At 42.6% G+C, this 132,539-nt stretch overlaps 5 protein-coding genes and 2 long non-coding RNA genes across 8 annotated transcripts; 5 read left to right on the top strand and 2 right to left on the bottom strand.

The window, feature by feature from the left end:
* Positions 1-53,086: 53,086 nt before the first annotated feature.
* On the top strand, positions 53,087-62,162 carry xpc (xeroderma pigmentosum, complementation group C). Its single transcript, XM_086214271.1, has 14 exons — positions 53,087-53,349; positions 54,071-54,343; positions 54,441-54,537; positions 54,965-55,049; positions 55,128-55,285; positions 55,768-55,888; positions 55,971-56,060; positions 56,179-57,015; positions 57,155-57,315; positions 58,344-58,425; positions 59,252-59,383; positions 59,630-59,799; positions 60,396-60,489; positions 60,617-62,162. Exons 1-14 carry the CDS (start codon positions 53,250-53,252, stop codon positions 60,953-60,955), a joined length of 2,739 nt encoding a protein of 912 aa, XP_086070397.1. The 5' UTR covers positions 53,087-53,249; the 3' UTR covers positions 60,956-62,162.
* Positions 62,163-62,848: 686 nt separating this feature from the next.
* arih2 (ariadne homolog 2 (Drosophila)) lies at positions 62,849-79,748 on the top strand. Of its 2 annotated transcripts, none has more exons than XM_086214269.1 (15): positions 62,849-62,996; positions 66,641-67,196; positions 68,904-68,971; positions 70,361-70,433; positions 70,547-70,688; positions 71,442-71,563; positions 71,934-72,154; positions 74,063-74,180; positions 74,345-74,395; positions 74,906-74,927; positions 75,284-75,435; positions 75,581-75,724; positions 76,266-76,331; positions 76,503-76,628; positions 77,309-79,748. In XM_086214269.1, exons 2-15 carry the CDS (start codon positions 66,930-66,932, stop codon positions 77,378-77,380), a joined length of 1,644 nt encoding a protein of 547 aa, XP_086070395.1. In that variant the 5' UTR covers positions 62,849-62,996; positions 66,641-66,929; the 3' UTR covers positions 77,381-79,748. The 2 variants fall into 2 exon arrangements, with proteins under 2 accessions (XP_086070395.1, XP_086070396.1); XM_086214270.1 differs by having other exon boundaries at positions 72,045-72,154; positions 77,309-79,744.
* A 1,821-nt stretch (positions 79,749-81,569) lies between these two features.
* On the top strand, positions 81,570-96,478 carry impdh2 (IMP (inosine 5'-monophosphate) dehydrogenase 2). Its single transcript, XM_086214267.1, has 14 exons — positions 81,570-82,146; positions 83,962-84,010; positions 87,536-87,637; positions 87,719-87,793; positions 88,049-88,255; positions 89,173-89,260; positions 89,365-89,564; positions 89,651-89,741; positions 89,915-90,010; positions 93,813-93,956; positions 94,211-94,355; positions 95,232-95,375; positions 95,775-95,858; positions 96,153-96,478. Exons 1-14 carry the CDS (start codon positions 82,049-82,051, stop codon positions 96,172-96,174), a joined length of 1,545 nt encoding a protein of 514 aa, XP_086070393.1. The 5' UTR covers positions 81,570-82,048; the 3' UTR covers positions 96,175-96,478.
* Positions 95,878-98,914, bottom strand: LOC147256338 (uncharacterized). Its single transcript, XR_015117914.1, has 3 exons — positions 98,856-98,914; positions 96,785-96,948; positions 95,878-96,440 (listed from the first exon to the last, which is right to left on the bottom strand). It is a non-coding gene; the product is annotated as an uncharacterized LOC147256338 (long non-coding RNA).
* Positions 98,915-102,160: 3,246 nt separating this feature from the next.
* LOC147256337 (uncharacterized) lies at positions 102,161-107,685 on the bottom strand. Its single transcript, XM_086214268.1, has 2 exons — positions 106,990-107,685; positions 102,161-104,854 (listed from the first exon to the last, which is right to left on the bottom strand). Exons 1-2 carry the CDS (start codon positions 107,513-107,515, stop codon positions 104,565-104,567), a joined length of 816 nt encoding a protein of 271 aa, XP_086070394.1. The 5' UTR covers positions 107,516-107,685; the 3' UTR covers positions 102,161-104,564.
* Positions 107,686-109,132: 1,447 nt separating this feature from the next.
* On the top strand, positions 109,133-118,731 carry dalrd3 (DALR anticodon binding domain containing 3). The gene is made up of 13 exons (XM_086212750.1): positions 109,133-109,595; positions 112,022-112,329; positions 112,416-112,726; positions 112,921-112,979; positions 113,119-113,220; positions 113,304-113,368; positions 114,595-114,653; positions 114,782-114,864; positions 115,021-115,147; positions 115,402-115,460; positions 115,706-115,822; positions 115,895-115,963; positions 116,191-118,731. The coding sequence occupies exons 1-13, from the start codon at positions 109,362-109,364 to the stop codon at positions 116,308-116,310; spliced, it is 1,713 nt and encodes a 570-aa protein (XP_086068876.1). The 5' UTR covers positions 109,133-109,361; the 3' UTR covers positions 116,311-118,731.
* Positions 118,732-119,783: 1,052 nt separating this feature from the next.
* LOC147256335 (uncharacterized) lies at positions 119,784-121,162 on the top strand. Its single transcript, XR_015117750.1, has 4 exons — positions 119,784-120,017; positions 120,237-120,450; positions 120,593-120,626; positions 120,793-121,162. It is a non-coding gene; the product is annotated as an uncharacterized LOC147256335 (long non-coding RNA).
* The last annotated feature ends 11,377 nt before the right edge of the window (positions 121,163-132,539 follow it).

Below are 132,539 nucleotides of genomic sequence, written 5' to 3'. Positions count from 1 at the left end.
AAAAGCTGCCTTTTCTTATATTCGTAATTTTGTCATCTTCATGGCCTACTCCAAATGTAGTTTTGTGTTAGACGAGTAAAACTAAATATAGAAGAAGGAAAATATGCGGCCCAATCAGTCCGCCGCCTGCCTGTATTCTATTTCTCCCTACATCATCTTTTCCTTTATTGTCTTTTTTCATTTTGCCTCCCATATTACCACCCCGCTCCTTTTATTTGTCTCCATAACGCTCACATTCCATCTCTTTCCTCTAAGTCACTGTCATTTTTTCCATTAGAGCTGTCAGCCAACACAATAGCTAATAACCTGGTCGCAGAATCACACCTGTGCTCTTGTGCCTTTTGCTATAAATTTCTCCTTTTTCACACTGCTGTGCTTTCGCCGAGATTTTTGTTGCCGTCACAGACTCCCTCTGCACTGAATGCAAACCGTTATTGTGACTGACTGTTTTTGGTTTTAAGGATAACATTTACATCTCAAATATTGCATATGTAATCTTTCTCTATTTGAGAATCCTTTGTATTTTCCCCTGAGTGTGTCGACTGCATATCATTTTGTGAAGTGCAGAGCATTCCTGGCAGTATCTGCATAATGCTTGTGGGTAACTTGCCTCTTATTTTATTCCCACTGAGGCCTCCTGCTGTAAAATTACATGCATCACAGCCGTGCCTTAAGTTCAGGATAAAAGCATCTTGTACAAGTGGCTTTTCATTACATGAATACTTCATTCCCTTAAGTCTGAGTGTGTATTCTGCGTGTGTGCTTGCATGTGTTTGTCTGCCCTCCAGTCTGTGGACACTTTGTTCCCTCTGTGTTCACAAGAACTTCTACATGTGTCCACATCTATTGCGTTTCTTTATCGCTTACCTTTGTGCATCTGCTTTGTTTGCACGTGTAACCAGGGAAGACCCTCAGACAGCCACGCGCTCTTCATGTTTCTAAAAGTCTTTATGTGCATGTCTATTGAACTGCCCTTGAACAGCATGTTGCGACGTTGTACATGCGTTGTACTGGTGTGAAGAGGTCCTTCACCCTTTTCAAGGTGGAGCACATGGAGTGCACGGAGTAAATGGATTATACGAAGGTCACTAACAATACCTTCAGGTTAAACACACAAGCACACCAGTCGCATTATGTGCATTCAAAAACTTCAGGTCATCCGCCTTGCGCTGGGGCCACGTTTCCTTGGAAACTGATCGGCAATAGGATGATGATGGGATCTCAAAAAAAGCTGGCGTTTCCTGATAGAAATAGGACACAGTGGAGCAGATAAGGAGACAGGAGGTAGATAAGGTGGCAGGGGAAATCTTGGTGACAGGATTTGTTTGAGGTTTTTCGACTCAATAATTTACTTGATGTATCTTGATGGATGACGTGTACCATTTGATATCAAAGGCTCACAGACTAGCACTGTTATTTTTTTCCTTCAAGAATTGGTTCCAAGTTATAGCATAGTTAGCTCTTATGAATATAAGCTCATCACATAGATAATCAGCTTAAGGCAAATTTGGACAAACATCACAATTTAGATCTTGATTTTTAATCATGCTAAACCAACCTTAATATGTTTTTGTGGTCTGATTTTTTCACTTTTGATGCTCCTCAGGTGATACAGTGGCCACTTACATCCCCTAAACGTGATCAGTTCATCTAGAGAACTCCCGTTGTAGAGATTTCAGGTGATCCAGCCCCTGTTGATCCTCTGTGCCTTTTCTGCAGCTTCAATGATGTCCTTTGTGGCTCTTCTCTCCTGTAACCCTCTAATCCTATGGAGTGTGTCCTGAGACTGTTCTGCAAAGCCCCTATAGCAACCCCCCCCCCCCCCCCCCCAGCCTTAAGCACTTTCAGTTTGAGATACAATCCTGGGTCTCCTTCATCTTGTCTTCAATCATCACAACCTGCTTCAAAAAGTCACATTTGCATCCTTGCAATTTGTTTCTCAAAACTTCTGCTGCTTCCCCACAGGTCCAGATTATCAACCCAGCACCACCTGACCCACAACCATTGGCTGTGCTAAGCTAACTAGCAGTCAGCTGGACTCTGGGGATATCAGTCCCCTATATGCACACACAGAGGAGTGAAAGTTATTTGTCGTGTCTTATTCTGGGTATGATAGCAAATAAGTGTATTTTCCAAAAAGTGTTATTCTTTTTTAAACTCTTTGCTCAACATTCATGAGATTATTCTGCAATTTCTGCTGTCACCGACATGAGTAGACGGTGCTATTGCGCGCCTTCCATCCGTCCATTTTCTATACTGCTTATCTGTTAGGGTCACAGGGGGCTGGAGCCTATCCCAGCTGACATTGTGTGAGAGGCGGGGTCCACCCTGGACGTGTCGCCAGTCTGTTGCTGGGCCATCAGGAGTAATTAGGGGTTCAGTATCTTGCTCAAGGACACTTCAACATGGTCACCGGGGGAAGTGAGGATCAAACCAATGGCTCTTTGCTTGCTAGATGGCCACTCCACCTCTGAGCCATGTCGCTATTGTGTGCTTTGTGTAGAATATTCAACATATAGATCCAAAAACAAGAGAGGAAGAAACCCCAAAAACCATGATGCTGAAAACAGTTTGATATTGTGGTTGTCCAGGGGGTCTGCGGTGCTGCACCGGGCTGATTGAGGAGGACTTAGTGGGGCAGAGGCAGCAGATGGAAGCGCTGGTTGCCTAAGGACGCGCAGCTCCACAAGGTGTTTTTTACTATTGTTTATTTTGCATCATATTCAGTAGAGGTAAACATATGGGAGTGTGAAAATATCAAAACAAAAATGAGTAAACACATATATCAAATTAATTTTATCATGGTGTGAGTGATACAAAAGGACTGATGACCCCCAACTGGAGGTGTAAAGGTCTCTTCCTTTTTTGCCCCCCCCCATCCACAGCGGTGCAGCACACCATCAGACATATCATTGCATATTTATAAAACATGGAAGGATTGTAGGAACCACCATCTCACCCTGTGCAGCCGTGTTTCAGTGTCTGACCGCTCTCGTCCCCTCTGTCTCTTTTTAATTTGACAACAAGCGGCTGGTGACATTTCCATGCACTGACACTCAGGGGGGACTGAAGGCAGAACAAAGGATGTGAAACTGTCTTTATGAATCTCGAATGAAATTTATGAACCCTTAAATCACTAAAAGTCAAAAAATCCCCTATGAAATTCTTGTGTGCCCCCTATAAGTGGAATCCCAGTGGGTGTTTCAGCCCCAAAATGGCATTTCCAGAAATAGAACGGTACCAAACTAGATAAACCCTCGCTTCAGTTAATAAAAGTGACGGTCTAGTCTGTTTAGCCAAGGTTTTTCTCTCTCTATCACTCCAGCTCCAATAGACCTGCTTTATTGACATGAATTGCTCGTGAAGGGCTCTCAAGCATGCCACCCATCCGTAAGTGACCTTGGCGGAGGTTCTCTGAATGTTATTGCATCACGTTACAACATGAAACCAAGTAAAGAGGAGACGATGGAGGCAAAAAGAGATGACCAAAGCTGGAGTGGCACCTTTCAAGCACCTGTTAGGAGGAGACGAGACAGATTGGACTCCCTCAACGTGATTGATTAGTCGGACATTGACCACTGCGTCAAGCTAAATCCCAGACATACAGTACTGTACTATCAGACAACTAGGTTTTCAACCTAGCCGGAGAGAAAATGCCCGGTGCAAACTGTATATTATATAAATTTGAAGAAAACATTCAATAGGCCAAAGCCTGTCTCTCCTCCGTTAGGGTTGAAAAACAAGGATGTATTTCTATTTATTATTGTTCTGTCAAGCCTAAAGAACATGACACTTTGACGGTGCAGCTGTTTGAATAAATCTATAAAGCTGAAGCCCAAATAATTATGCTTGGGAGCATTTGTTCCTTTAAGTTTTAGACCTCTGAATGTTACGTTGTACAAGTAGCACTTGAGTAAAAACGACCAAACTACATTCTAGTACTGTGCAAAACAACTACAACTTACAAGTACGACTTCAAAAAACAAAACAAAAAGACTCAAGCACATCTAATTTAGCAACAATCCATCCACCCATCCATTTTCTATACCACTTATCCTTTATGGGCCAAGGGTGGGGCTGGAGCCTATCCCAGCTGACATTGTGTGAGAGGTGGGGTTCACCCTGGAGCAATTAGGGGGTCAGTATCTTGCTCAACGATACTTCAACATGGTCAGTGGGGGAAGTGATGATCGAACCAGCGACCCTTTGGTTGCTGTGCAGCCTCTCTACCTCTGAGCCGTGCCGCCCCTTTAGCAACAACTTGAACTAATTCTTTTAGTGTCATCCTGGTTGACTTGACAAACAGGACAAAATAAAGCCAAAGAGAAAAGTTATATTGACCAAAAATATCAAAAATGTACAAGATTCCTTCAGATCCATGTTGACCTTTGGCTTCCCAGATATAAAGACGTCATCAATTCCTCATTCAATCCAGTTTGACACGTATGTGAAAACTTGTCAGCCGAGGATTTCTTGACTCATGTGTCAAGTGTCACATTGACCTTGACCTTTGACCAACACCAAGTTCATCCTGGACACATGTAGCAAAATTAAAGGAATCCCCTCGTATTGCTCCTGTTATATCAGTGGGACGCCAGACGGATGGCTGTTGCCAGCACAGAGGCCTAAAAATAGAACAATTTGAGAGCACAATAAAGAAGCATGGAAGGGTGTCAGACAGGCAAATAAACAAAAGCACAGGATGGGAGCTGCCGCTAAAGGGCAAGGCAGAGAGAAATACCGCTGAGAGAAGGAGAGCCATGCTCATATTGCAGCCGAGTAACCATGTTTACCTTCACTTTCAAATTTATTCAGTACCTTTTTTCAGATAAATGTGTTGCAATATTACGTAAAAATGTCAGTTAGTCTGGAAATTCTGTGGCTGGGAGCTGCGGGAGCGCTGGTGAACGGAGAGCTGCATCTCTTATGGTCTTTAACTGAACCGCTGAGGTAAACACTGATTGATCTGCAACTTTTTTCTTCTTTTTTTTTTTAAAAAGGCGTTACTGATCCAAAGTGAAACTTTTTCGCCTGCAGTCCAGCACATGCAAACGAGCATACATTAGTAAGTGAAGACAGAGACCGTGAAGAGTGAACTAATGATCTCAGCTCTGACATGAAATGTAGGTGCAATCACATAGGAAGGTCAGGGCTGCATGAGAGCGCCCTCCGATGGCAGCGAGAGGAAAAGGGGGGAAGAGAATGAAAGAGCAGGGAGGGGGAACACACATACACAGACACAAACACGTGCACACACACACACACACACACACACAGAGTGGAGTGAGGGGTATTACAGTTTGGCTGACGTTGCGGCTCTGAACTAAAAGATTTGCAGTGTGAAAGCACCTCTATTGTACTTTTCAGTGTGACAGTATCTGGTAGGAATGTGACGCTAACTGAATAAAAAGAAGTGTATGTGTGTGTATGTGTGTGTGTGTGTGTGGGGGGGGTGGCAGCGTTGTGGCTGAAATTGGTAGGTTTTAAGTGAAGAGAGTTAATTTATGGATTTCCTATGAATTTAACTTGAATTCAATTAAATTCATAAAGTTTTAACTTGGGTTCGTGCAAAATCCCATGAATACATGTTTAAAGACATTCCCCCTCAGAATCTTGCAGATACACAAGGTGCTGCAACACTACATCTCCCTTTTGTCACATGTCATTTGAGATAAACGTCTAAGTGTGTATTGTGCGCGTCCATTGTGAATGAGTGGTGGGGTTCTTCAGAGGAGTTAGAGAGTAAAAGCTCTTGACACTGTTTGAACTGGTCCGTTAATCCCCAGCACTCTTCAGGTGGCTCGTCCCCATGGAAGCACAGTTTGTGTGTGTGTGTGTGTGTGTGTGTGTGTGTGTGTGTCTGTGTGTTCTTCTACTGGTGTGTGCATGTGTGTTTAGTGGAAATAGGTCAATAACAGTGTTGGAATGAAGGCTGTGTGTGTGTGTGTGTGTGTGTGTGTGTGTGTGTGTGTGTCCCTGTCACGGAGGTATGGCTGCTGTGGAGCTGAATTACAATGGAGGGGGATGTGGACACGACATGAAACCGGAACACGGCTCCTCAAAAAAGAAAAAAAAGGAGAGAAGAAAAAAAGAAAACGTGAACAAGATAGCAATGGAGGAAGAAAAGATGTAGGATTAAAGAAAAAGAAGAGAAAGAAAAGAAGTTGAAATGAAAGGCAGAAAGCAAGGATGACGACGGGAGGTGACTGAGGGGGGGAACACATCGACAGGTTTGGAGGAGGGGAAGCAAGATGGAGGGAGCACATAAAGGAAGAGTCTGTGAAACCGTCTTTGATCTCTCTTGTTTAGGGGGAAAAGGAAAGGTGTGTGTGTGTGTGTGTGTGTGTGTGTGTGTGTGTGTGTGTGTGTGCGTGCATGTGTGTGTGTGTGCACCTATGTATTAGGCCTCCATCCTGGTTTACCAAACCCGCGTTTGAACTGAGACTGAACCGAGCTGTGAGGTATACATCTGCTGCCCCAGTGCGGAGGCTGGCCAATCAAATGAGCCCCACGCTTTTTAAAAAAATGTTTTATTACTGGACGTAGTCGTCGTAGTCGTAGTAACAGCTGCTGTATGCTAGTATTGTAACGCTTTGCATGCTCGTTTAAAAATGTAGCACCACCACAGAAACACTGCTCGTGTCAATCAGGTAGGATACTTTTTTTCTAATGGCGCACTGCACAATTGAATCCAAACTAACTGCAATTTTCAAATCACAGGAAAAGCGCAGTATTTGTTGAAGGCTCATTGTACTGTATACCACTTTCACTTCAATGCTGCGGCGCTACAGAAATGTCCTGCCACACATCGCCTTCTACAGATGTAAGAAAGCGTATCGGTTTGATCGAGTTTCACATGCAATGGCATCTCAGTGACTTAAATGGGTTGTTCAGTGTAAATGAGAACAATGAGAAATTAATGTTCCCTCTGGTATCAGAAATCATCGCAATTGGATTTTTTTTTTCTTCGAAATTGCGCGGCTCCGGTGCACAGATTAGTTGGTTCAACGTCACGTGGCGGTGGTGGTTACGGCCGTTAGAGTACAAGGTTGTAGAAGTAAATGGGGGAAAAAAAGAGGACAAAAAAAACCAAAATACACTTTGTGGTGTGAGACGTGTGTGTTTATATCACAGTACCTCACAATGTAAAGGCCAGACTACCAAAACCAAACCGGAAACCAAACATAAAGACTCATAAAACATTACTCGTCATCAGTGTTTGTCACTTCAGAAAGCAGCTATCAGTAACCAACCCAAAAATAAAGTTTTTGAAACTACTGAACAGCATTAACTGCTACCCAGGGTACTTCAATGTTGAGCATTATTTCATATTTTTCCCCAAAATCCAAAGTATTCCAAATGTTGTCTTCAGTAGGCTCAGGGTGTCAATCAGTCTGTTGTCGCTGCTGACAACTTTAACATTTGCATACAGATTAATTGACATGTTTCTGCCTTTTATTCTCCTATTGTGGTTTTTTTTTTTTTCGCTTTTCTTAGAGGACGTCGCCCATCTGGTTGGGATGGTGATATGGGATTTTTGGGTCATCAATGCTCAAATGATATGCAAATGTACACTCACCGAAAAGATAACGATCCGTCGTTGCACTGCTGAGACGAACGTGAAATGAGCTGAAGGTAAAGTTTAAACAAAAGTTTTGCCTTTACTGTGCAATTGTGTAACAATCTCAGCTAATCCTGCAACCCTGAGTCATGAATACAAGTCAGATAGTACTCGTTGCTCTGGCAACCAACTACCTTGATAGTGGCTGTGATACTTTTTAATGTTTAAACAGTTAAACAGTTTAAAATGTTCTCAGTAAAATCAAATCTGTGTCCGGGGCTGTGAAGCGGTCTGTTAAACTTTATTGTGTGTTTTAAACAATAAGTATCCTCACTTTGATCGATGTTAAAATTCGTCTACTTTGTGCTGCATGAAAGGGGCCGACTGAGGGGTGAATATGAGGACTTGAATGTTTGAGTGTGTGTGTGTGGGGGTGTGTGTGTGCATGTGTGTCGGTGCCTGTGGGTGTGGATGTGTGTGTACTTACATGTACTTTATATGTGTGTTGAGGCCTTGGCGGATGTTTTCTGAGCTCAGCAGCCGTGTCGGGGTAAGGCCAGAGAGAGAGAGAGAGAGAGAGAGAGAGAGAGAGAGAGAGAGAGAGAGAGTAGGTGTAAAAGTGAGAGAGAGAAAAAAGGGAGGGTGGGAAAAAAGTGTGTCTCTGGAATTTACAAATGAAAAGAGAAGGTTTTTCTCTTAATGCGATTAAATGTTTCCATTTCACCGCTTCCCCGGCCGACAGTTTCAGCTCTTCAGGAGCACAGAGCGGCAACAGAACACTGTCTTCAAGACAGGATGGGGGGGGGGGGGGGGGGGGGCAGACAGCAGCAGAGAAAGAAAGACTGGCAGAATTTTTTTACATTTGTAAACCACTTTGACTGTGTTTCTTCTAGTTAAAATCTTGCCAGAAAGATTTGACTGAGAGTGACAGACAGAAGCAGGGAGAGAAACCAGAAAAGGATCAAATATATCGTTGGATTAAATGCGGATTCCGGTTTTGGTTACAACAAACACAGAGCATTATTATCTAATTAGGAGCTAAAACTTAACCATGCTAACACAAAGCCAACATTTAACAAGTTTTCCTTTTCCATTTAGCATGTTAGCATGAGGTAACTTGCTCATTATCATTCAAATATTGATCTGCGGATGAAGAACAGAAGATCCCTGAGGTTCTCCCGGTTACACTTGACCGTGAAATTCATGAATCCATGACATTTAGTGTCAGCACATTCCGGAGTTTTCAATACTCTTGATATTTGCTGTATCCTTTGATAAGATTTGATAATAGGATACTCCTGTGGGGGGGAAAGCCAGTGAATCCCAAATTCAGCAGGCTTCATCCTCTGGGGACAATGAGTATATATAGATTGTTGTGTTGGGGTAGTTTGTCTCCTGCACGCTGGTGAAAGGCGGTAGATTGGACAGCAGGGACGTAGATGGGAGAAAGTCCCATGTTAACAATAGCTTAAGAGTCCCAGAGAAGAAGAAAAGTACTTTCAGAGCAGTGAGGAGTCCGACACTGTCAGTAATCCTCTCCTGAACACCAATACAGCATCATGACGACATCATTTGTTGATTGCACCCCAGAGCACCACTGATGACCGGTAACGTTTCACGTAACTTGGCTAACATTAGTGATGGTTGATCGAATAACTAAACGACAAAGTTGTGCAATTACATGACTAGTTTATTTGTTCTGTGGAGCGTTCAGGTGAGAGGATGAAGATGCCCACGGGACAGGGAGAGCAGGTGACACAGAAGTGAGTGCGCCGCCACCCCCCCCCCCCCCCTCCACCCCCCACTCATGTTGACCCCATTGATTCCGTAAAACTTCTCGGAGAACTTTTAAAATGAAGGTTCAAACATTTGCCCACGTGGTGTGAAACGCTCGAAGGAGTGTGACATCACTGCTCCACTGCTGTGTAGTCGCACCTCACACAAAAAGATCTTTTAAAGAGAGAAATATTCTGAGCAGGAAAAAACCCAGACTCCTGCTGGTCCGTGAGATTTTCTACAGGCGGCTGCTCTTTTCAGCAACAAGCACTTGAGGAGGGAGGTGTACGAGGCCCCATCTGTATTACTCCATGAAGAGTCTCCGCAGCAGATTGAAACCAGAGAGGCCGCAACTCGCTGACAGATGCCGCTTACTAGCAACACTCACATGTCATTTATTCAAGTGTTTTTATGTTGATGTATACAGAATGGGAATTGTTTTTTTTTTGTTTTGCATCTGTTTTTTTTTAATTATTTTTCTTTGAAAGTTGCCACTGTCTCAGGTTGTGCATTTTGCAGTTTTTTTTTGCCACGGTACAAACATCTGCTGTCAGACACAAACCACTGCGAACACCTAAAACATCATTTAAAGCGATTTTTCAACCCCAAATATGTAAAAGCTCTTGGTATGGTTAGCTTTAGGCTAACAGTGCCTGATTTGAGCTAGAAACAAGCTAGCTATAACCTTTGCAGAGTTTATCTACAGATTATTTTTTTGGAGAGTTTTGCTGTTGCTTTTCTTCGGCGGCTATAACACGCCATTAATCTCAGTCTAAATAGATGTGGCTGACTCTTTCTGCATTCTGGTGTCTCAGTGAAGCAGCGGTGAGAAAAAAAAAGTAGTTATGAGCTCAAGACATCTATTTGTGTTTTCCACGAATACAAAATACACGTATGTGATTGAAGTACTGATTTAATTTGGTTAAGGGCATCCAAAAGGTCGCTTGGCAAAGAAGAAGCTCAGCATTCACTGAAAACGAAACACTCATAAGTGAAGAAAAATGAATCTGTTTTAATTTTTTGGTGTAAGTTTCCACATCAAAAGCAGAGACTTAAACTATTACTGAACAGAAGGCAAGGCAAGGCAAGGCAAATTTCTCTGTATAGCACCATTCATACACAGGGCAATTCGTAGTGCTTCACAGAGGTAAAGAGAGAATTGAAAGTTAGAATCAGTTTAAAATCGAAAACATGAATTAAAACATTCAAAAATCATTTAAAATCAATAAAACAGTTTAAGATCAATTCGACAGCAGACAAATCAACATTAAATCAATCCATCAATACCAAATCACCCAGATCAATCCCAAATCAATCCTATAAGAAGGCTGCAGTAAACAGCAGTGTTTTCAGCCCTGATTTAAATGAGCTGACAGTTTGTGCCCCCCTCAGAGTTTCAGGGAGTTTGTTCCACAGGTGTGGACCACAGAAGCTGAAAGCAGCTTCACCCTGCTTGGTTCTGACCCTGGGGACGCTGAGTGGACCTGTCCCTGATGACCTGAGGGGTCTGGATGCTTCATGCCCAGCCAGCAGCTCTGACATGTATTTAGGCCCAAGCCCATTCAGTGACTTATAGACCAGTAACAGGATTTTGAACTCAGTCCTTTGACACACAGGGAGCCAGTGCAGAAGGTGGCGGCTACATCCATTGATTTGAGCTGTAATGGAAAGATTCCTCATTCCATTCAAAGCAGTATTAGAGTATTAAGTTGTTTATTGTGTTTCCATCTGTTCTCCTGTCCTGGCTTTATTTTACAGCAAGAGGAAAGGAAGCATGACTGCAGGACTTAAAAAGCTCTTTGATTTTGACAGTTTGGACACATAAGAAGATGAAATGTGTCTTTGTTTGAAGCCGTTTGTTGGCGAGTAAACAGAAAATCTTCTGACACGAGGAAGGGTAACTTCCATCCTGGTGTAGGAGCAGCAAATGTTGTCTGGGACTTTGGCAGCGTTCAGATGCTTTGTTGCTTTTCATTGCTCGGCCCAGAGCGCCTGGTCCCAACTCCGAGCCACAATCCTCTAATTACAAACAGTTCACTTTGGTGCCAGAATGCGCGCTGGCACTCATCTTGCCAGTCAGTGTAAGCGCCCCCCACTTTGGCCTTTGTAGTGTATAACACAGCAGCCATCTTCACTCCAAAGTCCTGCTCTTTGGATGCTGCTGAGTGCCAGTTGGCATACTGGTGCACCACACATATCACCATGGAGATATTATGGAGAAGAACTCGTTTCTGCAGCCAAAACGTGTCCTCCGTAGAAGAGGAGTCCACCAGTGCATGGATGTGTGAGATAGTACACAAGTGAGAGATACACTAGACTGGTTGTTGTATCCTGTTTCGAAACCAAGCAACTGCACCAAGGAATGTAAGGTTAACTGCGAGGAGTTATGTATCATGGCTGAATTTGTGATGCTTTTAGCGGGTCTCCAAGCTAAGGTACACGTCAGCTTCCTGTTTGACTCAGAAAAATCACGATATAACAGTTTGATAGTCGAAATACTGTTTCAGTTCAACTTGAAAGTGTTATGTGTTTACACCCTGTCAGAATGCTGAGCAATCTGAGCATGTTAGAGTGTGTAAAGACTGACACTTTTAGCGGATGTAATTTGAAAGTGCCCGGTTGCCCCAGTGCACGTTGTTACAGTATTTTCTGGGACTGCAGTGTCTCTGCCCTTGCTCCATAGTGCAGCTTTTTCAGAAATTATTTCCATAACTCAGATGAAAAATAGAGTCCAGGTAAAAGTCCCCCCTTTTAGATTTCTATCACGGTTTTATTCATTTATTTCGTCTTTTTTTTTTTTTTCTTAAAAAAAGCATCAATTTGGTTTTTCATCCTGATCGGTGAATGATGCGAAATTGTTAAAAAAAAAAAAAAAAGCTGTTGCTTGGCCAATTTAAATCTTCTCACCGACTATCACGAGTATATTTGAAACTACTTTGAAATGTTAGATTTCTGTTTCTCTGGCTCTGTGCTGGTGCAGGTTGTCCTTGCTGTTTAATGTGTTCTTTCTTCCACTGAAGTTTTAATGTAGGCCATAACGCGGTTGTAGTGATTTCAAATTCTCATTACCTCCTGAACCCCAGCCTCACTCTCTGCTGTTATTGTCTGCAGCAGTGTATTTCAGATAGAACCACAACAAAAGTCACAATTTCATAAAATGACACATTTAGTCTTTGTTTCATTTGTTATTTTATAGCCCTCCCAGGCTTTTCCATGCTCACTTTTTTACATCCATCAGAGTGTAACAGCTAGCCATCGAGCCAGTGAAGCAGGAAGACAGCTCTTCTGCTCACCAGCTCTCTCCTCTCACACCAACAGACAGTGTGGAAGCTAATGGTTTATGCTCTCAGGGCTGAAAATGGACTGGAATGTTGTTTACCTCCAACACAGCAGGCCGCCGCTCAGAAAAACAGATCAAAATATTCCTACGTTCCATTCTGAGATGCAGGTAATTTTCTTGAAGGGTGAGACACGCTGAGATAGAATAATCTCATTGGATCGTTCAGTTGAAAATTCATTTATTGGATTTTGTACCAATTTTTCACAGACAAAACAAACTCTAACCAAGTGTGACAGCTTAAAAATAGATTCAGATCTAATTCTGGCCACTGCTGATATTGTCATCCGCGCCAAACAGTGGCACGAGGATGAAAAGATCAATCCTATGCCACAGCCAGCAGTGGGGAAGCTTCAGCCAACAAAAGAGACCATTTAAATATCTGCATTTGTGTATATTGACACTCTTTGTGCTAAACCCTTGGCCTCATCCCCACCAAATGACACCTTAAACGAGATGATTTTCCTGTCAGTCGTAACACCGATGTGTCTTTTTGTGAGGAAGAGCTGAGGTGGAGTCATCTTGGCGCCACAAGTGACATTTGACTAAAATTCCCATTTTGCCTTTGATTTCAAAGAATGCGGACATTTATCTTGACAGGTTTAACACTTGACAATGTGTCACCGAAAGACAGACCCTACAAACTCAAAAACACTGGCAGAGGGGCCATCCAGGCGCCAAGACGGGCATCAGAATTGAGGTCCTTGTCTAAAATTTAATTGAGGGAGCCTCAAATGTCATTATACACCAACTGGGGTATTTTCAGGAGGACTGTTGATGTCTGTGTTGATGTATTTAGTGCCTTTCAGTGTCTATCACACAGTGTGGCCCAACGTATTCACAGATGGGGCCCAACATACTATTGAGAGCTGCGTCAAGACTGACAATAAAGATGAAGGTTCTTTCAAAGGCCTTTTCACAACACAATCGAGGGTTGGCTGATGAATGATGTCGTAGAGATCAGAGGTCATTTGTAGGGCCACAGAGTCGCGTGTTTGAGCGGAGGTCAAGATCACGAGTTCAAGTGTAGGTGAATTTCAAGCACCTTTTAGCGTTGTTGTTGTTACACTAGGGACTGAACATCTAAACATCTACTAATTCTGTCGTCGCAGTTGACTATCGTGGCTTTTAAAGAGGTAATCTGTGGTTATGAGGAGTTCAATATTGAATGCATTCTTCTAATCAAGGATTTGGGTTACAGAAATGACTTTTTTTTTTTTTTAACTGTACTAAAGCAGATCATGTTGAATTCCGCCCCATCCTTGACCCTTATTCTGGTCAATGGGTGAAAGTGAGTGAACAGTGCGACACTAACAACTCTAGAAATGTCTTTTGATTGTTCGGTGCAACTGTAAAGGGCAGCAGCTACAGTGTTAGAACTTCTCTCCCCGGTTTAGCCAGGCAAGCTGTGCATTGCCAGTGACCTTCAAAACACCTCAGAACTTTCATGAGTCTATCCAGCAGCTGGGTAACCTGCTCCACTCCCCCTGTTGATGTCCCCGGATTTATGACCTTTCACAAAGCCTTTTCAATAGGTCTGTTTTGCCTGCGGGTCATGAAACATGCTAGTGTAGATGAGCTGATTTTTCATGGTACAGAAGGAACACAAGCGAGATCACTTATTAGAGGCGCATTCTCCGCTTTCTGTCTGTCGACTCAGGGAGAGGTCAGTCATCAGTGCCCTCACTGAGGACTCCTCAGCTGGGTTGTTACCTCTGTCCCGGGTCCTTGGATAACCAGGCTCACTTTATTCTGCTGCATGTCATTGCTTTATTGAAGATGCCTGTGTGGAACTCAGAGCTACAAAAACAGCTCCTTCTTTTTTTGCCCCGAGGCGGTGCTTTTCAACGGCAGCACCACGCTGCGTTCTATAAGTTATGGTAGTAAACAATCTATGACGGTTAGGATTCCTGTCCTTTCCCTCCAGTTGGTTCAACCACAGGTTTGTGATCACGCTTGACAGACTTCACATCCCACGCTAACCTTCTCTGTAATGCAGGAAGTCACAATAGAAAAGAGCAGATGTGATTCACAAGTAACGTTTTGATGATTTTTACCTCTGACTTCGGAGGCCCTGGTTCAAGTCTGCTACCAGCAGATTCAAGGAAAGTTCCGTTATTTTCCAACCCAAGCCATATTTGCGTATTGTTTCTGGGATTAAAAAAAAGAATTAAAAAAAAAAAGATGGAGGACCAAAATTATTTGAATCCTTTCCATACTGAGCGAGAATGCTTTGACTGTTACAGGGAAACCACCTGGGGCCATCGCGTGGCTGACAATATCATTAAAACATCCAAGAGACAAACTTCTCTCCAACACATACAAACGAAGTCACTCTAAAATCTCCCACGATGCCTCTTGGCTGTCTCATCTACTTGTTGTTTTTTGGGACACATGAAAGACCATCTCAAACACGGTGGTGTTAATCCTTTGATGCACTGCTCTGTAGCGTTGAGTTCGGCAACTGGAAATATTCATCCATGACTTAAGAAATGAATTATTCTTATACATGACGCATTGACTAAATGCTCCTCTCTGACTGTGTGTAACGTCTCCTGTACAAGTCCCCACAACACACGCCCGCGGAATGGAAAATAAAACTTAAAGTATCTTTTCGATGATGCAAGACACCATTTATAACTGGAGCCTCACAGAAGCTTCGCGAGCAGCCTCTGATGTGGACAGTTGCCCTTTTAATATCATAAAATCAATTTTATTCATACAGTACTGTGTAAAAGTATGAGGCAGTTTTAGCCCTGATCTCAACACCATCGAGTCTGCTTGGGATTACAAGAAGAGACAGAAGGATTTCAGTCAGCCTGCACCCACAAATCTGTGGTCAGTTTTCCAGGGTGTCAAGACCATCCCAGCTGCCCAGTTCCTTTAAAAAACTGTTCTCAAGTGTATCTAGAAGAGCTGGTGCTGTTTTGAAGGCAAAGAGTAGTCACAACAAATATTGATTTTGTTGAGATTTCTCACTTGTTCGCTCACTTTGAATTCTGTAAATTGATAAAAAAAATTACATTTTATATTTTTGTTAAGTATTATTATATTTTGTTAAGTATTATTAAGTATTCTTAATGTACCACATTTCCCTACACCCACCTAAATCTTTCGCGCAGTACTAAACGTCCCAAGATCACACATTTGCATCCGACTGCCTCATAGTTCATTCAGCACATGAAACCTGAGACCCTCGATTTGTTTAAATACTCTCCAAAAAAAATGTAAATGTGGTTCAGAGGGCGACAGGTAAAGTCCCATCGGGCTGAACGAATCCAGGTAAAGGGAACATTATGCAACAATCTAAATCTTACCAATGAGAAATTGTCCTGACCTCTTAAGGCCATGATCTACATCTTTTAAGGATTTAGTTCCAGACTGAGCTTATCTGATTCTGCTTGCTTCATATATAATGTGTTGGGAAGCTGTGCTAAATAGATACGAAAACATAACTGTCAGTGAGTAATTGCTGCTCACTTGAATGTAAATTGTGCAGAAAGCCAACTTTAGCATGAGCACATTTATTGATGATTGTTACTCCAGTGTGAAAATTGTTCAATTTTTGAGAGACTGAAGGTTTCGTCTAGGTCTCGGCCGTATCTTGACTGAGTGTCGTTTTGCTCTTGATGTACGTAGAACCAGTAGTGCTCTGAATCAAAAGGGGAGTTATATCAATAAGACACAAACACTGATGTGCATCAAAACACATTGGAGCCCAATAGGGCACAGGGATGTGGCGTGTTTGCGGCATGCTTACGTGTCATGGTAACCATGTGAATTGCAGTTGAACCCTAAATGTAGTGGAAAGACGCTCGGAAAATAGTGAGTACATTTCTTGCTTGAACTTCTGATTTTGTGCTCGGGTGAGCGTGTCTGGAGGCGGAGACGCGTGCGTGTGTGCATGTATTAAAGCACCACTTGCAAGAACATTTGGTTGTTTTTTTGATACAGAAATGGCAGCACAGCAGTGTATATTGGTTAACTTGTGCCCCATGCTGTGGAAAACACATACACACACACTGATGAGACACAGTCAGGTGCCGGCATGTGGCAGCTTCGGTTGAGTCACAGTTGTCTTGTCACCCCTCCTTGCTATGAACCTATTTGACCCAGGCCACACACACCTACACAAACAAAACAACTCAAAGCCACATACACCAGATGCAAACATGTATTTGTAGCCCGAAAAGGAAGTAAAGAAGATTAAATAACACACACACTCCCCTCCTGAGGTGTAGACATTCACACCCCTCAGTGATTCTGACAACATGGCTCATCTGTCATCACGCGCACACACACACACACACACACACACACAACAGAGGGAACAAAAATAATGACCTGTGTGTGTGTGTGTGTGTGTGCGTGCGTGTGTGTGTGTGTGTGTGTGTGTGTGTAAGTGTGGGCATGTGTGCATGTGTGCAAACAGCATGCACATTCCTGGAGCCGCTGACCCGGGCTCTGTGGGTAACCATGACGACCACTGCTTCACCATGGAGACAACCGTTACTCCCTTTACTCGCCCTCCTCCTCCTTTCTTGCTCCCCACCCCGTCTCTCTCCGTACACCAATAATATCAGCCGGTCTGCAGAAGAAGATGATTTTAGAGTTTTTAGAGTGTTGTGCCGCAGCAACACATCGTCATGGAACATTCATGTAATATCTCATTAAAGTTTTTCACAATTATTCGTGCACAATCCGATAAATGTCCGAAAGTGGGTTTCCATCTGTGAGCTTGTGCCAGACGGCAACGCCACCTCACTTCCAAACGTATTAAGAGATGTGCTGACCTTCTGTTCAATTTCTCTGATGGCATGTTTAGTGGATGGTATGTTTGGTTTTAGTAGGCGTATGTGACCTTGTCTGGTTCTGTTCGTGGGGCCAGTGCTGACTTTGACTTGCAGATGCTGGAAATGTGACTGGATAAAACAGACATAACAGGGTTCAAGCATCACTTGAAAAGACGCCTCTGAACATTGTCTCAGATGTTTGGGGCTGCCAGAAAAGCCTCAACTCAAAGTTAAGGTCTTGGTTTGGAGGAGTGTTGCGTGGGTCTCTAGTCATGCAGAAGTGTTGGGAAGGGTTAAAACAACACCAGCTGAAATTTAAATTTGTCTCTCTGTTGCAACATGTGGATGTTTCAGTTTCAGGAAGGTCCAAGGTACACTGTTGCGTTTATAAGGTTTCGAGAACGCAGGCCTTTTGTCAGGCTGCATCGGTAACTTGTATGTCTTTGATGATCATTCCAAGTGTGAAAAAGTTTAGGCTCTTGTAAAGTTTATCAGTTGATTCTTGGTTTCTGGGCCTTCCCTTCCAATCTGGTAGATGCTGAGATGAGAGAGGTTTATCTGATAATCTGTTGGCTGAAGTTGAGGCTGCTCAAAGAGAAATGCTGCGTCATCTAAGATATGATCTGCATGTGAGATCATTTTTTTCATTCTACAACTGTGTTTGAAGCATTACAAATTTAGATTTTTGTGTAACTATAATTACAGGGTGTCCTATGAATGAATAAAATGAGTGGTTACCATCTTGTTCCTTGTAGCTGAAAATGATATGTGGCTATTCGTAGCGAGTGAGAGCTCATATCTGTTTTTTTGTACTTTGTGAGATGATGAATCATGGAGATTCAGGACAATGTTCAAAAATAATGTCTCCTGGGGAACTTAAACCTTATTCTCTTTCATATGTGTATTATATTTTTATTATATTTTATACAATAATAGAAACACATTTAATGTCAACACACGCCTTTTTCTTTTAGGTGACTAACAAACCTCTCAATAACTTGAGTTTAATCAGAATGCGTTTCTAACTTTTCATGTGCTTCGTCACTTTTAGAGAGTCAACAACTTTTTCTATGCGTTATCTAAACGAGTGAATGCCCAGCTTTTTAATCAGAGGGAGTAGGTAGGCCACCGCTCTGAATTGAAGCCCCAGGTTTTGATTTATGTGATGAAATTTGTCTTGAGAAATTGGATTCTACAGCTTATTTCCTCTGACAGGTAATCATGAACAGTAATATGGGATTTTTTTTTTTTATGTAGAAGACATAAAGGGTCTGATTTGTTGGTTTGAGTTGTTCACCTTCACCACAGTCTTCATATGCACCAGACTAGTAACAGCGCTAACATATCAGAGAATAGCAAAGAGTAAAAAATAATTAATTTCTTTCTTTACCCACATAAATAAAGAAGTGCTTTAGATGTCTTGATAATGGAAAAGCATCCAACTGTATATAAATAATAATTATACCTCGATTAGCTGTTTAATTAGAAAGCTGTTGCTATACCAGGATACAAGAATCAAGGAAGAATTGATTTAATTGATGGTTGGACGTCTGCCTCCACAACAGTAGGTGGTGCTGTGCCACACTAAGCAGGTTCGAATCTTAATTTCTTCTGGTTCCCCTTTTGTATCACATACCAAGCAAGTTAGGAAGCAGTGTCAGTTCAATGGTGCTGCTTTCCTCGACTGTCTGCTGTTTGACATCCGGGTTCAATACCGGAGCGCGACCTGTTGCTCATGCGTGGACTGCCAAAACCAATTTGGAGTCACCTGGCATATGTACAGGCCTGAACTGATTCCCAACCCATCGTTTGCTCGTCTGACTTTGAAAATATAGATTTCACTCTGATTGGCATGTTAATCTTTATTTTTAAAATCTCCAGTTTTAGTCAGTTTAGAATGTTAAATCAAATGTTTCTGACATCATGTGCTGAAAGGCAAAGTTCCCTGCAAATGTGCAGAAGTCGTCCATCCACATTTACATGCGTATTTGCTGGATCCCTACATCCTGATCTCGACACGTTCATGCCACTGATCCATGTTTGGTGCTTTCAGTCGGAGGTTTTAACCAGGAAGTGGTGAGGGGACGACGGATGATGGCCGACTCATAATCATATCGTCATCAACAACCTTTGCAAATTTTAAATAATCGTGGAGAAGGAGAAGTTTTTCATCAGCTGTCCCCTAAATTGAATTGTTAAGAAGAGTGATGAGCTATTCCTTTGTGTGTATGCAGAGGTGAACACCTTCTCTCCTCACCTGCTGTTCGCTGTGCTTTCAAAAAGTCAATTTTTTTGAAATTTAGAAAGGCAGGCTCATTTTAAGATTGATGACCATGGATCTTTGAAATCTCATTACGGGTACTGAATGGATTCTGTGGCCCTTAGGGACAGAAAACTTGCTGCAGCTATAAAACACCACATAAAAACATTTCAGATCGAAAAAAAAAAAAAAAAGCGAAAATCTGAAATGTGAAGTTTTCTTTCCACAAAAGTAGAAACCCCTTTTCACCTACTGAAGAAAGACAGCATAAATAGTTCTTTGTTAAACCCTTTGTTGTTTCTGGAATTAATACTGCTGCTGCTTTTAGGAGATACAGCGCCGAGTTCAGAGTCAGCGAGGATTTACTGTGTCCAATTAAAAACACAGATCTGTTGTAAATCCATTTCGACTGTGCACCGTTGAGCTCTCAGTGACACACGCTGGGTTGATCTCTGGTGACATTGACACATCCTTCACACCTCTGTGGTGGTGTGAAGATGAAATGAAAAGGAACGTGTCAAAAAGTGAACAAGCGTCGGATGATGCCGGGTGGGTCAGTGGTTCAAGGCCAGTACCACCAGGCCGGTGTGGTTCTCTCCCACTCCTATTGTCTCACGTCCTTCTCTTAATCTAACAAAGAGGCAAACGCTTCAAAATCTCTCACTTTCCGTCCATCCATCCATTTTCTTCAGCTTATTCCTGTTAAAGGTTGTGTGTGTGTGGGGGGGGGGGGGGGGGCTGGAGCCTATCCCAGCGGCTTTCGGGCAAGAGGCAGGGTTCACCCTGGACGGGTCACCAGTCCAACACATAGAGACAGACAACCATTCACGCCTACGGTCAATTTAGAGTATCGATCAGCCTCGTCCCCTCTTGATGTCTTTGGACTGTGGGAGGAAGCTGGAGTACCAGAGAGAACCCACGCAGGAACAGGGAGAACATGGAGACTCCACACAGAAAGATCCTGTGCACGAGCTGGTATTCGAACCCGGAACCTTCTTGCTGTGAAGCGACAGTGCTGACCACTGCACCACCGTGCCGCCATCTCTCATTTTATTATTCCAATTATTTTAGTGAAGTTTACTTCGTCACTGCTAGATCACAACCGTTACATGCGTCTTCCCTCCATGTAGCCTGACTTAACCGCCCAGGGGTCAGGAAAGCGGGTGAGGGATCATATCTTTGGACTCACACTTACTGATTGTCCCTCCTCACCACTCTACCCAGATCTGCAGTGGGACTTGACCTGGCCTGAGTACGATGACATCATTACTGATCTGTGTTGTCAAGTCCTGATGGGACAACATGCGGCCTCCAATTCTCCTCGTGACAATTTTCCTCCACATCAGACCAAAGTGAACTGTTTGCCGTCATTGTTTCGGAACAGTCGCTCGCATACATACCGTGTCCAAACCCACGTCCTCGGAAACACATACAGTGAATATCTTTAATGTAGAATACGTAGGGAATAAACAGATAATGTAAAATGAATAACTGATCATAAACGCAGGCCTAGAAAAAGGATATTGCCTTAATAAGACAGAGTGTAGCATGTGATGAAGGCTAGATTTGAGTTAAAGTCATAAAATGAAAATTTCCATATTTTTCCATCATGTTTTTTAATTGAAGTTGACTGGAAGTCTTGTAATTCCATCATCCTGTGATATCTTTAATTTTTTGCTGCCAGTTTTGCTCTGTATTTTGTGATGAATCAGTTGACATACCGCCATCTGTCCCAACAGGTACAATGGAAAAAAAATTGAAAATAAATGTCGTAAATAGTAAAAAAGAAATTTTTCTATGTTCCCATGATCACACCACAGCACAGGTGCTCCAGTCCTCCGCTGCTGTTGTTTTTCTTCTTCCTTCTGTCTTTCTTTCATCTCATCACCTCCACTCTTCGTCTGCATTCATCCTTCCTGTCTGTTCATCTGCGCCGTTTCGCTCCTCATCACCTCCTTTTTTCATCTCCTGTCAAATGATCTCTGAGACTGGTTTGATCCCCAGACCAACTCCCTTCTCCTTCCCCTCCCGTCGATCTGTCAGTCTCGCTCTATTCCTGATTGTCTGCCTATTTCTTGTTCTCTTTTCTCTCTCTCTCTCTCATTCTTATGCTCATCTGGCTGCTCTTTTATCGCTCCTGTCTTTTGCTTTTGTTCCTTTTTCTTATCACCTTACATGTCTTCTTCCTATGACCTTTCTCTTTTTTGTCCATTCTCATTCCCATTTTTATTTCAGCTTTCCCTGATATCTCTCCTTCTACATCCCTTTTGCATTATTTTACCACCTTTACTCTTCATCCTGTTATTCCATCCATCCTTTCAGCTACATTACGGCACCAGAAATTTGACTTCTTATCTTTTTTGGCGAAGAACTACAAAAGCCATTTGTCAGAACTTTACAAAAACTCAGGATTTTGTCACATTTAACCACTTTAGCAGTGAGTTTTTGAGGAAATCCTATTATCGCCACTTATAAACATTGGCAGTGGAAGGCCACATTCAGGAGACAATTCCATTGTTGTGCACAAGTCTCCTTCATCTGACTTTTATTAAGTGAATTTCCCACTTGTCTCAAAGCTTCTCCCTTCTCTTAAATGCTAGCACCTTTTCTTTGCCTCTTATCAACAATTACCTTTTGTCTCCCTCTTATTGTCTTCCACCATTAGCTTACCAGTCCGTCTCTCCACCCCTCCATCGGCTTTCTTTCAGACTCTTTGACCCTCCTCTCTCTCAGTATTCTCTTCAATTTATCCGTTTCCATTCTGTTCCTTCTCCCTTCGTTTCCTCTCACATTGACATTTCTCTCTTTCCCTCGCTCTCTCTCTCTCTCTCTCTCTTTCTCTCTCTCTCTCATGCTGTCCCTTTCATTCATTGGCTGGGTCTCTCTACCACCACTCAGTCTCCTTGCCCTCCATCCCTCACACACACACACACACACACACACACACACACACACACACACACACACACACACACACACACACACACACACTCTACCTCATTCATATTCCACCTGTGTCAGTCTCCTTGGAGTTGTCTGAGGGAATCTAATCCTCCTTCAAATTCATCTTTTATTCTTCTTATTCCCTCTCCGACTCAAGGTTCTTATTCGTCTCTCTATTCTTCTCATCCTTGTGTTTGGGTGGGAGGTGTAATGGTTTGTGTAGATTTTCTTCAGATTTTGTTGTGTACACAGACAGACAGACATACATACATATATTTATTTATATATATGGAAAAACGCTCATATATCAATCAGTAGACATGCATCGCATGTCAACTCGCTAATAAAATAACATCAAATTGCATTAGGTGTCTGAAGACATTTCCCAAAGGCATCTCATTAAAAGCAGACGACACAACAGCCAAGGCCAAGGTGAGGTGTGAGAGAAAGGAGTGAAAAAAGTAGGATGAAAAAGAAGAAAATCCTGTCTTGTGTCTGTAGAGGACAGCCAAGGATGCTTTCAGCTTTAAAGAGAAACACTGGTGTGATTTAGGTTTTTTTCCCCTTTAAACAGCAATGTTAGGTAGCTAGGCCAAACATAACATCAGACAACATTTTTACCTTCAACAGTGTTGTTTTACAATGGGATACAGTTGTAAAATGGGTAAAGAAACAATGTGTGGAGGTCGAAATCTAACCTCCACTGTTTTGCCGTTCGCCGGTGACATCTCAGTAGCGGATTTTCTGATAAAGTGATAAAGCAACATTTCTCTGTGCAGTGTAACAGTCTTCAAAGTGTGGTTCCAGGGTATTTTAAGGAAGTTTCTGGCACAAGAAGTGATGAGCAACTTAGTATGTTTCCAGTTTAAACACTGAACAAATTAAAATGTTCGGCGCGGTGATCTCCACCACCACAGAAATCAGCACCTCAAATTTCATCACGGTAAAATCCTGCACAAGAACCATCAAAGTATCATTTAATTACAAAGTTCAACATGGCGACACACCACAGAGTTTAAACCGTGATGACAAATTCTCTCCAGCGATATAAAAACTACAATATTCCCATATGAACCTGATTAAGATAATACTCACTGCTGTGTATATTCTGATTACCTTCACCTGAATACGATCATAACTGTGGTAAGAAGGACTAATTAAGACATTCCTTAGCTGCATTTGAAGTGTGTTATGGACGTGTAAACACTTTATTCGTACCATGAAATCCCACCAGAGTTTTTGCAGCATTTTGCAACATGTAGCATTGACACTCTTGCTCGTAATCACAGAGTTTTGCACAACACGCAGCATGACGGTAGGCGTTTCAGGTCAAATTCCAAGGCTGCTTCGTAGCATGGCAATATAATCATATTGTTGGTGTTAATGTAAAGACTGACAGAGTGATCTACACCCGCAAGCCCTCAGATGAATTTCATCACAATATACTCAAATTTCTTAGCGATATCAACTATATATTGAAAATAGGTCCTCTGGATTACAGAACTGGAATAAAATCAAGATTATTTCTAACAGCTGAAATGTTCTTTTTTTTCCATTTATTTCACATGGACTCCAGGAGTTTGATGGAAATTTGTCTGTCATTTCTAAAAGTGTTAAAGCTAATAGCTATATCCTGCCGATGGCCTCGAACATGCTTCAGGATACAGGATTGGCAGTTTGATCCAGATCACTTCCAAAGGTCAATCTCTTGTTCCTTTTAATATTACCTTGTTTTTAGCTAACATCTATCTACCAAATTCAGTCAAAATCCATGCATGACTGAGATATCCTGCTAAAAATCTATCTCTATTTGTCTTTCTCGGTAGAAAAATGTCTGAAAAAAGAAAAGCTTCTCCTTGTCTCCTACATATCTTCCTTTCATTCCTCCTGCTGTGGCTATCACGCCATGTTGGGCTAATGTGCCCCCCCCCCCCCCGTCAAATCCACACTAGGATGACAAACCCAAAAACTGAGTCTTTTGAGAGTCTAAAAACAACTGTCATGATTTAATGTGGACTAAATGGAGCCTGCCCAGACATTACTTTCTCACACACTGGTGGCAGCGAGTGAACACGCAGGTCGGCGCCGGCCCCACCATTTGGAGTAATCTGCTCACAACTCAAGTGGGCAGGAGGATCTGGGGATTGAACGAACAAGTACCCGCTGCCTCCTCAATCGCCACGAAAACGTTGTAAAACTGCACATCATTTTCTCAGGTAATTGGTGTTTTGAAACATAGCCGGCTGAGTGCGGACTGCCATCCATCTTCCCCCCTCCTCCTCCTCTCTAACAGGCCAGTGGGTCTCCTGGTGAGAGCTGACCTTTCTCCTGAAGGAGAGAGAGGGAGACAGGCAGCAAACCAGTGTGTAAATGGGTCAATGAAAACTTCCCGGGATAGAAAGATGATTATTGTGCTCACATATGAAGTGTGTTGGAATAAGGAATGATCAGCGTGTGTGTGTGTGTGTGTTTGCTTCTCATTTTGACACCACGTGTGAAAATTATTGTGTTTATGTGTGATATGGGTCACACTTTACCATGTGTGATAGAAGGTGTTGGTGTTTGTGTGTGTGCATGCGCCTGTGTACATGCACTGAACATACCATATGTCTGTGTTTGTGTGTGCTGAGCTGATGGTAAATAGAGATATTTACAGAATCGTGTCTCCATGTGGTAACCATGACGACGTCACAGTGGGAGAGGCTGCCTGTCTCAATGCATTATGACATCAATGTTTAACATGCACGCACACACACACAAACACACACACACTTTTTAATGGCAAATATACTCACACTGTTGGTGAATGCGGCTGGTAAACACACATAGTTGCTGTTGGTTACACACACAATCTGGGCATTTACATATAAATACACACACATAATGCCAACCTGCAGGTGTGTGGCACTCCAGCCTCAAGTGGAGAAATACACACACATTCACACACATACACACACACACACACACACACACACACACACACACACATACACATACACATACACAAACAAATTGTGCATACATACTGGAGTGGAGCAGGAAGAAAATCTGTTAACACTCAGAGGGAAGCGTGCTGGTTTCTGAAGCACCCGCTGCACTCTGCTGCGGGTGTGTGTTCGTGTTAGCAGTGGGAATTTAGTTGGGATGGTTAAAACAGGATAAATCCTGACTTATCGCATCTGAGGTCTAATGTTTTTTCACAAAGGCAGCGTCTTCACAAAATTTAAGTCTCTTTATTTGATATTTGATGGTAAAACTAAAAGTGAAACTGGTCAGTCAGACGGTATGAAGAAAAATAGTTCCATTGGCTCTTGCTGGTAACATATCTGACTGTCTTGAGGCGGGTGATTTTGGGCTGTCTCACACGTGAAAGATGACCAGACAATATCTGGGGTCATGGCTCTAAAACGTCATCTGTTAGAGCTGGTCAAAGATGGCTGATGTCCAGCGCTGGGTAACATTACTTTTATAAGTAACTTCTTACATAAAAGAATTACATACAGAGAAAATGATCATGTTAATTTAGTTATTTGAGCACGAAGGGTTCATCAAAAGTGGAAAAAAAACTTTGCGTTCCTTGTGCATGTTGATTAGCATTATAAGGGAGGCAGTATTCCCTTTACAGCGCTTCATAAATAATCATGTTTGGTGAATTAAACAATCAAGAGGATTCAACTCAGCTTAATGAGAGATGAAGTTGCATGTATGTAGCTCATGTCCTCCAACATGCTACAAGCTTGTTAACTTCGCTAAAAGTGAAAACGTGTAATATTTAGCTGGTGCTGTTTTGGCATTATAGCACCGAGGCAGTGACACCCAGTGTTGTGGAGCTGCAGGCGATGTCCTCTGCAGCAGACGGATCATCAACCTGACACAGTTTACATTTCACTATGATGTTCCCCCCCACAAGTTAAAGAACTTCTGCCACGTGAATGCTGACTTCTCTGACATGTCACCGGACATGCTCACTGCCACCTGGACGTTAGTGCAGGTACGCAAAGTAGGAGAGAAACAGGAACAGAGCCACTACATGAGTAATTTTTTACATCGACTAATTACATATTTGGGAAAGTAGCTGGGCTGCACGGTGGTGCAGTGGTTAGCACTGTTACCTCACAGCAAAAAGGTTCCGGGTTCAAGTCCCGGCTCGGGTGCAGGATCTTTCTGTGTGGAGTCTGCATGTTCTCCCTGTTCCTGTGTGGGTTCTCTCTGGTACTCAGCTTCCTCCCACAATCCAAAGACACCAAGAGGGGACGAGGCTGATTGATACTCTAAATTGACTGTGAGTGTGAATGGTTGTTTGTCTCTGTATGTTGACCCTGCTATGGACTGGCGACCTGTCCAGGGTGAACCCTGCCTCTCGCCCGTTGATGCTGGGATAGGCTCCAGCCCCCCTGCAACCCTTAATGTAGGAATAAGCGGAAGACAATGGATAGATGGAGAAAGTAGCTTGAAAAACTGACAGTATTTTACTAGTTACAATGAAAACGTAATAAAAGCAGTGTTAACACTGCAGACGACAAATATTTGCCAATTTCGGATGATCATCCGAAGTGAGACTGCTGCTACAACCTCCATCAGTTAACCAACCAATAGAAATGCAGCAAGAACTGTTGAGTGCAACACACAGGAATGTTAACTATAACTGACCTCAAGCTCTCTTTGCACAATTACCACCGCGAGTTAGCTTCTTTCCTCCATAGCCATGCCGTTGTTCACATTTTTTCTATTCCTCCTCATTGGGAGGGGAGCCACTATTGCAAAGGGTCATTTTATTGTTTCTCATTGCTGTGGCAACTAGACGCAATGATGATGATGCTATGGACTTGATTCAGAGCCGACTATTCCGTTCTTGCACAGTGCACAATGTACATACATCAAACAGGTAATAAACTTGTAAGATGGAAAAAAAAAAACCTCACAGTCTGCATGAGCTGACTAAGATCAGACCCAAAGGCTGGTTCACATGGTCTAACCCAGAACGGTGAAGGGTCCGAGTCACTAGATCAGGCAGATAATCAAAAAATTAGGTAAGAGTTCATCTCTAAATGTCTCAGGAGTCAGATTCTAGGAGTCAGATTGATTATTACACATCGGAGTGATGACCAAAATTGTGATAATAACACAAGTGTTTCATTACCCATCAGCATAGACACTGAGCAATCAGATGCTGGGATAGAATCATCAGCAGAGAGGTGGACACACACTTTCTGCACCAATAGCTGCGTTAATAAACTGGAGAGCAAAACAGCAGCGAGACATCAGTGTGTTTGAATGAGTGGAGATGCCTGCTGTTGCTTTTTCCATCTGTTGGTAAAACAGTTTGGATGGTGTATCAGTGCATTCTGGCAAATGTAGAAAATCACTACCTGAGTTAGAAGTAGACAAAGCAGCACCGACATCTCAGACTGATCATACGGCACGGTTTAAAAGAATATGTAGGAGGCTCTGAGGATGATATTGAGCTGAAGTTGTGTTTCCAAATACTATACATCACTTGTGTGTGTGTGCGTGCGTGCGTGTGTGTGTGTGTGTGTGTGTGTGTGATGTGTGTGTTTGTATTGCAGGTATGTGGGCAGTAAAGACAGGAATTGAATGGAGAGAGACAATGAGAATGTGAACAAGAGAGAGACAGAGACAGAGAGAGAGAGAAAGACAGAGAAGGAGAGAGTGAATCATTCCCTGAACAGACCACCTCAACAGCGTGATATCAGATGCATTATTTGATGATTGGATCGCTGGTTACAAAAGCTGATAGATCTCTGCCTGAAATTGATTTCTGTCTGGATGTCACACACACACACACACACACACACACACACACACACACACACACACACACGCACACGCACACATACACACACACACACACACACACACACACACACACACACACACACACTGGCAAGAAAGCCAGGAGAAACTAATTACCAGTTCACGGAGCGTCTGAGAAACCTGAACTTGAATGAAAACACCTGAAGGACTGGCAGGCTGGCAACTAGAGACAAAATAAATTGGGAAATTAATGTTCTATTATTGGACCAGGAGTGTATGCATGTGTGTGTGTGTGTGTGTGTGTGTGTGTGTGTGTGTGTGTGTGTGTGTGTGGGTGTGGGTGTGTGTGTGGGTGTGCGGGTGGGTGGGCGGTCTGGTATTTTCACAGGGTCTGATGATTTGATTGCCTGTAAGGTCACTTCGGTCCTGTTCAAGGACAATGAAACAAGCCAATGAAATATTAAGTTTGAGAGGCTACGATCTGTTTAAGTCTAAAATATTGTCAAGCAAATTAGAACCGGCAACAATCAAATCTTTTATTTCTGATACTTAACTTGACCTCAACAACTTTTTTCCCCCAGTTCAGTGTTTGCAGTGGTATCAGAATAGATATTCATGATACACATACACAGGCTTGTACCTTTGCCCTTTTTTCTGTTCTCTTTTATTTTTTGTGCCAAATGACATATTTCATGGTCATCATTCATCTGCTTGTGGGTTGTCTTGGTTCCTGGTGTGAATTTATTTTTGATAAAGAATATGCTGAATTGTGAATAGAGGAATTGAACAGGAAATTTACTTCTGGAAGGTGAGCGGTCACTGTTGAGGTCGACTACAACAACTCCTCCTCGTTCTGATCAAATGTATTTATTTTTATTTATTCATATAGACACTGTATCCTTGTGGAAAGAATCAGTATAATATTGTATCATAGGCGGCACGGTGGTGCAGTGGTCAGCACTGTCGCTTCACAGCAAGAAGGTTCCAGGTTCGAGTCCTGGCTCAGGCACAGGATCTTTCTGTGTGGAGTCTGCATCTTCTCCCACAGTCCAAAGACATCAAGAGGGGATGAGGCTGATTGATACTCTAAATTGACCGTAGGTGTGACTGTGAGTGTGAATGGTTGTTCGTCTCTATGTGTTGGCCCTGTGATGGACTGGTGACCTGTCCAGGGTGAACCCCGCCTCTCACCCGTAGCCACTGGGATAGGTTCCAGCCCCCCTGCAACCCTTAACAGGAATAAGTGGAAGAAAATGGATGGATGGATGGATGGATAAAACCATGAGCTCAGGTCACCTATTTGTGAGTACTCGAAAGCACACTTTTTGAGTGAAGTATTACTTTAAAATAGTTTTAAATATGAAGTATTCAGCAGTCAATATCAAGATAAATTCTTTGCAATGAAATAACAATCAATGTTTTTGATCCAGATCTCTGATCGTACATTAAAATCTGCTTTAAGAGCAGTTGTCTGCATCGCTTTTGTAGGGGAGGTTGTGTTTTCTCATGAGTCCTTTGGTTTATTTGTTCACTTGTCAGCTGGATGAAGCTAAATTCACCAACAAGGAACACTACTGACCTCTCCAGAGTACACTTCTATTGTATAGTGCAATAAAAGTACAGACTGTTCTGGTCTTTACAAGCATACGTTTGGCTGCTACTGAGTAAAACTCACAACAGTCACATATTCTTGTTCTTTCAGAAACTGGTCAAATAATTGTTCCGATTTTCATTCCAGGCTTTAGGATGATTTTAGGAATCAACGAGTTCTGCAGCTGTCGGCCACTGCTATGTCTCTGCATCTGTCGTGTAAAGGAGTAACATTAGTGGTCATGGTGATGTTGCTGCTGGTGCGTGTGTGTGTGTGAGGATGGGGATGGGGGGTGTGGGGGGAGTGTTCCTCTCTGTCAGAACTCTTCTGTCACACTCCGTAATGATCAAAGCCCTCCCTGGGACCCCCTACCGTACACACTCACACAACCAGCCAACTGGACAGGAATTGCTCAGCCATGCAGGCGGCGCTCCACACGGTTCATACAGGATCTTACCCTCACTCGCTCGCTTGCTCACTTACTCACTCACTCGCTCGCTCACTCACTCAATATATTACTAGCCCCCATCTTCTTACCCTTTTTCATAAATATCTCACAACTCCTCTCGATCTTGCCGTCACACTTCGTCTGCCATCACGTTTCCATGCTGCCTTTCTCTTTTGTTCTTACAGTGCTTACTTTGTTTGATTATCTTGAAACGAAATATTGATTCGAACTTTTTTTTGTTTTTTTGCCTATGCCTACATATTTTTCCTCTAACCATACATCACCTATTCACCCTATCAAGCCGTCCAGGCCCTTTGCTCTGGACTACCAATTGCTTCCATGTGTAGAATTGTCGGCAGCATCTTCTCCTGTGATAGTAAAAGATTTCACCTGGGAGACGTAACACATAGGAGGATCATGCTATTCCCCAACTAACCCCCAAACAAGTGCCCTAACTGACCAAGGGAGGCGCTAGTGCAGTAACCAGGACACGCCCCCTCCTCATCCAGCTTCCCACCTGCAGACACGGACTGGCCAAGCAAGTTGGAGCTAGCATGGAGAACTGCAACAGTGACCCTAGTTATGAAGCCACACAGTAATTTTCAAAGATAGTATCCCCAAATTGTTCCCATTAACTATCTGAGTCGCAATATATTTGACCTCCATTTATTTTGCACTGGATAAAGGACCATAATTCAATCCCCAAAAAAGAGGCAAAACACATAAAAAATAATTTTAATAATGATTTTACTGACAGCTGCAACCCGACTTACTGGATACAATAGTCCTTTTTTCTTGTCCTTCAGCGTTGTCTGTGACTGGATTCGGCACTTCTGACACAATGTAACAGGATGTATTCAGGTATTATGAAGCTTACAGACATGGGAGACACTTGTGAAGAACTTTATTTCCTTGTTTATATCTGGGGGTGTTCTCCTTTTAGTCTTCCCCCTACGTACGTGCCTTTCTGCCACACATACCATCACTTCAATCACATTCAAATTTTCGACAGCTTAAGTAACAATCTTTTTGTCAGGAGTTCTTCTGGCCTTGATTATTTTGTGCTGATTATCTGCTTGGGTTCAGTCGAGAGGAATTCTCCAGCCTTTCAGCCCCGATTACCCCCGCCAATGGGATTATGTTTGCATTTATGGTTTGATTTCCCATCAGCAGGATTAAAAAAAATTATCAGTCCAACATTTGAAAATAGGCGGCACAGTGGTGCAGTGGTCAGCACTGTCACCTCACAGCAAGAAGGTTCCGGGTTTGAGTCCCAGCTCGGGCACGGGATTCTGTGTGGAGTCTGCATGTTCTCCCTGTTCCTGTGTGGGTTCTCTCTGGTACTCCAGCTTCCTCCCACAGTCCAAAGACATCAAGAGGGGACGAGGCTGATTGATACTCTAAATTGACTGTAGGCGTGACTGTGAGTGTGAATGGTTGTCTGTCTCTATGTGTTGGCCCTGTGATGGACTGGAGACCTGTCCAGGGTGAACCCCCCGCTGGGATAGGCTCCAGCCCCCCCGCGACCATTAACAGGGATAAGCGGAAGAAAATGGATGGATGGATGGATGGACATTTCAAAACATTGGCAGAGGGTTGTAGCATGGGCTAAGGTTGCCAATAATGTTTTTACACCATATTTAATGGAGGTCTCCAGGCTAAGGAGTGCCCCTCTACATTCTACATACTAATAGTCTCCTCATTTTACCTTAAATTCTTTTCAGAAAGTTTCAATCAGGTAAATGTGTCTCTGAGAGCTAAAAGCTCAGGCTTCCTGCTCCAAACATTCTGTTTTCAGACAGTTTTACTACTTTTGCAACGGTCTGACATCAGCTCAATGTCTTAATATGGTTATCTGCCCATGAAGAAGAGGTGCATGCCCATCCTTGTTAAGTCTTTCTTTAGAGTTTATCAACCACCGCTCATACTCTTCAAAGCCTTGCAAAAGTGTTTTTTTTTCCAGGCATGTAGGGAAGTTAGGCAAGTGTGTAGATGGATCTTGCCCCTAGACGGTCTTCTAATCAGAAGAAATTGGACTTTAGAGAGGCAGCAGCTAAAACAGCTTGTTTCAGACAGAGGGTGAGCTGAGGGGCCGGTGAATCATGCAAAGCTGCTCTGTTGTAGTTGACTCCCAGAATAGAGAAATAGAGACGGAAATGAGCGTGATAGGTCCTCTTTGCAATGATGCCACTGAATGTAGCGGGAAAAGCTGCTATTTCTGGCCTAATTGTTAGTACAAGGAGAAAATGTGACTATCATTAAAATAAAATGTGAATATTTAATACTGGGACTGATTTTTCAGGACTCTGAATTGCATCTCTAGACTGGAAACCAGCTTGTGACTTTTTTTTTTTTGCTGTCGCTGGTGTGAATTGGTTCAATGATGCCACGCTATTGCATCTCTTCCTCTGTCTCTTTTCTTCCGTTTTCTCAATTGTGACACCCCACCACAGTTATTGTCTCCTTCTACATCTTGGCTCCTTCTCTTCTCATCTTTTTCCTGTCATCCATTTCATCCCAATGTGCTTTGAGTGGACCTTTTCTTCCAAGACAGAAGTGATTTGATTCATTTTTATTACGCACCTGTTTTGTTTACTTGTGTCTGCATAAATTCTAGCCTCTCAAATAAGTTCGAAACAAGCATATTTTTTCACCCACCAACTTTTGAAGAAGATCTGCTTGGGCTCAACTGTCCATTTATCTTAATAAAGTCGATTCGACAGTATCTGCAAGCTTGTACCGTGAGCAGAAATGGTTGATCTCCCTCCAACGCACCTGTTCCCTAAGTTGAAGGTGAAGCAACATAACGTCACGTGGTAATCATCAGTCTTCTCAGGGTTCTATTTTATATTGTCAAGAAATTACAACAGTAGAGTCTTATACCTTCAACTATTTATTCATTTAACCCTTCCCTTGCCTCATCACAAACCACTGATTCCTACTTTGCCTGTTTCATTTGATTTCTCCCTCCACATCAGACCCTGCATCAGCCCTCAGTGCAGAGAGACAGAAAATGGAGCACAGAGATGCAGCAGCCCAGCATGGGACTGGAACCACATACACACACGCGCAAACACACACACACGCGCGCGCGCACACACACACACACACACACACACGCGTGCATGCACGCGTGCACGTATGCACGCACAGACACATCAAGACCACCAGGAAGCTCCATTTGTTCTCAAATTTGCCACCTTGAAGACTGACATTATTGTCCACATGTGCAACACAGTGAGATATAATTTTGAAATGAAATAAATGCTTTTGATCCCAATTTAGTAAACATGTTGACTTTTAGTGCTGTGGAAACTACACACAGCCTACAACTGGCGTACAAAAGCAACGTAACATGTTACCAAAGCAACTGCTAAACATTTTTTCACCAGAAAGTTTAGACCATGGTTCATATTTTTGTCATCCTTTGGCCTTTTCATTTGATCCATATCAGTTTTACTTTGCCGTTGTGCGAGTGCACTAAAGAGTTTCCTACACTTGACATTGCATCTGATTTTGTAGAATTATAGATTCATTTTAAATTCCTCATATGTTCTCTCCATGTGTTTCTTGTGGCACCTTTTGACTTTTCTCACAGCTGTTTTTCATCTTCTGTTGATTTAATAGGTGACTGGTGACTTTATCAACTCCCTGTAATTTATCTGATCATTCAAACCAACCAAAAAAAGTCTTTTCACACACCAAATGAACCATACCAAGGTTCAGTTTGAGACCAGCTCCTCGGGTCGCACCAAATTCTGGTCCAGGCCGTGATCCGAGGCACCTTTTACACATTATAATATTATTTACCTATTATAGCTGTTATATTTCAGACCAAAGCAAAAAGCCTGGACCAAACAAGGTGTGAAACTCCATTAGTTCATTTGAACCTAAAATGAAACAGACTATGGCCGGATTTAAGATTCAATTTCCCTGATATAGCAATCAAACAACTAGAAGTCAAACACCAAGATGAGTGATGATAGTGAATTTTAATGAGGCCGTGCAGTATATTTTCATGTGAATGAACATCCCTTAGTTTCAAGTCCTTGACGAAGGCGTTAACACAACACACGTAGCTCATCTCCCCCACGTCTGTTGGCATTTCAGAATATGGAGGACGACACGTTGTGTATATGCTCTATGGACACACCTGAGACACCCAAGATGGCTACTTCAAATTAGCCCTCTGCTAACTTGAGTATGGATTAACAACTTAATTATGAGGTTCTTCTAGACTTTTTAAACGTTATTAGGTCAAATGCATCAAATTCTGAGTGTGAACCAATGTATTTATTTGTGTGAAGCTCAAAACCATTTATTCATTTTTTTTTTTATAATTTACAGTAACAATGGAGCAGGCTACAGCACAGCCTATGGTGTCATGTTATGTACCGTAGCTTTAAAATTCACATCACACATAAATATAAAAGTGATGTATTAAACAAGTTTGTGACGAGTATATGACCCTCACAGATAGTTGTCCCCTAAATAATGTAAACCGTATTGGTACGCTGCATTAGTTCTATAAACATGTAGGGTTTCCTTATGGCAAAAGTCCATTCAGTTTCTATATGACCAACAAGTCAGCTCAAAATACTTCCTTGCAGCATGCAATTTTCTCCTGGATAAAAGCTGGACTTCTATAAAGATTGTCGGTCCTGTGTAAAGCCATGTTTTGCTCATAAACCAAATAGGTCTATAAGCCGCTGATCTCCTATTTCATTTAACTTCCGACGGGAGGAAATTTAAAACTCGTTCTGTCGTATTAAATATATTTGTGCAGCAGTTTTTCCAACCGCTGGAATAAGTGCATCACTCTGCCTTGAGGCACTGCCAACCCACCTGAAGGAATCTCATTAGTGGTGGTTTCAGCTGAACTTGTCTGATGTCTGACAGTCCACATGATGTTTCAGAGGCTTCTCCATACTCTTGTTTTTTTTTTGGGGGGGGGGGGTGGTATGCAGTACAGGTAATAACAGGATAAGTGTGGATTTTTTACTCTGCATGGTCTAAATGAATTCAAGCCATTTCGCTTGTTAACCCAGAGAAAATGTGAAAATGCAGCAGTAAACGGCCTGCACAGGTGAATGCATTGCTAACCAGGTTACTACGCTATAGCTGGCCGGGGCTGACTGTGCACTGTGTCCAGAACAAAGCAGAGACAGAAAGAAAAGACAGACAGGATAAAAGAGCAAGAGTGAAACCCTGTGAGGACAATTAAAAAAAAACCCTGGTAGTCATCGGCTCTGTGGAGCTGAAATCCCCTCTCTCAGCGCTCTGGCTGGTGAACAAGCAGGGAGCCACAATGGCCAACAGATTCCCTCGGATTTGGAGCACAAAGGGTGGGCAGTCGTCCACCCAATAACCCCAAAAACCCCACCAACGCCCTGCCACATGCCCTCCATCCCATCTGACTGTCCGTTGCCTCTGCAGAATATCTAACTGAAACAATGGGATACATAATGTGTGTGACTTGCACAGCAAATCTTGGAGATTTTTAACCAACTGTCACTGTCCTGGTTGAGGTAATTGGACTTTTGCTCCAGGCAGTTTCTCTCTCTCTCTCTCTCTCTCTCTCTCTCTCTCTCTCTCTCACTCTCACACACACACACACACACACACACACACACATGCACGCACGCACACACGCGCACACACACACACACACACACACACACACACACACACACACACACACACACACACACACACATAGTTTCGCACCACTATTCTACTACTCTTGTTCGAGCAGTGCATTGACTTACGTTAATACTGGACAGCCTAACCCCAACAGGTGACCCCCACTAACCCTAAACCATAACCCCTACCTGAACCAAAACCTCTGAAATTACATTTTGCCACATTAAGGCATAAGGGAAGTCTTTATACCAGAAAAGGTTTCCAGTAGGTAACAAAAAGCAAGTACACAAACAAACACACACTTATGACAGGTGTGACTCTGCCTTTTGTTAGCTCTGAGTGCTTGGTTATAAAGTTTTCAAACCCTACATGTAAGTTCAGGTCAGCTCATTAAAAGTTATCGACGCTCATCGCACGAGGACCCAACAGAACTCGTGACCCGTTTCCAGTCCACATCCTTAGCTTAAGACACTCCGGCTTCTCGTTTATTGCAGCCAGGTGTTTAGCACACTTGAGTTTGGCGTGATCATTAGGTTGGTCTCAGACAATTAAACAATGAGACGATTAAGCTCAATTAATGACTAATGTCTAATGTCTCAGGAACTGTTATGTTCTCGCCTGGAGCGAAGGTACGGCGGTGGCAGCAGGTGGCTGAGTGTAGCACAGTGATGGAGCATCCACTTAGCCAAGTTACAACTACCAACCGTGTGTGAGTGTGTTTGTGTGTGTGTGTGTATGTGTCTCAAAGAACGACTCTAATCACCCGGATTGTGCCACTTGTGTTAGCCATGACAGTGATAGTAATTGCAGCAGCATTTGGCTCCAGTGCTAATAGAAGTGTGATGAGCAGCCAGGCGGGCTCTGAGGCCGCTCGCCTCTTCAGAAATGGACATCAGAAGGTCTTTAATAGGACACACATTGGATGGTCGGCGGGGGGGGGTGTTTGATGGTATTTTTCTTTATTTGCAATGGAGAGGAGGAGAAACTCACAGAGATGACAACAACTTTGGATGTGTAGGGAGAAGATGGAGTGAGTGTCTATTAAAGATAAAAGCATACATCTGATTTCTACACAACATGAGTCAGCTGACATGTCACCAACAACTCTGTAAAAGTGCATTTTTCCAACTGATCCCACATTGTCACTGCGTCCACTCCACTTCCCATGCGCCACTCAGTTATTCATATGTGAACAAGTACAACATTTTAAAACAGACATGATCAAGTCCAACATGATTTCATTTGTGTATCTGTATCTCTACCACACCTGCAAAGCCTGCGAGGGTCTCTACATCAGTCCTACACCAATGATACACAACCAGCCAGAAGTCAAACGAAGGCAGGGACACGGTGGGAGCTACAGTAGAAAGTTGGAGAAAAAGCGATACCAGTAAATATATGTATTCATCTGCCACGCAGGTGTCTCTACTCTAACACCCGCCTGCATTATTTATTTAAATACTTTCAAAAAAACACTGATTAAAAGACGTTGTGCAATTTTCAATATCTAACTCACAAATGTTCAAACGCCACTTATGTCTATATTTGAGTATAACTGCTCTGTGGAATGAATTAGAACTGATCTTTTGCATTATGCGTGTTTGACTAAAGTATAAAAGAAGACTTCCATAGGAGCAGGGAAAGTGCTGAGTGGCCAGTATGCCAGCAGCTGCAGCATACAAATCCCAAATCAGCTTTGGTTTTGTCAGCATATTTGAAGTGATGTGCATTAATAATTTGGGGCTGTGAATTTATAGTTTTTGTTTCCCTCTCTCTCTCTCTCTCTCTCTCTCTCTCTCTCTCTCTCTCTCTCTCTCTCTCTCTCTCTCCCAGAGACCCTTAGCCACTCTTCCACATCTAACCTGTTGCTGGTTTTGAAGGACAGCGAGGGTACACACTTTTCCAGTGGCGTGGAAGCTTCAGACTGTGATAAACAGCTGACGAGAAAGGTCACAGTGGACCGGGCATTTCCACCACTTGTTTAGATGAATGTTCCAGTGATGTATCTTGTTAAGGGCCCTCGCCAGGCTGCCCATAAAGGGTTGAATCTTTTCATCTGTCAGTTGGATTAAAACTGGCATCAGTGTTGATATACCGATGGAACTCTGTCCTGAATACGTTGTTGGACTTGCAGCATTCCCTCTACACGCCTATGACCAGTGCCGCAGCACAGGAGGGGGAGGAGAGATGCATTCATGTCATGTTTTTTTATTTTGCGCAACGGATGTTTCATATCCGGGTCAATTACCACACCTGTGAGTGAAGACACCAGTGAATAATATCCTCTGCTTTGCTCTCTTTTCCAAGAATTCCTCGATCACCTGTAAACTGCCCAGTACAACCACCGTCCGATCTGCTGCCACTGGAGTCCTCAGGGGTTAAAGAGATTCCGTAACAATGACACCCTGTCATTCATTATCATTAGCGTTTTGAGTGCACTGTGCTGCTTTTTACACAGACACTGTCACGACGTCCGTTGCCAGCTCAGAGACGGAATGTGACTGCTCTTTTACACGTATATACTCACCTGGAAATATTTTGTGCAACAGCTAAATGAAGCAAGGGTTTTTTATGGTAGTCTCAGCAAAATGTAAGATGTTTTATGTTATGTGTGGAGCAGACTCTACTTGATAAAGGGTATCTAGTTGAAAGAGAGCGTGTTTGAAGCTTGCAGCACTTCAGCTGTACTTCTTATATCATCGTACATGATCGGAAGCCGCGAGGCGTCATGGAGGCAGTCAGGTGGCATCCTGACTGCATGTCCAAACCAACTCAACTCAAAGGAGCAGCAGCTCTACTCCAAGTCCCGAATGGATGACTGTATGTATGTACTGTCCTGAGTGACCCAACATTTGTGTGTCTATTTCTTTTATATTCCTGGCTCTTTGTCTACATATGAACACAAACAGATATATGAAAGGTGTGTGAACACGTAGCATCTGGCCCCAGCTGTTCTTCTTAGTGCCGCTGATCAAGCGTAAGGCTTTTATGATTCAACTGTGGTGCATTCAGGTACGTGTGGTTGTAATGACCCATGTTAACATATGCATTTAACACCCTTTTTAGTATGACCGGGGTAGGGGGGGGGGGGGTTTCTCTGTACCCACCCTGAGGTTAATTCAGGCTATAATTGTCTCCCTCTTCTTACGGTGTCATTGTTAAAGTATATTATTTTGTTAGTGTCATAGTCATATGGGCCCTTGTGGGTTATTTTGTTGGTATTTTTCCCAGATCATGTCACAGCAGCACAGATCCTGGAGATGTTTTCAGTTCCCTCCATATTTTATAAAAACCAGTTTCATGCCGCTCCGAACACTCAGTCAGTACTGAACCCACAGGCTTACTCAGAAATGTCACACTATTTGTTATTGCGGCGGTATTATCAATCAAAAAAAAAAAAAAGTCGAAGGGTACAAGCTGTTTATGGTCATTTTTTACAACCTCAACTTTCTTTTTTTTAAAATTTTCTTTCTTTTTTTTTAACAGCTGCTCTTTTCGAGGCTGTCGAAGAAGAAACGGCATCTCAGTCACCCCAGCTGAGAGCGAGCGGCTAGCGGATCAGAGACTCAACTGACCCACAAAAGGTTAAAAATCTGATTTTCTGCTCTCTTGTAAATATATCCAGTGACTCATGCTAGACTGGTTTCAAAGCTGGCTCCCACTTCCAAACAGTTTCTGGGCAAATGACCAATGCTATCAAAGAAAAAAAAAAGCTTTAATTCCCATGGCATATTTATTGATCATAATACTGGCTTTTGATATGTGCTGCTAGAAGGGGGAGCTCTCCCTGAATATCAATGAAGTCCCACTGACAGGCAGATAGAGTGGGAATATCATCAAGGGCCTATTCATATTTCATGTTTTTCTATTGCAGCCTAATTCTGTTGTGTTCAATTTTGCCTGGCGCTATTCATTCTCTGCCGTTTTTTCCCTTCCCCTCGCCTATTTCAATCTCGCCTCACCTCACTTCTCCTCCTCTCTCACCTTCTTTTGCCACCACTAATATTTTGTGTATAATCGTAGTCCGCTAGAGGCAGCCAGACTTTGAAGGAAACATGAAAACCTAATTCTCCTCGCTCTTATTTTCAAAGTGTCAAAGCAATGATAAAAGCCACGTCTGATCCGTTTTTTTGTTTTCATTTTTTTCTTTACATGCTCAAGCTGGATGTCGACTAATGACCACGGGCAAGAGTGTACAGCTACACCACCCCACCTGTGTGATTAATGCAAAGAACCATTTCTGAGTAGGTTTATACATTTCAAAGCGTGGCACACACTTGTCAAAATGTAGCTTCTGACAGGGCAAACATCTGAGATCAAATTTCTGCTCATACTTGAAGTGTTTCTTCCATCTCTGCCAGGGCATTGGGGGTATTTGACTTTGCAGATGCTGTGAAATTAAAACCCCATCCTTTCCAGATTGACTGGAAAATGTTTGATTACAGCTGTAAAATCTCAGTTATGCTTCACCGCCGCGTGATACATCATCTCAGTACTGAGCAGCTTTCTGCACATTATGGCTTTTGTTTTTTACAACAGTTGCCAAAGCATGTGTGCCTTTTAATAAATCTACAGTCTTATAGAGTTTAAACTCTGTGTAAAAAAAAAAAGAAAAAAAGTGAATGTTTGGCTAAAAGTGGCAGTATTTTCTTTATTAACCACTCTATAGGCGACATGTTGAACATTTATGGTTCCGCAGGGGATATACTCACCCGCAATCTTTTTTTTTTTTTTTTTTTTTGGCTTTGAATGAAAAGTGACATCTTCATACGGATAAATTATAAATACTTAACTGACCCTTCAATTTTCTCCTCATCCAGCGGAGCGGTCTCACGGAAAATATGTGAAATGACCATGTCCCTTAAAAACATGCAAAATTTCTGCATCAGGAGGCGGATTGAGGTGGTGGTTGGTACCAGTCCCATTTACAACAGCGCATTTCATATTATCAACTGAGTATTAACTGCACTTAACACTTCAACAGTCAAGGCCCTTCATTTACTTTTTTTTGAGGGCGGGAGGGTTCTTGATTGTTTGTTCTTCTGTTTCCTCTAAACATGCTGTTCTCTGTTAGCTTTTCATTTGGAGTCTCCTGTTACAAAAAAAAAAAAAAATTCCAGAACCTGATACCAGTCCTCCAAATAAAAAGTTTGTATCAATATTAATGTGATCTGCAAGAGCTGAGGGTCAAATAAACATGAGGGATGTTACGATGACTGTATCATATCATTGCCATGTTCTTCAGATTTGCACTCGATCTGCAAAAGGCGAATAAGTGATTTGTTGTGATGAACCCAAGCAAAAGGGCCCTCCAGCCTGTCCATACTGCTCTAAAGAGACATTTAAGACGTGACAGAAATGGAATTTGCCCAAAGCCCTTAGTGAGAGTGATGCTCCACGCTGCTGTATGCATAAATATTTCTATTTGTAACAGCAACTGAGGAAACTGCTTGCTCACTGAGGCAAGACTGAATATACCAGTGCCTTTGTGTGTGTGTGTGTGTGTGTGTGTGTGTGTGTGTGTGTGTGTGTGTGTTGTTGCGTGCGAGGTAATTTCGTGTGACCAATGTTTCAGTCGTCAATTCTTCTAATGGCTGTTACGTGGGTTACGCTTTAGTATTATTACACAAGAGTTTGCCAAAAATGACAGTAAGAACACCCTTGAGTGTAATATTGCTCTTATACAATGGTCACCAGCAACATAAAAGATGTTTTTGTTTTATTTTGGGGCTTTATTCTCTCAAGATAAAATTGTTTTGCTCATGTTATCTCAGTTATACTTTACAGTAGGGGTATTGTATGTTATTAGTGGTTAATTAATGCTTAGTTAAGCTTTACTAACATTAAGTTAACCGTTAGTTAACAGTCTAATAAAGGTGTTGATGGTTACAGCAAAGATGGAATACTGGGGAGTTCAGGGTGGAGTTAAACGGGTTATGGGTACTTAATTTTCCCAACTTTACAATGAGGTCACAAAGAAGATATATAAATGGTTAATTATGCTTAAGTAATGCTTATTAAGCTCTCCTTTATGTAACTTACTGTTATTAATATACCTTAATTTTGAAGTGTTGTCATCATCTCTTTTTCTTTACAGACGTACCGGTATGTGCTCTGACTAATACGTAGAGAACAATAATTCACATCAGCAAACTCTGATGTAATGAGCCCTAGTTTCTACTCCAGGAAGTAGTCCGACCCTTACAACCTTCACACTGAACATGAGGAAGCTCTCATCAGATCCTGTCTTCATACACCTGCTTCCCCCCTTTTTAAGCTTCTCATCTTTATCTAAGGTTGCACTCCGCTCTTTTTCTGTCCTCACAGCTTTTACTTCCCTTCCCCGTCTCTTTCACAGTTAATGCGATGTGTCAGTTTAGACCACATTGAGCCTGTAAGTATTATATGTCACCAACTGTGACTTTAAGAGCTATTATTAGTATTTCAGTTCAGTTCGAGTCAGATTATGGTCTTAATGAAATTATTCTGAGTTGGATTTTGGCCATCAAAACCACAATGTATCAAGCCTTAATCTTAGTCCTCATGTAACATAATCTAGTTTTACCGTATCTCCCACACAATCACATGTGGATCAAAAAAGACCATTTTGCAATTATCTGGTTCTCTGAAGCCCCCAAACAATTGGTTTACCACATTATAACCACAGCCACAATCTACAGTATGAATGTTCAATGTTCAGCCATGGTGGAGCCAAAAGATGGAAGCCTGTAATTTTGTATCTATAAGCTTGTTATACAACATCACACTCCATGACGACATTGTGTTCCTGCATGCATGAGAGCAAATGCAAAAATCTAAGTGAATTTCATCCCTTTTTTTGTTTTTTTGTTTTTACCAGTGTGTTGGTTCGTTTTGGGGTTTTTTTTTGGGAGGTGTTTTTTTGTTGCAAACTGTGTGTCCTCATCCTTGGCCAGTTCACTTGGGATGCTTTCAATCCCATTCAGTCTGCTCAGTAAAGCTGCCGCAGTCATTGTCAACTTTAACAGCCTACATTATAGCGGCAACACTGCAAGTCTCCTTAAACCTCAAGCCGGTGTCATTCTGGCAGTTTTTGTACAAGGACGGCCGTGTTCCATCAAGAAGCTACAATCTGCATTGATCACCTCTGTAGGTGATTTCAGGCTTTGATTGAGGTGAAAACCTGCAGCAGACTATTATCTTATAATATGTATGTAATATCCCGACATCATGAACCATGAAGTGGGTGATTAATTACAAAATTTGACCCTATGATGGGACTGGTTGACGTGATTACAGCTCATCTTTGAGGTGTGGCGTGGTTATTAAGTGTCTCTATTAAGTGTGATGACAATCATCCGGTAATTGCTGAGACATATCAGCCAAAACCATGCGTGAACTTGACGGAGGGGGGCAATGGAATATTTGTTTCCCTAAAATCGTAGTGAATCATATTGCTTTATTCTTTTAATCACGCTCCTCCTCTTTATCTTCCACCCTCAAAGGATAATTCCCAAAAATACAACGAGTTCATGTCTGCTCAAATTCTGATGCACCTCTTCAGAAGTCGTTTTTTTTTGTTGTTGTTGTTTTTTAAAGCCAAATTAGTATGTGCTGCTAAATCTGCACCATAATATTAATGTGAGAAACTCTAAACATTATAAAACATTTTTGACATATCAGGAGGGGTCAATCTGACCCAAGCTCATCCTGGCCATCCTCTACTGCCCAGCGTAAACAAGATTTTTATGCTACAATTCCTGCATTTTTGGCATCAATTTATGGTGTATCAGACAAAACAAACTGTGATGGAATCTCATGTCCTGTTACTTTAAAATGTTTATTCGCAGTTTTTCTCTTTCATTATTGTCCTTACTGAGTTAAATCCCATTATTTACTCTTCAGGCAACTGCTGGAACGCTGTAATGGGCAGCCGGCATCACCTTAGTATTTGTCATTTAAATTATGAGCATGTTTGCTTACTATAGTATATGACCTCCTAGCTGTCTGTCTGCCCCACCCCCCGTTCCCTAACGAATGGTACTTGCTGCATGAAGTTCACAGATTTAAACTGCCGTTACTCATATGGTCATTTTATCCCTCAGTAGTTTCATGTTAGTTGCGCACAAATCAAATGAGAGAGAGAGAATTCAGTTAATTGCTTCACTCATTTTCAGCTGCACTCTCCCTGCCTCCTGAGGTATCCTGAGGGAGTTATTACCCAATAAATACCTAACTGTTACAATTCAGTAGCAGTTCGTGACCACATGTGGTCAAACTGAACAAGACAAATACCATCCATAGTTGATGTTTTGTTTCTTTAAAAATGCAGACCGCAACAGAATGCTTGATGTTCATGTTGAAAACGTCAATGAAGGATCTGGTATGAATTATAATGTAACTGAAGAATACTTTGCTTTTCAAGCACTAACAAAAAGGTGGACGGAGCTTTTATTCCCCACCTGTGTTCGTTTTTTTTTTTAAATTTAAAAATGAGCCCGTCATGTTTACTTAGCTTGAAGCTGATGGTGACAGATGGCTAAAAACAATATAATTGGATAAAAATGTCCATTGACAAACTGTCGAGCACATCGTCAGGTATTATCCTTGTCTTCTTTATCCAGCTGTATGCTCAGAAATTCACAAACACTTTGATTTGAGCTGAATACAAGCGATAACTCTCCCCACTTAGCGCTAATGTGTGAGCGAGCACCAAATTGGACGTGTTGTTTCTTTTTATATGTTGTTATTATCTTGTTGTAAAAACCCATTTTTATTTAACTTTTCATTTTTTGGACTCGTATGTTGAACTCACGTCTACGTCAGTGCAATAAAGTCAGCGTCAGTGTTAATAAATGCAAATACAAGTCACAGCAAAGGTTACTTGCATTCACGGTTTGAATAGGAAAATGGTCAAATCGTAATAATATTATTGTTAACATTCAAATGACCACTTTTTTTTTTAATTTACCTTTATTTTGAGACATTTTTGAGAAAGTAAAAGTGTCCTAATATCGGACGTCATCCTCCTCCTTCTCCCTTCTGGTGCCTCCATGGTTCTTAACCAGCCTGCATGCGTGCGGCGCCAGAGGAGAGGAGCACACGCTGTGCTACTGCTGACTGAGATCAGTGTGTGTGTGTGTGTGTGTGTGTGTGTGTGTGTGTGTGTGTGTGTGTGAGATTGTATGTGTGGTGGAGTTAATTATGTTTTCCACAAAAGATTCATGAGCTCATAATTCATATTCACATTTTGGAAGTAAAATGAAAAAAGAAAGACCAAAATGCTGAAGAGAAAAGACTCGCCTCCATCAGGAACATTGTGTCTATGATTATACTTGTGATTTGTTTGTTTGGGGATTTCTTTTTCAAAATAAAAGTCCATTCATTCTATTCATTTTTATGTCTTGAGGGGAACATAAATAAAACACTATGACCTATTATTGGCATGGAGAGGTCTTGAAGCTTTGAAATGAAATCACAAATCTTTTTTTTTTTTAAATGAAACCTTAAATTGGAGGGATTTTCAACTAAATGTCGAGCAGATGAGACAACGGTGATGGTGACATGTCTCAGAATAATGTTGCCTGAGGAAAGACAAAGTATCCTGTATTGCATCTAAATGCTGAGCCTTCGCAAACATCCCACTCATCAAGTATTTCAAAAGTTTTTAAAAGAAAAACTGCAGATTTTCACGAATAGATGTATCCGTGCGTATTTTGTCACCTTCTTTTTTAATTCTCTCCATCTCTCGCTTTCATGCTTATAGGACTTTTACTTTACTAAATCAGGCAGTTCAGATTAAACTTGTGTTTCTTTAACAGGGATTTTATTTGTAATTTTACTAGGATGCTTAGTTTCCTCTCCTCAGTGTCTCGTCTTGTTCTTTCCTCCCACGCAGACTCGCTCCTCCTTTTTCCTCACCCCTTCATCCCTCGCTCTCACCAACTTCTCTTCCCTCTCCACCCTTTTCTTCACCATCATCCCTCCTCTCTCTTCTTCCCTTTCTTTTTTGTCTCCCCCTCTTAAGTTTCCCTTCCTCTGTAGACATCCTTAAACTGACTTTTCATGTCCTCCCTCCTCTCTTCCTACATCCCTCTGGCCTTCCACCCCTCTGAACCTCCTCACATCCCTCCTCCTCCTCCTCCTCCTCCTTCTTCTCCTCTGCCCGGCATGACGTGGGACCAGATCAAGGAACTGTGTTGCCGGGAGTAACAGGGATTGAGAGCGACGCGTTGGAATGCAACTCCAGCGGAGCCCCTGAGAACAGAAAGAGGAGGAGGAGGAGGAGGAGGAGGAGGAGGAGGAGGAGGAGAGCAAGTATTTCCACTTTATCCCTGTGAAGTTCTTCTCTCAAATACTCTTTCTTTTTCTCTCTTTCATGCCCGGTTGTCCTCTTTTTGTTTTCATCTCCATTCCTCATCTGTCTTGTCTGTAGACATTTTGGGGGTCCCCCCCCTCTTTCACATCTGAGGAGAAGATGAAGGACCCTTATTCTCTTTCCTTTCTCCCTCCTTTTTCCGCTCTGTCTCTCCTCGTATCCTCTCCGTCTTGTTAACTCTCACCTAATCTTTTACCTACATGTTTGGTGTCTCTTTCCTGTTTGATTTGGATTCTTGTCTTCTTTTTTATCTCTCCTTTCTCGTCTGACTTTAGGGCTTGTGTTTATCGTCCGTCTGTCTGTCGGGCTGTCCACCCAGCCGTCTGTTTGGCTGCTCGCAGTGTAAATGCCAGTGAAAAAGACAGGGAGGGCAAACACATGGAGGTGCAGATGGACACACACACACACACATACACACACACATTCACACATTCCCTCGCTCCACCATGCCACCACACACACTGTCTCTGTACTTTATCAGCAGAATGAAAGTGCTTTCTGGCGGTATTTGAATGAGACAGAAAAGAGCCCTATTCAGCCCCTCTGCCCAGCTTTTATTAACACTGCACGTCACTGAGGCGACATAAGCCTCCCCCTCCTCACATTCCCTGTCTCTGCCTACTCACACATACACACACACACACACACAGACACAGACACACACAGACAGAGGGAGGTCTCCTGCTCAGGTATGATGAGGCCCCCTCCTCCCCTTCTCTCCCCTTCCTCACTCTCTCTCTCTCTCTCTCTCTCTCTCTCTCTCTCTCTCTCTCACCCCCCCCCCTTTTGTTAGCTCCTCCTCACTCAGGGCTGTTGTTACCTCACCCCCCTTCTCCTCCTCTCCTGTTTTTCACCTCTCTCTCTCTCTTTCTCTCTCTCTCTCTATTTGGAAATAAGCACAGATGCGTAAAGGGGCGGTCAAACTCCACATATCCACCGGTGGCAGCAGCAGCAGCATCACCGAGCCCGTCTCTTTGGACGAGAGGAATGAGCAGGGGACAAACTATTATTTCGGGAAGTGCCTCAAGCAGAAGAGACGAGCCTGGAGCCCACCTGTTTGAAGTCTAACCCTGTGCGCTTGGAACCCCCGCGGGAGCCGCAGGAACCCGACCGGAGGACGCTGAGACGCGGGTACAGAGGTGTAGGGGTCCCGGCTCGGATGTATGGATGCTCGCCTCTTCTTCATGCAGCGTCCCCCACCCCACCCCCCCTGAGCTGCTGTTGCACGTCTGTGGTGATCCATAAATAGCAGCAGTCCGTCTAGAGGTTGTGAGAGGAAGAGTCTGAAGGTTTATTTGCGGTAGTTTGAATGTTTTCTGCCATGAATTTGCCAGACTTGCGTCATTTTCTTTTTGTGTGTGTCTCTCGTCGCCTCTATTTTGAGTTTCGGGCTTTGATGGCGCTAGTCTGCCGGAGTCGCTCTAATTAGCGGCTTGATTGACAGCTCGGTAATTGGATTTATTTCATATCCGCTCCTTGAAGTTGTGAAGCCTCTTAAGGCGCGACAGCAATATTTTGTCAGGCGTTATTTTTGTAAAAAAAACAATAATAACATATTCTTGACTTGTGAAGGTTTTTTTTATATTAGTTTACTCATATTAATGTCAAATTCTATTCTGCTTCCCTAAACCAGTCCTTGAGCCTACAAAGCCTACAAATGCAGGACAGAACAATGTATTTCATATAAAAGAGATGGTTTATTTTATCTTGTTTAACTTGCACTGTAGAAATGTCCCCTTTCTCTTTCCAATTCCTTCAAGGGCAACATAGGAATCCTCCATAGGCCATAGTGAAACCCTGGTTGAAGACAGCACTGTCTAGATTAAAGCATTTTTAAAAGTGAAACTCTCCCTTAGAGGATTTTATCATTTATAAAATAGTCATGACTGCAGCATGTGCTTCCTAATCAAGAGGAAACGCTTATTGGTGGAAAACTGACCACTCCCCTTTAAGAGCAAATTATTTAAAGGCACATTTTTAATAAAATCTTAATAGCTTTCTTGACACCAACACAAAATCTCATCATTTTATCTGCATATTCTTGTGGCAAGTGTCTGTTCGGTTGACCAGATTTACTGAATACAGCCTCCAGAGTTGAATCTGTGTGAAAGGAATACTTGTAGAGAGTTTTAAATCACACCAACTCTACTCCCAATACTCACAAATGGTTGTTGCCAAGAAACAAATCATGTTTCATTTGACCAAGATATGTTTTTCAAATGAATGTTTGACTTGTACATGTCATGTATGTATTTTTTGAACAATCTTTGAACATTTGTGTGGGTGTATACTTATATATATTCGTGCCAGGTTCTCCAAGAACTGAGTTTTGTGCCAACAAAGTGTTGTGCCCCTGGAAAAGAGCAAAAAGAAGGAAAGCGAATCAGTTACATACTGGTGGTTGAGGAGATGAATAGATGGAAGGAAAAGGTCAAGTTTGTGCTTTAACCAATATACATATTGAGGGACTTTCTGTAGCTGCACCATCCAAGACATGGTGGCGCACTGTGTCAAGGTTCATGGGTCAAGATTAAATGTTAGGCAGGGTTTTTTTTAAAGAACAGGGTGTCTTGAGTCTGATAGTTGAAGAGATCCCTGTGGGGGGAGGAAGCCCACTGCTGAGTGGACATCCCACCCACTGCCCCACCTCAACACCAGGTGGCTTCGCTCTTACTGTGACTCACGCACCGGCTGTCTCCTGGTCGATCACTCCCCAGCCCAGTGTGGTGCCGTATTCCCAGTTTACCCACAATGCAATCCTGAATGTCATTTTCGATCAGCTGTGTGTGTGTGTTTTTTTATGGGTGTCAAAGTCTGCCTTCTCTTACCCTGTTTTCCAGTTTAGTGGCCCCTGGGAGATTTTATTCAGATTCAGTTTACTGCAGTGTGTGTATGTGTGTGTGTGTATTTGTGTGTGTGTGTGTGTGTGTGTGTGTGTGTGTGTGTGTGTGTGTGTGTGTGTGTGTGTGTGTGTGCACTTGCTCTTAAAATCCAGTCTTCCTAATGCCCAGTGCGCTGTATGGCTTTTTATTCCTATCTGACTGTACTGATGGTTCATATAGGGATGGAAGCCATGCATCGCGCTGGAAGCACAGCGCACTGGACCGTGGATTTTAGCCATTTCATTTTCACACACACACACACACACACACACACACACACAATATGTAAGTACAGTCTCAGGAGCCTAAATATGATGAATGGATGCACACATTCAGGAGACCGTGAAAAGAAACCTGTCACACTCCGAGATATGGATGCATTCTGACATAAACATGCATTCAGGAATTGATATGTATGCATATGTATGGGAATGGTGCATCCATGGCACACACGTAAAGCATCTCTCAGGAACGGTAACCCGCCTGGTCCTGTCTGGCCTGTGCTGCAGCGAGTCAGTCTGAAGCTGTCTGACTGTATCAGCTGACAGACGGCTTTCTGAAGTGAAACACACACATCTGCCACAGAATCCCAACAAGATCGATATGGAGCACAACAGAGGAGAATGAACATTAAATTGAACTGAAATGAATCAAATTGATTTGGACCGAAGAGGCAGAACTCGTTTCAGGTGACTCACAAAGACCTGGAGCAAAGTAACAACATGAAGGACTCATTTAGTCCTGGCCATTTACCCATTTCATTCTTATTCAGGGTCCCAGGAGGTGAGGTGATATCCCAGCCCCGTAAAGTGTGGAGAGCCGTGAAACACCCGAGACGACCATAACAACATTTATACGTCTGAAGTCAGTTCAGAATGTAATATCCTAATGACATAGCTGTGAGGAAACCCATGCAAACAGAATGAGAAGTGATTTAAGGACTGCTGTCAAAAAAAGAAGATATCAACAATATATTCATAACACCTCCATAATTAAACATGACATCACTGGAGGTTGTGCAGGAGACATGTTTAATGGAAAAAGAAATTTTGCTGCAAAGCATTTTGTTATCACCCTGTCAATATTGCACTTCCATCATAGTGTCAAATGCCCTTCTACACATTTGTGAACAGAGAGAAAGTTGGTACATCGACTACAGATGACTTAACGTAGCTCTCCTGCTCATCAGTGCCTATTTTCAGACTTGGCTATCAAAGTTTCACATTATTAGCAAGGGGATTTAATCAGATTGACTCAGATATGGCTAATGGGTTCCAGTTCATGTACACTCTCTGGGATCCACTTACTGTCATACTGAAATTTGCACCATCATTCATTTTATTGTTTTAACACCCTGAGCATTGCTTTTATTAACACATTCATCCACACAGACTCTAGAACCAGAGAAAATAACACAACCCACCGGTAACTAGTGAATTAGAAGAGAAAACCAGTATGTTATCATTGATTTTCCTGTGGCTTTTATATGAGAGTGTGGTCTTAAAAATCAAACTACACATAATTGGAAGTTCTTCGTGGTTTCTCCATCCATCCATCCTTTTGTTTTCTATGCAGCTTATCCATTGAGGGTTGCGGGGTTCATGGTTTCTGTAAAGTATAAATTACACTCCAAATAACCCAGTTTACCAACATGCTGTAATATTCAATGTTTTATTTCCCCTCAGTCTTTGCATTTTGAGCAGCTTCTAGTTTACTTTCTTGTTAATTTGAAGATTTCCCCAAAATATCATACTGAGTCAAGATATCCATATCTAAATCTGTATTTGGCTTGTTGCAATCATATTTTTCATTGAAAAATAAACTTTCCATGAAATTACATCCATAAATGATAGTACTGTCATTTCAAGAGCATTTTAAGACTGATTATATATCGCCTAATAATGCATTTACACTTTTCAAAGATGGATTTCTCAAGCGTGAGAGATCAAAATATCCTTAATTTTAAAAAGCCTGAATAAAATTCAAATGGCTGCAATTTTTCTCATGTAAACAAATACATATATAAATCCAGCTGGTGATATTTTGAGGTCAGTTAAATTATTGGGTTGATTTCTCATAATAATATGTTGATACATTTATTGTGACAGTCCAAATCTATAAAAAAAAAAATCTTGATTTAGTTGGGCATATTCTTAAAGTTACATGATCATGAATAGCAACTGAAATTCTTCAGGTGTGGACCTTTCAAACAAAACTGCAAAGCAAAAAGCGTCTCTGGCATGTGGGTTGGCAAGCCTGAAGATCAGCCCAGCTATAGGATGCAATATAAAATGAAAAATGAAGATAGAAACTCTGGCGCAGCTCTCTAATGCCAGCAGCTGTCTTCAATATTAAGGATCTAGGGGCTAGAGTTTTTTCTTGTGTTTGGACTCACTCCATACCCTCCGGTTAAAGGCTTCAGATACAAAAATGAACCAGTCCATCTTATGTCAGATGGCTGTGTCGCCACCCAGCATGAGTGCCACGTTTAAATAAAACACAATGAATATAATAATTAATATTTTAAGAGCCCAGATCTTCCAGTTGTCCTGGGCTCATTGTTTAGACTTTGATCTCAGACTTTAATTTGAGTTAAGGGTCATATTGTGCTGTAGGCTGTATAACAGCACATCATTGTAATGTTAGACCAGTATTGGACTGACACGGTCCCGGACTTGCCTGATAGAGACATACAGAAAGCGTCATCGAGACATTTAAGCCGGTGAGTCGGTTTTGAGGCATACAGCTTTTTGACCATTATGCCAGTATTCTTTTGCTTGCCATGACAACCAACCGTTGACATTATCCGAGCAAAGGATTTGTTGTATGAAATACAAAGAAATAAGGTCCTTAACAACGTTGCCTTACATCACTCAGTGGATGAGTTGACAAGGATATTGGGTGTGAGTCTTAATACTCATATCTTCTTCTGCCCATGCCAGTGGGGAAACTTAAATTTAGTTAGTATAAATGTGTAACTGCAACAAAACAAAACAAAAAAAAAAACCCAAAAAACAAAAACAGTACTGTACTTAAGTGCAATGTAAATGTATCTGTACTTTGCTCAACTGCATAAAGTTTAGGGTACTTTGGACTTTTAATCCATCATAGTCTGCAGGAAATACTGTACTTTCAACTCCAATACATTTATCTGAATGTATTGGTTACTTTAAAGAAATACATTTTGCATAGAAAACATGTCAAAACCCAGTGAAAAAAAAAATTTTTCAAATGTGAAACTTGCTTTCTGCAAGAGGACGCCATGCCAAACATGACCTTTAGAGGTCAGCGGTTCAGGGACAGAACACTTCCAAGCACTTGGATACACAAATTTAATGTGGAATGTGTACATTTACTTGGATCCTGAAGCAACTTCCATATTAAATACTAACCTACTTTTATGTGGGTAGAATTTTCAATGGAGACTTTTACTTTTCCTTGAAATAGGTTACGGCGACGTACTGTTGAAAATAAAAATTTCTCACATGTAGCACAACACCGCCACCTAGTGTCAAAAAGCGATATTGGAGGGATTCCAATCAGCTAGAATGGAGTTTAAACGCTATCCTGTCGTTTTAAATTGCCAGTTATGATTTAGAAATGAAGGAAAGAAAAGGTAGAAAGGTCTAGGGTGAGTAGGAGAATTATGTCGAGAGACACTTTGAACAGGGAAGAAGAAGCGGACGTGACGTCAGCGTCCTGCCTCCGCTAGCTCCCAAACAACCGGTACTCGCACTGAATGTTATGAAAGCTCTTCAGTGGCATGTTGGATAACTAGAATTACCCCGTTGTGTACCTCGCCATGCCGAGAGCTCTTATACTCCTCTTCGTGCGCCCAAACTGTTTTTAGAAAAGTTTTTGATCGAGAAGTGCGGAAGAGAGCATGGCGAAGCGGAGAAGGAGTGAAGCAGAGACGGACACAAAGAGGCTGAAGCAGACGCTGAAGAGTAGAGTGAAGTCGAGACCGAATCAGAAAGATGCAGGTATCAATGTTGATGCTATTCTATCATGCAACGGTATAAGCTGTAGATGTGTGATTTACCTCATTAATTTGTGTTATCCGATGTGTCTTGGCCTCCTTTATTGTCTCATCTTAATTACATTGTTCGGTTTTTCGTTTTGTTTTCATTTTTAATGCATTTTACATTCAGGGAATATGCAAAAGTATGTTTACATACTGTATGTCTGTTGATTGAATTGGCACAACGGTTGCCATCTGCTTCCTGTTGTGATGTGAAGAGGAACCCAAACAAACAAAGCACTATTTGAATGCTTGGCATATCTTTTTCTTCTTGTAGGACTTCTCCGTTCCTACAGGCAGAGATTCGTAGAATTGGAACACTGATAATTGGAGCTGCAACAACTAATTGATTTGTCCATCGAAATAAAATAATTACATGCATCTCGTTTTTTCTTTTGTTTTCAAGTAAAGAGAAGTCCAATTGTCGCTGATTTTTGACTCTACACTGTAAGGTTTTGCTAATTCTTTGCTTTTTCTGACAGAAAGTTAAGAACTTTTGGTGCTTCTGTTTTGGCCCTTGGTAATTGGAGTGTGTCGCTTTTCCAATCGTCTCCATATTCTTTATGGAAAATTTGATCAATCAATGATAAAAACAAATGTCATTAGCAGCACTACTGTATATGACATTTGTTTGAAATGATGCATTCTGCATATGGGATTACCGTATCTTCCTATCTGTCTAGGTCACGGTGACACAGAGGAAGAGGAGATGCTCAAGAGGAAGGTTAAACCAAAGCCACATCAATTCACAAAACAGCGAGAAGGGCGCAGCACCACCACAGCCGTCAAAACCAGCAAGTACTTCCAGTCACCGTTGAAGGAGGAGGAATCCGATGGGTGTGATGACTTCGACATGGTGACATCAGCGGTACCGACACATCTCGCGAACACCAAGAAAGAAGAGGAGGAGGAAGAGGAGGACAGCGATGAAGATGACGATTGGGAGGAAGTGGAAGGTGAAGGACAAGAGGAAAATAGTTTGTGCGACTTGTGAGATTTAAATGCTTTTCAAAATGTACAATGTAAGTGTGTGTTTGTTTGTGTGTTTATTAGAGCTCGCTGAGCCTCTGGGTCCAGTTGGACCCCCTGAACTCGTCCTGCCCTCCCAGCCAGTAGAGATCGAGATTGAGACTCCAGAAGCCAGGAGGAAGTAAGCAAAAAAGGCAGCAAAATTTAAACACAAATAAAAGATTAGAAATAATAAGACTCGTCAAATTAAATGTAATGACAATTTCTTTTTAGACATGAGAAAAAATAAACTCTTGGTGTTGTGTTTTTGTAGGGTTCCCAATGTGTATACCATAATTATCCTCATCTTTTCAAACAAGGCTCTCTGTTTTGTGCCTGTCATCTGTATCAGCAGATATTGGAAATTTTACTTTATCAACATCAGCCTGATGTTAGATATTAATATTGGCTAAGTAAATCAAGATTAATTTCTTAATTTTTGATCTTCGTTCATCTGCTGCCAAAATGTGATTTCAAACACACGTCTTGTGATTTCCAGTGTTTGCATGTTTGTGTCTGTGTAGTGACAAATGTGGCCTGTCACATCTCTGATTGTTTGGAATCATCAGGAGGAAGAGGCAGGCCGAGTTTGAGACGTACCTGAGGCGAATGATGAACCGGTACAAGAAGGACCTGCTGATAGACACGCACAAGGTAAACAAACATCTTCATGGGATTTCAAGTCGCCACAGTGTGATCCGGGTCCCTCCTAATGTCTGATTGCTCTCTCAGGTCCACCTCATGTGTCTGATAGCCAGAGGAATGTTCCAAAACCGTCTGTGCAGTGAACCTGACCTGCTGGCCATCACTCTGTCACTCGTGCCCACCCACTTTGGCTCGGTCGCTCGAGAACGCATTGACCAAAACTACCTCTCTGGACTGCTCAGATGGTTTGTGTGTGTGCTCATCACATCACCACCTCCGCCACAGTGAACCTTCAGCTCCTGGCACTTAAATGCTACTAGCAGCAATGAGCGCTCCCTCCCACCCCCCCGCACTTGTCGGTGTGTGGTTGTTCTGTTGAGCAAAAGGGTAATATTTGGATTAAGGGGCACACTAATGCCTGTACCGTGGTGTAAACATCACTCCCTGGATCAGGTGGGGTGTTTTCCCCTAATCCCCCCAAATTCCTCCTGATTTTTGTATCGCCGTCATCCACAACTACAATAACACCCTTTAACAAAAAGCAGTAGCTTCACAGTAACCTGTCACCAAGTTCTTAAGACTAAGGCAAGACAATGCACCTGTTGGGTTGAAAAGCCAAATCACCTTTCACCTTTCAGGTGTCAGCAGTTACCTTCCTCATCGATCTTCCTGGCTGTCATCAACACTCTGTGTTCTATTTCCACTTTTGCTTTCTCCTCTTTTCCAGGTTTCGAGCCACGTTCACTCTCAACCCCAGTCTTCCCTGTGAGGAGCGTCCAGACCCTCGGGCTCTTCTGGAGAGGCGACTCGCCAGCCTCTCAGCGAGAACCCACCAGGAGATGACTCATGTGGGTAGTTTGCATCAAAGAGTTTCCTTCAGAACAGAACAAAATTGTTGAGATAATTATATTCCTTTTTTGTTTCCTGTAGCTTTTCATGTTGGTCTTGAGGTCTTTACAGCTCTTCTGCCGCTTGGTTCTTTCTCTGCAACCAATCCCTCTGAAGCCTCCAGCAGCCAAGGTATCGGTAACCAGTCACTCCTTCTGTGATGGACACATGCAATTAAAGCATTGCGTAAACTACAGAAATGACCTGTCTGTCCTGCTGTTGTCACATGCGTATGGTATTGTTTTTCCAGGGCAAGGGAGCCAAAATATCCACCAGTGCCTCAAGAAAGAATCAAACAACCCAGGGAACTTCTAAGACCAGCCCGCCTGAGCGGAAGTTCTCTGCTGGCTCTAAGAGACCAGCTGGAGGAGCAAAGAGCACCAGGGAGAGAGGAGGAAAGAAAGCTAAGAAGCAAGAGTTGAAGGAAGAGGAAAAGGAGACAGTTAAAACTGCAGGAGGACAGAGACCAAAGAACTCTACACGCCGCGTGGTCGCCTCGAAGGTCAACTACAAGGATGAAAGTAACAGTGAAGGGGAGGAGGAGGAGGCGCGTAGTGATGAAGATTTTCAAGCAACCACTGAAGAAGATAGTGATGATTCAGGGAACGGGATTAAACCCTCAAAGGGAGCAAAGGGGAAAAAGAGCAAAAACAAGAACACAGGAGCCCAGAAGAGACAGAGTGGCGGAGGGAAAAAACGGGTCAAAGACGAAGAGTCGGAGGATGGCGATGAAGAAGTGGAAGGATCGCCAAGCAACGGAACAAAGCAAAGGAGTGGGAAAAAGAAAGGGGGTCCTGGAAAAGATGAGTGGTTGGAGGTGTTTGTGGAAAAAACCTCCTCCTGGGTTTGTGTAGACGTAGAGCACGGAGTTGGGGTGCCTCACCTCTGCTCACAGAAAGCAACATCACCAGTGACGTACGTGGTATCGGTGGATGGAGATGGATTCCTGAAAGACCTGGGGAGGAAGTACGACCCTACCTGGATGACGTCGTCCAGGAAGAGGCGGGTGGAGGACGACTGGTGGGAGGAAACGCTTGAACCATTCCAGCGACCAGAGGACGAGAGGGACATCAAGGAGGATAAAGAGGTGAAACCTGTCGTTCCTGTTTTGTTGTGAATATCTGACTTCTCCCCTCGGATTAGTTTCTCGTTGATGTAGCCATTCTCTGTGCTTATTGACGCCATCCATCATCTCTGCTCTTCCCCAACTCACACCCCCCACCCAGCTGGAGAATAAGCTGCTGAACAAACCCCTGCCGATCTCCATAGCAGAGTACAAAAACCACCCGCTGTACGCCTTAAAGAGACACCTGCTGAAATATGAAGCGATCTACCCCTCGACAGCCGTTGTGCTGGGCTACTGTCGAGGAGAGCCTGTTTACTCCAGGTCAGTTCAAGAACAGTCCGACATCGATCAGTCAAACTATCAGGATGTATCACATGACATTCTTATTACCAGTGTGGTTACGTGTTTGATGCAGCCGTTTTAGTGCATGACTCAGAATGGAAGAGGAACTATTTTCTAGAGAATTTCACAGGAGTCTGAGTCGTAATGAATCATGACTTCTAGTAGTGAGTAACAGACTTTGATACATTTATGTAACCAACCAAATTATTCTGTGCTGTCGAGCACTGAAAGATGCTTTGTCATTCAGCAGCACATTTCAATACCTGAGGAGTAAATCTTCAAGGTGAAGTTTACTTCTTATGATGTGTACATCTTGACATATTAACATTAATATTAGTTATCGTTGTGAAGGTTTTTTGTTTTCAGTACCGTCGTTTGAGTGCTCTCCAAGGGAATTTCTAGTTTATTCGGTGTTGGTGCACCCGTGGTGGTCAGTCACTGGTTTGTTTATCACTTCATCTAGAAGGAAATCAATTCAGTCTTTCCATAAAGGCAAAAAAAAAACAAAAACCAGACATGTTGGGTGTATTTAATACATTAATCTAGCAGACTTTCCTTTAGTTGTCCGCTGTGTGTTGAACTAGCATCTCAAACTGGCTCTTTGGAGCACTTTAATGCTGGAATTTACATTTTCTTGGTCATTTAAGCTCAATATTCTGTAAATATCATTAACTATGGTGGTATGTATCGAAATGTTTTACTTAACATATTGACATGGTGCACCCGAACGCAGCACCCATTTTAGTCTTTCTGGGATCACGTAGGGTCATGGGTAGAGAAGGAGGACGCAACGTTATTGTGTTCAGATTTTAATCCTTCTGCTACTTTTTTGACAGTTTTATGTGAGTTACGCTTTGTTTTCACTTGAAATGAATATATCTAATACAACTAAAATGCAACCATAAAGCGCAAAACGTAACAAATTCTTCAGGCAAATAAGCCTTTCAGTGTGATAAATAAATAATTTGTCCTTGTTCTTATCACCTTTAAATCTCTTTACTGTCAAGGGAATGTGTGCGCACCCTCCACTCCAGAGACACGTGGCTGAAAGAAGCACGAACTGTCAGAATTGGAGAAGAGCCGTATAAGGTGAGAGACATTATACTTCTCAAATTTGTTTTTCTCCTTCATTTATTTCTCCTTTCTCTCCTCCTGGCATTTATTATATTCTCTTATTTTATTTCTCTGGTAGTTTCCGCCTCTTTAACTTCGTCTCGCTGGGGCTTCTTCCAACATAAGCCCAACAAATAAGTTTTCATTTGCATGATTCGTGACTGATACCAAAAACAAGAAGAGCTTCAGGGATAGGGAAATGCACTTAAATGCAAATCAACGTTCAGCAGATGTTCACATGCCCCCTCCGCCGAACACGCAGTAAACTAATGTTCGCTCGAGGAAAAAGAAATACCACATTGCAAGTGTATGCATCCGTCACGTGTGCCTCTTACAGCGGCCTTGACCTTTGACCACCAAAATCTTTTTAGTTCAGCCCCGAGTTCCAAAGGATGTACTTTGACCACTGTTGTTTCAGTTCATCCTTGAGTCCCACTGCATGTTTGCACCAAATTTTGAAGAAATTTTCTTAAGATATCTTGTGACCTAGAATGGGATGGATGAACAAATAAAGGAAATGAACATATGCTGTGAACATAGCATCTCAGTATGTTATTACTCAATTAAATATTTTTGTCTTGATTGAATAAGTTATGAATATGGCTAGCAGCAAGAACCTGAAAGGTCCTTGAGATTTCAACAGCTTTGCATCCAGTAAACATGCTGCTAGTGTAAGATATTAGGTTTTAATTTCTGTTTACTTTCGCTTTCTTCTCTGCATAGTAACTGATGTTTTATGCTAATGACTCGAGGGGGAGAGTAAGTAATGATACACAAAGGATAATGTTTGCTCCTCTGTCAGATGGTGAAGGGTTTCTCAAATCGTTCCCGTAAGGCCAGGATGATGTCTGAGCTGAAGGAGGAGAATGACCTGGCTCTGTTTGGAGAATGGCAGACTGAAGATTATCAACCGCCCATCGCTGTGGATGGAATGGTAGCATGATTACAGAGTCTGGGAATTCAGAAAATAAACATTTCAGAAGAAAATGTGTGCATTGAAATGAAGAAATCTGTGGTTACCCAAACTCAGGATTAATTTAACAGTGATATAATGTGGGTCATACTATATTTATAAAGAACATTGGACATTAACTAAGGAATATTCTGATGTTTGTCCTTGATGAATGACTCTTTTTTCAGCACAGTATTGGGTCATTCACCTTTCATCTGTTCCCTTCAGGTTCCCCGTAACGACTATGGTAACGTCTATCTGTTCAAGCCCTGTATGTTACCAGTGGGCTGCGTTCACCTCAGGCTGGCCAACCTGAACCGCGTAGCCAGGAAGCTCAACATCGACGCTGCCCCTGCCGTCACAGGCTTCGACTTTCATGGAGGATACTCGCATGCGGTGTAAGACAGGATCCGTTGAACATGTGGAAGAAGGGGCGTGTGATCATACGGTAGCATGGAAGTGATTTTAGACGAGTACCATCTTAGTTATTGGCAAAAACATTTAGCTTAAATGTTTGGGGGAAAATATAATTGATTTTTTTGCTCTTAGATCTAGGTAAATGGATTTGCCGTCCCTGTCTGAAGAAACTAGTCCTTTAATGTTTAAATGCTGACAAATCCATGCGCACTTTTACCAATCCACGGGTGCGATTTGTAAAAATGTTGGGACAGATTGCAAATTCGTGCTCTTAGATTGGGAGACTGGGGGATGTCTCGTTCTCCTTATTCTCGGTGAGCAACATGAAGTCAAATTTTATAGTATCAAATAATTTGATGAATGCACATCGTAGGAGCATCATAGGTTCCTGCAGTTGTTCTGTTGTATCTACTTCTGGTGCCTGCCAGCTGGAACATGACCAGTCTTTCTATTTTCACTGGCATAACAAATACTTTCATCTGTGCTTTTACAAAGTATCATCCTAGTAGTTGAATTGGCACTTCAGCTCTCAGGAGAAATTTGATAAATGTCTGCTTGTCTTGTGTGTGTGTTTCAGCACTGATGGATACATTGTGTGTGAGGAGCATGAGGAGATTCTTAGAGCAGCCTGGGTGGAGGAGCAAGAGCTTCAGAGACAGAAGGAGAAAGAGGTGTGTGTCTGTCTGTCTGTCTTTTGTCATGTACTCATTTGAGTGCAATTGATTTTGCGGTCAAGCTGTAGACTTGTAATAAGGATGCACCCTCATTTCTAATAAAAAATCCTCTTTCATTTTCTAGAAAAGAGAAAAGAGGGTAATCGCCAACTGGACGCTGCTTGTGAAGGGGCTACTGATCAGAGAAAGGCTCAAACAGCGATATGGCAAGAAGAACCAGGACCATGGGGGCCATGCTCCCTCCACAGCCGATGGCGAAAACATTAGCGGATTTTCATCTGATGAGGAGGTGGGCGAGGATGGAAATCAGGGCGCCAAAACAGCGTTGGAGACTCTGGCTATGTCCTGGCCCCAAAACAGACAAGCTGAGGAGGAGGAGAAAGGGAGCAGCAGTGGACAGAAGAAGTCAAAACGAGAGAGGAGAGGGCAAGAAAAACATTTGTTCCCTTTTGAGAAATTGTGACGTCCAAAATCCATAAATGGAAGCTTGCAGAAATAATCCACTTAAACTCTCTAGACACAAGGCTGTTCTCAATCTCTGCAGACTGACGACATCCTGGCAGCTACTGAGATTGACTCAAGATGAAAGCAGGATGAAATAGTCTGGCCTCAGGCAGGACAGACTGTAGCTTTTGGCAGCAACTGTAAAAGAAGGACAAGATACGGTTTGAATATGTTCTGTGAACTGGTCAACTTCTTCAGTGTACAAACTCCCTTCACTTCAGTGTTGCAATGTTGCATGTTTTCCAAGTAATCAGACATTTTTATGTAATCCGACAGGTATGCATCCTACACTTTGGCTAGTGTTTGTTTGGGTGGTCTCAGGCCCCTCGACAAGCACATACATCCACCATGGCAATGCAGCTAAACCCAATGTATAAAAAGAAAAAAAGCTTTTCCCCAAAACTTAACCCCGCCACCAATTCTGTTTGCCTCATAGTTTTTTACACTACAGACATACTGTATGTTCATGTCACATTTACTACGCATTGCAATGTCTCTTTTCAAACTTTTAATGTCTCTGTCACAATTATGACTGGAAAATAGATTTTTCTTTCACTTTTTCTGCTAAGAATACAGAAAAATACACACACATACCTTCAATGTCAGATCAAACCCTGATTTATTTGATTGGGTGTTCATTGTAAAAGGCCCGTTTTGTAATCCTACTAATACCTAGATGATTGTTCTCAAGATAATCTTTCTTGATTTACCAACGTCAAATCCAGCAAGTTCACATATAGTCTTTTATTCGGCGTGAGACGGCAACCTCAGGACCAATATGAAAATGGAGAAATAGCCACATGAGGATTCAAAAACCCCTCATGGCTGAATTTAATCTCTGCAGTGACTTCTGATAAATTAACCGCTAAATCTACCTGCTGCTAGTTGAACATAAGCTAACAAAGGTTCACCGTTTCTCCTTTCTGAACTGTATGTAACAGACTTGGGCAGTGGAACTGAATATGGGATGGAGAGCTCTAATGTCAAAAAAGGACTCTTAGCTCAAGACTGTTCAGCCTCTTTTGTCACATTATGATATGACACACCTTGTATTTGTATACCTGTTAGTAAATGGCTGTATTTCACATCTTTTGTAAGAAAAGTATTTTTGTAAGAAATTTAAATACCATTAAAAGGCATTGTTTCTCTTTGTAACTGTAAGTGGAACAAAAGCTTCGTTGGTCCATTCTTTTGTCCCTTTAAAGTAGATTATTACGTAAGAATTAGGAATTTTGTGTTAGTATGAAACTGACTGAACTATATTTCACTGGTACAAATTTTTTACCCGAAAGCCCAAACACTAATTGGAAAAAAAAAGTAAAAACCAAAACAAAAAAAACAGTATTTTTTTTTCTCTTTACCATATTGCTGAAAACCAGTGTTAGATGAAGTACGCAGTTTATTCTTTTTCTTAACCAGAAGTGGAAATATCCACATATTCCGGGAAAAGTGAACTCAAAACTCTTACTTAGTTTAAAAGTAGAGGTGTTTGAAGTTAAACAATCTACATCGAGATTTATATATTCCAGACTTTGGAGTGTTCAATCCTTGAGCCAATGACCTCTAAATGTCATGTTAAAGTGGTGTGTTGCTGTAGATTATGCACTCTAAAAAATTGGGAGGCTTCAAGTGGTAAATTATGTAATATTTTCTTTGCAAAGGATTTGTCTTCAAAGTAACCTGTAAGTAATGGGTTCAGTCATTCAAGTCCCGTGACATTGTACTGAAGTACAGCTGTAGAGTAAAAAAAAAGCCAACAAAAAACTTAGTTACTGTCCACCGCTGCTTCTAAGTATCAATGAAGTGAAGCTGCAGCATCTTTCCTCGAAGACAGGAGGCTGAGAAATGCGGACGTGACGTCATTGATAAGTACCACTGTAACCGTCTACCTTCCGCCTTGCAGCCAAACGAGCAGCAGAGTGTAAATTGCTCTTTGGATTTCCCTCACACAAACACACTTCTGGTTGTCACAAGTGGGCAAGCTGACGTCTCTCTGAGAGGTAAGAAGGACGCACTTTAGTCCGTGGAAATGAATGCGGTGGTTGGTTAACTGTGTTAGGATACTCCCGTGCTCCGGTGGGCCTTGTTTACATCTCAATCCACGGGCTAGAGTGTTCGTCAGGCGGAGACGCCACGGGAGGAAGGTGCTGCCAACATTTCTAGCGTACATATTGTAAATTATTGTTAGAGGGTCATGTTAACTTTTTTTTGCAAGTTTCTTTAAAAAGAATACATTCTAAACCTTTAAGTTTGGCGTGCGTTATTTCGTAGCTTTAAGCTTCAGCCTTGGAAGCTAATCCGGCTAACGGTAAATTAGCCTCTCTGAATTTGATTTAACTGCTTTTTTTTTTTTTTAGTTAATGCGCTGAACTTTAATGTCGGTATTCGGTGAAAACAAGTCTGTTTCATGTTGCTCAATCTCGCACCGAACTCTTCTTTTCCCATCCCCCACGATGTTATCAAACCCGTGCTGAGTCGCTGTGATACATTAGCCTAGCAAGATGTGTGTCACCCAGTTTGCTGCCTATTTTTAGCCTGGACCGGGCGGATTGCGAGCAGTCCACCGTCGCCGGCTGGCAGGCAGGATTTCCCGGCTACCTTGTTCTACGTCCAGGTGGATTTGTGCACCTAAATCTCCGTGCCAGAATTCTGCTTTGTTGGATTCTCTGTGTGTAATACTGAGTACAATTAAATAATCATACTCAGTGGCCCTTTGTATCATCTTCAGAGCCAGTCTCCTGTAGATTGTCTCAGGATTCCCTGAAATCCCCATAGATGCTGGGGAAACGGTGCATAGAGAAAATACAAATTACCAGATTTTGCTCCCCCCATTATGTCACAGTACACCAAAAACAAACACCAAATTGTATTTTGTTTTTTTAATATTTAAATATTCTTTAAAGCGACTTGTGAATATCTATTTGACAGTTGATGCATATAACGTCACCAGTATGATTATTCTAGTGGTCTCTGAAACATTTGCTTGCATTGAAATAAACGAGTTGGCTATTTTTGGGAATTTGTGTAATTTCCATCCAAAAAGGGGGAAAACACCATCAAGTTACATTTATCTCCAAAATGAATGTCAAGTGGTCAACTTCAAACGCTCTTTTGATGACTTGTTGTCGATGGTAGTGATATAGTTATTCAACACGTGTTGCAAATCACGATTCTTTACATATATATTTGATGTGTCATCCACCCCTACTCGATGATAAACACAAGAATTTGGTTTGTGAGAAAAATGAAAAGAGAACCTCACTCTGATCGGGTCCGCTCAGCAGCTGGAACTCTTTCCACAGTCTGTTTTCTGTTCAATTGCTTTAACTGTCACTGTGTTAATGTAAGTTTCCAAAAATCACATTTAAACTCGGAATTAACAAGTCAAATATCGTCATGTAATCTTCAAAGATGTCTGACTCGTTTTTTTCTTGACCAGTTCTGTGTTCAGTGTTATTCCAGGTTGGCATGAAATTAATGGCAGGTGATTGTATAGCTTCAGCATCCCCCAAAGCTCTTCAACTAATCCTCTGAACTGTGACATCAAGTCTTAACCGTTGCCCTGTGACTTGCATATGTTCAGCAGATTTTCCTGTTGTGAGTTGAAAAAAAAATGCACAAGGCAAAAGACTGATAGTAAAAAAAAAAAAACTAAATGAAACTATAATCCTGTCTTTGTGATGTTCAGTGCAACACGAGTGGCAAATGTGTTTCAGAAAGAGTTGTGACCACAGAACCACAGGAAAGAGAGTTTAATTATGAACTCTCCATAACTGCTGGGGGTTTCTCACTTGCTTGTTTGCTATTCAAGAGATGTAGCAGTCATAAGCAATATGTTGAATCTGCTTCAAAAACGCCTGATTCTTTTTTTTAATGTATGGCTAAGTTGCAGGTAGCCTGCCTGATGAGTGGGAGAAATTTTCACCTAAAATACAGTGGACGACTTATCATGAAAGACCCGTCAAAAGCCTGCGAGCAGCTGGCTCTTCTCTTCTGACTGATTTAAGTAAAAGAAGACAGGATCACATTGAGATGTACTGTGAATGCAAGAAATCTCTGTGTGCCAAATGAGGTTGGGGTCTGGGGGTTTTGGGTCTGAGATCACAAGATGAGAGACATGTGACAAGTCAGCATTCTGCCTAGTTAGGTTTGATGCTCTCTGACATCATCTGGGTGTCAGAAATCAGAGACTGAAATTAGATCAAAGTAAGAAATTTAAGATTAAAGTTGGAGATCAGTCAGAACCCCAAGATGTATTCAGAACCCCTTGCCAAAAGTCAGAGAGGTTGACCAAAGGTCGCTGCTTTTCTGTTGTTGCAGCAATAACCTGCCTTTCATCATCAGCCTAATGTCGGTAATGTACTTGACATTTAATGAAAACACAAGTTCATGAATCCAATTTACAAATATAATTTATTTTTCTGCCTTTGTAATGTTTTTGGGTCGTCGTTCATCCATCCCATTTTCGTCAACGCATCATCTTCCAAACTCCTTGAGGGAAAATCTTCAAATTTGAACTGAAAAGATTTTTGTGGTCAAAGGTAAAGGTCATGACGCTGTGTGTGTTGCTGAAACGTGAGGCTTCCTGCTCTGCACAGCAGCAGTGCCTCTGGGGCGCCACCTGAGCAGTGGTGACACTTTCAATACATTAAAAAATACATTAAGATTAGAGATGCGCTGCATAAACATTTTTTCCAATTCTGAACTTAGTCAAATACACATCTGCCAATACTCATACCAGAGCTCTTTTTTTCTTTGATATAGAAAAACATCAGTGTTTTTATTGACAGTACTTTTAAGGTTATATCACGAGACTGTAGTAATGCCACAGCAGTTCTTCTTTTTATTAAAGAGAGCGCCTGACCTTGCAGCCAGATTATGCATCCTTTTTTTTCATCCAATTTGAATGGATTCACATACCCCAAATGTACTTGTACCATTTGCTTCAGACCATGCACTATAGATCTCTTAACTAAAGTCTCTATCGCCAGAGGAGAAGAAACAGGGCCCAGACAAATAAACTTAGGTTCTGTTGCACTTAATTGAAGTTTTCTGTTGAAGCTGTTATTATTATAGTGGTACAGTAAGAAATACTACATGTGCACAGTCTTCAACAGATACTTTGTATGCTGATCTGTTTAATGTGACCTTGTGCATGTCTGCGTAAAGTGTTCCTGTCCTCAGCAGTTCCCATGAACCTCCTCAGTAGTGATAAGACAGATGGGCGTCTTGTCAATGACAGTGTGAGTCAGTGGAATTCTTGGCCTCACCAGAATTGAGGACCAGCTATGGAGATTGGGTTGTTGTTTTTCATCCTGTAAAAGAATCTTATCTTGTCTGCCAAAGACTGGATGAATGCAAGAGATATGCTGTAGGTAGCAGAAGCACACCTGTGCATTCATGAGGGCAGCAATATGTGCCTTGTCTGTCTGGAAATTTAAGTACATATTCTATGAAAAAGGTCTGTAAGATAACATGGTCTGATCTAATGAGTCCTTTGTTGATTGAAGGAAACGTCAATAATGCTTTTTTTTTCTTTCTGTCTTTCCCACTTTTTCCTTTTTTATTCCACTTTTCATTCTTTTCCTCCTTTGCTTGTTCCCTTATTTCTCTCGTTAAACCACCTCCTCCCTTTCCTCCCCAGTCTGGGTTTCTCTCCTCTGATCAACCTGTTAACAGCTTTCCAAATGAGTGACGGGGAGTGCGACTTCTTCTGTTTCTTCCGCTGCTGCTGAGCACGCTCTCCATGCACCTCAGACAGGCAGGAGTCAAAGTGTCTCTGAACAGTGACACAAGCAGGTGGAGAGGGAGGCATTGAAGAGAAGACAAGAAGAGGCGGAGTTTTACATACGCCATTTCAGCCAATCGGACCACTGGGCTCCGACAGGTAGGCGGACCGTCTACCTGTCCGGGTGGTTGATTTAGTCGACTGGATGTCTGTGGACATGAACAGCCAGGCATCTGACAGCAATGAGGAAGACTTCGGGGTAAACTCTGAAGAAGAGGAGGATGAGGATGATGGAGGAGAAGAGGAAGATCAGGGTGACATTGACAACTACTATGACGGCGTGGCCAGCGACGTGGAGCAACAGGGTGCCGACGCCTTTGACCCAGAGGAGTACCAGTTCACTTGTCTGACATATAAAGAGAGCCAAAGGGTGCTAACCGAGGAGGTGAACACTGTGGCCACTGCACTGAAGGTGAGTGTGTAGCTGTTCCCTGCTGTTCCCTTGTGTGTTCCTTTTTCCTCAATTCCTCGTAATAAACTAAAATATTCCCATGGTGATATTTTAGAATGTGGGGTGTGATGATATCACCAAATCAGAACTGGGTAGTGGTACATAAATAATGTACCGAAGTGCCATTTTGCCAAAAATACATGAACACCAATGAAGTTTTACTTTGCACTACATTCAGGTCATCAAAGCAACAAGCAAAACCTGAAGACATGCGCCACTGTGCATCAGTTCCGCTTTACATTACAGCTTCAGCTCCTTTATGCAGTCTTTGTTTTGAAGCAGGCTTCCTATGGAAGCCATCTAGGATGATGTATTTTTTACAAAAATCCTTAATGTCTAGATTTTGTTTTTTGTTTGTTTTTTGAAAGGGTGGGTAACTTGAGTTGACGCTTGTGTCATACTGGGACTGAAAAGCTAAAACGAGGAAGAAGTGTGTTTAAAAATTATGTAATTTTAGTCTGTCCACTTTCTATAGATAACTTAAATTCTTACCACTATAAAAGTGGTAAAGGCCACATTAAATATAGGTAATAATTTGATTGAAATACTCAGCTTGAGTTTTTGGGGAAAAAACAAAAACTAAGGTTCTGTTGTTGTTGCACCCACATGCAGGCCTCGAGACTAACTTCTTTCCCTGGGAGCACAGCTGAGCATTTCTTGAAAGTGTCCGCCCTTTTCCTAGCAGCTTCTGCGGAAGGCTTCCCAGATGCTTCTGTATAAAAATGTTTATACAGACAGAAACATTCCTACATTACAATTAGATAAGCCAACATTCCTCTGGATTTTTTTCAATGTTTTTCCACAGTTAATTTCATAATAAAAAGCAAAGATACTCTTTACTCCTTTTATATATACACACACACACACACACACACATATATCTATGTATATGTATCTACTGTATATAGATATATGTATACGTGTATCTGTATATCTATATATGTGTAGCTGTGTATATGTATCTGTATATATATTTTTTGTGTGTATATATATTTGTATATATGTGTGTGTATGTGTATATGTGTGTATATGTGTGTATATGTGTGTATATGTGTGTATATGTGTGTATATGTGTGTGTATGTATATGTGTGTGTATATATATATATATGTATATATATGTATATATGTATGTGTATATATATATGTGTATATGTGTATATATGTATATATGTATGTATATATATATGTGTATATGTGTATATATGTATATATGTATGTATATATATATGTGTATATATATGTATATATGTATATATATGTATTTTATTTGTATATGTATACATATATACATACGTGCGCGCGCACACACACACACACATCTATCTCAAGTTTCTGCGCTGACCGATTTAGACAATTGTTCAGGGTGGTAATGGAGTTCCAAGAGTAATTTCTTTCAAAACTGACTTTAATGCATGTGTTTATTTGATTCATTGTCGCATCTTTCGCACTATTCAGATATATGCTTGTTTCCTTGCCAATGATCGATACATTAAGTATGTAGGAGCCCATTATCCGCGGTTGCGACGGGGTCCAGCTAACTTCCTGCTCATCAGCAGTTGTGTCAGCTGTTCACGGATTACGGTATAGCCAAACCACCCCTGTAGCAACATTACAACAACCTTTCTAAGTCTTGTCTCTCTCGCTCTCTTTCTCTCTGTCTGTCTTAGGTTTTACCAGCGGTAGCAAAACTGATCCTTGTGCATTTTCACTGGCAGGTTTCACAAATATTGGACAGGTATGTCTCTTGTGCTTCTTCCCCATTCCTTTCCCATCTTCCTTACCAGTCCTCTAGACCTCTTTTCTCCCAGTTTATGCTTTATTCTCACCTTTCTACCGTGACTCTTCCATCATACGTGTATCATATCTGAACAAATTCAGATGTTACAGGGAGGGTCTGTATTTGACAACACACATTTGAATGGGTTATACTAGACATTAAACAGACTGCCAGCTCAACAGTACAAAGTCAGGGCTTCGTCGACGTAGCTCATTTGACTGGAGCAGATCATTGTCACAGCGAGTTGGTGTGTTGATGGCATTTTTATCGTGCAACCAGTAGGAAACATTTGAGGGTAAAAAAAGAAAATGTTATCTTCTGCTTGCACTTAGCTCTCTTCCAATTTAAAGGATTTCTCCTACTATTTTCTGTTGTAAAGTGGACGGTTTTGTTGAAGCCCCTTCATTTGCTCCTCACACTGCATCTCTGCCAGAGTAACAACGGCGTCTAAAAGGAGTAGCGCTGTACATTGCACAAACAAAGCAGCTCATTTGACAGTTGTTTACCTCCACCCACATTCTGAACCAGTTAGGCTGAAACTTGTCTGTGAACTGCTGCTTACCTCAGTCATGAAATTGCTACCTGCATGAGAATCCTGCAGATCAATGTTGTTCACAATCTCTTGCATTGTAAGTTGGTCCTTATCGCATTCCTTTGTTGTATTTGCTTTTTCCACTTAGGATGAGGTGGATTTCTATTTAAGCCTGCGATATATCATTGAAACCTGATATGAACCAAGATAGTTAGAGAGCGATGCACCAGCAGCAGATAGGGCTTGTAATCTTGTTGAAAGAATGTTTTAAAGCTGCGTTCAAGTTCGTCGTCCCGTACACATCCTTGTCGGTGTGTGTTTCCCTCTTTATAAGTATGATATGTGGGATATTCCTTCAAATTTTCACAATACCTGCAATGCCACACTGACATTCAGGCCCTTTAATGAGGCAGACAACTATCTTACTGGGGTGGCAAATAAGTGATTCTGGAACTGCTGAAGCCACAGTTGTTCAGATATGGTCAAAGACAAGCAAGACAGGTTAACCAAATCAGAACTGCCTACGTGACCTCCTGCATATTCTAACTTGATGCCACCTCTTGCTTAAATTAAAGTCTTTTCCAGTTGGTCGTATAGCTCTTCTTTTGCACTGCATGTGTGAAAAGGAAAACCCAGACAGAGTTGCTATGAGGAAACTGTTCTATTGTCTGGCTCTGATTTCCTTTGTTCTCTCATTCTCAGTTGATACTTCAAGTCCTCATAGAAATTAATTTCCCATTGTTTCCCTTGACCTCTCATTCGGCAAATTTACCTTTTTTAATCAAACATCCGGATGTTTTGTCCATGACTCTCAGATATAAGTCCAACTCGTCTCTGCTGTTGTCCGACGCTCTAGTTCAACCCAGCAGCACCTGCAGATCTGTCACTGTAAGTAAAAACAAGAATCTTCCATTTTACTTTGGATGTGCATTTTTTTTTTATGGACATTGAGCTGCCCTCCACTGCATTATGTGCTCATGGTGTGTGTCTGTGTGTTTCAGGCCCCTCAGTCGCTCCAGTGTGGTGTGTGTCTACAAGTTGTACGGAGAGACTCCCTGCTGGCACTTCCCTGCCAGCACTCCTTCTGCAAAGCATGCTGGGAGCAGCACTGCACTGTACTTGTCAAAGATGGCATGGGAGTGGGTGAGTAAAAGTGTTTGTGTTTATGTAGTCATCAAAGCTGCTGTTTGAGGAGGCGAGTCACACTTGGTTTGGTCTGTTCATGCTGAATTATTTATTTATTTGTGTATTAGGATTTTGTCTTGACTCAATCCAGCTGTTATCCAAAGTGATCCAGTAACAAGGCACAGTGTTGACGCGCATACAGCTTCATATATATATGTGTGTGTGTGTGTGTGTGTGTGTGTTCTTGTGTGGAATCCAAAAGTGACTCTGGACTTTGAAGAAAAGTAATATGTTTAGTATTATCAGTTTTGATGGCTCAGACCGTGTGTTTTAATTTGTGTAATCAGGAGAGCAGATGGTTGTGTACACAAATCTGTTGTGTTTGTTTGTGCAGTTTGTATGTCTCATATGGTATCCACAGTTTGAAGTCTCCACGCTTTAAGTTGTGAGTTTTGTCTGTGCCTCTGTGTTTGTGCCCTGATGCATCCTGCTAGTTTCAGTCCCTGAGAAAGTCCGTATAAGAGGCCTTCTGAGTCTGATTGCTCTTTCTCTATCTGCTGGATGAATTCATTATGACCAGTGACCCCGATCTAGTTTCAGGGTCACTAGAACATCAGAATCCTGCCAAACCTGCAGTGAAACTTTTCCAGTCACAGACAGATTTTCAGTGATGGGTACATTTTGTTGCTGAGGTGGGACTATGTGTGTGTGTTCTGTTCTTTCTCAAGGATTCAGGACTCTCCTTAATACATTTTGTGTTTGTGTGTCCAGGCATCTCGTGTATGGCTCAGGACTGTTCCCTGAAGATGCCAGAAGATTTTGTCCTGCCACTTCTGCCAGGAGAGGAGCTGAAGGACAAATACAGACGCTACCTCTTCAGAGACTATGTCGAGGTGTGTGCCACTCAAATACCACATATAGAGAGTAGCACGTGAGATATCTTAAAATATGCGGGGACATATCTTCCAGGCCTGGCAAGGGAAACCAATGTCAAAGTACCTTGAACCTGCATTCTTTATCATGGCCAACAGGAAGCGAAACCACTGGTTGCAAAAATAAGCAATAAGTGTGTAAAAGTCTGGGAAAGTGACCCAATTTCTCACTCCGTCACTTTGTAAACATCTTCCTAAAGAGTTGACGTCATAATTGCTAGTTTCAGTCTTTTTCAGTACAACAAGATGTTGGTCTTGTAAGTTTTTTAGTTCCTTTCAGACTAAAATGGAATATAAATCAAGTGTGAGTCACAAGTCTCTGATTCTGTAGGACTCTCACCTCACTGCTGGAGTGGAACAGAGTCATCGATCATCTGAAGGACTCTTCTGTCCGATGTCTCCTTCTTCACACCTCTCCCCCCCTTCCCTCTCTCCCTCTCAGAGTCACTTCCAATTGCAATTGTGTCCGGGTGCCGATTGTCCGATGGTCATCAAGGTTAAGGAGCCACGGGCGCGCAGGGTGCAGTGTCTTGACTGCAAGGAAGTCTTCTGGTAAAATAAACACATAATAAAGGAAAGCTCAGCTCTAGTAGCAAACTTAGTTAATTTTTCAATTTTACAAACCATTTCACAACATCTGTTGGTAACTAAGCTTTATTTTTTGATAATTCATGACCAGGGTCTTTTTCAAACACACTTGTCTTTGAATAGGTCACTAAATCTGGATTTTGTTGTGTATATTTTATCCCAGAGAAGCTGTAGTTTGTGCCATTTCTCACATTTTTCCTCTCTCACATCTTAAACAAATTTATGAAAATTTAATTGGAAAAAAGTCTGTTGTCACCTACCTGTTTGACTCAGATATGACCTAGTTTAAGTTCTATCCCTGTAAGAGGTCTGAGTTATCAAAGCCTCGATCCAGAAATTGCTGCACTCACAAATGCCGAAGCATACCTCCTGGGGTCTGTTTCACAAAGCAGGTTTCGTGAAAACTCTGGGTCTATTAACCCTGAAATAAGGAAAACACGGAGTTTTCCATTTCACAAAGGGAGCTAACTCAAACCAGAGAAAGAGGGTTAACTCTAGCCTGTTTCACAGACAGCGGTAACTTAAGCTCTCGGTCAGTTACCGCAGTAACTGACTCACTGAAACTAACCTGGTCGGGACCAGGTTTTTGGCAATGAACCTCGAGTTTCTCGCTGTCTCCGCCCACTTTCAGAGCCACATACTCCATTTGATTTCTGCATTCATTCATCAGCAGGCGAGTTTTGGCGAGTTTTTCAACAAACATGGCATGTCCTTTTCTTGACAATCCCGTGGATGAAGGTGCAGCATTGCTGCGCAGAGAATTAAATATTCGTTGGGAGATGGTGATCAGACCGCTCATAGACGTTCTTGCATTTCCAGACAGTGTCGGTACTGTTTCACGTCACAGTCCATCGTCTATATACACAACCTCCTCCGTCCTTCCATTTGCAACATCACCAGTCGTAGTCATGCTCTCAGCCACTGGCCTTCCTAAACTATGACTTAGGGCCAGCTCCTGTGCCTGTGTTAGAGGTGGTGGTGCTGGGCCACCACCCGTTTTACGGGCATCTGCCTTCTTTCTGTTGGCTGAGTAGAAGTCTGTGTTAGTTTAAATAGGCTTAATTATTTAACAGAATATGATATCGATGAAAAGACATTTGTGTATGAAACCAGCATTATGTTGGGGATAAAACAACTAATTGATTGTACACAGTCAAACAGCCACTTAATATTTAATTTACAATGCAGAACATGGAGTACCCCATGAGATGGTCTTACCTGTTTGAATCATGTTTTTATGCTTCATTTTAAGTTGCTGCCAAGTGCGTTTCTCCCCCGTGGTATTGTATCTAAACGATATAAATTAATGCGCTACCATGTAAGCAGCTTCCTCCTTAATAATCATGATTGCAAAGGACTACATTTAAACTTCCGCATTGACCTGAGCAGCAATGTTCTTCCACGCTATCTCTCTCTCTTGTGCAACACCGCTGTAGCTGCAATTCTTTTTTAACGCGTGTTGGAATTCTTCATATGATCGCATCAAGATTTCCAACTCCACTGACGTGAAAAACAAAGCCCTCCACTTCTCCGTCGCCATGGTGACTCGGTGAATTGGGGCTCCATTTATGCTGGCTTTTTAGAGTTGCCGTGATCACGCTTTACCCCAGGTGAACCTACTCCGAGTTGATCAAACTGGTTCAAATCCGCTGTTCTGAAACCGGAAATTCAGAGTTTTCTATTTTAGGGTAGATCAACTCGGAGATCAGGATTAAACTCAGGGTTTGATGAACTTTGTGAAACGGACCCCTCGTGTGTCTGTTGATGTGATGATGCAAACTAACTCATCCATGCGGAATGCTAAACTTCAAACTGATATTAATATTTTAAACAATTTATCTTGCGGAATTTCTGTCTTGTCTTCTCTCTCAGTTTTAAATGCCGTCAGATGTACCACGCACCCACAGACTGTGCGACAATCCGGAAATGGCTAACCAAATGTGCAGACGACTCGGAGACGGCCAACTACATCAGCGCACACACTAAAGATGTATGATGGCTGTGTGCGCGTGCGCACACACACACACACACCTGCAGGACCACACTTAAAAAAACTTTATTTTTCAGATACGTGCTATCAGTTGTCACTTTCTCTAAATTTGAAACTGTACAGTTCATACAGAAATGTGAAAGAATTTTGTTTTCCTCTCTCAGTGTCCTAAGTGCAATATCTGCATCGAGAAGAACGGAGGGTGCAATCACATGGTGAGTCAGAGCTGAAATCACACTTAGCCAGAACACAGCACATACTGATCATGCATATTTTTAGACTGTCCAGGGTTCATTTGGTCATGAAAACCCTGGAAGGTTCATGGAATATGAAGATGTCAATTTGCAGTCCTGGTAGTATTTGTAAAAAAAAAAAAAAAAAAAAGGTAAAACCATAACATTCTGTAAAAGTCACAGAAATTTGCCTCAAAATGACTGAATATTGAAGTGTACAGGATTTAGTTGAAATTGACGAAAAGAATCGAACATTTAAGACGTATTTATGTTCATCGGCCACTTAGCTTGTCATCCATTTTAGCTGTTAACAAGCACATTTGACTGCTGGGGAGACATTGATCATTCTCGTTTTAATGTTATACAGAGTAGTTATTCATTTGCTCAGATGAATTTACTTGTGTTTGTTTGACTTCTGTGTTTCTTTTCATTGGTTGCCTGTTTTGCTATTTGTCTCCTTCTAATTTGACACCCCCTTCTTGTTTGTTTCAGCAATGCTCCAAGTGCAAACATGGTAAGTGTAATCCAAGGAATTGCTTTTTTGCCACCTAGTGGCACGCCAATCAAACAATACTCATCCTCTATGATAAAGAGGCAGGAATTACAATATGTGTCCTCTGATGTTTTTTTTTTCAGTTAGATCAACATAGATAAATATATATAGATATATAATAGAGAAATGACAAAAATCCAACCCAACAGAGTTAACTATCAGCTCATTTAGTCTGGCTGTGGAAGACTAGTTTGTCGAGAATCTGCCTGAACTTTAAGGCTTAACTCTGCATGTCACTCACTTTTCTTTGGTTTCACCTGTCAGAAACTTGCAAAACACTTCAGTCCATAAATGTGGGTGTTGTATTTTCTGTCTAGACTTCTGCTGGATGTGTCTTGGTGACTGGAAGACTCACGGCAGTGAATACTATGAATGCAGCCGCTACAAAGAAAACCCTGACATCGTCAACCAGAGCCAGCAGGCTCAGGCCAGAGAAGCCCTCAAGAAATACCTCTTCTACTTTGAGAGGGTGAGAAGGGTTCCTGGTTTCCATTTGACAGGCTTTTGCCAGATAAGGAATCCCAATCTGTGCATTAACTTAACCTCACCGTCTTCCCGTTGTGTTAACTGCATTGATGAAGGTTATTTTATTTGCTGGTCATTTCGTCCACCAGTGGGAGAATCACAACAAGTCTCTGCAGTTGGAGGCTCAGACTTACCAGAGGATCCAAGAAAAGATCCATGAGAGAGTGATGAACAACTTGGGAACCTGGATTGACTGGCAGTATCTTCAAAACGCTGCAAAGCTACTGGCCAAGGTGCTCACAGACACAGACACAACTATGTTGGAGGTGCAGGGTGAGATGGACATGACCTGAGTTTAAATTAATGGAAGTGATGGATTTATTTTGGCAACTTGGATGCATTTTTACATACAGTTTAGCAATGAATATTAAACATATAGAATATGGTACTGCACTGAATAGATTACCTGGCATGGTCTCTCAAATTTAAAGTTAAAGTGCTTGTTTATTTCTATCAGAAAAGAGAGAAGTAGAGCTGTGGCTAACTTAATAGCTACCGTGGCATGAGTTACAGCAGCTAAAACATCAGACGCACAACTCAAACTCTGATCGTGTCACAAAATGTTACTTTAATGAGAAATTCCTTTATAGCTTTAATTCCAAGACATTGCAACAAAGATCTGTTGTATAATTTGTTCTCACCATGGCGTAGAAAATCATTTTCGAGGTTTGAAAATAATCACTTCTTGTCCAGTTCGTCTCCTGCATTTTAAAAACAGTCTGATTGTGAAACCTTGTCACAAAGAGTGTAATGTGTGTGTTGTCTTTTTTCCAGTGTCGCTACACACTGCAGTATACATACCCTTACGCCTATTACATGACAGGCCCGCGGAAGAAACTGGTGAGAAACACGCCTCTCTGCCTGTTCTTTATGACTGATCGTACATTGCATAACCATGCTGGTAACTTCCAACTCCCTTTCCCTTCCCACAGCGCAATTTGAACCGCTGATTCTTTGATTTACACGGTTACACTGAAACAGCTTCATGGTTTGATATGTTCGTCTCTGCAGTTTGAGTACCAGCAGGCTCAGCTGGAGGCAGAGATAGAGAACCTGTCGTGGAAGGTGGAGCGGGTGGACAGCAGCGAGAGAGGAGTGGTGGGAGGCGAGGGGGAGCTCAGTGCCAGTGACAGAGGGGTAAGAAACCATAATGAATGGTTAATCCCAGAGGATAAAATTACAACAAAGGAGATACGCATTGAGAGAAGCATTACATTATTTAGATTGAACTACAAAGAAAAAAACGGCAGATTTGGTGGAGATCACACACTACAAATACTTCAGTGAAGACAGCAGTATCATTTGGATCGCTTTTACAGCAGTTGCAGTAACAAAAGACACAGCGAATCAGCCTCAACCCAAACCTACAGGAACTCACCCATTATGTTTTCTAGCGTAGTTGATGGTATTGTATATACACACACACACACACACACACACACACACACACACACACACACACACACACACACACATCTTCTATAGCTGTCAGACTGAGTGGTGACAGCTGAACATTTCAGTTCTTAAACCTTCTTAAAAAAAATAATAACATAATTACCAAACCCGCATCACCCTTTTGTGTGTGTGTGTGTGTTTTTGTTTTTTTTATCCATCATATATGTGAAGGGAGAGTTGTCATGGAATCACGATGCGCATTGCTTTTTTAGAGGTCCTGGTGTTGGTGTCCCTTTGATCGTTAATTCCATTTATGAAAGGAGTACGAAAAAAGTCCTGAAATGTCTTTGAATGAACACAAAACAAAAGTGATTGGTCTGTAAGAGCCTACTTTGTGTGTGTGTGTGTGTGTGTGTTATCAGGAACTGGAGAATCAGATGCACATTGCTGAGCAGAGGCGACGCACGCTGCTGAAGGATTTCCACGACACCTGAAGCCCCATCGTGACTGCAAAGCACCAGCATCTCCCTCCTTACTCCTTTTCCTTCCTTCCATTTGTTCTTTCTTGCTTCCTTCCATGACCATCCCTCAGTGCTGTCATACTGACCCCTCCTCCTTTTTGCTTGTCTTTACTCACTTGCTCACTTGTTTCTTTTTTTTCTCTCTTTCTCTCTCTCTCTCACTTTGCTCCTGAAATGCTGCAGGGTCACAGAGTGGCACGATTGTATTTCCCTTTCCTCTTCTCACACTCAGTTACATGTTTTGGCTTCAGAATATCACAATCGCCGTGGTTACACTTGTTCAAATCGGTCATGTGTCAAAACGGTGGCTGTGCCCTTAAGTTCCATTGAGCACTTAGATGCTGACGTGAGCTACATGCACTATGTTGGCTGTTAAATGTCACGTTATTGCAGTGATGTTTAAATAGTCCCAAGAAACAAAAGAACTCATGAGGGAGAAACTGCTCGAGATGGAGAGGGACGACAAGGGACTATTTTTAAGATGTTGCTTGAAGTGCCCAGCAGCCATGTTACCCTGACCCTCTACCTGCATCAGTGACTGGATTGACCTGATGACCACATGCAAGTTTCAAAAGAGGAATTTTCCAAGCCCTTCTTTTTCAGTTTTCTCTCCTCAAATACAACTGGTTACAATCAATAACTGTTTGATTGGTAAAGTAAACAAAGTAACAAAGTAGAGTGGTTTAAAAAAAAAAAAAAAGGCTTTTTTCTTATATTTAGCCGTACGTGTGAAAGCAGTGTGTTCACTGTGAAACAGTGGTGACCTTCACAGTCCCACATATTCCTTCAATTACTTGAAAAAAATGCAGTATTTTCCTTTGTATGGCGCATGTTCACGTATAAAAGATACAAAAGATAAAGATGAATGTGTGTGTGTAGAGGACACATTGTGTTGCCAGTGTTTCACATTAAATACACTTTGCCGGTGTGTTTGTGTGTGTGTGTTTGCGCGCACGTGCTTGTGTGTTGGTTCGCTCGCTCGCCGGAGGGCTGCCAGCAGGTTGTCGCTCACCATGTTGGTCAAAGTAAAACTACTGAATGACTTCATGCCTCCACTCTTGCCTCGCTCTGATCTCTCAGTGGTGTTCAGCTAATCTAAATCAAAACAAGTGGGAGCGTCACCGTCTCCATCACAGCAGTGTGAGCTTCTTCCTTTTGATCACATGACCAGGTTGTTTTGAAGCAAGTGTTATCTCAGCCACACATAATAGCGCCCCTCCACTGACAAAGCATGCGTCCACACACACACACACACACATCTTTATACACTCCGCAGCAGAAGACAAACCCTTTTAATTTGTGTCCTTGCTCATTTCATGCTGTCCTCTGTCTTAATACCCCACCCCACCCCACCCGAGACACTTTAATTTTCTCCTTGTTTTCTTTCTTTTATTTCCTTACTCATATTGTTCACCTTTCTTCTGGAAAATTGGCTGTTGATAGATAGATCATTTAAAAAAAAAATGTAAAAGTTACCAAAAAAAAAAAATTTGCTGTAATTTTCAACGGTTGTACATTAATACAGAAATAGAGTTACTGAGAAAGTTTTTAAAACCGAACACTGCCTCCTGTCTGTTTTCAACGGTGTTAAACACTCACTCACACTTGCACGTTTGTAACCAACACATTAAGGACATTTGGGGCGGTCCTCACATTTGAAGGTCAAGACTTGGTTTTAGCACTAGTTCTAGTTAGGTTCTATTTCTGGTCAGGCGTTTAGTTAGGATGGGTAGGGCGAAGGGCTAGGAAATGCGTTATGCAAGTGAAGGTCTTCATAAAGATGTCCCCACTTTGTACTTAAGAAATACAGAACACATCATCACATCACAACATCTTTTCTCCCTTACTTTTTTTTAAGTAGCCTTCCAATCGATTAATTTATCGCATAACTTTCAGGATTAAAAATGCCGGCACACGTGGATATTAGCAGAATAAACAACAAACGTTGGGCGGAATGCCAGTTGGCAGCTCCATTCTGCTAACTGCTGTGGTTGTAAATCTTCAATTAGATGGTGTCATTTTTGCTTTTGATTAGCTGAGCTTTTCCTGTGTCTCCTCTCTTGAGCATCCGTGGAATGTTCCATCTGTCTTAGTTTCTGTCCTTTAGAATATTTCTGAACCGTATCCAACGTTCCAAAAGCTTCAGTTAACAACTTCAAGAAGGAAATGCACTCCAGTACCAAACACAAATGGTGATACAAACACCGTTGAGAGAAAGGCTGACCTTTGACCCGCTCTGTCTCTTGCTATTTAGTTTGGTTGATGTTTTGGCTCATTACCGACTTCATTTATTCCCATTATTCAATCAGATTGACTGAACTATGAATATCTACAAAGCTCATGGATCTTTGGTCATTATAACTATTTTTAACCCTTTTGTTTTGGCAAATAAAAGCTAAAATGCTGGTATGAGGTTACAAAATTTAGAGAAAAATGACACTGAAGCTTTGGAGGGCAATATTAATACAATGTGCAATACGTGTTTATTTCAGCGCAAAGCACAGTTTTGAGCTTTTTACAATGCACTGCTGCATTGGTGAAAGACAGACTACATCAGCGATTGCAGACTTCAACAACAACATGAAAAGTATGTCTCAATAGTGTTGACAGACGCTGCGGAAACCCAGGTCACCTTTGACATTCTCAGATATAATTTCACGGCTGTATTTAGTTTACGCAATGATGTGCCAAGACAGGATTAACTTCTCATCCTGAGAGAGAGACCCACTTTCAGCTCATGACAGTAACATGAAGCCTCCTCATCCTGAGTCATAAAGAGGACGTGCAGCCGCCTCTATTATGAAGCAGCTCTCTGTGGACGCCTTTATCTCGTAGGGTGGGTTCAGTTAAAGTGGGTCACATTTATCTGGTGAAATTCATCGGCTTCATTTCATCTGCAGGAACTAATGTTGATGTTGCACTACACACTTCTTTGTTTTACTGAAAGCCAAATACACACAGTAACATTATTTCTTGTGGGAGTTTCCTCATGTTCATTGTCCTCACATCCAATTATTGGAGGTTGAGATATTTTTTTCTAGGCAACTAAGACATACTTGGAATAAAATCCCTAATTCTTGTCCTCACTTGGCACCTGTCTGATGGCACCTTCTCCAGCCGAGACAGTGGGTGCATTCGAACAGCCAGTTGTGTGAAATGATCCAGAAGTATCTGCACAGCTGCCATGATAAGATCTTCAAATTTTGTAAAACTCAAAGGAAATGAGTTTCCATGCTTGGAATTTTGAAAAAAAAAATAAAAATGAGAAGCCACTGAGCTCAAATGACCAGCAGATCATCAGATATGTTTTGCTCTCTATCTAAAGCTTTGCTAAACTTGTTCGACAAACGAGGACAAACAAATATGCAATGCATTATCAAGTTTTTGTGTGAAATGACAAACCACAATCCACATTCCACCATATGTAGACCGACATACCTGCCAGTCATATAAATCATTTCATACAATAACTGTTATTCACATGTTAAATATCAGGGGGGTGAGTGAGCAAACATTCCCAGTATGACATAATATATTATCACTTTTATGACTGACAGCTTTAATTTCACATTCAACCTCTGTAATTAAGTCATATTTTCACCAGGTGTGACAACAAACATGGAAACCCCCCCCCCCCCCCCCCCCCGGACTGCATTCGGCTACTCTGACATGTTTTCAAAAGTCCTCACAAACAAGCCTAATTTGCCTCTCAGGATACGATTCAGTTCATGAAACTGTGTTCACGATTTTGATATATTTAAAATGAAAATTGGTAGATTGGAAATATGTTTTTTCTTTGTTAAAAAACACATAAAAGCCCTTTTTGAGAATGGCAAAATGATTCCAAAGTTGCATTTCATCTGGTTTCATTTTTAAAATTTTTTGCTGTTTTGTCAAGTAAAAGGCCCTTTAAATAACTAGGATACCTGTTATTAATTAAAAAAAAATAATTTTATCAGGTGGTACATCTATAATATAGATTAATATAATAAAATTTTGCAAGTTTTGATAAAGATAAATGTTTGCGTACCCCAGTCCAAAAGTTTAAAACTACAACACGAAAACAATAAGAGGCGTGTAAACGGCCGGACGTGACGTCAGTGTCTAAAGCTTCATTTGCGATGAGTTCGCACGTGGCCTGTATTAATATTGTTTTCTTATTGCGTACACAGACACACACTCACACACACACTCCTACTTCAAGTGTTCCGGCCTACGTTCCAGCGTAGTAGGTGGCGGTAGTGCACCTTCCGCGGTAGTTGCCGCCCACATTTAAATAGAAGAAGACGAGGAGGGAGAAGAGGAAGAAGAAGTACGCACGTGTGCCAGGGAGCTGTCTTAGTAACATCAGCACCCTGTGGTCGGTGGCAGAGAGAGAGGCCCGAAGAAGGAGCGTGAACATTAGCTTCCTCCCGGTCACTTATGTTGTCTTGAATCCGCTAGTAGACGGCAAGAGGCGGCTGCTCGTTGGCGCGTGGAGCAGGACGACGGAAGTAACGTTGCAGCGAAGAAAGTTCTCGGGCCTGCGTGTTCGCGCGCGTGTGTGTATGTACATAGAGATATTCCGTAGCCAACCGTAGTTTGCCCATAAATTCATAATTTCAGAGACGGTAGAGAACTGGTCGGGGATATTAAGGCGTCATGGCGGACTACCTCATCAGCGGGCAGACCAGCTACGTCCCTGAGGACGGACTGACAGGACAGCAGCTGTTCAACGGAGGAGACGGTCTCACATACAAGTAAAGACTCCTCTCACTCCTCTGCCCCGGGCTACCAATCCCAGACAGCAGCCATCTAACCGAGCTAGCTGTGGGTGCTAACGGTTAGCCCCATGCGCTTGGCACGGTCTAGCTGTTAGCGACTCATTCTGACGTTTGGCAGAAGTCAGACGGAGGTCACGACGACCAGTGTTGGATGAATGCAACGCTGCATACCTGGTGGTTCACGTAGCACGTTAGCTGGACCGGGCTTGTGTGGGTTTTTTGTTTTGGACAGCTAGAAACAGTTTCGGTACAGACGGAACTTTTTTGTTCAAAGATAATAATTGGCAAACTCTCAAAACTCTTGAGATCCCAATAAGCAACCAGCGCGGTCCATTAGAACCCCTTCCTCCTGCCTTATTGAAATCATACGTCAAATTATTTATCGAGAGATTTTTTTTAAATTCCAAGGAATCAAGCTTTTGCAATTAGTTGTCCATTTCTTTGTGGTATGCTCATATAAAAAGTGTCATTTATGACATTTAACAGCCTGTCAACATGAGTAATCCACTATTTTAACTAGGGCAGAGTTCATTCAGCTAACTTTTATGTCACCAAGTGTTTTTGGTATAAACTTATAGTTTTGCCTTTTTAATTAAGTTTAATTTTGTCGAGTAACCGTCATTTTTGAAGGAGTCCTGATTTCTGAAATCAGTCTTAATGTAGTTTTTATATTGCTTCTTGGGTTGGATGTCCATAGTATACAGGGTAAAATGCAAAATAGTCAAAAATACTACAGATGGAATAACGTCAAGCTAGTGCACTATATCACGAGACCAGTCGCCTGCTTCACCGCAATAATAATTTTCTGCTGCCAAATAGGTTCAATGTAGGTTACGTAGTACATGTGTTTATTTTATGACCAATTTTAAATAAAAGGGGTTAATTTTGCTCCTAACAAAGACTTGGATGATGCTCTCCCTGAGACGATTACAACAACCAGGGTTTTTTTTTAGTGACATTCTTCCTGTACACACACTGGTCCCAAATTGAAGACATTGCTTCACACAGTCATGTGTGTTATGCTGGACAGTGTGGACCCGGCTATATTTAGAACATTGCCTTGTTTGATGTTTGTATATTGCCATCATGATATGATCCAATACATGAAACTACAAAGTCCTGAAAGTTTTCAGTACATGCTTTACTCTATAAATTTTATGACATAAGAGAGAGAGAGGCGGGTGTTTGTAAAGCAGACATCATTTTTAAATCATTGATGTCATTCAAGCTATGAACCAAACCATGGTTAGCTCATGAGTCAACTGTGGCGAGCAAGCAAGCAAGACAGTTTATTGCTGTCAAACTAGACGTGTGCTGGTGACCATGTTGTATTTTTGTCATGTTAGGTGATGGCAGTCACGTGTCACGCATTTGAACATGCCGTCGAAACCACGGTTACTTTTTTGGTCTTACCATCGTGTGACCCCGCCTATGGCTTACATGCCGCATGGATTGACATGCTTTGGCTTTAGCTTCCCTGCATACATATCTCACATCGCACAGGAACGCGATCCCTTCTGCGGGTTCCAGTTACATTTTTCCTTGTAGGCCTTTTGAGGATTCGTTTTTTCCAACAAGGTTGGCTAGAAAATGGTTGTGGAAACATTCCCACTGCATAAAGTTTACTCTATGCTTGAGACACTTAAGTGACATCAGCTCATCTGTTCAGAGATCTGGTGTTGTCAAATCCAGACCCCCCCCTTCTTAATGTTCCAATAAGTTCAGTAATTATGCGTCTGTAGCTTAGCTTTTGCTCTCTAACATTTAGTTTCTATCTGGTCTCTCCTTCAGTGACTTCCTGGTCCTTCCAGGATACATCGACTTCACAGCAGATCAAGTGGTGAGTGGTGCAACACCCTGCTACAACATTTAGAGGACACTCACACTGGGCGATTTGTACTGCACCCACATTTTTCCCCCCTTACGTTTTGTACGACACAGTGACGAGCCCGTACTCAAGCCCGAAACAAGGAGAGTGCTGGGAGGGTACAATCATGCCATGTGCGAATGCACTGTTCATGCATGATGTGCCCCCATAAAAATGTGCCACCGCAAAACCTGTCTGCACTCCCAGAAAGTGGTCCCAGCCCACACTTGGTCACGTTTGGTCTGTGGAACTGTCAGTCCGCAGTCAATAAGACAGAATTCATCAGTTCACTGATGAAACTCTCAGACATTCAGGTCCTAGCCTTGACTGAGACATGGATTTGCCCAGAAAACACTGCTACCCCAGCTGCACTCTCTGAGTCTGCCACACTAAGCCACACCCCTCGCTCTACTGGACGAGGAGGCGGTGCTGGCATGCTCATTCCTGAGAACTGGTCTTTTTCTGCACTCCGCCCGTCGAACAGCGAGACAACATTTGAATATCAGGCTTTAAGTGTCACTGCTCCCATCAAAGCATATGTTCTGGTTGTGTACCGCCCACCAGGGGGTAATCTGGATGGCTTTGTCTCTGAGATGGACATGTTACTCTCTGACATCCCTGACGATGGCACACCACTGATTGTCATGGGAGACATGAACATTCACCTTGACAGAACTCTGGCAAACGACTTCCTGGCACTCATCTCCTCCTTTGCACTCGAACTAGCTCCTTCTCCTCCCTCCCACAAAGCTGGTAAAGTCCTTGACTTGGTGCTGACTCGTAACTGCTCCATAACAGATGTGACAGTTACCCCACTCCACCTGTCAGACCATTTCTTGGTCAAATTTGCGGCTGCCTTTCCGCAATTGCAGACGCCCATACAGACATATCCTTCCGCAGAAACCTGAAATCCCTCACAGCAGCACAGCTGTCTGATGAGGTGAACTCCGTCATGCCTGACCACTCGCACTTTTCCTCACTTTCTGTTCATGAGGTTATAGAAACACTCTGTTCCTCTCTGGCATCCTCTCTGGACAAACTCTGCCCCCTGGTGTCCAAACCAGCCAACAAAAAACAACCAAGTCCATGGCTCTCTGAAGTTCTGAGAGAACAAAGAGCTGGACTCAGGGCAGCAGAAAGAAAGTGGCATAAATCCCAAGAACCCACAGACTTGTCCTTATACAAACAGAAACTTGCTTCCTTCACCTCATGCGTACAGTCCGCTAAGAAAGCCTTCTATCAGAACAAGATCTGTGCCACTTCTGATTCCAGAAAACTGTTCATGGCGTTTAACTCCTTGCTTTCTCCTCCAGTTGCTCAGCCTTCCACTGCGCTGACTTCAGACATGTTTGCCTCCTTTTTTTCTGAAAAGGTTGCTGCAATCAGCAACCACTTCTCTGAGCCTGACCAGTCCAGTCAGCACCAACCTGCCACTGCTGCTTCACTCTTCTTTCTTCCCCTGAGCGAAGATGAAGTCTCCAGACTTCTCCTGAGCTCAAAACCAACAACTTGTCCTCTCGATCCAATACCCACCAGCATCCTGCAGACCATTTTGCCCACTATCAAACCTGCAGTCACACATATTGTCAATTCCTCCCTGGAAACTGGCATTTTTCCTGCTACTTTTAAGCAGGCCTGTGTCACCCCACTGCTCAAAAAGCCTAATCTCAACCCCGCCAAGGTTGAAAACTACAGGCCAGTATCACTTCTGCCATTCCTGTCAAAAATGCTGGAGCGCTCAGTATTTAACCAGGTCTCTGAACATCTGCGGAACAACAACCTACTTGACTCTTTCCAGTCTGGCTTCAGGTGTGACCACTCCACTGAGACTGCACTCCTGTCAGTCACTGAGTCACTGAGACGAGCTCGAGCTGCTGGTCAGTGCTCTGTCCTACTTCTGCTGGACCTGTCTGCTGCCTTTGACACAGTGAACCATCACATTCTCCTCTCCACACTCTCTGAGCTTGGCATATCTGGTTCTGCCTTGTTGTGGTTGAAGTCCTACCTCACAGGCAGATCCTTCAGAGTGTCATGGCGAGGAAAGGTGTCTAGGTCACATGGCCTATCGACTGGGGTTCCTCAGGGGTCAGTGCTTGGTCCCCTTCTCTTCTCTCTGTACACCACCTCACTTGGTGCAGTGATCCGCTCCCATGGCTTCTCCTACCACTGTTATGCTGACGACACTCAGCTTTTCCTCTCTTTTCCACCTGATGACAGAACGGTCTCAGATTGTATATCAGCGTGTCTGGCTGATATCTCCACATGGATGAAGGAACGCCACCTTCAACTGAATCTCTCTAAGACTGAACTTATGGTCTTTCCAGCTTGTCCATCTGTTCAGCCTCAGGTCAGTGTCCAACTTGACTCAAGCCTACTTGCGCCCACAAACTCAGCCAGAAACCTGGGTGTCATGATTGATGACCAGCTGACCTTTAAGGTTCATGTGGCCTCAGTTTCTAGGTCTTGCCGTTATGCCCTCTACAACATCAGGAAGATCAGACCCTTCCTGGCCCAACAGACCACACAGATTCTGGTTCAGGCTCTTGCCATCTCACGCATTGACTACTGCAACTCTCTTCTGGCAGGCCTCCCTGCATGCTCATTCAAGCCTCTGCAGATGATCCAGAATGCAACAGCATGTCTGGTCTTCAACCAGCCAAAAAGGGCACATGTCACCCCGCTGCTGGTTTCTCTTCACTGGCTTCCAGTGGCAGCCAGGATCAAATTCAAGGCACTTATCTTGGCTTACAAAACAATCACAAGAACGGCTCCAGCCTACCTGGAATCCCTGATCCAGGTCTACTCTCCTTCTCGCCAACTACGCTCTACAAGCGAAAGACGCCTGGTGCTTCCAGCCCAGCGCTGCTCCAAATCCCTAGCCAGACTCTTCTCTTCTGTCGTTCCCAAATGGTGGAACGAACTACCGAACTCTGTGCGTTCTGCTGAGTCCCTTTCTACTTTTAAGAGGCAATTGAAGACTCAATTGTTCAGAGAGCACCTAGGCACTTAACCTGACTCTTCTCCTCTTTGTCCTGTGGGGTAGAATAAGTCAGAGGGTCCAAGACCCAGCACTTAGTGATTATGTAGCACCAACTGTGTTGTGTGATGTTGTATGTTTGTCAACAACAACAAAAAGGGAGGGGGGGGTGACACTTCTTCTGCCACTAGATGGCAGTACCTGTGACCAAATAACAACTGAAGCACTTTTGCGCTTCCTATGGACTTTTCCTTAATTAAGTCTAAATTCTTGCTTGTGTTGTACGTCGCTTTGGACGAAAGCGTCTGCTAAATGAAATTGTAGAATAAAATACTGCAACCGTCAGCTGGAAAATATTTTTGAAATCACAAATTGGATGCTAAAAGTAATTAGAGATTAACCAGAACATTCCAGCACTAGTATATTTGGTGCCTTTTTTATTGATTTATCTGCTGTATCCTTCTAGTAATATGTGATGCTGTAGCTTGGAGTGTATGCTCAACCCGCTGTCTTCCTTCCAGGACCTGACCTCAGCACTCACCAAACAAATCACGATGAAAACTCCGTTCGTCTCCTCTCCTATGGACACCGTCACAGAGGCCAACCTGGCCATCGCTATGGCTGTGAGCATGACCCACGAGCCCTCCTCACATTTTAAGACGTGTTGCTGCGATGCTCACTCACACATTCTCATCCCCTCCCAGCTAACAGGTGGCATTGGCTTCATCCACCACAACTGCACCCCAGAGTTCCAGGCCAATGAAGTTCGTAAAGTCAAGGTGGGGATGGTGACCGTTTGTCCTTGTTCTGCTTTTTTGTTTTCATTGTTTGTTTTACAGTTACATATAGCTGCTTTACTTTATACTTTAGTTATTCATCTCATAATCCGTTTTCTGTCCCATTAGTTGGTGCAGTGGATTTCCTTGTAGTTAGATCCTGTAGAACTGTTTTTATTCTTTTCCCATCCTTCTTTTCCTCCACTCCTGTCATCCCTCCTTCTGTCCCTCCCTCCCTCCCCCCCTCTCTCTCTCCAGAGGTACGAGCAGGGCTTTATCACAGACCCTGTTGTGATGAGCCCCAACGATCGCGTTCGGGATGTCTTCCAGGCAAAAGCACGTCACGGCTTCTGTGGCATTCCCATCACAGACAACGGTAAAATGGGCAGCAAGCTGGTGGGCATCATCTCTTCCAGAGACATCGACTTCCTCAAGTCCGAGGACCACGACCTGCCACTCAGCGAGGTGGGTCGCTCTTAGAAATGGAACTTAAAAGGAAAAATGGAACTTCCTCTCTTTTTTTTTCAATAGAAAAGAAACAAAGGGATACTTGAGCTGCTCCCTAATAGTCAGTTAAACTGTAGCTGGTCGTCCGACTTGCTGGCGAAAATGTGGGAATTTAAATGCCAACCATTATCATGTTTTTTGGAATTGTAGTGTCATTATTGAATTTTGGAAAGAAATACATAAAGATATCCTGCATGTCTTTACTTGTCAATTTCCATTTGAAATTAAGACTATTTTCTTTGGGCTGTTACCTCAAGAATGGAGGAAAAAAGACAAATATCTGTTAAATGTGTTGCTCACAGCTGCAAAAAAATCTATCACTAAAAAATGGATGTTGCAAGAAAGGCCGACCCTGAATGAGTGGATGGACATTATCGTGGATATTTACAAAATGGAGAAGATCACAGCCTCTGTTAACCAAACACTGGACCTGTTCTCATCACGGTGGGAAAAATGGATAATATATGCAAGACCGCGCAGACCAGAACTCTTTCCTTCAGTTATGTAATTGCTGTACTTACAGGAGACAATCTACTCCCTCCCTTTTCTGTTTTTATTAGGGCCTGAGCCAGAAGGTACTTCTGGTTTTATGTTGTCTTTTTATTGAAAAACTGTCAATAAAAAGATAATTAGAAAAAAAATAAATAAATAAACTGTAGCTGGCCAGAAGAGTAAATGGGCATTAACATAGGTTGATGTCAACAATTCATTTTTATTTAACCAAGATTTAATATCATTAGTACGAATGAATTTTCAATAATATGTATTTTTTTTCTCCCTTTTTTGGACAGCATGTTTGATAAAACACCAAGGAGAAATGTTCCAAGTTTTGTTGTCTTTTTTGACTGCGTGTGTGTGTGTCACCATCTTGGCAGGTGATGACAAAGGGGGAGGATCTTGTTGTTGCCCCTGCTGGAGTTACGCTAAAAGAAGCTAATGAAATCCTTCAGAGGAGTAAGAAAGGTGAACAGCAGCAGCAAACCATTAAGTGTGTGTGTGTGTGTGTGTGTGTGTGTGTGTTTGTGTCCGTGTGTGTCCGTGTTTGACCTCTCTGACTCGTCCTGCAGGTAAACTGCCTATAGTGAATGAAGAAGGTTGCCTGGTGTCCATCATCGCCCGCACAGACCTGAAGAAGAACAGAGACTTCCCTCTGGCTTCCAAAGATTCCCGCAAACAGCTGCTGTGTGGCGCTGCCATTGGCACCCACAGTGACGACAAGTACCGCCTGGACCTGCTGGTGCAAAGTGGGGTGGATGTGGTTGTGCTGGTGAGGAAAGCGTTCACTACAGGTCTGAGTGACTGAAAGGAATGTAATATGTTGGTGGGAAATCGATGTCACCTTGTGTGCCGCAGGACTCGTCTCAGGGCAACTCCATCTTCCAGATCAACATGATCAAGTATATCAAAGAGAAGTACCCGAGCTTACAGGTCATCGGTGGCAACGGTAACTACCCTGATTTTTACCCACACACAAACGTGGAAAATAACCAGGCTGCCCTAATACCTCTAATAAGTGGCTGGGCCCGTAGCAGTAAATGGACCTAAATGTTGCTGGAGGAGTGGAGCTGAACAGTGTCTCCCTCTAGCATCCTCTCTGTCTCCCTCTGTCCCCTGCAGTGGTGACTGCAGCTCAGGCTAAGAACCTCATTGACGCAGGGGTGGATGGACTGCGAGTCGGGATGGGCAGTGGCTCCATTTGCATCACGCAGGAAGGTGAGTGATGCCACCCAACTCGTCAAACGCAACCAGCCTTGCTTACTGCCTGCACCCACAAAGCAGCGCTCAAGCAGCACGGAGAAAAGGAACACTGGAGGGGGAAGCAGCTTTACTTTTACTTTGAGTGACAAATGTAGATGCTAAAACATCTTTTTGCCATTTTGCTCAGCTGATCCTAACATCTGGGTCAAACTACAAAACCGCAGCTCATAAAAAGCTCAAAAAAGTCTAGCGTGCTATAGTTAAGACTGCACGACACCTTATGAAGACTGCTGTTTGACATCTTGTGCATTCTTGGTCTGCAACGTTCTCCGTGGTACTGTGGACGCAATGGTTGTTGGCATCCCTGGTTCCAGATGTTTGCCTCTGGCCCCCCCCAGCCTGATCATCTCGCAGGTCATGAGAGGTCACGAGCTATAGCTAGTGGGGGTGGTGAGTGTATAGTTGACCGTTGTATCACCTCATCCGTCACTGGGACAAATGTTGTCATCTGATCTTGACTAAGGACAGAAGTTGAGTTGAAGGTAAAATGAACCATTCCTGATAGTGGAGGTTTGTCTGTGGTCCCTGTACGTCTCTAATTGATGTCTGTTCACCTCGTCTAAGATTACTTTCAAACCATAAACAGTGGGTTCTTTTATTCTTTTCCTTTAAACCTACTATATTCTTGTTTTTGTCTGCCATCTTCATGTCACGCCTTCATACCTGCCTCCTCTCCTTTCTTTCCATCTCTTACACTGTCGGTATGGTGTGAGTGTTGATGTATGCGTGTGTGTGTGTAACTGTGTCCAGCTCCCCTCAGTGTACCACCAGCAATAAAGCTCCACAGCCCCAAAACCCCAACCACTGTTACAGGATACTCCAGTAAGTTACCCCCCACGCACACACACCCTTTGGCCTGCTCTGAGCTCCCATTGGCTCCACTGTCACAGTGTGCCCCCTCCCCCTCACAGCCTGCTGCATTGATTGGTTAACTGCTTTGCACCAATAGAAGTAGTGGTAGACGGTTTGTTTCTGAGAGCTGGCCTTGGGTGTTGTGGGGTTTTGGGGTTTTGCTTGTTCCTGTGTCCTCACTAATCTGTCAATCATCCTGAGTAAATATTGCTCCTCCTCCACCTACGTCACTGACCCTTGATTCTCTGGTCTTGATGATGACGTCAGAGTGACCTCTTGTATCTTGTGGTTACAGTTGAATTTTGGAGGTGTGAACGAGCATCTTGATTGTTCGTGATGGAGATGATTCTGAATTGATTCTCAAATGTTTAAAAGAAATCATCTCATGCCGCTATTAGGACTGGTATCAGGATACATAATTTTATTCCATTATTTTATTGTTTGTGTTTTATACCAATGTATTACAAAATGATATGATCCATATAGCAATAGACATAATTTGCAGAGAGGTTCAAAATGGAGCAATATAACCTGCTGTGTAACTCACAGGGAGTCTAAAAAAAGGTATATTGATTACTCAACAGACAAATTGGGTCAAACTTATTGTTTTTGTTTGTTGTATTTCCTATGTACTTTATTGCGCTAGCTGCGCAGCAAAGTGATTTCTTCATGAATGTCTTTAATTTTTATGTATCAGTTTTGGTAGCTGGAATATTGATGTGGATTTGTAAGGGGGTGGTAGTTGCAATATCAATTTTATTGCACAGCCCTAGTGGTTGTTCCTAGACAGAGAGGAAGTACCTATTATACTGAGGCAAATGTTAGCGGCGCCACATACTTTGAACATAAAGGGAACTGGTATTTGACTGCTGGTGCATTGGATGAAAAAGTAGCAGTGTGAGGTATTGCAGGAGTTGAGGATGCAGTACATTCAGATGGATTGACACTTGTTGTCTGGTGCACAGTAATTGTACAGAGAGGCTCGTGATGATGATGATGATGATGATGATGGTGGTGGTGATTCACACCTGTGGTGGCTGGTCCAAACTCTCGGTGCTGCTGCTGCTGCTTTGTGTCAAGGTTGTGGCTGGTTTGCTACCTGGTTGTTGTTGAACACACTCGGTCTTCTGTCACACTGACCACTAATGCAGCGCTGGCTCTGGCAATCAAGGACGGCTTCAGTTTTTTTCAACCTGGGCCTTATTTTCCATGGTTGAAGTGATCGACAGCAAGCACATTTTTGGAATCCCTCCTATATTGAGCCAGAGTGCTATCGCTGGCTCAATTTCACTGTTCCTTTACGTCTGGAGAACATGATTCACAGGCCGGGGTGTCTCTGGAGCACCACAGTGCTTCCTGTAGAATTGTAATAATGTTGGGACACGTTTTACCCTCGTCAAAAAGGCTCAGCTCATGCAGTAGAAATTTTTGATGAATCGAGTGCCCAGACATGCTGCTGCTGGGTCCAAGTCACCTATGACATCTGATCCTATTTTTTTTATTTTTACATGTATGGTTGAAGGATGATGTGCATTTTGGAGGAGAGAAGAAAAACCCTGTATCGTCACTGCAGAAACATTTGCACAGGTTTATTCACCCCTCATGAGCAGGGGTCTGTCATGAATGGGAGGCTGGTAGTATGCTTTTCCAGAAAGAGGAGAACAAGACTGCCGCTGTTGAATTACATCTGTTTATGTGCATTTCAAGCATCTTTTAGGCGAGAATGTAGTTGTTCAGACATGTAACCTGTGCTCATTTAATCCGGATGATGCTGCGCTCAGCTTTCTCGTCACGGCTGCTGGCGAGTGCTGAGGCTTGCTACCTAGCTTAACCGGCCCCTCTCCCAGGACATCTCATGTTTAACCACCACACAGACATTCGAGCCAGCAGCAAACCACAACATGACTCGCCCATGTCAAGACTGGAACAAGGTTTTCTTGGCCAGGCAACATCCTACTGGCCACTGTCCTGGCCAGCAGAGATTGCCAGCAAGCTGTTTCTGCTCCTCATGAACAGGCAGTCAGTGCTCACGATCACAGTTGACTGCAGCCACAGGCTGGGCTGCCAAACCTGTAACCCACGTCACCGAAACCATCCTGGAATCTACCACTAGCTCATCTTTCCCTTTACGTGTTCAACATATTGGCTTGATGCATAAAAACCTTGAGAGTGTTCATCAAGCAGCATCAGTTCGTCCTGCTTCTGTTGGGGGCTTCTATCAGCGGAGCAGCCGCCAACAGGAAACACATGCCCTGTAACTGTGCCAGTGGATGGTTCCTCTCAGAGCTCCTGGAGCTGTTTGGTCGAAAAACACCTATAGATACGAATGTATGATATGAGCAAAGCGGTTAGTGGTTTAAAAAAAAAAAAAAAAAGACTTCCTCTTTTTTGGGGGGATGTTCGATTTATTAACATCTGTATGACGTCAGAAGGATTTGAGTTTTGGTGTATTGCTGTTTGTCTGCTGATTTGAGACTTTTTAACTTCCTCGTTCTGATTTATTTTTTCATCATGACTTTGGAGACCTAACTGTCAGCTCACTGTGTGTGTGTGTGTGTGTGTGTGGTTTTTTTGGTTTTTTTGGTTTTTTTAAGCGTTAACACCACCTTCTGGGAATATCCAACCTCTAAACTACAATGTAGTGTTATTTCTGTGTTGTAAGGCTCTTGTATGTGGGGATTTACCAAAACCTTCACTGGCTTATTTTCTACTACATGAATTGTGGATTTGGTAGAAAACCGGCTGCATGTCAAAGCCAGCAGTCACAAAGAGACTTAATGATCCCCATTTATGACTTTAACCTCTTAATCAGCATCTCTCTCTCTCTCTGTCTCTGTCTCTGTCACTCTCACTCTCACTCTCACTCACACACACACCCCCCCCCCCTTATATCTCCTCCTGACAGTGCTGGCATGTGGCAGGCCTCAAGCCACAGCTGTGTATAAGGTGTCGGAATATGCCAGGCGTTTTGGTGTGCCGGTCATTGCTGACGGTGGGATCCAGACTGTGGGACACATTTCCAAAGCCCTGGCGCTGGGAGCATCCACAGGTATGGATACAAATGACTGGGTTACAGACAAGCAACCCCATGCTACAAACCTGTCATATTCAGGTCATGAAGTAGATGAGCAGCGAGGATTAGGATTGGAACGGTAGATTTCTGGGTTATGGCCTCCCTGTGAAACCATATTTTCTACTCGATGAAAGCCTGCCAATCATCTCGAATGCCCCGTCTGCCAGTGTGTTTGGAAGCCTGAGGGTTGAACCTCCACCCCTGTAACCTCCCATCATCTCTTTGTGTAGTGATGATGGGCTCTCTGCTGGCTGCTACAAGTGAAGCTCCCGGCGAATACTTCTTCTCTGACGGTATCAGACTGAAGAAGTACCGCGGCATGGGCTCCCTGGACGCCATGGACAAAAACCTGGGCTCACAGACAAGATACTTCAGGTATGGAAACGGAGTGGAAACGCAGAAGAACAGCACAAAGGGGGAAAAAATGAATAAAAGAAATTAAATGTTGATCATGCTCCTACAAACTTGTTTGAGACATCTCTTCCTGTTTATCCTGATCATAACCAGTAATAACAATATTTTTTTGTCCTTCATCATTTACATTCCACAAAAAGTTTAAAAATCAAATAAACTGACCCATGCCAGGAAAGACTCGCCCTGCACTAACAGAGGGGGAAAAGGTGCCATCTAAAGAAGAGAAGCTGTCATCTGTATACAGGAATGCTGTGATTCACTGAGCCTGTGGGATGCCCACCCACCAAGACTCAGGCAGCAGTACTGCCTCTGGTGGTAATGAGTCTACTAGAATAGCAGGGATAGTCAGTGTACCACAATACTCAAATAAAACATTACATCTCTATTTGAAGCTGAAAGAAAAGATCCCACAGACATGATGAAGCACTAGGTGGCAGCACACGAGCTGTAGAACTGAGGAACAGCTGCCAGTTTCAAAGGGAGGCTCAGTGAACGGAGATGAAGGATTATTGGCTATCAAAGGACGTCGTGTAGAAGAAACTGAATGTATGTGAGTTGCTTTAAGGTCTGATTCGGAGAAGCAGGGGTCTACATTTCATTCGACAGAAAGGACTAGATAAGTCAAGACAGTCCTCATGTACTTGGTGTCCTCTGAAGTTCTGTAAAACAGAAATATTGGGCTGAAGAGTTACTGCCTTTAAGTTCAGATAATATTCTGATGATCCTTTTTAGACATCTCCAAACAGAACTATTGAATGAAAGGCAGGGGTAAAGGGGGCTCCTTGTTCCAGGCTGTGGTCAGAAGCACTAATCTGGATCTCATCCCCTCCCCCCCAGTGAGTGTGACAAAATCAAAGTTGCTCAGGGTGTTTCTGGAGCCGTGCAGGACAAAGGCTCCATCCACAAGTTTGTCCCCTACCTGCTAGCAGGCATTCAGCACTCCTGTCAGGACATCGGAGCCAAGAGTCTCACACAGCTCAGGTACGCGCTTGCTAGTGTCGAAATACTTGAACCAGCTGCTGTGTTGCATGCACAAACTGGAATATATGCTTTACATGTCACTAAGATATTCCCATCATCCTCTGCTCTCCTTTTTGTAGTTCTTATGTGAAAATGTTAGCATGTTTGCGTAGGCTAAACTAAGGCAGTAAACATGTCTGCTCGTATGTAAGCATTTAGCTCAAAGTACCATCCAACTGTTGCCTCATGGAGCTGCTTCGTGACCTTGAACTATACTAGAGGCTCTATGGTAGCACTTGCGTTATACTGCATTCCTTCCCCACAGTTTCCCTTTTTCACACACTTGTTTCCCTCTGTGTCACATTGTTTTTCTCCCCCTTGATGCGTGGTGTCTAACAAGCGCTTCCCTCTTCCTGGCAGAGCCATGATGTACTCAGGGGATCTGAAATTTGAAAAGAGAACAACGTCGGCTCAAATGGAGGGTGGCGTCCACAGTCTGCACAGGTATACACACACACACACACACACACACTCCATGACTGTTTATTCAGTATAGTCAGCTAAGGAGAAACATTGTTCACTTGACTTTGGTGTTCCATCATTTTCAGACTTCTTAGTTTCGTGTTTGGCCTCAACTACACAACCCCTGAAGTGACTGTAGTTCCTCTTCGGTTGTGGCTGCTGTCATCTGTCTTGATAGGAAATTTTAGGACACATCCTCGATAGTCCTGCCCTCTTTTATCACTTACCGCCTCTTCTCTCTCTGCATTGCTTTCTCCGTCTCTCCCTCTCTCACAGTTATGAGAAACGTCTGTTCTGAGATCCGCCCCTGCACACAGAGAATGCTTCCAGCAGACGGAATTATGCAAACTCTCCAGATCCTCCTCAAGTAACACCTCATACAAAGAAGTGCTTCAAAGACGAGCTCATCACTTACGCTACTCTTCCCAGGATCGCCAGTCTTCCTGCTAGTATCCTCTATGCATCCCAGCCATGTTTGATGGAGGAGAACGAAGCATTTATCAGTCATTGCACGTGTGATTGATCCTCCAATGCCTTCCTCAAATGTCTCCAGGAAACTGGTGTCTGTTGTCAATGATAATAAAATCTTATGTTTTTCCACACACTGTTGTCATCTTTTTTTTTTTGGTCAGCTTTTTACACTGCTCCAGATAAATCTCTGCAATATAAAATGAGACTCTCTTGAGCATGAATATCACGTTTGACCTCAGGGAGACATGCTACAGCTTGTGTCACCTCAACAAGGATGCACAGGAAAGCCTTGAGCTGAACTATTGGATTTTTAATGGAAATAGCCACTGAATATTATCAAGGCAAACAAGAACCATAACACCAAACGACATTACAATTGTGATCAAGCCCTCATTAACTTGCTGCACTCATGAATTTACAGGTAAAACCGTCAGTACCGGTCCATTATCTCCCCAGTTTGTGTGCGGGTGCGTGACAGCCAGCCAGCTTCTCCACCTGCCTCCGTCAGACGTCTCCAGGGAGGATCAGCTACTCCGACAAATCCACCGGACTTTCCAGGCTTAAAACCCAGACAGACTGCTGGGACTTCTCCAGTCACACTCTGTTGGTCACAGTTCTCATCAATCATCTTCCTAATTATCACACGTCAACCGACCGGCTTCAGCAAAAAACTGATGTGTGGAATACTGTGCGCCACTCATCCCTGCTTCGATGAGGCGATTATTCTCAACACTTGAATATTGAATTGAATGCATTTGATTCAGTTATTCACACAAGTAAAATTTAATGAATGTCATATATGCCCCCCCCCAAAAAATTAAGCATAATAACTGCAGTCAGAATTTATCTTTTTAAAAAGATGCTAATGGAGGAGCTAGCGTTAGTAAGCTCAGGTGCAAGCTTGTTAGGTGTTTGATTTGTGAGAGGTTTGTTCATGATTAGCATGTAAGGCTGCGTAACTTGAAAGCAACCTTAAAATTGTTGGGTTTTTTTGTAAATTTTAATATCGTGCTACGATTTGTGACATTAAAAGAAATTCTAATGACATCATTTTTCTGATTTTCATTTACAAACCCACATAAATGATATGATTTTTGTGGGGAGTGTATCAAACAGGTGTGTAGTACACAATGTGTAGCCAGGACGTCAGGATGATATTAGTGTGGTATTGGCACACAGAATAAGCCTTAAACAAATCTTGTGCTTTATACATTTGATTCATTGTGCAGCCCTATGACATTGTGTATCCTTGAGTTATGAAAGAAACGGATGTGTTACGAGGTCGCAGTGACTTTGACCTTTGACCCAATCAGTTCATCCTTGAGTTCAAAGGACAGCTGAACCAAATGCGAATTGACTTTGGTGCTGCAGAACTGTTGTGATCACAAAAATAGGATCGACAACCCAAAACCAAATGCCACAGCCATGGAACTCGGAGATGACCTTGGAGACTTTTTTTTATTTTCATATTTTTTGGGGTGATATTAAGAGAAAAATATACACATAGTTCGAGACCACAAGATAGAGCTTGTTCCCTCAATGTAGCTAAATTGAAGCCAAAGGATGTCATGTATTCCTTTAATGTCATGAATCCATGGCTACAATACAGTTTGCACTCAAAATATCATTAAGCTGTGGCCTCTAACTATGTGTTCTTCCTTAAATTCAGGTTAATATCTCCTGGCCTTGAAAATAACTAAATGGAGGGACAGAGTTTTATATTGTGGCCTTAAAATAATTAAATGGGTGATCATTTCTCCTTGGATCAGATTTGTTTTTGTGTCTGTGCTCATATGACCCCTCCTGGCATCTGTAGTTGCCACTCTTTTCTTTCTCAGGTCCAGCAGCCTCCAGCCACAATGACATTTCTGATTTTAGTTGGCCAGATTTTATATTCAATCAAATAAGCGTTGTCTGCAAAACTAAAAAAACAACAACAAACCAAACCCCAAAAAATGACATCATCACTGCTCTGCAGAACATCAAGTTTGTCAGCATGGAGTAACCGGATAAAACCAAATAATGATCTGCACGTATTCACATTGATAAGTGACCCCAAAAAATATGTATTTTAATATTTTGGGTGATCTGTGAATTAGGCAAGTTGTAACTCCACCCTGATAAAACCAAATAATGATCTGCACGTATTCACATTGATAAGTGACCCAAAAAAATACGTATTTTAATATTTTGGGTGATCTGTGAATTAGGCAAGTTGTAACTCCACCCTGACTTTGGTTTAACAGGTAGAGCCAGACTCAACTGCTGTTACACCCAGTCACACTGACTCTTCAGAAAAATGTCACCAGATTGTAACCTTGATCGTGCAAACATGTGACACCTGGAGAACCCCCCCCCCCCCCCAAAAAAAAACAACCAAAAAACAAGCATTTACTTCATGTGTCTGCCTTTGCGCGACACAAAAACAAAATATCGCGACACTACGCAGGGCGAGTCCGTTGCTGAGAGGTAAACTGAAAGTACAAGCAGAGAAGAAACCTAACTGACTTCACGCTCCAGCTGAGTCGAGAGGCATTTTCTTCAAACAAACGAGTGTTCATCTGTCCTCACCTGGCGCACATTTGAAATCTGAATGACAAAAAGGAGGAGCAGCAGCTGCCTGCGTCCAGCAGGGAGTGGATGAGGGAGGAGTTCTGTCTGACCAGCAGAAGTGAAAGTGAAATGAATCTCTGGAGTATTTAAAGAGGAAGTTTGATTCCTCGGAGCTGCAGACGGGACATACTGCTCAGGGATGGCGGTAAGACGTGCTCCTGTGAGGTGCTTTTTCTTGATGTGTATCATCAATGTGAGTACTGCTCTGTACAAACGCCTGCCTACTTGTGTACTTTCACTCACTTCATTCTGTAGGTTTTGTTTCTAAGTGAGTCCTTCAACCTCCCCTCCGTGTCCTTGTTTGACTTCTCTCCTTTAAACTTTGTCCTCACATTCAACTTGTAAATTCTCGCCGGTGTTTGTTCATTGTTTGAACGCTCCGTCAGGGTCCGAGGGTTCGGAGGACAACCTGAGGTTTCACAAGGTTGCAGTGATTTAGGAAGATAGATGTCAGTTATTTTACACGCAGGACGAGTCGCACCATGCAAGTCTCTTCCTTATTGTGTTTGACTTCGTTCTGACGGCTCTTCCTGATCAGCTTGACCTCCCGTGCCCCCCCCCCCTTCCCCCGCTCACTTGCTTTCTTTTTCTCTCAATAGGTTTTGCAAGATGGAAAACGCATACAACGGCTTGTTGCTGTGTAGGTGAGTGGTCCGTCTTGTCTGTAATGGAAGGATGTGAACGGATCACACATTCCTGGTGTAAAAAAACAACAACCTGAGTTTCATCTTTGACAGGATAAAAGAGCTTTGACATTTGATGCTGCAAAAAAAAAAAAAAAAAAATCAACAACTTCTGTGAGGATGAATCTCATTTGAAGTTCCCACCCCCCCCCCCAAAAAAAACCAAACCCTGATAAAAACACAACTTATTGTTTGAGCAAGAGAGCAGGTCACATGACCGAGCTGTGAAAGTGACACTTGTGCAAAACTGAAACTGATCAAGTCATGAAGATGTTTTCAGAATGTTTCAAATCTTTCTCCTTCTTTTCCCCGAGCACTAAATTGTGAATTTTATCATAAACGTGTTGGCAGGATAATCAAACTTTTTTCTTTTTTTTTTTAAAAGGCCTAAACATCATCGAGGTAAAAATAATAGTATATATTTGAAAAATGGTTTTAAAAAGATGTATTTTTGTTAAAAAGATCAGTTTTTGGAATATTCAGTTTTCTGTAGAGAAGCGGGCTTCGTTTTTTTTTTTAATCTTCATTGGACGGGGTTCACCTGCTGTGGGCATCATTTTCATTGATATACAATATAGATTATTGGTAATGATTCATTTTTTTCACTTTGGAAAAGCTTTGAAATACAGATTAAATCATGAAATCCCAGCGGACGGAGCGGGACAGGTGGTCGACTTGCACGTCTTTGTCAAACTGGATTGAATGAGGAATTGATGGCGTCTTTATATCTGGGAAGTCAAAGGTCAACATGGATCTGAAGGAATCTTGTACATTTTTGATATTTTTGGTCAATATAACTTTTCTCTTTGGTTTTATTTTGTCCTGTTTGTCAAGTCAACCAGGATGACGCTAAAAGAATTAGTTCAAGTTGTTGCTAAAGGGGCGGCACGGCTCAGAGGTAGAGAGGCTGCCTAGCTCGTGAAAGGTCGCTGGTTTGACCCTCACTTCCCCTGGTGACCATGTCCAAGTGTCCTTGAGCAAGATACTGATCCCCTAATTGCTCCTGATGGCCCTGTGACGGACTGGCGGCCCGTCCAGGGTGAACCCCGCCTCTCACCCGCTGTCAGCTGGGATAGGCTCCAGTGGATGAGCGGTATCGAAAATGGATGGATGCTTTGGAGGCTGGCTCTCAACTTTTTTGTTGCCCAAATTTGATCAGACAATCTGTGCAGTGTTTCATGTGTTGAGGACGGAGCGCAAAAGTCGATCATTCATGAAATGGTTTTTGTTCTTGCACTGATTAGTTGTTGTTTTTTTAACCCTCATTTTAGTCTTCGAGACAGGAAGCGAATGGTGAGGGTGGCTTGTAACCCCTTCTCCTGGCATTGGCGTTACAGGCCCGTCCAGGCTCTGTTTTAATGTTTCCGGGTGAAATGGCGTGTGAATCTTTACTGGCTGAGCTCAGCGGTGTCGTATCAATCCTGAAAATCCAGAGGAGTCCACAGAGGGAGGCAGAGGAAGTTGATGTGGTATCAGATTTCCAGCTTCCTGAGAGCTGGGGGGGACAACATAGGTTGGATTCATGGATGGTTAGAAAATGGAATGCATGTTTACTGCAACACAAACGTGGAATTAACAGTAACAAGAGAGGTTCTTAGTATTCTATGTGGTGTCAATCATATTCTAGGACGACACATCAGCATAATGTGATGTAATACAGTGTGCCTCAACCTCTGGGCTGGGGCTCACAGGTGGGCCGTGAGCGCCCTCTACGTGGGTCCTGAGTGCTTTCAAGGTAAAATTCACTTAAAAAAAAACAAACAACAACAACCCACAGAAAACGCAACTTCAAGCCCATTTAACATTTCTAAAATATGAATCATCAAAAACTCATCTCCATACATCAATGTGACGTGCTCGGTTTGGCCAGCTAACCGCTAACGTCAGGCTGTGGTATGATGAGTACTCCAACATGTCTTGAAGAGCACAATCATACAATTTTTTGAGTACATGTTTAATTCCAGGGCTGGTGCTCGTGTAACTGTGAGTGGTGATTTCATGAACACACTTCAGATTATTAGATTAGAAGAAAATCAATGAGCCAAAATCATCCGCAATTAAACAAAAAAAAAACCAACTGAATAATAGATAACCGTCCTACCACGCTGCTTTTTTTTTTTTTTTAGTTTCCTTAATCTGAAAAGCTGACCAACAATACCAAGTGCAATTTTATAAAACGCCATTTTTTTTAACCATAATTTTATTTATATATTTTTTTTAATCTAGCCAATTGGAGCCTCTCATCTGCTGAGCGTCTTCCTCACATCTGTCCTCCCGCAGCCTCGGCGCCGCCCTCACGTGAAGCTCATTCTGGTGGGTGGGATTGTAACGGAACCCATAATGCAGCTGTGATTCTGAGCTCCAGCTGGTTATGGGGTCCGTTTCCATCCCATGATGCACATGACATCATCAGCAGATGCCGAGAACTTCATCAAGTAAGATTATTCTCTACGTCTCCACTGACGCTGCTGTATACAAACGAGGTCCTGATATTTCCGGTGAAAACTTTTATTGTTTCACAAAGGGGGGGGGGGGGGGGTGACAGTTAAAACACTTGTAACAGTATATAATAACAGTATAAAAGTATCTACAATAAAAATACACACCTCCAGCTGACTGAGCCGATGAAGCCTGTCATGTTTGATTCATAAAAGCATTTCAAATGGACTTTTTTGTATGTGGCAATCTTCTAATCGTGGAAAGAAGCCAGAAACTTCAAAAAAAAAAAACAAAAAAACCTCCTGGGTTTGATGCAGAAGGTGTTTTTCCTCAATGACACGTTTTCTCCCGGATTGCTGACAACGAGAAAATGCAACCGGGAATTTCGTGTCAGCAAGGAATGACCCCTATAACGGCGTCCTCTCAGCGGCGGAGGCGGGCTGATGATTGTAGATTGTGTGAGTGCAATGTCAGAATTTGATATCTATAATAAAATAATTTTTTTTTTAACCATATCAACATCTGTGCATTTTATTCATAGAACATCTGTCATTAAACAATATGCATGACCTGTGTGTGTGTGTGTGTGTGTGTATATATAATTTATTATGAGTGACCATCCAGTTTGTATCATTTAAAACTGAGGGTAATAATGATAGAACACTTCCTACTACATGCAAATCATCTCAAATGAAAGCAAATCGTGTTATGGGATCACTACTCGAATTTCCCACATTACTCGAAGGCAGCTTTCACACAGCGGGAAGTTTCACGTGACACAAAATCTGCTTCAGACACTTTGATTTCAGTTCTGATCTGAAACACGTGGACTGACCCTCCAAAACAAAGCAGGAAGTTGAAGACTTTTCATAGCCGTGCTATTGCCGTTCACTCAAACACCAACGTCTGAATCTCGCGGCGCTCCAGAAGCCACTTCACGAACTATAGCTCTCATGTTCCTCTGCAACTCAGGGTCCAGCTACCGATTCAAATGACATCATCGGATTGGCGTCCTGCGAGATACAGAGTGTTGTTATATACTAGGGATGTGAGGCAGTGTTTGCTCGTTAGTAAGTTGGAAGCATTTACTGATGAGTCGTTCGATGTAAAGGCAGGACTAGAGAAGCCTAGTTGAGGCCTGACGGGGGCTGGAGTAACTGGCAATGACTGAAGTACAGCAATATCTACTGTCTGTGTCCTGCTTGTATGTGGTGTTTGATCAAGTTGAGGAAATGGAAAAAGAGAAACTGACGATGGTGAAATATAGATTCTGATGCTTCTTCATACAGGACATGAACTTCCTTCAAAAATATGAGGAATAAAATCCAGAGCTTAGATTTAAAAAAATGGCACGACAGCCAAAGCAGGAAGGAGAGCTGCAACACAGACGAACGCCTCAGTTCACGGACGTTTAATGTCACTGCTAATCGGCACGAGTAGATCTGACTAATCTTCAGTTCTGCTGTGCCGATAAATGCGTCCAACTGACCAATCGATGAGTGACCGCCGTCGATGATGTCATATTTAATACTAGCAATGTCAAACTGTCATATTAAAACTGAATGTCATATTTCAGTCAAACTGCGGACAGAAGCGCCTATGATTTGATGACAGGTGACAACATTGAGCAGTGGTTGGTCAGCGTATGCTTTGACCTTGTGTATTAGCTCCAAGTTTGCTCCAGAACGATCCGTAGCATATTAACACATTCAGCTAAAATGAAAAAAGTCAGCCACCTTTGTAGTTCTGAAAATCCTGAGTAGAGCCTGATGAAAGCTCGCTAACGCCTCTGGCCTCGCTTCGAAGTACAGGCCTCCAGGGTAGTCCATGTACTCATAGCAGTAAAAACAGGAGAGCAGCGAGTAATAAGTACTGTGAATATACAGAACCCTAAAAAATAAAGCAAATGAGATGGCTGTTAGCTTAGCTACTAACAAGCAAGCTAAAGAAACTGCCGGTCAGAATTTTTTCACATTAAGGCTCTCAAAGCTAGCTTGACCAAAACACTCAGCATAATAAAGCATTACTGCTTTTATTCTGAAGGCAAGATCACGGCATCATGAGAATTTACACGCAATCCATCCAGGAGCGTGCGCGACCAGGCAGACGCACGAGAAGAAAAGCATTCCTGTTGAAAGTTCCATCGACAAATTGTGTCACATCCCCATTATATACCACGAGCAAAATTCTGCAGTACAACGTGTATTTCATAGCTTATTTGTAGTACTGGAATGTCTTGTTGTCCTGTGAGGTTGATGGAGCAGCTTACTGGTCTGTTGAGCAGCGAGTCAGCGGCGTGTGATGTGAGCACGGCCTGATTCTGGATCAGCTAAAGGTGAGCGGAGCCGTGCGACGTCACAGAAGCGTCTCGTGGAAAGTAAAAGGAATGTGGGCGTAGGCACTAGTCAGCTGGTGGAGGAAAAAGAGGCAGAAGTTCTCCTGATTAACCCTCAGCCACCGCCACTCACACAGGAGGAGTCCGTCAGCGGCCCGAGGGGGCTGAGGTGGAGGGGAACCGAGACATTATCCTGTCCACCAGCTCCAGGTGTCTCTCGTGGTTCTCTCGGCTGACGCGTTCGTGCATGGCTACCAGCTGACACATGAGATTGTTCTGCATTTCTTTCTCGTGGTCCATTAACCTCTGCAGACGGGCGTCCTCCTGCGCCTGCATGGCGGCGTCCATTTCTCTGAGCTGGGAAACCGTCGCTGACACCAGAGTGGAGACTTGCTCCATCACCGTGGTTTTCCTCTTCTTGGATGGAACGGTGTAAGCTAGGAGTCAGAGAAAGAGGACGCACGTGCCGGTCAGTTCAGAGACCAACACCCCGCTGAGGAGGAGCGACCACTGCAAATGCGTTTCTGAGACGACCAACACAAACATTTGCCACAATGTTTGGGTTCTGTCAAAATGCGGGGGGGGGGGGGTCTAAAAATTTAAATTGTTACAAATTTGTGCTTTCCGAAAATAAATTTCTAAAATGTTTTCCAAATTGTCTTTAATTTTCTAAAATGTTGCTGATAAAAAAAAAAACGACAATTTTTTTTCTCTTTTCTAAAATCTTCACACATTGCTGAAATCTATTTGTGTTTTATACATTTTTGTTTTTTTCCTGAAATTATCTTGTACAATTTTGTTCGCTGGAATAGAAACAAACAAAAAAACTCCTTTATTTCAATGAATTTATCAGTGTTTTCGGTCGCTTCTCTTCAGGGCCGCAGTATTTATTCTCTTCTTGGCTCCTGAAAGACATCTTAAGACGCGATGTCCTCAAAGACACTCTCCGCGTTAACCCACCTGCCTGTCACCTGCCTGTCACCTGCCTGCCACCTGCCATTAAAGTGACACTTCACCCTCCCCCCCCAAAAAAGAGGAGATCTGCCTTTCAAGTTCTCACAAACAGATGTCTTGAGCTCATTTAGATGGATTTTCCACCACTGCATCACTTCTCTGGGACTCCAGGATGCAGAAAGAGCCAGTAACTGACGGCCTCCAACAGCTAAACTGCCTTTCCAGAATAATCGGCGTCGTGTTTATCCAGCTGTGCGTTCAATCATCCACAAATCATTTGATTGAAGCTCTAACCAAACTTATTACAACACTTCTGATTTGTGAGTACTTGACAGGCAAAATACACTCTTTTTTTGAGAGCGAAGCGCCGCTTTAAGACGCAGCAGCCCAGTTTTCAACGGACGCCGCACCTGAGACAATGACGCTACGATGAAACGACGCAGGACATATTTGAATAATCCCTCCAACACACACGGTAGATTTCTGAGTCTCTCTTGTAAGCTGTTGACAAAGTAAATGTGGATGCATTGAATGAGAATGTGCGGGAAAAAAAAAAACCATGCAAGATATTAAAAAAACATTTCGATGATGATACTTGGCTACATTTGCGGTGTGTTTTCTTGTTATATTTGTCTTATAACAGTGTGTTGCTGTTGAGACAGATGGATGCAGACATGGGAGCGCTTGTGCCAACAGAACTGTGTGTCAGCCATCTTGAAAAATCTTGGCTGAAGATCGACGACACGACGTGCAAGTGAACGATGACAGGGAGCTTGAGAACGTGTCCCTGGAGCAGGACTACAACATCTGGATTTGTCTAAGGCGCTAACACAACGACAACATTTTACAACATGCCAGACAAACGTGGCTCAAAGCAAAGGCTGTCCGGTGATGTTGCGGCTGCAGCCTTTCCCAGAAATGTTCCAGCATTTCCCCTGGAAGAAGTCATGAGAGCCAGAATCATTTTTCTGGGAAATCTGCGCTAGCAGATAGCTTCACATGCAACTTTTCCCAGAAATATCCCAGCATCTTCCCTGGAAGAGTTTATAAATGAGAGCCCGAATCTATTTTCTGGGAAATCTATAGTGCATATGCAGCATTTCACAGAATTGTTCCAGCATTTTCCCTGGAGGGCTCATGTGTGAATGAAAGCCTGTATTGATTTTCTTGGAAAGCTGCACTATCAATTAGCAACACATGCAGCTTTCCCAGAAATCTTCCAGCAATTTGCCCAAAAAGGGGTGATGATGCAGAACTTCCCAGGAATGTTCCAGCTTTTTTTCAGGAAGGATTAAGGAGTGAGCGCCAGAATTATTTTCTGGGAAATGAGCATTTTCCCAGTTTTCCATCTCAACACCAGTAACATTACAGGGAATGTGCCAGAAAAGCTGTGTTGTGGATGAGAGCAGGAACATTACTGGGGAAGGACTGTCACTGCCCTCCACCGGCCATCTGGCCCCGCCCATTACCGGTGGTGCCACGCCATGACTGAACAGGTACAGTAAACCAGAAACATCACGGGATGGAGCTGCAGGTGTGAACAGTGAAAACCAGTGACAGGTGTCCCGCGTGTTTGCTGGCAGCTAGGTGTGAAGCCTCCCGAGACACTGACACTTACTGATGGCCTGCAGCTGCTCCGGGGAGCTGTACTGCTCATCGTCGTCGTCGGGCTCCACCGGTCCTAGGTGCTTGTTGATGTCCCCGTCGTCTACGTCGTCCCACAGGCCGACTACGGTTTCGTGGTGGTCGTCATTGGTGGCAGGAGGGGGAGGAGGCGGAGGCGGCGGCGGCGGAGGAGGAGGGGGTGGAGCGGGCGGCGGAGAGGGACTCCGTTGCCGCTTCACCGGATTACCGACGGGGATGTTGCCGAAGATGCGGTGGCACTGCTCGTAGAAGGGCCAGTCCACACGGTCGCTCCCGCAGCGGGTCTTCTGGTCGTGGTACTTGGTGTACTGCTTCCTGAGCGCCTTCAGCTTGCTGACCACCTGCATGTGGGACCTGTACACCCCCCTCTCCGCCAGCAGTTTGGTCATCCGGTTGTACACCACCGAGTCCTTCACCGTGCCCGTGATCCGGTTGCGGATGGCGTCCGAACCTCGGATGGTCAAAAGTTCTTTAATCTCGTTCTCCTGCCAGTTGTGCATCTTCTCTTTTGTGAAAAATTCTGCCGCCGAAACGACCCAACTTATTACAAACACCTCCCTTGTATGTTCGCTTCCCTTACGTCACATGGCTGTGCCGGAAGTGGACGTGCTCAAACAGCGTCTGTTTGTTGATGTTTTACTCGCTTTTTTTTCAACCAACAAATAAACACGTAAATACATCAGAAGGATGAAGGAGATGATATAGTAGAGTTATTAATTTGTTTTGATCCATTTTCTTCCATCTTTCATCCTCTCTTCCCCCTTCTTTTTCTTCTTCTGCTTCTTCTTCTAATCTTGTGATTATGATTATGATTGTGATTATGATTATTATCACCACTGGTAATTAAGTTGACATTGTATTGAAATAATCAAAACTGAGGAGAAAAAAAAACTACCATACAAATAAAATATGAGTTTAAAAAAAAATTCCAATCAACAGAAATTCATTCTCCATTATATTGTCCAGTGTAATAAATTTCTTGTAAAAAAAAAAAAAATAGTGGATGGGAGAGGAAATGGATTCAGCCTCTTCAGGACAAGAAGAATCACGATTTTGAAGGATTCACCAACAATAGCTTACACAACTTCACCAGAGGAAATATAGTTATTATTGGAATTTAAAATTTTGTCCTAAGACTTCTCCATAAAATGTCAGGTGCAACCATCAGTCAAATAATTGTACTACTGTTTGCCACTGATCACCACCAGCAGGCTCTTTTCTGGGGGGGGGGGAGAAGGAAATCTTTGATATATGAGAAATGAATCCATAGAAGTATTTGGTGTGTAATGGAAGAGTTACTTTTAGTATTATTGCTGTTGTTGCTGTCATCCTCCAGTTATTCCAAGTAGCATTTTTATTGCATTCACAAATTTTAAAAAATTAAGTATTTTATGACTAAACATTCCTTATTTTAGCCAAAAAATATTTCATTGCACTCTTAGTCCCCATGAATTCCTCCCCAATTTTTTTGGAGGTTAAAAAAAAAGAGTTCCAACAATATAACAATATATCGCACCACCATATCTAGTCTAACCGATGGTTCTGATGCTGCCTGATCCCGCAGAAACATTCTATCAAGCTGTTTTGAATGACCACTCAGAGCTGTTCTGAAAAAAAGAGAGTTTATAAAAAAGACCTTACAGCACTACGATGCTTATTTACGTCAAATTTGGTCTTCAAAATGTGTAGTAAATATAGGAGGACTCTCTCCTTCATGTGCTTCCTTAAATAAATCCAACTCCATACTAAGTCCTTGAATGGAATGAATTCAAAACACATTTTATCTAATTTTTCCTCACGTAGATCCTACATTATTCCTTTAGTAGATTTTCTTGTTTCTGCAAGGATGCATCATTTATGATGTGTTGGTTGTTTGATTTACATTATTCTGATGTAATAACTCACATTTGATAAACGTATATTTGTGGAGGGAAACCAGCAAGCCACGAACAAAACAGCTGCCGGATGGTTGACTTGTTTAAAACATTGTGAGGGAAAAATTCGCCTCAAACGTTTTCATGTTGTTACCATTGCAGTTCCCCTGCCACGCACAAGGTGGCAGTATAATGCAATTTTCGATGGTGCAACGCGAATATTCTGCTCGGCGGAAACACAAAGGGCGCCTCAACAGTTCCGCCAGAGGAAAAACTGCCAATGCAGTCCTCGTTTCCAGCCAATATCTGACATCGATCAGTTGTCAGGCGTTATCGAGTATTTATTTATTTATTTATTTTTAGCATTGCTGTGTTCAGAATAGACTGGATCATATGTTACGAGGATACAAGGGCATGGAGTGGATGTGTGTGTAGCCTGGTAGCAAGCTCACCTGCGTGTGCGGTGGTGGTGATGGAGAATATCGAGGAGTCGTCGCCCCTGCGGATCACCCCGACAGTCCGGGCGCTGAGCTCCGCACTGCGGGGGAAGCCTGAAAATGTCCCCGACTGCAGCCGGGGAGACGGCGACAGGATCTTCCCTGACCCGGAGAAGCTTTGGTTCAAGGAGAGCAGCGCTAAAAACCTCCGGAATAGAGACTTCTTGTCGCCAACCACGATGCTAAACACACTGTATGCGGACGGGCAGGTTGGTTCGGCTCGGAAACGCTGTCTGTCAGCGGTTTAGTCGCTTTTATTCGCATTTGTCTGTGTTTTGCATCGAGTCGCTCCCAGTGGCGGCTAACAGCTGCTAACATGCATTAGCAATTCCTCTGGAGCACTCTTTAATTAATAAACAGCCGTATTTAAAATCCAGGTTTTTAATATCACAGCAAAATGTATTAGCCGTGTTTTAATAGCTATGTGTGTGTGTGTGTGTGTGTGGGGGGGGGGGCAGTCGGGGTCAAACGGTTAATTTCGGGGGGGGGGGGGTTCAGTTCGGTTGTTCCATCCCTAGTGTGAGTTCGGTTCCCTCCCCCACATGAGCTGAAATGAATTGTTGACGCAAACACAGTTGTTACTGGTTGTTGCTGTCATTGAAGGGGCCACTACTTGTGTGTGTGTGTGTGTGTGTGTGTGTGTGTGTGTGTTTGTGTTTGTGTGTGTGTTCCTGCGTGCCTGCGTGCCCGTGTATGTGTGTGTTCCTGCGTGCATGTGTATGTGGAGCAGATACATAGGCTCATATCTTCTGGTTACCCTGTGGAACCAAAAGGTAGCACCTTACTTGTGTAATGAGAAGGGATTTTTTTTTTTAAACTTCAGTTTCCCATCACTAGTTTCAAGAGGGTTTTTTTTTTTTTATTCATGCATTTTTGGTAAAAGACCCATAATAGCAAACTAGGTAGATGGAGTTTTAGATGATTGACAGCCTGAGCTGCAGGGTTGCTGAGAGGCCCATGGTGATGGAGCAGACACTCGCAGCCTGGGGCTGTTCTGATGCTGAGCGGTGGAGCAGCTACAATGTGGGTCAGACAGTTAGAATACACACACACACACTCACACACACACACACACACACACACACACACACACACACACACACACACACACACTGACCTATTCTAACCTCCAGTATGTCAGTCTGTCAGTTTGTAGGGTCATAAAGATGTTGTGCCATCAGTACTGATACATAACTGATCAACCAATATCTTTTGATCTGTATTTAATTTAATTTGGGCGGCACTGTGGTGCAGTGGTCAGCACTGTCACCTCACAGCAAGAAGGTTTTGGGTTTGAGTCCCAGCTCGGGCAAGAGGTCTTTCTGTGTGGAGTCTGCATGTCCTCCCTGTTCCTGTGTGGGTTCTCTCTGGTACTCCAGCTTCCTCCCACAGTCCAAAGACATCAAGAGGGGACGAGGCTGATTGATACTCTAAATTGACCGTAGGTGTGACTGTGAGTGTGAATGGTTGTCTGTCTCTATGTGTTGGTCCTGGGACGGACTGGTGACCTGTCCAGGGTGAACTCAGCCTCTCACCCAAAAACTGCTGTGATAGGCTCCAGCCCCCCCCCCCCCCCCCAACACGACCCTTAACAGAATAAGCGGTAGAAAATGGAGGGATGGATGGATGGAAAAGTTACCTTCTCTCTCAGACACGCACGTTGAATTGCAAATATTAGTTAAACTTTTTTTTTCATTTTCCACATCTTGTTCTTAGTAACAGCTGTTTTATGTTTTATTTTTTAATTTACTTGCAAATTTAAAATAATTATTACAAATACAATTCTAGTCATTCAATGAAGTGGAAGTCCAGGTACAAAAACCCACCTTGAGCTTCGATTAGGACCTTGACAATTTAGAGATTTGAAACATGAAGGTGGAAAAGGATTAGAATTTTTTTTTTAAAGTGCACATATTTGTTATAAACAAAACATAAGAAAAAGTGGCAAATGCAAATTTTATAGTGCAAATAAAATCAGAATGGTACCAAAATATAAAAAAAAACCAACTTGTCATTTGATCTGGCCTTTTCCCATGTGAGTGCATGAATGAAAAAGCCTCTTTTAAATTTAAACTGAAAGTGAAGCAGAACACTATATATACATATATATATATATATATGTATATATATATATATATATATATATATATGTGTGTGTGTGTGTATATATATGTATGTATATATATGTATGTATGTGTGTGTATATATATATATGTATATATATATTTGTGTGTGTGTATATATCTATATATATGGATATATATATATATATAGTGTTCTGCTTCACTTTCAGTTTATATATATATATATATATATATATATATATATATATATATATATATATATATATATATATATATATATATATATATATATATATATATAATACTGCCCCCTGTTGGTGTGACTGCAAAGGACATGCAAAGGTTTCACGTTTTTCAATTTTACACAAATATTTTCACAAACATTCCGTTACATCTCTGTCCTGAATTCTCATTTTATAAATCAAATTTGCAGGATGTCATATCAAAGCTGGTCAGTATTAACAGTTTATGCTAATTACGTCTGCAATATTTCTGTCTCCTCACACACGTCACCATAGAAACGTCTCTGATGTTTGCTTGGATCCCTGCAGGTCCCTCCAGCTGTGATGTCCAGGGTCTTGTCTCTGCGGGGCAGTGGAGTTCTCCCTGTGGCGGGTGGGGAGGTGATGAGCGAAGGTCTGAGGGTGAGAGTGGACCGGGCCGCCGCCTTCCGGGCTGTTCTTGTGGGCGGAGCCACAGATTATCTAACGCCCTCTGTTCAGAGACAGGGCTGTGTGGTGCTCAACTGCCCTGCTCTGCACCCTAGACCCAACACCCCCTCTCCTGATACACTGACCCTGGGCCAGCTGAGGACTGTTCTGTTAGCTGATCACATGGGAGCGCTGTTGAGAGGGCAGGGGTGAGTATGGGAATTTTAATAATTGAAATATTACCAGTAGTTGCAGGTCCAGGTGACTCATGCTGACGTTGAGCCTCCTGTCTCAGGTTCACGGTGTCCTACTGTCCCGTGCTTCCTGAAGACAGCGACATCATCAACTTCCTCCGCACTCTCGGCATCGACTGGCCCACCGCCCCGGCCAACTGGAGCAGCGAGGAGCGGGAGGAGAAGATCCAGGAAGCCTTAGAGAACTCCCTGTACAGAGAGCGGGAGATGGAGGGAGGCAGGAGGACCAGCGGAGGGGGAGGGAAAAAGGCAGAGGAGGGGGAGAACGATGGAGCGCTCAGGGTCAACTTGAAACGAGTATTCCAGGAAGAGGGGCTGCTGGGATATGATCCTAGCCTTGGTACCTGCACAGGTGAGGTCGCCAGGATCTAGGTGTACTACTAGCTGGTGTGTTGTCGGGATGAGTTCACAGCTTTTAATTTTGTGTTTGTTTTTTTTATGGATGAAGTGCGGAAAAAAAACCTTCCCCTACATGTCCTTTTTAATAAGTTCAGTGGATTGTGTGTATTTACTGCTGGGAGATTAGTGATGTGTTTGTTGTGTCAGTACACAGAGACAGTGTTTCCCACCTGGCACAACTGGACCTCGCCACAGCCAACTGCACAGTGAGACACACAAATACAAGCACACACTGAGCACGTTCCTTTTGTACAGCATCTCGTTAACACACACAGATACGCTTTATCGAAGGTAATAGAAAAATGCTGTACTGATTTGTATGTCCTTGCTGCCTTTTTTTCATAGGTAGCCATGGCTACAGCATTACATGTGACATCCTGTCAGGATGAGTTCCGCCAGCAGCAGATAGCGATGCTGTGGAGAGCCAGTGGAGCGACACACAAACAGGTAATCACACACACACACACCCGCATATAGTCATGTGGTGCGGCTTGTTCCTATTTTTACCTGCCGTGTTCTCGTGCTTGCAGAGACACCTCGTGTGTGGGCCAGTGAAGACTCCCGGTTCTCACCTCTCGGCGGCACAGTACCTGCAGTAAGACACGTCGCTGCCTTGAATGAAGGAGTCAACACCTCTGTCTTTTTATTCAGTAGCTTCCATATCATGTGACCTAGGGGCTCCAAATCAATACAACCTTTTAGCACTCGATGGGAAGATTAGGACATTCCTCTTTTTTTAAATTTTACTACATTCTTTATTGAATAGGAATATTTTTGTTGGAACCTGTGTGTTCTTAAAATAATGAATCACGCCACCATCCAAGCAAATGCGATTCCTCGTAAACTGGTCACATGTCCAGATGGTTTGTGAGTGGGCGGTCCTAGCAACTGATGTGATTCATATGTGTGTTTGCCGCCCACTGCAGGTCACGTGACACATACGAGTTCAGGAGGACCCAGTGAACAATTATCAGCTGGTGATTAGTTTCCAGTATCATTTCAGGAATAGCAGTGCTGATGTTATTTATTCTCTGATATCATTCGGGATTACTCTCTTCCAAAAAAGACGCAAAAACTGGTTGGTCATTGACCCTTCACTGAAATGTCGACAGCGGCGGTTCTCAAACCTGCGCTGCAGTGAAATATCACAACTCGTAAACTCGAGCGTCACCAAAAATCAAGAGTTTATCACTTGTACTGATCAACAGTTTGAGTTCAACTTCCTTCCACGGTGGTGAAATTTCTGAGTTAGATAAGAACCGAGGGAATGCAGCATGATACTTACCAGGGATGAAAGATGTGGGTTTTTTTTTTTGCAGATAATCTGGTATTTTTACAACTGCTTTGGCTAAAAGTTGATATTTACCAATGTTGATATTATTTGTGTAACAAAAAATTATGTTATATTATTTACACTGAAAAATGCACTCAAACATTGAGAATGCTGAATATATGTATAGATATCGATATGTATATCGATATCTATATTCCCCTTTTGTATATTAGCTGAATACATGACATATTTCAATTTAAATTTTATGATAATCAGAGAAAATGTCATTGCTTTTTCACGGACGTGACATCACTCAGGTGTAGATCCTTCTCAGGTGTGATTGGTGAATGTCAGAAGCAGTTGGTTTAAGGGGAACTTTCCTTTGGTGAATGAGCCTCAAGTCAACAATATTTGAGCTGTAAAACTGCAGTAATCTAACAGTATTAATACGTGTTGATTATACGTCTCTTCCTCTTTGTGTATCCTTGGGCAGTATATTTTTAAATCTCATCTGAGGCGTGTGTATCTGTTGTCTTCCCTCCTTACAGGTTGAGAAGAGGTCAAATGAAGGAGGCCTCGGAGATGAAGTATGGTGATCAGGTCGAAGGTGTGTGTGTGTGTGTGTGTGCGTGTTCGTGTGCGCGTGTGTGCGCGCGCGAGTTGAAACACAACCTCCTCCAACAGTTCTCATTAAATATCGATGAAGTAAGTGAATATTTCCTCCACCTCCTGTAGGTCAGACGTGGGATGACATCATCAGGGTCATGACCTCTGCCACAGTCAGATTTGAGCTGCTCTCCACAGTCCACACCAGTCCTGTGAGTTGACGCCACAGCTGTGTGTGTTTGCTTGTGTTTGTGCCGCCATCACGTATTTTGTTGTGCGACATCACAAGTTTGTCACGTCGCACAGAAACATCTCTTTCTCTCTTTCTTGTGCTGTGATGTCACAACAATGGATGGATGTGTGTTTAGGTGACACTGGACGTCCAGAGGGAAGGGAGCGTGTCCACTAAAGGGCCGAGAGGAGGAGTGTTTGTGATGTACAACTGTGCCAGACTGCACACACTGTTTGACAGCTACGAGAGAGGGGTGGAGAAGGGTGAGAATGGCCTTGACATGACCTGAAGACGCTCCGACGAAACGATGAATAATGCACTTAATTCTTTTGAAGAGTGAACGAAAGACAGTATATGATTTCTGCTGCTGTACTAATGTTAGCTAAAGCAGCGCTAGTCTGCTGACTCACCGTTAGGTTAGCGCAGCGTGTAAGGCTGTGTTAAAAGTTTGAGTCGTGGGATTGTCGTGTGTGTATGTGTGTGTGTTCATGTGTCCCATGCAATTGTTTATCTGCAGGTCTTTACCCAGAAATCCCCGATGGCTCAGAGCTCGACTTCTCCGCCCTGAAGGAAGAGGTGCCTCTTCATTCCATTTCTGTTGTGTTTGTTTACTTTTTTATGGTACCATGATGTTCTCAGGTCGGTCACCCAAATTAAGTAAACAGCATGAGGATAGCTCTCTGAATTTGGCACAAACGTTCACTCGGACTTGAGGATGACCTGAAAAGACTTTGGCGGTCGGAGATCCATTAGACGATAACTCATGTTTCAGGGGTGTCAGTGTAGATTCTAAACTCATACGTCTGCGTTTCCATTTGCAGGGCGAGTGGCTTCTCCTGTTCAATTACCTCATCCCCTTCTCTGAGCTGCTGGACCAATCAGGGCAAACATTAGACTGCGAAGGGGGAGGGGCTAGAGTCAACATGAAGACGGAACAGGTGGGAACCAATGATCACGAACCTGAGCACCGCTGACAAGATGTCGATCTAACTGCTGTTTGTGTCCCTCAGATTTGTAAATTCCTCGTCTCCCTCAGTAAAGACTTCAGCTCGTACTACAACAGAGTCCATGTGCTGGGGGTGAGGACGTGTTGATGTATGTGTGTGTTTCTGTGCAGGAGATTAGATCAATAACACTGGAGCTCATGTAATTTAAGTCAGTGTGTCTGTGTGTGTAAATACACTGATTTATTCAGAAGGGCTTATGGCCAAAAGCTGTTCTCTCGGGCTTCTTTCCCACTGGCTAATAACCTCGTCAACCCCCTCTAACTCTCTCTCTCTCTGTTTCCTTCTTTCCTTCCCTCCAGGAGCCGCTGCCTCACCTCTTCAACCAGATGTTTTGTCGTCTGTATCTTTTGAGAGCGCTGAGAGAGCTCTACCACAGCGCTCTGGACACCCTCAACCTTCCTCCCATCAGACAGCTATAGCCTCCGCAGAGGTCGCTCGTCATCCTCGCCATCACGTATAGTCCAGCCTCCCCAAACATCAGTGTATAAACGCACACCTGTACTTCGCAATTGTTGCATCAAAACTACACGCACACACATACACACACACTGTCACACCCCATTTATTCACACACACACACACACACACACACACACTCACTCATGCTGTTCCACGCTAAACATGCGCTTTTGAGAATCAGATGGTAAAATATGTTAAACAGGATTATTTCCCATCTTTGTTGATTATAATTAGGCATATTAAACCTTCAAATGCTAGGGTTTTTTGGTTATTTTGATCTTCAGTATGGTGATAGCATTTTTATCTGGCTTTAGTGCCATTTACACACACACACACACACACACACACACACACACACTTCTCTATACACACTTGTGCACTAAAGTCTTCACAATCATGCAAGTACACCCACATGATTTTAGTTGAATACGTTAACTTGATGCATTCCTCTTAGTGGAAATAATGGCAATGGCATGTATTTGCTTCTTAGGCCAAAAATGTGAAAACATCGCCACCCAGTGGAAAGTAGTCCAGCCCAGAAATGGCACCCAGAAATAATGCAGTATATGTTTGAATTCTCTGATGGCTGTGGAGTCATAAAATTAGCAGTCCAATATGCACGTTTGTTGCACTAAAAGGGATTATTCTGATGTTGCGTTACATGAGATGCTGACTGACAAACTATCCCTTAAAAAGTGCAAATGTGACGGGTTTGTGAGGTTGGAAACACAATCTTGTTATGGCTCAAGCAGTAACACGGTCAAAATAATCAGATAATCTGCATTTTAAAGCATGAAAACGTATCCAACTGTTGCTGGCCAAGTTATCTTGTTATGAAAGTGTTCTGAAGCTTCCTTCACCGTTAGCATTTAAATCAGGAGGGCACAAACGTTTCCCTTGGGAGGGCAGTTTATAGTTTTATTTTTATTTTATTTATTTTTGAACTTTCTTTTATTATTAGGGCATTAGAACTTTATTGTTTTGTTTTTTTTAATCTTTAAACCTAATCGTTCCTTACGGCGAGTGAACACTTGTCCTTGGCGCTCTGTATGAAAACACTGGGAGATGACGTTGCTGTTGACGCAGTGATTTTCTTGGGGTCATCAGTCACACACACACACACACACACACACACACACACACACACACACACACACACACACACACACACACACACAGTCTTTTTTTTGTGCCCTACCATTTTCTTAATGTATATAAGTCACAAAACCTGAAAGTCTGCTATGATTTTTGGTGCCAAAACCCCAGCAGTGTTGTCCCAACATCCCACTTGAACTTTATCGTCGTGATCACAGTTCTCGTCTAATATAATTGTTTCTCCGTCTTAAAAAACCAAAAAACAACAAAAAAAACACCACTTTTGAATGAGCATCCAGTTAAAAGACCCAATTCCATGGATGTAATCCGACTTATATTTATAGATGCCATACAAATATTTATTCACCTGAAAAAAGAGGAGTGTACAGAATAAATGTTTAGTCTATAGTCTTTATTGCTGTCGTGGTCATCCTGTTACTCTCCGTGTCAAACATGTGCCATCCTGGTGTATATACAGTAACTTATTGACACACGGTATCAACAGTTAGGGTGCTGTGCCTTTATTTTAGAAAATGCATGACATGGCATGAAAATTTTATTTATATATATAAACATACATATATATATATACATATATATATATATATATGTATGTTATATATATAACATACATATATATACATACATATATACATATATACACACACACACATATATATATACACACACACACATATATATACACACACACATATAAATAAATATATATATAATATATAAATATATATATATATAGATATAGATATCTATATATAGATATATATCTATAGATATATCTATAAATATATATCTATAGATATAGATATAGATATATCTATAGATATATATATATAGATATATATCTGAATAGGGTAAAAGAAATGAGGTAAAAATGGATTCGTCACCTACTCTGCTAAAATGTGCCATAGCTTGTTTGAACTCTTCTGTACATTCATTCATGTGAGTAACTTTTTTGGAACAAAACAAACTGTATTGAATAATTCTGTCAGTCATCTGAAATGGAAACAACTCACTCCTCAACGCATGAAATGTTGCAAACGATGCTTGTTGGTTTTTTTATATTTGATTTGCTGTAGGAAAGGGAAAATGTTTACAATACGCTGAGTTATTTACAGTCATTGTTGTTAACCTCCACTGTAATTACCATGGTATTAAAAGCAGGATGAATTACAACTGATGTTTGCGTGCCTTTGACCTTCTCAGCAGGCGTACGTAATGGTCGGTGTGCTTTTACCCTCGGGTCTCAACATCTCTGACCTGCTTCTCTCATTATCTTGTTGCTCCTCTCTGCTAAGAGCCTTGAGACAGCCTTTTATTCTGCAGCTGTATTCTATATTCTCTCATCCAGAAAGCTGAAGCTGGCCTGCTCTAATTCCAGTGTCTGGGATTTTGTTAGTTCAAGTACTTTTACATTCTTTTTTTTTTGTTGTTGTTGTAAATCCTGAAAATGTTGAGTGTTTTTATCTGAGAAACCAAACATTTAGAAGACGATCCAATTGTTAAAAAGATCGGAATACAGAAGGAATTCATTTGTCATTTCAAAGATGTCATTTCACTTGTTTTTAATTGTAACTCCAGCGCACTGGCAGGGTGTGGAATCTAAACCCATAGTGTTGAAATGAAATTTTTATGCATCCCATGTCTCTGGATAGCTCGCAGGAATTTCTCCACATTAGCTGCTGATGTCCACAGGTGAACTGAGAAGATTTTGATGGGTGAAGGTCAGCGTCACCTCACACACTGTGTCTCTGGAATGTCTTGACGGAATTTCTCCATATTTCCAAACGTCCACTGAGACTAAAAAATGAAGTGACAAGAGGTTGGTGGTCAGAGGTCGCTGTCACTTTAACTATACACAGTTTTTGGAGCACCTCGAGGGATTCTCTCCAAGCATAGCAGATAAACCGCATCAAGACTATGACCTTGTGGCCGGAGTAAAAAATCTTCCCATAACCTTTATGTGATCTGAGCCCTGCTGGAAAAATGTTCTATAATCTCTCCAATAATAAGTCCGCGACCCAGTTACAGGACATTTGTCTCCTGCCAGAGTCAAACTAACACAGAGGGCCTGTTCTCAGCTGCTGCAGGGTGTCATCTGATAACTGCTGATACTGTTGCACATCTCCATCCCGTTCTACCCTCAGGAACCTGAAATCCAACAACGACACAGCTCCACACTACATGGGTGTGGACCTGTGTTTTTAGCAATGATCGCTCACTCCACAAACAACCAGGGTCATGTGATGTGCCCCTTTTCCCTATTTACAACATGTCCCCCTTCTGTCGTGAGACAGAGCGGTCTGCTCATTTTTCTCCTCTTTTTCTGTACTTGGGGTGTACTGCTTTAGGGTGGATGTCAACAGCTGCTTCCTGCCCACTTTGTCCCTCCGTCACTCTGATAGGTGGGCGAGGATCATTTGATTCAGGTGTGCGTCCTCCTACCTTTCATAGTAGCAGGCTTTGTCTGCCCCCTGGCTCAATCTGTCGTCACTGGCGGTGCTCATACGGCGGGGAGGCGTAACTGGCCAGTCCGGTACTTTCTCATACGCAGGTAAGTTTCCAAGCATGTTTATGGCTGTGCATTTGTAGCTCGCTGCGGGGTCTGATGCGCTCTCTGCTCGCAGCACTCGACCCGTGGTCTGGCTGGAGGTTGAGAGCCGGGGAGCGTGGTGTGTGTGTGTGTGTGTGTGTGTGTGTGTGTGTGTTTGGCGCGTCACGCACCTCAGGGTGCTGCTCAAGTGAGAAGTTGAAGTCTGTCTCCGTCTCACAGCGACGACAGTGTCTTGCGGCCCGAAGTCGACAGTGGGGGAGCGTGGCCTTGAAGCCGGCTACTTTCTGTGCATTGCATGGCATCCAGTTCCTATGTTAAAGCTGCATCGTTATGTCGCGTCCTCCCTCCTGTGCCCTCACGCCTCCACGTCCACGGTGGCTCACCCGCCGACGCCCCTGAACTGTGCAAGGCCTTCTACTGCTGTTCTGTCAGGGTTGTTTTTGCAATCTCCTATTATCTTTTTACTAATTAGTTTTGCTTTATTTGTTGTTAGTTTAGTGTGTGCAGGCCTTTTACTTGGTACAGTTTGGTTCAATTGTCAATTTGTGGTTTTGTCTTGTTTTTTTTGTTTTTAGATGGACTGAATCAGTCGCTCCTTCGTGCGTGTATGTGAGTGATATCTAAGGTCCTGTGGTCCAAGAGTGTGTGCATGTGTGAAGTGATATAGGACCCAGTGGTGTGTGTGTGTGTGTGTGTAATATGGGCCAAGAATGTTGTGGTACAATTTCCCTGCTGCTTATTGCCTTGTCTAATAGCGTCTCTTTTTATTGGACAGGAGCTGTTGGTGCCACTGGTGCAAGTGACTGGCTGATCCCAGTGGTGGTGGTCCGCTTCACTTTCCTGTACAGCACTTGGTGTGTGGGTGGTTTTCACATGTGGAGTAGCATGAGGACCCTTCCCTTCTCCATCAGCAGTCATCTGGGCCCGGTGAGCCCTCGGCCCCTGTACCTAGCACTTTATTGACAACTTAACCACAGCTTTAAAGCCGCCCCCTTGTGGACTGTGCAATATTGACTGTTTGATCACTGACTTTACGGAAAATCTGCACAATATTTCTTTTTGTAATCACATCTGGACCGAGTGTCTGTTAAACCTGTGTGCTTTGGTCAATTATTAATAATTTCCTGGAGGGGATTTCCCCAAGGTGGCTTTGTTGGGTTCAGTCTCAAGGGAAATCTAATCTACCCTTGTGGCATTTCCACAGGAGGAATACAAAATAAGCAACCCGTCCAAATGTATTCAATGTGGAAATCACTGTTGAATACCTTGTCAAGAAGGTCATGTGATCACCTCGTTTTCATGTTAGGCGGCCTTGATCTCTGACGACCGAAATCGTGTCTGTTTTTCCTCAAGTCGTAGTGGGCATTCGTGCCAAATTTGAAGAAATACACTTCCAGAAATATTGTGTTCATGTTAGAAGACTCTGCCCTTTGACCTCCAATATGTTTTCAGTTCATCCTTGAGTCCTCGAATATGACATCCCTGGGTCGAGTCAAACATTTGCTTTTCAAGCTACACGTGATGGAAAGTAACTGCCTACACCCACCTGTGGGTGGGGATCAGTGACATTCTGGTTCATTTTGGTTTTAGAATCCGAAAGAGTCATAAGTTGACACAATAATTGTATAACAACTGTTTTAATTAACTGAGCAACCGAGTCAAATCAGCTGATTGTCTCTGTAATAAAGCTATTAGTGGAGAATTTCACCACGGCTAAGATCACTACCAGCAATTAGCATGTAGCTTAGATAAGAGACCTCGCAGGCAATTACTGGAACATTTGTGGAGAGGAGACGTAACGGAGAGTTTTCAGTTCATGTGGAAGTCTCCAGCTATTGTGCTGCACAGCTCAGCCCCAATAACGGCACAAAGAAGGAATTAACATGACAATTATACATTAAAAGATTAGAAGCAGCTTAAAATAAAAGTGTGGGTGATTACACTTTGTCTGTTATTGGAAATGAGTTGTCAATGAGGGTAATAAAAGTATGTGCCAAACATAATTTTTTGTTTTATTCACTGATCTAATATGTGGTGTTGGTGGTGACAAAGCAGTCTTAATAACGTATCAGGGTTCAGATGTAGGATCTCGTGATGAAATACTTGAATTGCCCCGTTCGGATAAAAGTACTTCCCGTGTTTGAAGGGTCCGTTAACCTGCTCCGGACAAAACAATGAACCTGAGATGGGAAGTGTTTGTGGATTATCTTGTCCGGATAAAAATGCGGATTACAGCAGGTGACGTGCTTATAAGTAGACGTGTTTGGCCTGTTGTGCTGATGTTTGGTTGTAACAGCAGGTAGTCTCCATTAGCTTCAAGCTAAAGACACGTGTCTGGATCTTTCCGCGTTCTGAGGTCACAAAGATGTGATTGCAGTGGTGGAAAAAAAAATCTTTGCGAGCTAAAGACCCCTATTTGAGAATGGGAGGCAAAGTAGTGTTTTCCGGGGGAATGTTTTTCGGGAACCTGACGACTGTCTTCGCTGTGTGTACTGAACTGTCCTGTGAGTCAATGAGATCTCTCTCTCTCTCTCCTGAAGTAAACCTCTGCAAATTAAAGCACTTTGATTTTCATCACAAAAATGAGGGAGTGAGACGACGACGTGCCGGACAGATCCCTCCGGCTCTGTACGAGGGAGGACACGCAGACAAACTTCGGAGTTAGACGCTGAGTTACCACAGTGACAGACAGAATTACAGCCTTTTCTATATCTGCGACAAAAAAACACCCCTGATCTCAGGTTTACTTCATTCCATCACAACAAAATGCATTGGCACGATACAAAGCTTCCCTCTTCATTTATTTTCTTCAATATAAACAAAAATTAACATCTCATTTTTCAGAGGGCTCAATATTCCTGATGCAAACTGTTCAAGCAAGACTTTAAACGTCTCTTTAACCAGTTGTGCATGACATAACGTTTCACATGCTCATTTAGATATTCCTGGGTTTCGCTCCTTAGATTGCACTTGAGCGCTGAAGCAGAAGTATTCATATTTCAGAGTCCTTGGACTGTAAGAATATATGCAGAGTAAACTTTTAAAAGGAATTTAGGATTTTTTTTCTCGATTTATGATGTTTGCAGGGACACGGTACTTTCCGTCCTCGAAGCACCTTTTTCTCCTTTCAAGATCGAACCTCAATACCATTTCAACAGCGCCCCGTGATGACGGGCTCTCTGGAAAATGACACAATTAAGGATCACAGCTATAAACTCCTTACATTTGCAGCCTTAAATGAGAAGCATGCGACCTACAAATACGCCAACGCAGAACCTCTCAGTGATGCGCATCCAGTTCCTGCAACTTGAACTGACCTGCAGCAATGAGCTGCAGTCATTTGAAATTGGTGACGTCGGCCACAAACACACACACATGCACACACACACACACACTTTTTAGTCAGCACAAGAGGACAAAAGTTTAATTGGCAAGAGGCTCATCTTCTGCAATCAGAAATGGGAATGCTTGATAGAAAAGCTGCACTACAGGTGCGAGAGTGCGTGAGCACCACACATCCATCATTCACTGATTCCTTTCAATCCCCCTGCCAAACACTGAATAAAATTAATTTCTTCACCTTACAGTATGAAAAGCACCAATGTGATGTCACTGCAGTTCCTCGGGTCCACCATTTGGGGGCGACAGCTGCTCAACAGGATCACGCAGAAGCTTGGAAGCCAAGCAGACACAAAGAGGCAAAAGCTGTTGAAAAGGTAACTGAATCCGAATGTTGCTTTCATAAGTGGTTGGATAATTAATGTTCAACAAGCAGACAAAATAGATCCAGTGTGTGTTTGAAAGGCTGAAAAAGGACACACTTTTAGATTTCAATCAAAACTCCAAACATCTCCTGAGTAGTGGACTCTGGTCTGTTGGGTTGTTAGGGACGTATTAAGAATAGTGGCCCATCCTCAGTTGAAGTTGTTGAGCTCTACTGGCTGCCAGATGTCAACTTCTGTCTCCCTAAACCCACAAACCCTTCAACCAATTTTAACCTCAAAAGTCTGAAATCACCGGTCAGAATTTGTTTCAAGTGTCTCGCTCTCTCTCTCTTGCTCTCTCTCTCTCTCCATAAGTTGTGAAAACACCAGTCTGACATGTCAAGTATTGCCTGAAAACTGCAGAGAAGATTCATGACGCAGTTAAAACCTTGCAGGGCTGCTCTCTCTGGGCTGTTGTAAAGATTTATCACAACTTGCTCTGTCTCAAAGTCAATGAAAAATTCATGTTTTTTTTTTTTTGTTAAAAAAAAGGGAGGGGGTTAAAAAAAAAAAACTAAATTTCAATTGGCAGTTCTTTGTGTGCACAATATGAACACAGACATTTGCAGCCTAGCCTCTCCTGCCTGGAGATGACCAGTCTGTTTAGATTTTTGGACTTTCACACAGCTTTTCTGTTTTCCCTGCTACTCATAGATCATTTTGGCTCTTTGGTGCCGTCTAAGCTGGATGGCATTTTTCCTGCTTGAGCACACACAGTAAACTAAACACTGCTGAGTGCAAAAGATGCCAATTCAGACATGCTTGATCGACCCAAAGAAAAATTACAACCATTTCTTGTCGTCTTTTTCTTTTTCTTTTTTTGCAGCGTGCAGTCGGAGTAGGTCCTTTTCATCTGACTCGCCACCAATCAAAAACTCCTCTTTACAGGACCCCCACTTGCTTGTCAATCACTCCCCTCGGGCGATAGGTTGGAGCGAGACGAAAGGGGGGAGGGTGGAACTAGAGAGAGTAGGAACAAGGGAGGGTGGGGGGAGAGTGATGGAGGTGGTGGGGAAGGGATGGATTCGAAAGCGGATGAAAACCATGGGAGTATTAAAGAGAGCGGAGCATGTAGCGTAATGGTTGAGAGTGGATCCAGTGTCTTGAAGAGCGATGAATGAATGAGGTCAGGGACGCCCCTGAGAATAAAGAGAGGAAAGAGAGGGGCTTGATTGAGAGCGAAAGAGGAAATATAGATAAAAAGAAGGTGAACTAGAGAGGACTGAGGGGCGACAGAGCAGAGGCTGGACATGGAAGCGAGTGAAGGAGTGAAAAACCAAAGAAGCCAACAGCAAACAGGAAAACATAAATGAGAGGAGTGAGAGGGTGACTAATTGTGAATGGATGGATGACCAAGAAGAGAGAGGGAGCGATTAGAGTGAGCTGCGAAGAAAAGAGCTGGGGAGGAAAGCAATATGAAAGAGTTTAGTGAAAAAAGAGAGGAGACAGAGGACTTGAGGAAACACGGTGGAAAAGCAGTGACAGTAAAAACGGAAGAAAGAGAGCGGAAAGGCAACTGTGAAGTACCTCAATAAACTTGAGTGACAGTTTACTGACATAAGCCAAACATTTTTTCATCATTTTTTTAAATTTTTTTTCATCAAGATCATTTCTCTTGCCCTGAAAACATCATCTGGATTATTTATAGTATTGTGTTTTATTGTTTCTACATACGGACATTGTTCCTAAATATTACAACACCCATTAGCCGCAGAAAACACTACTAAAGACTCGTCGATCAAAAGCCCTTTTAGACATTCGGTACAAGTCTTGAATTTTGTGTATTCGCTGACTGGAGAGTGCACAGAGATGGAAAAGGGGAGGACAGGAAGTTCCACTGAATCTGTAAAAGGGACAAATGGAATGTCCTTGTCTGTAGTTGCTAAGGTGTGCTAGGTTACACATAGGCTTCAGGTCAAGATGCCTTGAGTTCCTTATCGTTGATTAAACCTGAGAGTTCTAGATCAATGTTACTATCGTTTTCAAATCTTTGTTATTTGGGCACAGATTTCTGATCAAATACTCCGGTGTAGCTTGTCGTTTTAAGAATTTGGACGAAGACGTGCGACTCGAGGGTACCACAAGGATTAAAGCAGCGGTGAAGAAAAAAAAAAAACAACATCTTTGTGTGGTCCAGACACCTGTTTGTGAGTATTTTGCAGGTAAAATACTTTTTCTGGTTGAAGCATTGCTTTAACTGACTACGAACAGACATGACTAATTATTTACAGTGGGTTTATTGACCGTCAGCAAGTTATATTACAATTGAACGAGCACAAATAGATTCAAGCAGCACTTTTACTCAATTAAAAAAATGATTCGAGTGGAGATTCAGAAATCACAGATTCCTCCTTCATTTCATTTCTGCAACAGGAGGAAAGGTACCTGTCAGGTCCAGCAGCAGTGCAGGTGACAGGCAGAGGACAGAGATGGGGGGGGGGGGGAATTCAGTAATTGAATAAATTAAGAATTGAATTAAATTAAATTGTATCTATTAGGATTCTGGTTATTCCTAATTGCTGTGAGCTGTGGTTGTTTGCCCAAGGCTGTGACTCATGGATGACATGGGGGTTGGGTGCCAACGTCTGTCATTTGTGTTGCTATTCTTTTATTTCTCACAGAAAACATGATCCTGCTGCTTTAACAGCGTTTTGGGGGGGGGGGGGCTAAAGTAGTAGATTTATTTCTCAGAATCCAATGGCAAATCCTCCTGGACATGCATCTGAATGTGACAGGATGAAGTTGTGTTACTTGGAGACTTGGAGAAAACCACATCAGCAGAATTAAACAAGACGCTTCGAAAGGAAATAGACGCAGAAATGTCTTTCTTGGTGGTGAATGAGGCCTGGGTTGAGTCGAGCCATGGTCTGGAGCAGTTCCCAAAACAAATTGGTCATTAAATCAAATTAGCCACGGAATTCATAATAAGGTGCTGATGTACTGCAGTGTAGCAGGAACATAACCTCCGCTCATCCTGATTTTATAACCTTGCCAGCCTAATCTACAGCAGATGCACCACGGAAACATGATCAGTCAAGACAATAGCAGCTGAGTCATTATTTGCCCGATTCTACTAAAGTAAGGACGAATATAAGACTGGCATCATTATAACAACAACCATTCAGGAGAGTATTGCCAAGGCAGGATTCCATTTTTTATTTCATTGACTAATGATGGTGTTCATATGGAGTTGTGGTTTTCAGAATCAGCACCAATTGGCTGAAATGAAGAGATATTTGGGATTAAATTAGACATGATTTAATAAGAATCAGTCAGTTGTACATGCTGACAACTACTCCTTAACTTTTGCTTAACTTAACTTTTTTTTTTTGTTCTGAATCCTGTCTTCAAAGTAGAGATGTTCTCATTCCATTTATCAAAAAAAAGGCAAAAAAAAAACCAACATATTTTGGCTTTCACATACTCATAAACAGCTGTGTTTTGGGCTGACAAAAAATTGTCCCTCCTGCATCATTCCTGCATAAAGAGCCAACCATGTATATTTAACTTAAAGCTAATGGCAATGTATGGTTAACACAGCACCACAGCTGAAAAAAAAAGTCCATTTACAAACTTTCAAGAGCGTCGTCTAGAATAATCCATGAACCAACGGAAGGCTCATTTATGCATCGACACATATTTGAGATTAAAACAAATAAACTACAACCCTTCTGGTTTGGCATTGGCATTCAAACTAAAGCCGTGACAGATTGTGTGAATCATATGGCCACATTGCTAACATTTTGCTACATCTTCTCTCCTGTTCTGAAATAAAAGTTGCCAGTGTTGTTAATCAGTGCTGAAGAATTGTTTCCTGCATGTAATTGCACTCAGAGGGAACTGGAATAACTTGTAAGTAGCAGAGTCCCGTTCCAGGGCTAATAAATGATGTGGTATTAAATCAGTGCATAATCACAGAAACTGATCTTATGTTTTACTCAGTTTCAGTGGTATTTCCGATGCTACTATCGTAATTGGAACAACTGATCCAAAGATGTTTCTGGTTGGAGTGAACCTTTTCTTTTTGAATGTATATTACATCAAGATACTGCACCACCTAACGTGATGCTAACACAGAAATGTCATTTTAGAAGATGTATTCCTGAGGAGGTGAAGCATCGCTGGTGAGTCTTTTGAAAAAGACCCCACTAGCTGCTGTCCAAAGTAGAACGGCATATTGAAAAGTGTGTGTGAGAGTGTGTGTGCTTGTGAGTGTATTTGAGTGTGTTTGGAGCATCAGTTTACTGGGTCCCTCCCTCCCACAGCGGAGATGGTCAGATTTAATCTGATAAACTCTTGATGCAACAGCTGTCACCCAGACCGGCCTGTCTATGACCCACTCTCCCACCTCTCTGCTCCTCTGCTTAATGCCTTTCTCTGCCTCCACCGATCTCTCCTCAGTGTGTGTGCGCATGGGAGTACTCAGGAGTAACCCATGTACCAACCATTATCCATGTAAATCCTTAATCCAGCGACTGAGGATCTAGTTTGATAGCACATTCTTTCTTTTCCCAAAGACACAGAAAGATACACACGGTTGGACTTGTAGCGCATACGCTAACCTTAACCATCACAACTGAACATCGAACTCTAGCCCTGACCTTAAAACCAAGCCTTTACATTCAAATGGTTTTGAAGTTTTGAGGACGGGCAAAAATTTCCTCTCTTGCCAGAAATGTCCCCAACATACTCTGGTCCTCACATGTACCTGCTTTGTTCTGGTCCTCACGATGTAGGAAATACAAGTGCAAACTTTACACGTTTGCTGCTGGATTGCAACGGCCCTGTCACAGTTAAGCCTTTGCCCTTTTACACATGTTTGTACGCAACAAGAGATTGTCAGTCGCATACCCCCCCCCCCCCAAAAAATTTTTTTTTCTCTGGTTTAGATGAGGTACGCTTGCCATTCCTCTGCCCTTTAAGACAGAAACTGCAGTTCTGACAGTTTTGTTCAAAACATGAAATCAATACAGTACAGAGAGAACATGGAAAGAACCACTACAAGTGGGCTCCTTTCCCATGGAGTGACAGCTCTGTGAATGCATGCAAGTCAGCAGAAGTCCGTCCATTCTCACGCAAACGCCCGTGATTTCTGATGTCTTCGCTAAGCTTCTCACAACTGTTGCTACTGGTTTTTTTTTTAAAAAAAAAGTGAACTTGTTTCTCAGATGAAGGTGCTCAGTTATATACTGTATGTATATACTTTCTCATTTGAGCAGGTGAAAGCATCTGAATAAAACCAGAAAACACAACATAAACACAACAGTGCTATCAGACAAACTATTGCCTCATGCAGCTGCCCATAAATGTATGATTTTTGCTCCAACATTGTATGGCATGGGATTTATTTTTCTCACTTTTATCTCAATGCAAAAAGGAATGCAAGAAACTTACAAAAGTTTCATTTGTTTTGGCCTAATAGCAGTTACTGTTGTGTTTGTATTGATTTATACAGCCCTCTCTTACGCCACAAGGTGTGTTTTCATCCAGCTTTCTTTTTTGATTGCGCTTTTTCAAATAAATCTCTGAATATTATATTGAAAGGTTTTTATGCTCGGAGCAGGTGCATCAATAAATGACAAATGGGAATGAATGCGATAGAAACAGATTCAGCAGATAAATGATGTTGTACGTCAATCATTTGATGATGGTTGGGGCTGGTGGTCAGCAGGACTGTTACCAGAACTCTTCCAAGAGCACAGAGCTGAAATATTAGTTGTTTAAAAACATTTCCATTGTTGATGGATAAGTTCACCTGAGGTTTGACGAGTGCCCTTAATTACATCATCCCACAGGGAGAGCAACCTGAGCAATATGATGACATAATTAAGCCCTCCATCCATCCATTTTCTAGAATGCTTATCAGTCAAGAGTGGAGTGTGTGTGTGTGTGTGTGGGGGGGGGGGGGGGGGGGGCTGGAGCCTATCCCAGCAGACATTGGGTGAGAGGTGGGGTTCACCCTGGATGGGTCACCGATCTGTTGCAGGGCCATCAGGAGCAATTAGGGGTTCAGTATCTTGCTCAAGGATACTTGGACATGGTCACCGGGGAAGTGAGGATCGAACCAGCGACCCTGCGTTTGCAAGACGGCCACTCTACCTCTGAGCCATGCTGCCCCATGAATTAAAATGTGGGACACCAAAATAACAACAAGCATGTTAGGCGCACAGTGGAAATGGAACATATCAAAAAGATCAACTACTATTCCAGCTGTGCGCGTCAGGAAAGTTCTGCTCAGCGCCCACATGTGTTTTTCATCTTTTACTGCCACTTACTCTCCACTGCAGAACGAAGGGTAAGTCACATGACTTCTAAAAATCTTCCTTATTTCACTTAATCTGTCAAACTAAATCTGTTTCCATTTCCTCTTGTTGCAAACTGTGAGTCAGGTTTGAAACACTTATCTTGTCACTTGTTTTGCATAGAGTTGGGTACCTGCGTCTAATAAGAGTAAAAATGACTTCCTCACAGGTATCGATATCGATGCCTCGGTGTTACACGTCGAGGTGGCGCTTCTGAAGAATCACTGAAGGGAGGGATGTCTTTGCTTCTCTGTAATCGCTGACCTCACCTTTGATCCCTGAAAATGGATTTGGCCTAATTTCTCTTGGGGTCACGAGAATGCTGCAAACTTTGTCCAAACTCTTCTGAGAGTTGTCTGTTCAAGTCTTTTTAATATGCTGTATCTCTAAATCCCCCCTGCCAGCACGCGCGCACACACACACACACACACACACACACACACACACCATTTACTCATACATTCAAGCTGACACACACATATGCTAATGCTTTCATTTTCTTCTCTTTCTATCACATACACACACACACACGCACACACACGCTGACTCGTATCAAAGTGCATAGCCAGCATTAGTGACTGGGATGGAGCAGCGGGGGTGATGTGTAAGTGTGTGTTGCGTGTGGTGTTGTGTGTGCAAAGAACCCCCACTGAGCTGATTTAGGATCGTGTGCGTGTATCTCAGTCAGGGGGATATAGTGCTCTCACTGTCTTTACACACACACACACACACACACACACACACACACACACACACACACAGGAACAGTGGTGCTGGTGTGGCCATGTCCCTACGTTTTTGTGTATGCTGTGAACTACAGAGTGGCGAATGGAACTTTTATAAACTGCCATAAATAATTGTCTGCGGTGTTACCTGTTGACATAGCTTCAGTCAGACGGGTTCAGGAAGAAAGAAATGTATCTCACAATAAAATATCTCAAATTTACGCTAGAAGGAAGCACTGATGTCAGGTTGCGTTGTGGAGGAGGACTCAGAGGGAAGGAGGCAGGCAGGACTTGACGTTACTCGGTTATTAAACAGAAGTAAACAAAGGCGACAACTGTGCACAAGGAACTTACAGGTCGGAGGGCAACAGGTATGTTGATGACTTGACTTTAATATGAACTACACACAAAGAACAGGTCTGGGAACAGGAGGGCAGGGAAGGAAACCAAGGCTGTGGCTGATGGAGACGAATGATGTCACAAGACACAGGCGAAAAAAGATGGGAAACTGACAAAGACAGGAAATGAAAGGCAAACGAAGACTCAGGAAGGAAGTGTTTACAAAAAGACAGGAAGTGACAAGAAAACAACTGTTTTTGGCACGTTACCCTTGGTTTTCTTATGCTTGTTTTTGTATCTTTAATTGTACTTTAAAATGTCTTTGTTTTTGTTCTTTTAAAGCACTTATTGATCAAAATGTGGGATTCTTATTGTCATTATTATTCGGTGGGGTATGTGAATGTTTGGGTTTTGTGTTTCTATTGCATTTATTTATTTCATTGTGTGGTTGTGTGTGTTTGTTGTTGTTAAGGGATCATCTTTCATGTTACGTTTCATTTCTCTACGTACATACAAGTCTTTCTAAACACATAACTTCGAGTTTTTGTGAGTTGCCTTTTTTGTTTTGTTTTTATCCCTTCTTGTTTACTAGAGGGGATGGCTAAAAGATATAAGTGTATTTAATTTTCTTTATGTCAGTCATATTCAATGTACATGCCATCATCTGCCTCAAAGTACTGTAAAGCATTTTTAAATTTATTTGAGGCAGGACAGTGTGCACATGTTACTCACACACACACACACACATATGTGTGTGTGTGTGTATATATGTGTGTGTATATATATATATGTGTGTATATGTATATATAAGTACACCAGCCGTTACAAACTGTTAAAAAATGAGCATTTAACATAAATACAAAAATTAGTTATACAGTAAAAATACATCATACAGAATCTGACTAAAACCTTGGCATCCTATTCAAAAAAAGAAGAAATTAGCTCACGTTGCTCATATAACTGAGCGATCACATGACGGAGACGAAGAACCGCTGACCTGGACGACCCCAGCCACCCACCCACCCACACACACACACACACACACATACGGAGATAACTTGCAGGAGTAGTTCGCACCTTTTACCCCAGCGTTGATAAGACGGGGTGAATAAGTGACAAATGAGGCCACTTTCCCTCCAAATTGCCAGGAAATCTCCTTTATGCATCTGCGCTCTAATCATCTTCCTGAAAGGGTTTTATGATAACGTGATAATCTTTGGACTCTTACCAACTCCTGCTGACTGCACTTATGATAAGTGGGTGTGTGCTGTAATGGGGCCAAAATGTGAATGTAAATGTGGAAATGTAAATGTAGTGAGATGCCTGGTCGTCTGCTGATACCTAGAAAGAATACAAGATGAGGGTGTTCCTGTCTAATGCACTTCTCAAGGC

Source organism: Aulostomus chinensis, chromosome 9, assembly GCF_037954235.1.
Source record: "Aulostomus chinensis isolate RoL2024-O1b breed Wild chromosome 9, RoL_Achi_v1.0, whole genome shotgun sequence".
NCBI lineage: Eukaryota > Metazoa > Chordata > Actinopteri > Syngnathiformes > Aulostomidae > Aulostomus > Aulostomus chinensis.
Note: the sequence above shows the minus strand (reverse complement) of the source record. Positions and strands in the feature narration are given on the sequence as shown.

Excerpts from the sequence above, each read along its gene's own strand:
- xpc (XM_086214271.1), top strand. The coding sequence starts at position 53,250 with ATGGCGAAGCGGAGAAGGAGTGAAGCAGAGACGGACACAAAGAGGCTG. Across the intron at positions 54,538-54,964 it reads ACTCCAGAAGCCAGGAGGAA|GAGGAAGAGGCAGGCCGAGT; the intron begins GTAAGCAAAAAA and ends TGGAATCATCAG. Across the intron at positions 55,050-55,127 it reads TGCTGATAGACACGCACAAG|GTCCACCTCATGTGTCTGAT; the intron begins GTAAACAAACAT and ends TTGCTCTCTCAG.
- LOC147256337 (XM_086214268.1), bottom strand. The coding sequence starts at position 107,515 with ATGCACAACTGGCAGGAGAACGAGATTAAAGAACTTTTGACCATCCGA. Across the intron at positions 104,855-106,989 it reads GGAGCAGCTGCAGGCCATCA|CTTACACCGTTCCATCCAAG; the intron begins GTAAGTGTCAGT and ends TCTGACTCCTAG.
- arih2 (XM_086214269.1), top strand. The coding sequence starts at position 66,930 with ATGTCTGTGGACATGAACAGCCAGGCATCTGACAGCAATGAGGAAGAC. Across the intron at positions 68,972-70,360 it reads GTTTCACAAATATTGGACAG|ATATAAGTCCAACTCGTCTC; the intron begins GTATGTCTCTTG and ends CATGACTCTCAG. Across the intron at positions 74,928-75,283 it reads ATGCTCCAAGTGCAAACATG|ACTTCTGCTGGATGTGTCTT; the intron begins GTAAGTGTAATC and ends TTTTCTGTCTAG.
- dalrd3 (XM_086212750.1), top strand. The coding sequence starts at position 109,362 with ATGGAGAATATCGAGGAGTCGTCGCCCCTGCGGATCACCCCGACAGTC. Across the intron at positions 109,596-112,021 it reads CACTGTATGCGGACGGGCAG|GTCCCTCCAGCTGTGATGTC; the intron begins GTTGGTTCGGCT and ends GGATCCCTGCAG. Across the intron at positions 112,980-113,118 it reads TCGCCACAGCCAACTGCACA|GTAGCCATGGCTACAGCATT; the intron begins GTGAGACACACA and ends TTTTTTTCATAG.
- impdh2 (XM_086214267.1), top strand. The coding sequence starts at position 82,049 with ATGGCGGACTACCTCATCAGCGGGCAGACCAGCTACGTCCCTGAGGAC. Across the intron at positions 93,957-94,210 it reads GGCGCTGGGAGCATCCACAG|TGATGATGGGCTCTCTGCTG; the intron begins GTATGGATACAA and ends CTCTTTGTGTAG. Across the intron at positions 95,376-95,774 it reads AAGAGTCTCACACAGCTCAG|AGCCATGATGTACTCAGGGG; the intron begins GTACGCGCTTGC and ends TCTTCCTGGCAG.